This window comes from Microchirus variegatus (genome assembly GCF_963457635.1).
Source record: "Microchirus variegatus genome assembly, chromosome: 15".
Taxonomy (NCBI): Eukaryota; Metazoa; Chordata; class Actinopteri; order Pleuronectiformes; family Soleidae; genus Microchirus; species Microchirus variegatus.
The window spans coordinates 11,603,694-11,746,684 of record NC_139816.1 but is presented as its reverse complement, the minus strand read 5'-3'; the positions used below and the strand labels follow the sequence as shown (position 1 = coordinate 11,746,684).

Sequence of the window (142,991 nt, the reverse complement as noted above, 5' to 3'; positions counted from 1 at the left end):
TCGTCCTGCTCCGGGCGGTAGTCCGGGCACATCCGTTTACGTACATTGAACCGCAGAAGAAGAATAACGTCCGTTGTGGAGGTGTTTCACGAGCAACAGTGTCTTCTGACTCTGGGTCTGACTCCGGTTTAAAGTCATAAAAGGGACTACGGCGGGGAGTCGTGACGAAGCTATTTTTAAACACTGTTAAAACAATGTTTTGATAATGAGGAGCAGTGCATCCGCCGTCCCAGAGGGGGGCGCTGCGCTTCTGAGAACGGATGTGCTGGATAGTACTGGCCAATCACAAGACTTCTGTCTTCTGGGGGTGAAAGTTCACTCTGAAACATTGCGGCTGAAAAACACTGTCAGAAAAGAGGATTTCTATCGGCTAGTTTACAGCAACCAGGAGGTTTTTGACCATAAAAACAAGTTAATATATGTAAGTAGACCTCCATAACTAACATATATGTGCAACAGGACCACTCTATGTGACCTTTAAAGATATCTCTTTCTCCAGTGCTTAGTAGTTATTTGTTTGTCCTCTGCTTTTGTTAACTCCTGTGCTCTCCCTACGCTCAGAACTTCCTGCATTAGTCCATGTCATCCATAAAGTCGTTCATCAATAAACTGTTAAAAACGGCATTCTGTCTTTGCCTGTGCCATGCTCTTGGGTCCAGCACCATCTCATCTTAAAATAACTCTTAAAAAGGATCCAACAATCCTTTATTTGTCCAAAAAAAAATCTAGACTTATGATTTCAGCTTTCACATACTGCCTGTTTGGATTGCAAACCACAAACAGTGAAGATGAAAGTCCAGATATCCACACCGGAAGACCCGAAGTATTGCCTGTTGCTCCCAGTGGCTAATTCATCATCTAACGATAACTGACAGCCTCCAAAATTGATTGGTAACCGGCTTCAAGTTGGTCAAAACACCACTGAAATCCTAAAAGTCTTTATTATGCAACTAAATTGATTTTTTTTTTCGCAGATCCATAGCATCTATCCCGCAGAGGTTTAGTGGATATGCACACAAACACTTTGGTTTAGTGGCGAGAGCAAAAACAATTGACTTAAAGGGGTTGAATTCACTCAAGACTGTGATCCATATTTATTATGAGACTCTAAAAGCCAGTATTTCCGCCATTAATTCTTATGTAAGAGGAGGTAGATAGCATGAAGTGGGTGTATTACTTGGGAAAAGAACAGTGATACTGAGCGTGTTTGTGGGTAGATGAAGGTCAATCCATACTTCCACCACCGTATTAGGACCAGGAGTTTGTCCAGCACCATGGAAATGTTGCTCAATATCAAATGAACTCATACGGTCAAGAAAAACTTTGAGTTCCGAAAAGGCCTGGATCCATCGCTGGACTACGCCTTTACATGAGTTCATGGCATAAAAGAACTGAATTAATTCATAAATTTAAATGTGCTTTGAACACAGCTGGTTGGCTCATTAGACTTACTTTTAACCTAAAGTACAGTGCAGTAGTAATTTCAGGAAATATGACCTTCATTTTTAGCAAATTAGTCAAATTGAAAGAAAAAGTTCAACAGCTTATTTGAAACTTGACGCAACTACATAATGTGTTTTTACATTGGCATCATACTTATATCCATATTTAACTTTTTCATTTAATCAAAATGAACAATTACATTTCTTTGTTTTTTTCGTTCCTTTCTTTCTTTGTCGCTTTTTCTTTCTCAAAGGCACAGCTGATTTTTTTTTGTTTTTATATAGAAAGAACAAAAATACATCACACTTATCATTCATCTCACATCGACTTGATCTGATTTCATATTGTTCTTTCCTTTAGGTCTGTAGCACGAAGCTACTATTATGGAATACCAAAGGCCTCGGGTCCTAAGTGAAAAGTCCCATTAATAAAGAGGAGATTACTTTCACTTGCTGTCGAGGCCCTGTGCTGCTAAAGGATTGATGCTCTCACGTTGAATCAGCCCCTTGAAAGGTCCTTCCCAAACTGTACGAGTGCCAACTGTATAGGTAATATTTTCCCCCTCTGTTATGTTTCATTTTCCATGGTGGGGGCTGTAATGGTGTGTGAGTCTTGCTTTGTTTGTCTTTCTTTTTTTTTTCTCCATTCAAGGTAAATACATAAATAAATAAATAAAAAAACATCAATGAACTATCCTGTTTCCATGAAATGGTTCACTCTTTTTCTTGGATTTGCCGGTGTAAGAGTATCAACTTCCAGTTTTCGTGGCTTGTAAATGAAACTAGAGAAACAAAAGAGTGTTTTATATATATATATATATATATATATGTATTTCAGTAATAATGTCAAAGTTGTTTTCCCTTTTTTCAATCTCTTTAAATCGATCACGTATGATGATCTGAATGATGAAATAAATGATATCGAGTCTTTAAAAAAGTAAGGACTGCTACAAACATCAACGCTGATGTCTTTTACACTAATGGCAGGGTGATGAATGCGCATCGTAGCGCTGCGCTACAAATGGTGCATCTCTGGCAAAAAAACCAGAGCAAATGAAGAAGGAATTGGTTTGTTCCCCTGGGTTTTTATGTTAGCACTGATGCAGCTTGGAGCCAAAGCCGATAAAAAAAAAAAGTGCACTGAATGTCGATTCAACTCATTCCCACTGAATTGTTATCATCAGGGCTTCAACTATTATTTTCACAATCAATTGTTATTATTAATTAATCAAAATGGCAGAAAATGGTGTTTCTATGGGGTAAATAAGACAGGAAATCTTCATATTTTAGAAGCAAATATTCTGTCTAGGTGGGCATCAGAGGTTAGGTAGGTGTCATCTGTGAGTTTCTTGATAATGACATAGACTGTTTATAAATGTAAATAGAATGTATATTTTATCCTGTGAAATCCATTCTATTTCCAAGTTTTTTTCCCTATAATACCACATCTTTTTGTCTTGGTGAGTACACTTTTTTTTTTTATTGAAGACATGATTTATTTTAAAGGTAAACTCTATTCAGACGCACGGTTCCAGGTGTTACCAGTGTTTCGTCAAGTGTGTTGTAAAGACGCCTTCAAGTACACAGGTACTTCGACTCTTCTGCAGCTGGTATAACAAATATCCCGCACTGAAGAATCCCCATCGTGCGCAGTCTGAATTACGTGTTCTCACGGCAGGGGTGGTTTTCACGCAGGAGGTTCTTATTTTGGCAAAACAACAGCTCCGAAGGAAGTTATCAACACCACTTTGGAGATAATGGGGAATCAGTCCAACTTTAGAATAAAGCAGCAGGAGAAGAAGCCAGCAACCTGTAAATGTGTAGCCAAATAAAAGAAAAACGGAGAAAAACGGAGAAAAACGGAGTTTACAGTGGAACAATATTGATATAAATTACTTTATATGAAGTTTTACCATGATAGTCACAACTATGGTGGTCTTTCTTTCTTTCTTTCTTTCTTTGGGAGTCTTTGGTCAGGTTTTGTTGTTGTCTGAGCCATCATTCAAAAATGCGGGGCTTTCTTCTGACAGGCACTGAAGCAAAGAAATGAGAAATGACTCACACAGTTTAGCTCCTCTTCATTTCCACTTGCCTTATTATTATCAAACACACGCACGCACACACACACACACACACACACACACACCTTATGCATTTCATGAATGATTAGTGATGTCTCCTCAGAAAAAAGACACTCACATCTGTAAAGTGAGGAGAGAGGTTTTTTGTCAATGTCCGCACTCCGTGACATACAGTACATTTAGTCGACTCTGACACGAGCGGAGAGCAATGGCCCCTGCGCGCCACTAATTAGCTGTCATTCATAATTGATTAAAGTCTAAATGTAAATAATAAATGGAAATTGAATTTAATTTGTAGTGTCTCCTCAATTACATACAGCCAGGCGTGGAGGCCATCTGAGGCCGGGGGTGTAAACATGGCTGCATAATCGTGTTAAAGGGGCAGAGGAGATGCTGGAGGTGTAACTTCACCTTGGAGAAGTTTTTTTTTTTCTTTCTTTGCATATTTTTTCATGAGGTTTTTCCCCCAGTTTGAGTATTGAGAAAAAATAAAGATGGGTCAAGGTCTTGGTTTTGGCCTAAGGCATCACTTCAAATCTGAGGCTGAGTAACTTTCACTTATTTCTGAAGATGATGCAGAAATAAAGTCCAAATTCCTCCTTCCTTTTTTTGACACTTATGTCTTTGTCCTACATCAAATCAAACTGAAGCAAGCCAGTCACAGTGATCTTAGGGAATTTCCAACCATGACCAACTCTAAAATGTAAGGAGGGGCTGTTGTCAGCTTTGTCTGATTTTCTGAAAAAGAGAAATATTAAAAATGGTTGAATGGATTGAATAAATAATGCTCTAAAAAATCAAAGACAACACTTTTCAACGACGCTAAAGGAAAAATCAGTCTTCAAACTTTAACTGCTGTTGCTTCTGTCTCTCTTGACATAAAACAGAGAGATAGAGAGTCATGTAGGGCCGAGAGGTAGCATTGTTTCAACTCATCTCACAATTGTTTGAGTGTAATAAACATCTGTTTAATAAATAACTTAAAAAGAAGATTTGTTTTGGCTCTTGAAAGACTTTTATTGCACAGTGAGTGAATCTGTGTGTGTACTTTTGAGGGACTTTCTCTGGCGTATAAGCACTGACAAGTAGTCGTCATGGAGCGTAAAACCTGGTCCCAGTGAGGCAAAACTTCATTTCTAAGGAACTGTTTGAATTTTGGTCAAGATGAAAATGAGATAAGATTAGATTAGATTCTTATTAAAGTTGTATTTGAAATGTATGTGTAAAATCAGTACTATAAGAATACTAATACAATGCACAAAAAATAATTCAACCCCCATTGCTGCCTACTGCTCCTAATTTAAGGAAGGTTCCTATGAAAGGATGGGTCAAATGCAGAGAAACTAATTCCAGCAGCGTGGCTGTGTGGTAATTAAAAAAAGAATATATATATATATATATATAGTACTTTAAATTAGCAACTATTAAATGTAATGAAAATGAAGGTGTGCAGACTGGGAGTGGTGATGAGCTGATCATTGACAGGTGTGCAGGGTCAGGGGGAATGAAGCACAGCACAACCATGACATTAGGCATTAACTGGTTATGGTTAAGGTTAGGGATCATGGTTTGTTTAGGCTGTCCAAAAAAAATGGAGGTCAATGCAGAGTCCAGAATCTGTGTGTGTGTGTGTGTGTGTGTGTGTGTGTGTGTGTGTGTATATATGTGTGTGTGCATTTTAGTGAAGTCCTCTGTTCAAGCAGTTTTAGTAATCACTACCAGCCAGCCACTGGTCCCCCACTTGCATTTTGGATGTGTGCATGTCTCCATTGTGTATGCGCATATTGTGAGGAGTGTGCTCTTGGAGTCAGAAAAAAAAAAAAGCCATCGATGCAGTCTTCAGAAGTAGCACATCATTAATAACGGAGGGACCTTTGAAGATCCTGCATAAATGTCTAATTAGGTTTGGTAACCTTTAGGAAACTCAAGTGGGTGAATACTAAACAGTCCTGCAGACCCTGTACTGCATGGCAAACTAAGCACTCAACATGTGGGAGAGAGCGCTGACATTGAGGAGGTTTGTTCCCCCCCTGCCTGAAAGGGCAGGCAATTTAAACCACATTACAAGCGCGTCTGGACTCATTGGCCAATTTATTGCAGTTAACCATCCCGTGTGTACACGTCATCATAGAGGTGGAACAAAAATATGCCATGATTATTTTTTGTTTGTTTGTTTGTTTTTTTTTGTTTGTTTGTTTTTTTGCGTGATTGCCCTTCAGGCTGAGCGGATCATTGTTGTGCAGAACCGTGACGAGCCCCGGGTGGCATTTAGCAGACCTTTATATTCCAGTTTCTACCTCTGTGTTGTGTGTGACGCCGAGATGACGCTGCTGTGTAACTCGTAGTGAAACTCGACCTACAAAATGTCACTTGTTGCTCTCATATATGATATTACATTACTTGTCTTCATTTGCCGTGTCTTATATTTACTTCCTGTTTTACTTTGTAGCTTCTCTGTCTACTTAGCTTTACTTCCTGCCTGCGATGACTCATTATTCTTATTCTTTTCACCTTCTTTCTTTTTTTCCGTTCCTCTGGCTCTGTGTTTCCCATTGATCTTTGCCAGGTTGTCTTGTTGTTACCCTTCAAGGTTTTAGACCGAATCAATTTGTTAGCTGTTTGTAAGCAGATTTGTGGAAGAATTACTTTACAGTGTTTCACACAAAAAAATCATGGAGGGATGAAGGACTTTTTTTTCATTATTTTTTTGTTGAATCCAGGCTGAACTTTCTAAATAGACTACTTTGAATAAAAGGGGATTGATATGAATGACACTCCAATGACTGTCATTCTATTTCATCAGTGTACCTGGATTCCACGTTTTTTTTATGTTGTATTGCATGTTCTACCCAACACTATCTTAGCCAGGCAGACAAACACAAAACTCCCTCTCCTCGCACCACCATTGGCACAATGGTCTCCTTCACTGCTCCCTCTCTCTCTCCTTTCTATGGTAGTGTGATTTCAGTAGAAGATTGACAATTACTAACTCCAAGTCCAACACAAACACCTCAGGCTCAAAGGTAAGTGCTCAAAATGGCACGTGTCGGAACAAGCCGTCAGGCTTTTAGTACAAATGCGGTGTTCGAAGGATGTGTCCTGTAAACACTGCGGAGAAACATATTTACTCTACAGTGTCCTTGTCTGTGTAATAACACACATGTATGATGACCGTGAAAATATTTTGTATTCAGTCGCAGGAATTCTTTGTTTGAAATGGTGTCGTCTTGCTGACTTTGCTGACAGATTGTGTCCAAAATGACTGAAATGAAGCTCAAACAAGTGCAGTATCAAGAGGAATTGGAGTAGTTTGGGTGTATTATAATTATATAGACCATAGTGTCTTCTGCACAGACTCAGACTCATACTATAACTTATTTCTACAAGTTAACCTAGTTCCCTGGCGTCCTGATGAACATGTCTGTGACATGCTTTGGTAAAAACGTAAAAAAGTAAGTAAAACGAAAAGGAAAATGAAGCTTAAAGGGACACTGTGTAGTATTTATGGGTTTATATAACCCAAAATCCACTTTTTTATACATATTATGTGCTCCTGCATTGTCTAGTCGCTGTATAATAGTTTTTGTTTCATTTTCGTAGTGTTTCAAAAAGTCATGTAAAATAAAATGGTCGCGGGGCCACGGTTGCATAGCCACTGTTAGCAGCGAGACTCCATGTTTCTACCGGAGCCTGTAAGGACAAACCCGAGAGAACAAATCAAGCGTCGCTTTACTTGTAGCGGAAGTCCCGCCTCCACTCTCTCCGCTTCGTCTGCTACGGCCGCGGTAGCTCGCCCTCTCCCTCGCCTCACGAACCTCATCTGCTGACACGGAGAAAGACGACGAGGAACGACATTTGACCGGCTGAGGACACCGTATCGCTCAGGGAAGGGAGGGGGTGAGCAGAGGAGCAGTTCTTTGTTGTAAATTTCAGCCTCTCCTCTAGATGGCACTATAAACTACTTACTTTACCTTTAAGTGACAGGAAATGACATCAGCCATAGAGGCTACCGGGAGCTAACAGCAGTTAGCATTTGGAAAAGTGATCATTTGCAGGCCCGAGCATGCACATTGCCATCATAATATAACATGTATTCACTGGACAGATAAATCCTCTGAGTCTGGAAGTTCGTGTAGGACTCTGTGCTGCACTGTGCAGCCAATAATAGAATTTTCCACAGACTTACGGTTTTCGGATACTGTTGCCCTCGCCAGCACTCACCGTGTTTCATCCCCTGTACTTAGACTGAGGAGGACCACAAAAACATGAATGAGTAATCATTTCAGTCATCCCAAATATAAGAATTTAAACTGATTTTGCATAATATGGGACCTTTAAATCCAACAAACATCTTGAGGATATGAGCTCAAGAACATTACATGAAAATATGCCATCATATCATCACAGTAACAGTATTCAGGATTATGTTTCACGTCGTTCCAAAGTAAAAGTGTTTGCTTGGGTAAGGAATGACAGACACTGCACACAGTTAAAAACACATTTATGATGTAAAATTCAGTGTTGAATGTGTCACATTAAATGGTGTGATATTTAATATAGCCTCGTGTTTACAGTTCACAGTTCTTTCCTGATTATTTCCATGCCTCATGACTAAAACTCTCCTCTCATTTCAGATCCTTCCCTCCTCTGCAATCAGCTCATTGCCCTCACCTGTTGTGCCACGCCCCCTTCTCCTCTCCTCACCTGCAGCTCGTTAGCTCCCCTGTATTTATACCAGCTCACTTCCACTCGACTGCTGCCAAATTCTCTCGTGTTTTGTGCCGATCGCTGCAGCTTTCCTAGTTCCTGTAGCCCGACCTGTTTCCTGTTCTGACCTCTGGATTCTTGCCTGCCGCTTATTGAATTTGTTTGACTGAATCCCTGGAATTTGTTGACCCCTGTCTGTTTGTTGATCAAGAAAACTGAACACTTGTGTGTTGTGCTTTTGTGTGCTCTGCCATATGCACCCTTAGAATGACAAACTATTACAAATAAGGCCACTTTAAACTATAACTTTATAACAAGCGACACGCCTCTTTTGGATTTTGGTGTACAATTAAGTTTTAAAGGTGCATTATGTAATAAATCTAAAGCAAATGGCCATAAAATTATCCTAATATGTCACAGAGACTCAGGAATAATGTTCATATAACAAACTGAACTCACCAACAACAACAGTACAGACAAAATATTTGCATTAAAAAAAATATTTTGCAGACTGCAAATCATGTTTATGTTTTGAAATCCTGTTTTGGCATGTGGCGCCACCTACCGCCGTCTACCAATCATTGCAGTCAGTAGAGTCTCAGCTGCCGAGCAATCACGGGTTGCCAGTTACGCCAGAAAACGAAACCTAAAAACCTCACTATTTTGACTTTGAATGTAGTAACTGTTTTTGGCCAAATTCTTACATATGGCGCCTTTAAGTAATTTACCAAAACATCTCATGGAAAAGATTTGTTTGCTAATGCAAAACTGTATATAAGGTGTTGCAGACATGGCTGTAATTTACACATTTGATTTCATCTTGTCATGATTTATATTGACCATAGGTGTGAGTGTGAGAGTGGATGTTTGTCTCTTGTCAAGGTTATCAGCAGTGAAAATGTGCTTCGTCTTAGCTTTGTAAATTCATTTCATACATAATCCTTTTGGGTTCATATGAAGTGAATTTATATTTTCTCTGCTGGCAAATTTTAAAAGGTTGTATTTGAGACACTTATTGTCACATTTTTGTTTAATCTTGCACCTGGCAAAAACTCCATATTACAAAAGACTAACACTAGGGGTGAAATCCAATTCCTTGCTTAACCCTCAATCTCAAAAAATGCACGCTCCCTCTAGTGCAAGTGCTGTCCCGATTCTCTGAAAAATTAAGTTGAGGGGCAAGTTTAAGGGCTGTAGCTCTCAATATTGAGATTTTCCGAGACCACCCTTGGGAGCAAGGGCTACCCAGAATGCTTTGCATGTTTTCACATAACAAAGATGGAGTCGAAAGTAGCGAAACGAGTATGCTACAAATTAAGTATTTTCTTTGTTAATAGAGATATAAAAATTATGAAAACCATTGTATTATCTTGGTTTAGGCCCATATTATGGATTACTTGCGTCATTGTTGCGTAACATTTTTTTTCTATTTTACGATCCTTTGTCAATAGCTGGCCGGTGCGGACACGTGATCGTTTGCTATGGTTTACTTTTCAATAAGTCGTGGTGTGTGGTAACTGTCAGCTGAATATGTCCGTGGTTGTGGTATTTGTATGAGTATCATCTTATAACTAACTGACAACCTAATAACTTGACTGACAAACGGATCGTAATAAATAATCGTGACGTAAATGTGTTCTTCTTCTTTTTTTTTGGAGTTGACAGACTGGACGCAGCTTTCGTGTTATTCTGCCCCCTACAGTCTGAAGACGTATCTGCATTTATGTGGTGTCCCATTTCTAAGTGACAAAATAACCCTCAACACTTGGTTTTGAGGGCCAGTTAAGATTAAGGGTTAAGATTGAGGGTTAAGATAGGAATTGGAATTGGCCCCTAGAACTAATGAAAACTAAACTAAAACGAAGCATTTACAAAAAAAATAAAACTATTATAACCTTGATCTCTATTTGACTCTGTGATGGACAGCGGGGATTAGCACCAGTGACCCTTGCAGCCCTCGTATGGAGAATAAAGTAGACAAAGATGGACGGATGGACGTATGATTTATATTTTGATTTGGCTCACGATTGTTTACCATCTTCAAAAAGTGGCTTCCCGTATACAGAAAGTCTGCTATATGACATGAAATCCTGACAATACTGACACGTTCCATTTCCTGAAGGTCAAACAAGTCGTGACTATAATAAAGAAACTGTAAAAAAAAAAAAAAAAAAAAAAAAAGAGGGAGGGGGGGCTCTCTCATTTAAGAGGTAGGACAGGTTTTAAAACCGTGGTGTAAAAATTGCTCACGTTGAGGTTACTGTAGCGCCACATGAAGCTTTATGTGTGATATTTTGTGACTGCCATCACCATAAACTGATTTAAGGCTAAAAATAAACCCCAGACCGGTCGTAAAGCTTTACCTCAAACTCTAAAACAGCCCAAACATACCCATCCCCAGACATATACATCACAGACATATGTGTGCTCAAACATATTTATTATATGCACCCACAGACCCTTTCTCTCTCTCTCACACACACACACACACACACACACACACATACACACAGAGTTGTCAGAGTCTGGTGTAAAATCAGAGAGGCTGTTAATGGAGGCGGACAGCTCGGCTGCTGTTTCATCAAAGTGCAGAGGAAATGCAGATCTGTGTCCTGCAGGACGCAGGGAATTGCATCGGCTTCTTTCTGATGGCTGGATTTGAAACATACACACACACACACACCAGGCAGGATTTGACACTAACAGTACACCACTGTACAGTGACTTTATGAGCAGTTTTCCACGGGCAATATGTACATGTTGTCCCGTTTTTTGCATGTTTTCATTCTGTCCTGAGGTGTCCAAACGTGTCTCCTGGTGTGAAAGGCTTTATTATGCTGCCACACTACTTTCACTTTCATTTGCAGCTGAATACTGACTAATACCATTGATTGATGCAGCATTTATGTCAATTAGGGCTGGATTATGTACTAATATGATAATGGGGAAAAATCAAAACAACATAGATTTGACATACACGTGTAAACTACAAGGACACTGAATGTTTTCTTTATGATATTATGATATTTTGAAGTCCACCTTTTAACCGCTAAGAAAACTCACGTGTACATAACTCACAACACATATCTCATGCTTTTCCACACATGGAGTGACTTTATTATAATATATTCTTAAACATGTCAAAAAAAATGACACAGTTATCTTTAACCTGGTGAAATCATTTCTTGTTTTCTTAATTTTCATTATTATTTTTCTGAGTGACTTCAGCTGGAATGTTTTCCCATTGCTGTTATTAATTACTTAACATCCAGCTGATTTGATTATGTTTTCTGCATAAATAGAGAGAAAGGCAATGAATATATCAACTAAATATGTACATATATTTTTCCAGATTATGTTTTCCAGAGCATTCTCAAAGGGAAATGTTGCATGGTTAACAAAAAAGAAATTTACTTAATTGACTACCATGTGTTCATTTATTCTGCTTCGACCACTGCTTTCTCTCTGACTTGAAACCACGCAGGTCTTGAAATCACATTTCTTTTTTTGTTTCAGTAATAACATCCAGAGCCGCTGTGTTGCTACAAGACAGTTATTTGTGTTGATGCATGTTTTTATGCCTATCTGGATGTCAGCCTAACCTCTAATTACCCCGGTGAAGAAGAGTTTCTTCGTCATTATGGCCGCCACCTATTTAGTGGCTGCGACGACAACAACGAAAAAAGCTATTGTTTGACTTGTTGCCATTATAGGTGTCACAACAGGCGGTTTACTGAGACTAAATGCCGGAGCTACAGCAGTTCATTCACACGGTAAAAACAATCCACCAGATGTTTTGTAGTTCGCTATCCAGGTTGCAAAAATTGTCTCCCAACAACAACACCCAGCAAAAGCGTTTAATGACTAATGATATTTTTAAACAACCCCACGTTCGCCCCTCCGGGGAAACATGTATGCAATTTTATCACGTGCCATAATCTGTCGGCAGCATCTCGCCACTTCAAGGTGAAGGTCAGGGAGAGGGATGTCAGTAAACAGTTTCCTTTGCCATCAAGTGAAGACACACAAACACAAAGTTTGTCAAGGTATTATTATTATCAAGAACCACCTGGAACGTTGTTCTCACTCCCACGCCGATGCTTAAAAACCCAAACATCGTTGTCTCCTGAGAACCACAAAGAGAAGGCGTCAACCGGCGCTGACGGAGCGCCGGGTCTGTGGAGGCCTCTAATTTTCTGAGTGAATGGTCCCAGAAAGAGCTAATGATATGTTAATGCTCGACGGGAGACATTAGGGAGTCCAAGTGACGGCAATCCCAGTTACCTCGGAGGGATGCTAACCCCCTCCACCGTGCGATTTGTTCATGCAGACAAACTCTGTAAATACAAATAACGTGGAACAGTGGCTGGAACGACTCAGGGGGGGGATCATGTCACTGATCTGAGGGGCGAATCTAAACACGGTGTGAGCGTATACTTAAACAATCACGATCATGCCTCCACACTTTGTTTAGCTGTGGAGGATGAAAAAAAGTCATCTTTACCTCACTGTGAGACATTTACAGCTTTTGTTTCCTCTGAGAACAATTAAAGCGTCTTTTTCGAAGAAAAAAAAATGTCACAAAACTTGGATGAATGTTTCGAAAAAAATCTTTTTTCCTGATTGTTCCCTTTGTTTGCCGTTATTGTAACTTTTTGCGGCAGTGATGAGTTTGGCAGGGATATGAAGGATATCATTGTGTTTACTTTAGCTGCAGTGGCTGCGTAGGGAGGAAGCAGTGGGAGGAGGTTAGGTTTGAGTGGCACGAGATTGAAACATGCCACAAGAGATTTTTTCGTTTTTTTTTTTTTTTCTTTGAATTCCCAAGGTTTCCTGCTCGTACACAGAGTATCCCCTTGTGTGGTTTTACCTGTGAATGTATCTGTTAGTATATGCGTTCCTGTTTGGCGCAGGCTTAACTGCAGATTGCTTTGCCCCCCCCCCCCCCCCTCCTCCCTGCACCCACTCCCTCCCATTCCTTCCTCTAGTGTGTGCAGCATATGGCCATTGTGATGGAGGGTAAAAGGAAATGACAGGCCATTTGACGATGCTCTGGTCCCTGCATCATGAATAATGCAGAGGGTGCAGTGAGCAGGTTCTCAGCGCAAGCTTCAAAGTTTATCGGGCCTCCTCTGTCTCCCCTGGAGAGAGACTACAGCGCTGCTGGGAGATTAGACCGACACTGAGCAGAGACCTGGTCAAACTCAATTAAATACAACCAACGATAATTCCATCGTCTCCTTGTGCCATTCGGTTTTATTAGAAAAATAAACACGTGTGAGTTGCTCGCACCTTGAAATGACAACAGAAAAAGAAAGGGTGGAAGAAGAAGAAGAAGAAGAAAAAACAGCCAGTGAATTATTGAGCAGGGGGAGTCAATGGTTTGCTCAGTTGCCTCATGTAAAAATATGTAAATTGGCGGATGTCAGACGACGTGATGGATGAGTATTTTCATTAATTATGTCAGAAAAAAACACTGAGATCAGCAGAGAGCGGACAATCAGAGAAGAAATCTTCCTCCGACTTGAGAACTTTTCCATCTTTATTAAAAGCTGCAGTGTGGGGGTATTATCAGACCTGACTGAGGGAGCGTTTGTGTGTATACAGCAGCAGCAGCAGCGTGCGTGAGGAGGGAGGTGACAAGAAGTGTTTCTGCCATATCAAACTGGTGATCCACCGGGTTGTTTGAGCAGTAGAATTCACTTCTTTCAGTCATACTCAAACCGGTTTTCTGTTGCTTTACTCAAGCAATGTTGCTGCTGCCTCCGTTTGTCGAGGCAGGAATGTCACTGGGAAATTCAGACAGTCAAGAGGAGCTGATGCGCTTTATCGGCATTGTATGAAGTCATTCAAACATGTTTGCCGTTACAACCGCTCATTTCCTTTGAAGAGAAGAAAATGGGTCAAACACATGACAATTTTCGTATGTGTTTTACTGTTCAAATTCCAACTTTTCTCAATAAAACTGTTAATACACTATTTTATCATGCAGTACATTTCAGATAACTACCAAATATTGAACGTTATTCTGGAAAAATGGGCAAAAGCACTTTTTATGTGGCCCATTTTATGGTTAAAATAAGACAAAAAAAGGTGTCCAAACTGACATTTTGAGGCTGAGGTGGGTTAGACATTACTGGTTAGTTATAAGGCTTTGTTTAGGCTGTTCTAATGAACGGAAGTGAATGCACTGTCCTTGAGAAGAATCCTGTGTGTGTTGTGCTTTGAGAGGCTGCCGCTTGTTTAATGAATGAAGACATGTCAAGAGGAAGCCAAACCCTGCATGAAATAAATACGGAAGCAGAAAGCTGCTTTCTGTTCGAATGCAAGAAGATACCATAATGTATGATGCGAGTCGAAGCGAGGAGCGAGTTTTGTATTAAAAAAAAGTATATTCAAAGAATCAAAGTCTAGATGTTAAAGCTGTAATCAATAGCCCTGGAGGCATTCCAGTTTTAAATACAGTGGTGCCAGTAAAGGCACCAGAGGTGGTGCTCAGTCTTTACTGATGGGTTGTAATAGTCCCATTGATAGATGATTTATTAGTCATCCTGATTTAAATGTATAATTCAGTGTGAAAGAAAGGAATAAAAAAAAGAAAAACCACCTATAGAAAGACCTCTCTGTTTGTTTAAATATGCATGTTGCCTTTTCCACGCTTTCCGAAGTCTTCTGAGATCTAATTAGCCCCGAAGCTCCTCCTGAAGGCACGTGCTGGTCCACAGAAAACAACCCCCTCTCCGCTGAGGCCGTTGTAGCATGTAACTCACTTCCTTGTCTACATGATAAACAAACACTTAATGCCACCCACATATTTGGCGCTATATCAAGCCAGGCTTGGCTAATGATGATAAACCTACATAAAAGTACAAAGTGCCGCTAATTAGGCCCTGTGTCGATTATGGCTCATTAATGCCGACGTTGCCCTGACATGTTTTTGCCAATCATCGCTGGTGAGGGCTTCCGTGTATCATTTTCTAATTACTTTCATTCATCACTTTACTGATGCGCTAAGTGGTCACATATTTATAGGCATTTAAAGGGGGAGGGGGGAACACCCGACCTATCGTGGATGACAATCGAAGCTTAATGCTCTTTTTAATTCTATTTTATATTCAACTAGCAAAAAATAACATGTCGTAGAAGAAGAAGTTTTACAACAGAACAACAGCAAATTAATAAAATTGGACACTTAATAATCGTTTTTTTTTGCCGAGAAACTAGTAATCTAGAAATAGTACAATGCATCATTTAAAGATGCTACATGTAAGTTTCTCTGGTTTCTTGCTGGGAGAAGGTCAGCAGAAAGCAAATAAATGTTGCTTTCCCACAGCTGGAGGCAGCTTTTAATGAGAAATAATAAGAAAAAAAAAAAAACCTGATGCTGAACATGTAACGTTTGGTTTGTAAACAGCTGTTGTGAACAGCAAAAAAAAAAAAAAAAAAACTACATACAACCACTGGAAATTACTGTGTTTTCTGTGATTTGTCAAGCTGTTACATTTGCAGATGAATTTGTACGGTGTGGTTGTAAAAGCGGGGCCTCTCCCTGTACTGAGTAAATTATATCTGAGAATTGCATTGGTCTCCCAATTAGGCCACGGTGTTGTTTTTGACCTTTCTGAGATGAGTCTCTCTGAAAAGCTGCACAGGTTGATCCAATTTCACATCTATTTTTTTCTCCATTCACCCTTTTTTTTTTTACAACTCGGTCCAATCTTGTCTTTATGCATCAACATATACATTTAATTTCCATGTTCCCCCCCCCCTAAATCTCTTACCCTATTACCCTAATCTTGCAACTTTGACCTACTTTTGCACCGCAAACATTCCCCAGGCACTCAAAGAGCAAGCTGTTGCACTCACTCACTACTCACACACACACAGCTCTCAAGAGAATTATTTATACTGCCCAGGTCTGGGACCAGTCTAATTTTGGTGGAACTATAGAGTACACAAACCTCAGGTCTTGCATTTCTCTTGCTGAAGGCGGGCTGAACTATGAGCGCTACTGAGAGAGACAGAGAATAAAACATGGCGCTGCGATGGCCTTTGATCTTCCTTTCCCTCCTTTTCTCTCTTTCAAAGGAGCAGTGAGGAGCCGTCCAGCAGAGGCAGCAGCGGGGGCCCCCGTTTCTCTGCCACCAACAGGCTCCCCAGGATGGACCAGCAGATTATATATTTTTATTTTGTTCTCTGCGAGAGCGAGAGAAAGCGGAGACTGACTTTCTTTGGAGTTTTGTTTCATGCTGGGTAATCGCAGAAATAAATATTAAACCTACACACATCAACATGCGAGGACCCAGGTCGGCTCGGAGTCGAGCGCGTTTCTCCGCAACGGTTCTCGACAGGTGAACGTCTTACACTTGAGCTTGATGTCTGAACATGAGGCAGAAAAGAGAGACCTAAAGAACATTTATCACCTTAACAGTAAAATGGTATTTTCCCCCCGCGAAAGGAAATAAGGAGAAAAGTAGAACAGAAGAGGTTTGAAACATAGAAAAGAGTCAAATTAAGAAATGGACTTACCTTTTAACTGGAAATGTGTTGCTTTCACATGTTAAATCATTTCAATTTCAATTTTCTGTCTCACAACATTTTTGATTAATTATTTTAAAAAAAAGAAAAGAAAGAAAAACAGGTTTCAGTCATCTCCATGGTGGCTTTCGTTCGTCTTACAGCTTGTTTATTTCTATCTGGAATGCTTCTATGCTACGGTTTCAATTTTGATAATGGCTGGAATTGAGGAAGTGCAGGAAGAACAGATTTTACTCTCACTGTAAAGACAAGAGAACAGCTTAACCACTTCCTCCCTGACCCTCTTTTTGGAGTCCCTGCTCGAAAATGACAGGCCCAAACTAAATAGAGTGAGTCTTGGTCGTAGAGTGATACAAATGGTACCGCTGGAACCTGTGGATTTTCCCTGTTGTCCAGCCGACACGTGCTCAACGTTCGACACGCTCCGGTGCCGCTTTTCAATGTGTGCGCTTTAATGTTGTTTTTTTTCGCTGCTGCTGGTTTGATCCGTCGGTGTTTTAACTATGTTTCGTGAAGATAAGAATGGTTTATATGAGCTTTTAGCTGCTTTTCTGACCTTTCTGTGGGTATGCAGCATGTCTGTGTTTGTTAAAGTTAGACATGGTTTTATGGCGCTTTTGTCGCACGGTTGCCCGAGAAGAGGTTAAGAAACAGATGTGCAGGTTTAGTCTGACAGCTGAAGAGAAAAAAATTCTTGAAGGAAACAAATAAAATGACTCTGCACATGTGCGACTTGAGAAGAAAAATGTTAAATGACATGTTAATCAGTCGCTCAACACATTTCCAAAGCCTTGGGCTTCAACTCCATTTTTAGTCATATTGTGTGAAATAGATCCATAAATATTTTTTTACATGTAAAGATTGTTCTTTCATTGCTATTTATTGCAGCGTTTCAACAGTAAATAACGTGTTCATTTGCAATTTACAAGAGTTTGGAAGTCCATAATGCCAAGCACGTCGTCATCTGTGATTTTTGATTGGAAAGTTGTGTTACTTTGTGAACTTTTAGATTTAGACTTTTAGATTTAGAACCAGGCTGCAGCATTGTAAACACATGTAAACAGTCTATAATGATTCCGTGACACAGAGAAGCAGCAGGAATAATCCTCACCGTCTCTCGGCACCTGCAGCCTCCATTTTTTTTTATTTTATTTACTTCACCTCCTGTCGACGTGATTGATTCACAATATTTTTCCAGTAGTCATATTGTATTCTTGGTTGTTTTTATTGCATATGCAAAAAAAAAAAGGTCCATAGTGCATAAGAAATGAATCGCTACCGACGCTGACATCGCTAATAAAGTTGCCAACATAAAACTGTACTTCAGTTTGCTCCTTTAATTAACTCTGTGGATTATTTAATCTATGGCTTTTGTGTAAAACATACCATTTGAAAAAAAAAAAAAAGAAAGTTCCACCCACTCTAAGTTCACACCGTTACCGGGAAGATTAATCAAATTCTTGTTCCGAGCGCAGCCAAAATCCTGCTGCAGAGAATGATTACTTTAACAACGCAGCCAAGAGGTCAAACTCCATTAGCGCTGCTCCAGGAGACAATCTGAGGAAAAGTGTATACCTGATCTTCTCACCGAGACTCTCCAAAACTGGGCACCTCTTTGTGAGGGCAATTTGTTGATGATGCATGGTTATGATAAGAATTGAGTGAAGTGTCTCCGCCCGCCCGGGGGCCCCTCTCTTAGCCGAGGGGCCGCCGGAGCCAACACGAATAATCAACCATGAGTCCAGATTGAGCCCCCTGATAATGGAACATTCCTGATTGCTCATTAAGTGCCCGCGGGCAAACTGGCATTTAAGATGCTTACTGCTGATTTTGACTGATAGCTGGTCAATCAAAATCAGCATCTGGTCGCGGGGGCGCTATCAGCCCTGTTTACGTCAGATGTCTGTGTTCAAGCCGCTGTCTATCTCCTTAGATAACGCGGATCCCATGAACTCTGAATGCAATCTGGAAACTGTATCTCGCAGTGAAATAACACGGAAAGACACACTGGTGTCAAAATGTTTCAGGTCAATTAGGCCAAAGCTGTATGAAATCTACGAGAGCTGGAGTTCTAAATGAAGTGTAGATTTTAGGTGCACTTTCGTCATATTGCAATTATTTTTGCATCTTTTCCTGAGGGAATCTATCATTTTTCCATTGAATTCCTTTTATTGAACTGCAGAATTGATTTGGCTTGTCATGCCTCGTCTTATTGCTGTTAAGATGATATTGGAATTACATTTTACAGCCCCAGTGTAGATGATAAATGCTTAAGTGGCATTAAGTAGCATTCAGCATGTATTTAGCATTTTAGCTGCATATACAGTAGAACCGTGACAGCATATCCTTTTTTCCAAGAGAAGTGTGGCTGAAAATTGTGCCTCACGATTCATTGTGTACCACTTCTGAAAGGCAATAATAGCGCACAAGAACAAAAAATGGCATTAAAACTTTTGAGACTAAAGGGTTGCCAGTTTGAGTCCCCGCCAGGTCAAGGGCTGGGGTCCCCCTGAGCAAAGTCCACAATCCCTATTGCTCATTGTTAATTGGACATTATAAATGAACCCGGGGTCACATCCAGTATCCTGTAGTAGCTGTTCAGCATCTCATGAACGTGTTGTTACGCTTGTAGCAACAGTGTGTATTCTTCCTATTTATTTGTGTTTTCACAAACTAAAAACCTGAATTTGTTAAATTTTTACCTTCAAGATTGTCCCCTATAACTTTACTGATTATGAACTTAACTTTTTTGAATATTGTTGCATGTCTTAAGCTATTGATTTCCACCTGAACCCATTAACCTGTGATTTTTCTAATAAGGACTCTCTCTCTCTCTCTAATGAAAATCCTCACACGTATGAAGATCTTTTTTTTTTGTATTTGTTTTTGCTTAGTTCAAAGTGTTGGTTCAAAGCTTTGGAAATCAACACCTGTGAGTAGACGACATGTTTACCAGGCAAGGATGCATAATTGTTTCCTTGCAATCTCTTGCATCAGTGTGAATTTCCGAGTGCTTTTGAAACGCAGCGACTTCAAGTGACACTTCTTGTTAAATTTCTTGAAAAAAAACAGAACAAAAAAACAAAAGTCTACTTTTACTTCACACCATTGTTGGAGTCATGGTCCTGATAATATACTGAACTCACAGAGTACATGTTTGAGATGTGGTGAAATGGTTTGATCGATAAATCCACAGAGAAAAAGTTACTTGTTCAAACTGTTGTTGCTACATTTTTGCAATTACTACAAACAAGACGAGGTTCAGTGGTAGAGTGGGTCATCCTACAACGGAGAAGTCGAGGTTTGATCCCCGGCATTGCTGATGTGTCCCTGATTGATGAATGAATGACACAAAACTGTCAGTTAAATGTTGTATTTTCATACCTGATGATACTATGTTATGGTATTCTTTAATCAGATATTCTGCTTTGCTACACACCTTTTTATTTTACCATAGCATGTTTTCCCTTATAATACGGAGCCCCCGAAGTGACATGAGAAAAAAAAAAAAAAAGACAAAAAAATATTGTTTTTTCACAATGGGGGCGACGTACTATAATGATGTTACATTTGACTATAATTTTGCTGTACAATACTAATTCGTATATGCTTCATTTACACTATGCCATTTTATTCCTTACCACACTTTACACACTTACTCACTTACACTGTTTTATTCAATTACATTTATTTCATTATTTAATGATAAAATTGTATGCCTGACCATATATGACATTTTTTTGGACCAGTCATTTATGGCACTGCACTGCTGACCATGACATACCAAAATGTTCATTTCATTCCGCAATTCACTGATGAGGAGAAATCGTGAAACTTTGCTGCACAAACTTCACCAACTGAAGAAATCTATTATCGATCTTAGCCAGTCCAAAAAAAAAGAAAACAAATAAACTTGAAGCTTACTGTTCAGATCTCCTGAGTGTGAAAACCTGCTTATTACTCGTTGATGCTACATTTACTGCCAGTTGAGCTGGTTCACTCATTTGAGCAGAACAGGGTTAGAACCCCTAAGCTAATGTCGATGTGTGTTTTTTTTTTCCACACAGTACATGCACTCGATGCGTAACATGTCGCTTTTTCAGTCACGACAAGATGCAGTATTTGAAAAAAAAAAAAAAGCTTCCTTTTGAGTGTGCGGCGCAGGTCTGAGTAAATTGAAGAAAAAAAAGGATTCTCAGATGGCTGATAGTGAACCTCAAAGTCATCACACATGCCTCTGTGGAGCGACAGTGCTTTGTCTCTATCAGGCCTTTCAACTACAAAAGCCTCATCAAAAAGGCATTCATAAAAAAAGAAAAAATAATAATAATAAATGACTTTCTTTTTTCCTCCTCCCATTCCAACCCTCTCACTGGTTCCTTGAGTTCCCTAAACACGCAGAGAACAAAGCACCACTTCATCGATCATTACCGTCTGATGCTGGTTGTCGGTCAGAAACAGCCTCTTTTTCTTCACTCACTTCTCTCTCTGCGTTTTCAGACGGACTGAAAATAAATCTCTTCAGTCTTTTTTTTTTTTTTTTTTTTTTTAAGGAACCAAAATGTCAATTTTATTTTCAGGAAAAAGGATAAAAACATCATTTGCACATTTCTGCCTCTTGAAAATAAATAATAATAATAATACATCTCATTTGTACATGTCGACACAAAAAAATTGGCACAATATGGTTATCATACAGTGTGTCCTTTCGCCCGCCAGTGAACATTATTGTGAACATTATTGGTTTCCTTTTTTTAAATGACAATACATGTTGGACTCGGCAAGCTACAGAAGCGAAGAATTCATTTACTTACAAACTGCAACTTCACCCAGGTAAGGACTGCCACTGCTGTTCAGAAACTTTTTTTTTTTGTCTTTTTTGTCTTTTTTTCTCTAGTGTCTATGTGGCATGATTTTCGCAATCAAGCACGACGAGAATGAAACCTTCAGAGAAGCTTTGTGAAGTAGCAGATGTCGCCCTCCCTCCCCTCAGTCTCCTACAAAAGCAGAACTCGGCTCAGAAATCATACATTGGACTTTTTTTTTTTTTTTTTTTTTTTTTTGCAATTGAAGAAAAATAGGGGAAAGGAAAAACAGACTCAGACAAACACTACATTGCAACATCTGCAAAATGTACTGTTAGGAGAATAAGAAAAAAATCATATGCCTTTTCTGTTTCACCCACTGAAGACATCAATCTGACACCGGCGTGTCATTCTTTTTACACTTTTTCGCACAACGTATGCCTTCACATCACTTCCTTAGCACATCTACTACTTGTTTATACTTTTATATGTGCAGGTGCACTTTTCATATCACGTCGACAGGTATGTCCATGAATAATATGTGTGAAAAAGGTACCCATTCCCCTGCCCAGCTAACTAGAAACAAAGCAGAAAATCATTTTAGTCATAGTTGTTGTGAAACTTCATGTGAACAATAAAGTGAATACTGATTGGCCACCAGGGACACAGCATTCCATGAGGAACTTTATTTTTTTTTTTTTACATTTTTTGTTTGCTTTTTTTTAAGCACAAAGATCGCAAAGGAATGCATCAAAGCAAAAGTGCTGGGCCCCGTGCCCATCGCTGGAATGAAAGGACAGGTGCCTCCCCATATAAATACTCCAACATGTTTGCATTCTGCAGTCAGAGGCTGGACTCGAGCCCAAAATCTGGAACCTTTAATGTCTCTTGCACACAAGGTTTCCTTCTCACTCAAGCCACTTTTTGAAGTCCGTGTCAAAACTCACCACGGCACGCGCCTGGAAAAAAAAAAATCCATACAAGGAGGTAAACAAACCAAAAAAAAACCTTTTTGAAGTGAAAGTGTTTGTCTCTCACTCTCTCCTGTGTTTGTCTTTGAATCGTTTCCTCCGGGTGCACCGCGGCGGACAAACACCACTCTCTCTGACAATAAATTACTCGTATTCACAAATGTTAAGAGCGACGTTTAAGGGCTACGAGAAGACACTGGTGCCGTCGCTGTTGCCGTACAGGTCGGCCAGCTTTTTGAAGCGCGGTCCCCAGTTGCTGAGATAGTCATAGTTCTGGTCTGAGTCTGTACTTAGCGACTCGAGTGAGCTTAGCGACTCTGCCACCGAGCCGCTGCCTTCAAAGGCGTACGTCTGCAGCGAGTCATAAGGGGGAGCTGACGGGTCCACGTCGGCGTCCTTCAGTCGCTCCCAAATAAACTCTCGGAACACCACGTTGTCTGGCAGGGATTTATAGGGCGGGCGAGGGGCTGATGGGTAATGAAAGAAGGTGGGAGTATCCGGCGTGACGTCTCGCCGCACGTTGGGGTCCCTGATGACGTTCAGGTTGCGGAGGGTGACCATGTCGAAGGCCTCGGTGTCCTCCTCTCCCCCGCCCTCGTCGTCGTAGCGGACGATGTTCTCTCGGATGTCGCGCTCCTCCTCCAGGATCAGTGGCTCCTTCCTCCTCCGGCGCATGGTCACAATTAGCAGAACCATCACTGGAGAGAAAAAGGGAAGCGAGCGATTACGTCTCAGTCGGTGTCTGACAATGACCACACTGTTCAAAGAGCCGACTACATTTACAGTTGTCCCCAACCAGGCATTATTGGACTGAGGCGTGAGGTGTGTGCACAGTAAGTGTAGTAACAGCATAATAAGAGATAAAAGTAGACAAAAGTAATGGCTTAACAGGTGTAGAATTGAGAAGTAAAAGTGTGCAAAAACCAACGAATGGTGAACAGTAACTGATTATTGTTGTAATAATACAATTAAATAGCAAAAAGCAATGATTTACAACCAAAAAAAAGTTACAATTTAAAATAGAAAAAAAATATGCATTCACACATGAAATATTAAACAACTGAATTTCTAAAAGGGATGAACAACTGAGGATGTTGTAAAACAGTTATATTAGAGAAGAGTTTCAGAGAAACCTGAAACTGTTGATGAAAAGTAACACAGTTGATAAATATGAAGTTAATATTACTTAATGAACAGTGTTAACCAAATGGAAACACACACAGTTGAAATAACTTTGACTAAATGTAGTAAACAAACGATTGAAAAGCCCCGTGGTACAAACTAGTACCACAAGAAATAATTAATAATAATTAATAAAACAAATGAGCAAAATTCTGTCTCAATGCAGTGGTATTTGAGTTCATCTGAAAGAGCTGTGGAGTCACGTCTGATAAAAACAAAAAGTAAGGTGAGGGATCGCTTTCCCAGGAATCCAATGTCAGTACTGTCCACGTTTACCAAAAGTAAACTTGCAATGTAATACACCGTGGAATCTCTGCAGCTCACCCCCCCCCCCAACATTTTGTGTCGAGACATGCACAAAACTCCACAAACGTGGAATCTGTGGCCCTCCGAGATCTTAGCAGGAGCCTTCTCCTCCAGCCCCTGCTCCCTTTTCCCATATATTATTGCTGAAAATAACTCCACGCCCAAGCAAACTGGCAAATGTCTAATGATCCTCTATCCATCAATGTCAAGCCAGTGCCAGTGAAATATCGTTCCACGAGCCCATATTTCTTCTTCCGTCTTGGGGTTGAGCTGGTGCAGGCTGCAGAGAACGAGGCCCAGGAACCGAATTCAAACACCACTAACACAGTCTCTAATAAGAGCGCAAATGGGAGAGTTGGAAACGAGAGGAGATTGTCACATGGTAACGCTGCAGGAGATAAATGAGCGGCTCTGTTTTTCTGGCTGTTTGGTGACTGTTGGTATACCCTTCAACAGGAAAACTCCTACCACAACTTTAGATTAGACCAAACACAGGCACAAATAACACGTACAACCATACAGATTCTACTCCTATATAACTCCTCCAAAATAGGAAAAATAATGCATACATCGTCGCCCTTCCTAGTGCAATACAAGAGGGAAACCTACCTTCAACACAGACTTTATGCACCGAAATCCTGCTTTTCAAGTGGACAGATATCGTGATGTATCGCTATATGACTGTCTTGCAAAGTATTGATTATCACAGAATCTTTGTCTCATGTGATGATGTTATTGGTATCATGGACCATGAAGTACCCTGCGATTACCCCCATAAACCACAATCATGTCGCATAATAGCCACAGTCACGCACAAGCGAGGTCTGAGTGAAGCTGTTTTCATTTGCTCTTTTGACTTTTTTTTTTCCCCATGCCTCCATCTGATGAGTGAACCATTCAGTCAGATAGCTATTTGTTGTGAAAGAAACAGTCATTACCCCAAGCTTCTTCAAGCACTTCTCGAACTTTGAAAACACAGATATACGAATTCAAGCACCTTCAAGGATGCGGAGCGCCCCGTAAATACCCGTGGCACTTGTGCGCTCTGAGAGCGAAACTCCAAATATTTGTTTCCTACAATTTCAGGGAACCTTGTTCCTGCTCTAAATTCTCTACCATTCAGCGAGGCCTCCCAAAAGTGAATCACAAAGTGGCACGGTAAAGCTGGATATTTCGCAGTGCTTTCCAGCAAAGCTCTTTAGGGGTTTAATGCCTAGAAGGCAGCCGTGATGCGTGACAGACTGGAAACGGGCCAACATCTAATCACGTCCAACAAGAGATGAGCAGAGGTGCATGGCTGGGCATACAAATAGCCAAGGTAAGATATGAGTTTCTGCCCCAGACAGTTTAGAAAACACACAACCACAACACGACACGACAGGAGTCCCATTCTTCATTACACGTTCGCCGATGACAGAAGCTAAATGAAAAACACAAGAGTTTAGTGTTACACGGACTTTTTTAACTGTAATTGATTTGTTTCAAAGATTAAAATCCCCGTCTCCATTGATTGTGAATGAGTTTTCTTCTGCTGCCCTTTTCTTCCCAGCATGCATCGCTGAATGTGCTTTCTAATTAGAGCATTCCTCCATGCACTGTATGATTCTGGTGTCTGGGACTGATTATTCACCCAAGTTTCGTCCTCCTCTGTCTTTGTCCTCCAACGGCATTTCTTAGAGGTCTTAATCAGCTGCGGTGAAATGAAAGGAAGTTTTATGTGTGAATGCTAATTCCTGGCAGAAAGTTCATGGCTGAAAAGCCCCCGAAACATTTTTCATTTTGACAGTACACGCAATAGCTGGTTCAACATAAACACACATTTATGTCAAATTTGAATAAGCTAAGTTTATTGTATTTGATTATGAAATGTTTCTATGCCTGCTCACTTTTCTCATGTTTCAGGTTGGCAAAGTTGGTGTTCTTGTTCATTTTTGGGTGTTCAATATTTTTGCTCTCCTCTCTTCTACCCCAACCGGCCGAGGCAGATGACCGTTTATTTCTCTCCACTTAATTTCTCTCCACAAGTGCATTTTCATGTGTGTTCCTGTTGGGCTTCTCTCTAATAACTACACAATACAAGTAAAATCAATTGAATTAAATATCCTGTTAACAGCTGGTATAGGCAGAAAAGTGCCCAAACAATAAATAGCAGATTTAAAAAGGTGGAGTTCCTCAGGGCTCAGTATTAGGACCGCTGCTTTTCTTAAGCTACATTAAAATATCATCTGTTATCATTTCAAATACTGCAAATACCATCTGTATGTTGACGACTTATACACTTGTATCCTATTTTGGGGGGGGGGGGGCTGAGCTGCCTTTGCGGAGGTCTGCGCTCTCCGAGTGCTTTTCTAGTTTCTGTATGTTTAATGAATAGATTAATTTTGCATCACAAATAGTGAACTATTTATCTTTATCGTTTAATATCAAAACAAACACTTTTATTTTGAAATTATGTGAAATATTATCATTTCGCTGTCTTTTTCTCAAAAAGTTGGATTTTTCTCCCTGCTGACCAAACTAGACACTCAGTGACCCCCAGGTCAGGTTTTGCTGCTAACACAACTGTATTCTTAAACAAAGTTGTGAATATTCTTTAATGTTGCCTAATGTGCGCATTTTCCTGCTGTAAAACATAACAGGCTGTGTGTTTTATTCGAATAACGTGATTATATCATGTTCCTTGTGGCATCTGTTATATAATATGGGATATTGGCATAGTTGTTATTCATGTTTATAAATAAAAGAGCCCAGCGTCGCTTTTGTTTTTGTAATTGATTCCTCTAATTGGCAGATATTCGGCGGGGGACAGCCAGTAGCCTTTGAGTGCCCACTGTGCTGGACTCGTTGGATTTTCTTTTCAACTCGGTAGTTTTTGATCCCATGCACCTGTTAGCGAGACATTAAGCCGCGCGTCTGTAATTTACCACCTCAAAGTGCAACAACAAAATTTCCAGTCTGGGAAAAAAACGCAGAACAACACGCACATTGTCGAGAGAGAGAGAGAGAGAGAGAGAGAGAGAGAGAGAGAGAGAGAGAGAGAGAGAGAGAGAGAGAGAGAGAGAGAGAGAGAGAGAGAGAGAGAGAGAGAGAGAGAGAGAGAGACAGCAAGAAAGAGAAGAAAAGAAATGTGCCACGGACAAATGAAGACGCCGCGAGCCTCGTCTCTAACATGACAGATGTCGCTCTGCTGCAGGGATGACATGGTGCCTCCGCAGCTTAGTGAAGGGCACAGAAACAATCATAAACCTCAGCACTACTGTCGAGGTTTGACTCTTTATCAGTGCCGCCGCGTTCGCTTCATGATTCAAGTAGTCGCTGTCTATAGCGTCTTTGTTGCTGCCGATGTTATCTGTCACGACATTAACTGTGTATGTCTAGTTTAACGTCCTTGTTTATTAACATTTCTGTTTTTATTTTCTCTCTGAGAGCAGGGTTGTTTTTTTTTTTCCACAAATTGCTCGACTGTAATTGTGAAGACAAATTGTCTTGTTCGGTTAAAACAAAATGGTTGATTTTTACTTTTACTACTTTTAGTATATTTAGCACATCATCGGGGTTCAAGTAATAAAAAAAAAAAAATAATCCCACAGCTGGAACCTGATGCACAGTTGTGCATTAAAGACTAGATCAGGAAAAAAGAAGGGGGTGGGGGTGCTTTCTTGTCTGAATAGAGGCACATAAATAAAGACATAGACAGAAGGCTCACACAGGAGACAGACACTAAAATAAGAGACAGACGAATGGACGTGGTGATTTATCGAATGAGTCTGATGAGCAATTCTCAGACAAGCAATGGCTGCCTGGAGATTTGCGAGGCTACGTAATGTCCTAATTGGCCCTCCGGAGGATTTAGCCATACCTGACCTGTGCTGCGGATTCTAACAAGATGATGATCATCTCAGTCGTTTAGACGCATCATCCGAAAGTGACTGCATCATTAAAAAAAAGTGCGTATAAATGACATTTGGAGTGGGGGAGAAAAAAATAAAAAAACAACCCAAAACACTTGTTTCCAGACATTTTCAGGAATATTACTGCGAGGAGTAGAGGACAAGCTCGGTAATTAAATCTAAAAATATCAACCCATGATTAATGACCACTTAGCTTATGAGTATGTTGAGCCAAAGTGAACATGCACGTGGGCTCCGTGTGGTTTTAATCTCAAGGCAGGCTGGTGGAAACTACTGGAGTTAGAATTCCGTGAAAATACATCAAAAATGTGACTTAGTTCACTGAGATGAGCAGTGCTGCGGCACATCTGTGTCACCAACTGGTCATGATGTCACCCATAAGAATCCAAACTCTCATTTTGAAGCCTTCGGGATTGCGATTTTGGTCGGCGCCGTTTTTGAGGTTTTGCACCAGGAGGACGATACCAGCTGTTAATCACGCTGGTGTCCACCGGCATGTGTGCCGTGCTTCGCTTTACTCTAAATGGGGCCATAATTTACAAAACTGACATCATGCTCTATCGGAGAAGACCTGAAACTATGAGTGAGATCAGAAAATTTTATAAATCAAGTGAAAATGTGGCTAATTTTCCCCATATACTTCCACACAAATGTCCTTTTGGCTACCACTATTCAGTATATTCTTACTTCCTTTCTTCTGTCCATTTTCAATAAACAATCTATGGCCACTACAGAAAGATAACAGGATGCAACTTGATGACGTTAAGAAAGAGTGCCAATAGCTGTTGATGTATAATATTTATTTGTTGCTGCTTCATTTCATTATTGGATACATATTTGCTTCTTTCACTAGACATTTTGTGGTTTTCTGATTAGTTAAATCTGTCGTTTCTACTATTTTCGAGTACAGTAAAAATTCAGTCAACCTGGTGAATCACAACAACTCTTCCACCACATCAAGCGTAGAGACTTATTGCAATATTTCAAGACTTCTTCAAATGTTCTATGCTTCTATTCAGGTGTTGTTTTGACGCACATAATTGGAAATGCACATTAAAACAGCCTGATGGAAACACACCTGATGTCTCAGACAACAACAAATGAATGCTGAGACAAGTGGACGAGTGGCGCTCTGAGGAGGTTTCCATGAGTGACATGACAGATCACTGGAATCAGGAGCCGTGTTTTGCTCTCACCTGATGAGAGAGATTGATGGCGTGAGGGAGGGAGGGAGGTGGATAGATGGATGGATGGTGGCAGTGGTGGAGGTGTGGGAGCCTTTCTGAGACTGACAGCACCTGAGGACGCCAGCGCTGAGACGCGGCTTGTGTCTCGTCCAAAACAATGCAATCACTCGGTATCACGGCCTCAATTGCGACCCTCGGATTGAAAGGATTCTTGATGGAGGAGCATCAAGGCAGATCAGAATAAAAGACCGGTTGCGCATGGCCTGCTAATACAACAGGAAGAGGACGAGGGGTGGCCGATGAATATGCACAAAGAAGGAACAGAGAAAATTAAAAGAAAAAAAGAAAAGAGGCTGATCCAATTGAGCAAAACAGACAGACAGGGACAGCTGAGGATACACACACTCAAACACAAACACGCAGACGAGGCAACATGGAGGTATATATTAAACTGCAGGCCATTAGTTCTGAGCCTTTGGCCTGAGGCTACGCCGAGCAGAATAGAGCCAGCTTTCATTAGCGAAGGCAGGTTCAGAGTTTTCTGTGGCCATGTTTCTCCCCCCCCCCCCCCCTCCCCTGTTGCTCTTTTGAAGTTTTCATTTATCACCAAAAGTATCCGGTGTCACAATAAAAAGAAAGGCAAACTTCAAGGGGAAGGGAATAAAAAGGAAAGTTTGACCCCATCAAAGGACTCGTTCCACTTCTTGTACATGCTGCTGCTTAGATCCTCCTCTGCTCTCAATGAAGATTGCTTAAGCGTTAAACTATGACTCTGTCTTGATGGGGGAAATTCTTTGTGTGTGGGTTTTATGAGCAATAACGTCGCCCCGGAGGTGACAGCTCGACGCTGCATCATCTTTAAGCGTATGTTAATGAATTCTCATTTACAAGTGGCTTCCCTAACATCCCAACATATGGCGCAACACGAGGAATCCGTGTCTGTCCTTGAAAACGCAGCATCCCATACAATACGTCCGAACCATGACCTCCATGAAACGTTATAATTAAGTTAATAAAACATGCCGACACGTACTGTACCTCCCTTCTTCCTGAGAAAGAAAAAAAAAAAAAAAAACCTTAAAATCTAAAACCTCATCACGAGTCAGGCTGTCTTCAGGCCGCCTCTCAATAAAACTGCACATCATCGCTCTGTACTTCTATTTTTTACTATTGTGTGCTCACATGCAGGAGGAGCCGGCTGTCACATAAATGACACACAGTCATAATTGGCAAAGGATGGTTAGCGGAGACTGAAAGATAAACTATAAATACTTTGCAAAAGACAAACGAAAAGAAAGTGTCTGTTTATGTCCAGACTATTTTAAAGAGAGAACAACAACAGCAAATGAGGAATAAATATTGTAGCATCTCTCGAAACCCAGACAAACTGAATACAATGCAAATGCAGAAATCAAACTGTAAATGCATGGACCACATGTGTCAAATACTCATGGACGTATGTGAGAAAGTAATGGGGAAGAATCAGGGGTTTGTGCGTGTGTGGAACACCAGGCTTATTATTTTTGATATGTAGAAAAGTCAAGACAAGCCCTCTTCGTAAAGGTCCACTGTGTACGAAACAGTGACTCCTATTGGTGAAACTTAAGACTGAAACAAGTGGAGGACTCATTTAAGCGGACCTAGACAGGAAGTTCCACTTAACGCTGTTTTTTAGTGTGTATCTGCATCATTACCTTGTTTAAGAAGCCCTGAAGGTTCAAAACAAACAGTTCAGCCACTGCTGAGAACACTGTGTTTTATTGTAATCTCGGGCTCAGCGAGATCTCTGAAAAAACCCGGTCCGGTTACGTAAACAACGGTACTCCGGAACAACAGGTCGTCCTGCTCCGGGCACATCTGGTTGCGTACATTGAACTGCAGAAGAAGAATAATGTCCGTTGTGGAGGTGTTTCACAGTGTCTTCGGACTCTGGGTCTGACTCTGGGTCAAAGTCATAAAAGAGATTGCGGCGGGGAGTCGTGACGAAGCTGTTTTTAAACATTGTTAAAACAATGTTTTGATAATGAGTAGCAGTGCATCCACCGTTCCAGAGGGGGGAGCTGTGCTTCTGAGAGCGGGTGTGCTGAATATGTCACTTCCGGGTACTGGCCAATCACAAGACAGTTGGGAAGCCGGGGTGTAAATCGGCTCGTTTACAGCAACTAGGAGGTTTTTGACCATAAAACAAGTTAATGTATGTAAGTAGACCTCCATAACTAACATATATGTGCAACAGGACCACTCTATGTGAGCTTTAACTCACAAGATCAATACAAAATCCAAATATTTTTTATTCATACAAAGGCAAAAACATACTTATAGGTAGTATGTTCACTATTTTCCAATATATTCGATATTTAAACTGAATATTTAGGTACGTGGACAAAACAAGCTAAAAATGATTTCATTTTTAAATGTATTTCTTTGAGAACAACCTGCAGAATGTAGTTTACAACACAGTGGGTGCACTAAGCACATAAAATAAGAATACTACAAAATCCCTGCTAGCCATGGGTGTGAGGGCTGTTATTAATTGATCGTGTTGGCAGGATTTCAGTGGTATTTTACTTGTAAACATCCCTGCTGCTATTCAGAGCGGGCAGACCGAGGTCAAATGTATTTACCAAAGAGGAAATATGAGGGGAAGATACTGCATCTCTCGCCGGGGTTTGACCTGAGCGGGACCTAAAGATGCAGCTCTGTTTTAGCGTCTCTCAGACACTCCATCACCTGATAAATGCAGAGCAGCACAGATGTGTCTGACTGGGTTGTGAAATAGAGAGGTAAACAGTGCGTTTGACTTGGTTCCACTTAGATCTTGAACTTGAATCCGGTCTGCAAAAAAATGTTATGTGTTATAAGGGTTGTGAATAAAGCTTTATTGTATCAGTGGATTAGGAGAATCAATAAGGTGTACGCCGTATACTCGGCGACCTGTCGTGCCTCATTCACTAGAAGTTCTGCAGCAATTGAAAACCATGTGATACTAGACCACAGCAAGTAAGAGTTTTGAAATAAAATCCTACGGAAGTTATGAAAAGTGGAAGGGAGAGGTCCATGAGGTGCAGGTGAATGTGTGGCTGCTTGGTTTCCATTAAAATGTATTTAAACCACACACACAGATACATCTGGCAAAGAAACTGTGCAGATACACACTTCCTTCCACTGATGTTTGTTATGACCTCAGGGTCGTACTTTCCCTCTTTCTAAATGCGCGAGGATCTGACGGGGTGAGTGGTTGACTGAAACCGAATGATGTGTGAGAGTGTTGTGGGTGGATCCTGGAAAAAAAAGTTGAAGTATAGGCAGCTCGACGAGCCCACCTCTCGTGGAAGTCTCCTTTAAGCACTCGTAGCTAAATGGACAGCAGGAATCATGCTTGTCTTTTTTTGTTGCTGGTGGTTTCTTGGGAGTTGAGGAACACTGGAAGTTAGTTCAATGAGAAGCACCAGGTGGTGCAACATTTCACCTGCAAATTTCATTATTGCATCTATTTTATTATTGTAGTGATGGTTGCTTCTTACACTAAGTTGAGGCACTCATACTGTTCCTCCTCTCATCTACTGGTTTTCACTTATTGTTCAAGTGCAGTGAAGTGTGGACACTTGTGTTACGTTACCGTAGCATGACTTTTAAACATGATACTTTATTCATGTAATCTGCAGTTCCACTGCAATTATTAGCATTTAAATTTGTATTTCCTCCTTTCTCAAGTGTAAAAAGCTTCATTCAATATTTCATGGTTACCAAATCAAGCTTATACCTACAGTACCTACCTACTAGCCGCAGTTGCTGCTCTTTGAAACATGGGAAGCTCATTTCAGGGCCCAGTTATTTAGACATAAATTCTTACATAAATTCTTACATAAATGCTGCAAACGAACAACTCTACATCGCCGAGCAAATAACACACAACGACCAGCTATTTGTCTACAGACTTCCCTCGCAAAATCCACACAGGGCTGAGGCAGAAACAATCAAAAACTGGTACCCGCCTTTCAAATAGTTCCTCCAATCATCATAAAGAAGCCCAGCGTCCGCTCCCGCCCACTGCAGCATTGACTCCCAGAGAAGCTGAGCTTCCACGGAAGTGATGTTTTAATGCAGAGGCCGCTACGGGAATATGAATATCACGTAAGACGAGCATTCTAGCGCAAGTTAAGTATTGAGATGTAAACACAACACGGTACATATTTGACCACATTTTAGAGGAAGCTGAGCTTCCCTTGCTGTCTTCGAGCAATAACCACTGATACCTACCAACCTAAATATGGTAGTAATATGGTATGTCCACTACTCACATGTTCTACTCACTACTAATGACAACACACATTATTTCCAAAATATAATTTAATAATAACCTGCTCTATTTCTGATGGTTACATACTCAGCAGCTTGTATGCAAACAGGTCATTTTTCAGGAATTTTCCATGGAGGCATACACATGCATGCACGCACATGCACGCACACACTCACGTCGAGCTCTCTACTGCATTCACTGACTGGCTTGTCATTTATCATATTAGCAGCTACAGCTAATTGGCCCTGGCCACGGAACGCATATTTCAAATTGAAGGTTTTGAAGGTTTTCCTGCTTTGTCGTCAAGAGCCTGCGACTGTAGCGACTCTCCCCAAAGTTTTTACTCTTCACCGAGATCCAGCGGATCACCGCTTCACTTCTCTCTGAGCTAAATATTTGCTATTTGCACTAATATGTCCTCTGAGTCTGGTCGGACTGTGTTTGTGTGCCTGGCAACAGCAGTAGCTATTAGGCTGCTCCTGATCCTGCTGTCTGTTTTCAGCTTATTTGCTGCTGCTGTCATCTGCCTCTGTGTGCGATAACTGTAGTGTTGCAGTACTTCAGACCAGCCCTGCTCTCAAGAACACTCTTTGAAGTTCAGAATGTGTCCAAGATTCTGTATGAGGACTCGTCAAGATCCTCATCCTTGTCGCCTTTGAGTGGAAAAGTTCCGTCTTCAAATGCAACCAACAATAGTTTGAATGTTTTGTCACCTATGACAGCTATTACCCCTGCTGGCCATGATTTACAGAGTGTTCATGAAGACAACAAAACAATGAGATGCTGCCAAATAGATATAAAGTTTGCTTTCCCAAAGCACAAAGACATCTAGTGTCATGGTTCTCAAACTGTGGTGGTACTAGAGCTTCCTCTGGAGTTGGCGATACTTTCTAATATTTTCTCAGGTGGTACTTGCTAGTGCATAAACACTACACAATGTGGTACTTTTTCCTGTTTCTACCTCTATGTGCAAAACGGAGGGTTAGCGCAAAGTTGTGGAGGCAGGGAGAGTAATGGGATCTGTCTTGGGTAATGTGCTCTTGACTACAACACTAAACTGTGCTGACAATTATGAATTTCATTCATGTCGTGACCTGAGGCTGTTGTTATTCATCTACCGCTTTGTCTTGTGTGGGTCATGTGGGAGACTGGATCTAATCTCAACTGACATCGGGCATCATTGTGCAAGTACAGGATGGATCTCCGGGGCCTATCATGGAGCCAACATACACAGGCAAAACAAAAAATTCTCACTCAAACAATCAATTTACAGTTTGGTGAGAAAGCTGCAGCACCCAGAACATGAACTAAAGCTTTCGATTGAACCCGGATTTGAACTGGTGACCTTTTTAGTTTGAGGCCACCATGTGTTATTGTCTTTGAGGATATGAATACTTTTACACTTACTAGAGTTAGCAGATGTTATGAATGTCGAGGTTTAGCAGCATCGACGTGAAGTGATATAAATACTGCACAAACAACACCAGGATCACACCAGTTGTAAACAAACCCTCCGTTATACTGTTGAGTAATCGCAGTAAAAAGCGAAATAAAATGTCATATCTCATAGGAACAGTGAGCAACAAAAGCAGCAAAAAATAAACCTTGGGTTGTTAAAACTGTGGCATCAACGACCTCTACATAATGACACATCAGGCTGAACTTTGTACCAGCCTCTTCAGGAGGGAAAAAAATAAAAACATAAAAATCATCAGTGGTTGTTACATGGACACGTATATCTCTGACACCAAGGTGACGTGGATCTTACCCAGCAGTGTAATGATGCAGCCCAAAATAGCCAAGAGGGCGCCGGTGCTCAGGCCAGTCGCTGTGTAGGCCACGGCTCCACAAGACAAGGCCACGCCGTCCGAGTCACAGTCACACACGCGCACCGACAGTGTGTTTGTGCTGCTGAGGGCAGGACTCCCACTGTCCATGATCAACACGGGCAGCTGATACCCAGGCTGCTCCCGTCTCCTGAATCCACCTCGCTTTGTCAGTATGGACGCCGTGTTGTCTGCGAAACAGAGCGAAAGTGAATCAGACGTGTGTGTGAAAAAAGGGTTGAGTTTTGATTTGCACGTCAACGTTATTGGCTTTCGAAAGAAAAATGGACTTTGCATTTGACACGCGGGACGATCCACTTCTGTTCCGTAGCGACGGCCGTGCTTTTTCGCGTGCATTTAGAAACAATTTTTTACAGTAGTAAAAGCTGAAATGACAACAGATGGTGTCATTAACACAAAATGATTACATGACACACGGTGGCATCTCTCTCTGGTCTTGACCACCTGTTGGTTAATAACAGCTTTGGTTTGATGGTCAGATCTTATATGAAATGCTGGAGAGAGAAAGAGACAGTCAGAAGAGAATAATGTGGCGTTTAAAACGGCAACAAAAAGAAGCTTAGACTGATTTACCTATTCATTGAGTAATCATGACTGAAATGCATATTTTGCCCTGAAGGACGGCGTCTTTGTCTCCCTGACTGAACGTCAGATTGCTCTCTCAAGTCGGCGAAGAATGAAAAAGCTTCTTATGGGTGAAGTAAAACAGCAGTGATAGGGCTCCATGTGAAACCCTTAACACAAATGCCAAATGCATGCTAGATGACATTTAATTGTGTCTGGGGTTTTTTGCGTCACTGTGCAGCGAGGCAGTAGATACATGCAGAGCAATAAAAGTAGGACATTAAGGGATGATTCAATGACAAAGGTAGTTGTGCATTTACCAAACCATGACGGCTGTAATTTATTTACTCTATTTTAATAGTTCTGCACACATTAAAAGCCTAATATAGATTCATTCATATGTTGATGGTGTCAAAAGATGGATTTTAAAGTGGTTAAAGTGAACAGTTGATCACAATCACTAAATTGCAATTAGAAATTTTCCCCCACATCGATCACCCCTTAATTAAAGTAGTGCTTTCATTGCCATAAAATCTGATGATCACGTTTGACACAGCTTGACGATTATTTTTATTCATAAAATCTTACGTTTCCTATAGGAGAAGCTCATTTTCTTCATCCATCCAAAAATTGCCAAAAACGTTAATGCTCAGTCCAAAATGGCGGCCTTCCTGTTGACTTTGAATCGTGGTCATAATGTAATTTTTTCTTCATCCTGACTTTCTACACATGTATACCGATTTTTGTGAATGTACGATAAACCTGCTGCTCTAGCCGAATTTTTCTTGTGGATGGTGCAGTTATATGGCCCTCCCATGGTGAGTTTTGGGGCATGGGAAAGGCCTTGAAAACGCGATTCATTTGGCATTTAAATAAGAATAATAATTTGCACCTTGTGCTCGGACCCTAAAAATAAGTAAAAATAATTAGAGTCAGCTTATCTCTCGATCCATCTTAATCTAAGTTCACTACACCATTGTGTGAAAGAGGAGGATGATGAGAGAATAAATCTGCCTCCTGTGAAAAGTCCGTAGCTGACTTTGCCTCGCCTATTCACACCACTGTATTTTATTGTGTTACTTTGAGAGCCTCCATATTTTGTCAGGTGGTACAGGGCATAAACAGTTTGAGAACCTCAGCTCTAGGTTACACTCTGATCTACGGCGGAACAAGTCAGTGGCGTAGTGGGACGTTACACAAATTGAGTTACCTCAGACGTGCTCAAGTTGCGGAGGAAAGTTTGTTTTTTGCATTCAGCTGTGATGAAGAATTACAAAAAAAGAAAAAGGAAAAAAGGTGTAGAGTGGATGTTGTCATAGCAGAATTATGGTTTCATTTGGCACAATGGGGCACGCCAGGAGGCAGCGGTTACCGAGACTGCAGTGTGGATTGTGTTCAAATGCAGGGCGGATACAAAGAGCCGGAATGAGCAATGACCAAAGTGTCAGTTGCATTGCTGCCAGGCTCAACTGGGAGGAGGTTAGCAGCAAATATCCTGTACCTGAACCGACCGACATGTTTTTATGGACTCGTTTTTACAAACGGCCACTGGCAAATTTTCTCAAGGGACATTCTGATGCAGCGGCTGAATGCAGAAGAGCTGAGGTGACACCTGGAGCTTTGACACAAATGAAATGTTTGAATTGATGACTCTTTCCTGCAGCATTTACAAGGACAAATTGAAGTCTTAAGACTGTGATGTTATCTTGCACGCATTAGGAATGTAAAGATTTCCTTTCTGAGACTTTAAAGAGTGGAATACTTTCTACTTCACATTCATACTTGGACCCAAATACAGGGCAAGAGTAAGTCATAAAAAATATACATGTAAAGCTGAGGAAGTCAAACTATTTTTTTGTTAATATTGATCACTAATTCCATGACAACATTTCAGCATGATGCATCTTCATCTCCTCGAGACTTTGTGTCCAGCTTTGAGGAAATACAGGCCTATGGTGGTAGACTTTGGCCAATCACAGGACACTTAAGAGAGAGAGAGAGAGGGCGACACCTTTTGGCTGCTCAAGTCAGCAGCCTCTTGTGGAAATTTCTCTGCTGCTGGTGAATAATGAAATGAGAACTTCTGCCGGCCGCATTTTCGTTGCAAGGAAAAGGTCAGTCTTCACAGAAGTGATCCTTGCTGGAGAAAGACCCTGAGCAAAGTGAGCCCTCCACATTTATACCTAAGCAACTCCCCTTTTGCATTCCTCCAATAGACAAAGAGTCTCGCGGAGCCGACTCCCTGCGGATGTTGTAGGAAGGTGTCAGTTCAGGCTAGACACAATACACAATATACAATACACTATACACAAAGGACCTGGCATTCTGTGTTCGGCAGGTATGGGTGATGGGCAAATGTAGCTCTGAGACAGAGAAATTGAATTTACCATTACAAGCCACACAAACACTATTCCAGCAACACCTGCTTACATTGCAGAGTGACTGTAAATTGAAAATATTGGAAAATTTGTCAGTGGGAGAAGCCTATCATCTCGTTAGCAAAGCATCTTTTACTTAATGAGCCTAAGAGGAAAATTAAATCTGATAATCTGAGTAAACAATCTATTATTTCAAGCGTTAAACTGATTTCATCGCTTTATTTTTGGTGAAATGCTCTCATACAATGTGGCGTTTCATACGCTCTTCTTCATTAGCAAATGAACATCGATACGGTTTATTTATTCATTAATACGACTTGACGACACTAATTATCAACATTTTTCTTTAATAATCAAAGTCATTGCAGCTCGATTTGCTCCTGGTCCGATGGTAAAACTGTTTGAAGAACTGAAGTCGAAACAATCCAAACTTCTTATTTATAGGTGCATAACCTTTCAGAGCAGTCCACAGTCAGGTGCAAATAACAGTTTACAATTGACTTTATTGCCTATGGTAGTCAATAGAAAACACTGAAGACTTTGGTAAATTAAATTTAAAACTTTTTATTACCTCCTAAGGCCCCATTTTGAAGAAAGTGAACTCAACATGTTGTGTTGGAGACCTGTAAATTCCCCCAACTTTCAAATCTCTGTGTGAATTTAACTGAGTCACACTTTCATATCACCACAGATTGTCACAACAAAAAAATAAGGCAACATCGAGGCAAGTCTCACCTTTGTTGTCTCGCAGAGTAAAGTTGAGGTTGCCGGCGACAGATGCAGCGAGGGCGAAGTAAAACCGGTGTCCGCTGAGCGGTTCGTCCTTATCCACAGCGCTGATGGTCTGGATCACCTGATGACAACAACAACAAAAGATGTGTTTTACAAGATTTGTTTCCTTCCTGGTCTTTGTCCGATCTCACTGGCTGATTAGGCGTTAACTCAAGCTGTAAATGTAGTAACAACAGGCTGCTGGTGTCTCTCACGGTATCAGGAGGGACAAAAAAAAGGCTTTTTATAGACGCTTCACTTTTCAGACTGTCAGAGATTTATCTCCACAGAGAAATGCATCTTTCTCGAGAGGCTGAGCGACCGTGTGAGTAAACTGGAGAAAATTAGCTTGATGCAGACTGATGGAAAAATATTGTCTTTAAAATGTTTGGCTGTGATCTCCCATCGTTTATCTCTTCAAGTACACTAAGTGCTCATTTGGCAACAGCTTGGCAACCTCTTAGCGATGAAGTGCCTTTAGAAAGAGATATTTCCTCAGCAAATAATTGTCTAGCGGTTTTTTCTCTCAGTCGCAGTATCTCAACCGTAATATGTTTAGTGATAGTGTTTATGTACATTACCACTTTTATCATCCAAACCACACAACACTACAAGGGGAATATACATTGTGCCATTATAACAACTCAATTACTTTTTATTAAAAAAAAACAAAAAAAAAAACAGAAAACCTTAACATTAAAATACATTAAGATGTGGTAAAAAATACAAAATTGAGTGTATTTATGGCTGGCGTCTCGGGTTGAATATAGTACAAAGCATTCTTTGTAAAGCAACGCTAAAAACAAAGCAATTAAAGAATCTAATCTAATAGCAGTACTGTATTATAAAATAATGGCTTTCATCAGTGACATCATGAAGCGTTGTCCGTGGTGCTGAAGCATAATGTGAGACATACAGATAACGAGTAACCATATCATGAAGCGCTGTCCGTGGTGCTGAAGCCTAATGTGAGACATAATATAGATAAGGAGTAACAATATCATGAAGCGCTGTCCATGGTGCTGAACCACTGTCCGTGGTGCTGAAGCCTAATGTGAGACATACAGATCCGGAGTAACGATGTCATGAAGCGCTGTCTGTGGTGCTGAAGCCTAATGTGAGGCATAATAAGGATAAGGAGTAACAGTAACAGTTAGTAACTTATAGATAACTTCAAGGGCTTTAGTACAAAAAAATACTAGTATCTGACAAAGATCACCATCTTATTTTCAAAGCATGAACCCAGAGATAGGCAGCCACTTCCTATTTTGTCTACAGTGAGACAAAGAACAGTGAAATAGAAGAGTGGGTACATTTAAATAATCAAACAATCTATATTAATGTTTCCTCATATGAGAGCGATAAAAGACAATTTAAGTTTCTTTCTTGTTCTTTATTTCATCACTTTGGACTGTAGAAATAAAGTATTTCTGTGTCGGAATAAAGGGATTCACACACAAACATAGAAAAGAAACTTTTTAAAAGATATTGTTTTATGGTAAGTGTGGCTTATACTCTGACACAGAAAAGTGTTCAGAAAGAAATCTGAATCCTATTACAATATTATCAATGTCATCGTGAGACAAGATATCATAGCTGAAAATATGCCCTGCTAAACTGCTGGGAGAAAAAAAAGGGTTAATGCGTATCCTATACACGTTCCTCTTATTCTAATATCTAAAATACAATCAGGCTTTTGCACAGAAAAAAAAGTAAAGTCAATGTCAGGCCAGTCCAGTGAATGTTCAAGTGCAGATGCTGTTGAGAATAAATGCATACAGCGTGTTATGCAGTCAGGCATTCCTGCATTATTATTATTATAAGTATGAAAATGACTCATGATAAGGACTATGTTTTGCCCGAGGCAGTGCAAGACCCGCATTCATATCTGTGAGTTTAACAAGTGAATTCTATTTGCTTCTGCCCGTTTTATTTTGCCTCTGAACCAAAGACTAAACTGAATCTTTCCCCGGTTATTATATACACAAGTGTTGACAAATATAAATAATGCAGGGAAATCAAATGACCAAATAAACCAATTTATTTGCGCCCACCAGCATGTGCTGTAATGATTTTTTTGTATTCATACAAGCATGATATCTGAAAATCAAGTTATCTCTTTTCAGCCAAAGAAGGGAAAAAAAAAGAATCCCCACTGAGCTTTAATTTCAGCTCCTGTGCAGCAGAACTTAGACAGAAAAAAAAGAGAGGAATCTCACTCCGTACATGTTGTACGAGAGAGGCATATCACACGCAAACACGCCATATGGACGACAAATGATAGCCACCGCAAACGGCCATCAAAGTGGGCGCTACTGCAGGAGTGTCCTGATTAATTTGGATCAAACCCTCCGGATTCCTTTGTAGTGAAATCTCAAAAATCAACCCTGTGACAACTCACACCCGCGGATGCGATTTTTAAAAAGCAATTCACACTAAATTATCACATTTCCCAACCCCAAACTGCTCTGTGTCTAACATCAAGAGGGAACCAACAACAAACAAACCAAACTATCAGCGCTGAGACACGGATTATCAGTTGTCAGCAGTGATTAAATACTGCGGGTTACAAGCTGTCAGGAATTAGAAGGTTGGTGTAGGTGGTAAACGACATCCTGCCAATTATTAAAGCTGGCAGGTGGGGTGAAAGTCTGTATGCTCCTGTGTCTGAATCAAATTAAAAGGGCTTTATCTAAAAAAAGGGGAAGATAATAAGTCAAAAAACGGCCATGTAATGTTTATAGAGATGTTAAAAACTGAAATATAGAAAATGATAATAATGATGCTGTAAGTTATTTCACTAATTTCATCTCCAGCTATGGATCAGATAATAATATAGAAACAAAAATGCAGTACAGATTGCTAGACATGGGTCAAGCATTAAAATACCTTGTGAAACATAAAGTAAAAGATTTTAATGGTGGTGTAAAAAACGGTGTAAACATTTCATTTCAAGAGGTATGTGTAAAAAAATACGATAATAAGTAAAAAAAAAAAAGGTAAATTGTTGCCCTTGTGTTGCTGTTCAGAACCAGGGTCTAATTGATGTCAGAACGCATCACACACAAGGCTATTGAAGCCTTAGATGGAGAAAGTAATCCTTTTCAGCCTCTGATGACTCAAAATACAACACAATGGTTGGATTAAACACTTATCTACACGACAGAGCATTAGGGCCACACATGGAGAAAATCATATTTTTGCCATGGCGAGATTAATCTAGGACGGTCGACTTTAAACTGGAAATTCTGGGAATAAAGTTGAAATATCATGTCGAGATTAAACTGGAATTTCTCGACATGTCCACTTCAGCACCACGGACAGCGTTTCATGTCCAATCGCAACATGATATTCCAACTTTATTCTCAGACTTTCCAGTTTTATCTTCTTGACATTAAACGTCCGAGATTAAACCCGGAATTCTGATTTACGTCGACATGTCAAAATTCAAGTCGACATGCTGAGATCAAACCCGAAATTTCAAGAATAAAAAGTTGGAATACCATGTTGAGATTTAGGTCGACATAACGACTTAAAACCTCAACATCATATTGCAATTTTACTCTCTGAGTTTCAAATTTAATCTCAATACTCTGTCGTAATTCAGAGGTTATAAATGGTGAATCTGAGCTTTTATCACCAGCACTTATAGAGTATGATCACTCACAAGGTATTTGATGTGTTCTCTCTGGCTCAAAAAGAATTTGGCCCAAGCTACGCTTTGTTGTGCATATTTTACATGTATCCTGTTTAAAAAAAGTTCCTCTCTCTCATCAGAAGAAAAAATAAATACAAAAAATGAGGGGGAATTTATCGCGGGGAGCAGTAACGCGAGAAAGGTTATCTGCTCCAGCTCAAGAACGTACAGGATATCTCTCGCATGCGTACGCGGAATGAAGCGATGTTTGTGTCAGCGTCAGATCAATGACAGGTATAGACGCCGAAACATGCTCGGCTGCATATCATGAAAGCCGCCCATTGATTCGCGGATCATAATAACTCACATGCCTCTCACTCTGTTATGGAAATTTCACATCAGATAGAAACCTTTCTTTGTGGCTCTTACGCCGATGATGAATCCTATACACAATTTGAACCCTTTGATGTCCTCTGAATATTGCAGATGGCTTTCTGAGCTTATCTCCAGAAAGGTTTCCATCCCTCACTGCTGAGGGAAAGAACTGTAAATCATCCTTAAATCAAACACTTTGTAATGTATAATGCTTTTCATTAGTGCGGCTCTGATGCAAGGCGTTCCAGAGAACCTTTGGTGGGGAATTCTCTAATGGGCTGAGCAGGAAGACGGGAGGAGAGAGGCATGGGTGTAGACATAAATTCTTGCTGAAAGACATTAACAGCGGCAGCAGACTGGTGCCGGTCGGAAGGAGAGACTGAGGAGGCCCATGAATCACAGAATTAAAGGGTTTTTTTTTAGTTTACACATGGCTGCTCATCGGATCAGAGAGGATATAAAAGGACAAAAGGTGTCTCTATTTGAGACGTTGGTGAGGGGGGAGGAGAATGTGCAAACAACAAAGACACACAAGATGCACACAAATCTGCCTATACTGTACGTTATGAGTGGTGCCACAAAGATTTGGATATTTACAGAAAAAGTGCATTGTTGAGTCAAGTTTCAAATTTGAAGGAAACTGTGAAATAGTTAAGTCATCGATATTAAATTCTTTAAGGTCATAGAGCATAAAATGGGTCTCCTGGTCCATCATGAGTTGTCTTTTTCGTCTATATCAATCATCAAAGCCAATTGTGTGGGTGAGTTTGTACAATTTCATTCAGCTAAAGTAGTTACACGTCATTTAAAAGTACAATTTTATTCAAAACAAGACATAATTTCCCAGGTTGGGTAAACACTGATCTGAACACTGAACATTTTCTCAGAATTTAAGGACCAAACAAATCGAGAAAATAATTGACAGATTCATCGATGATGAAAGTAATCGTCATGTCATGTTAAATCGACAGTTTCGGACGTGATGAATCCATCTGATTCCAGCATCATTTAACACCCAGGTTCTTTCTGTGGCTCTTGTCCTTGCACTACCTGCTTGTGTCACCGTGCCGTTATGCAGTGATGAAAAATCCCCACCGCAAAAGCAGAACACTTTAACCTATACACGATCTCAAATCAAGAGACTATTTCAATAACTCAGAAGGCTGCTCCTCAGAACTTAAAAAGACCTCCTCAACACCTCACTGAGAAACCCAGCCTTCACAGCAAACATGTGCTTGTCATATGAAAAAAATAAATAAATATATAAAAAGAGGGAATAATCATAATGAAAGCAAGCCAAGCAAAAGCAGCTGGATGGAAAAAGGGAAGCATTTCACGGAGTGATGCATCCTCGTGTTTAAAAATAATCCTGTCACAGGTCTTTAACACAGAGTCAACAGAAAAATGGTTATTAAAATTTATACCTTTTATGTTGTTGAAATGTATGCATGAGTCATTACGACAGACAGCGCAGACCAGGAGGTGCTATTGTTCCAATGTGGAACGGGGACGGCGCTTTTCAGGGATGTCATCTACTCGAGTCTAATCTTTAAGTACCTGCTCTCATGCTTGGCCCCTAATTTTCTTTAAAAGAAAAGCTCATTCAGACCTTTCTGTGCCTCTTCAATGACAAATTTTCTTATGCGGAGGAGAATCCAAAAGAGCTACTCCGTCAATGTATGTGGCCAGGATTTTTGCAAAGACAAACACACACGTACACAAAACTGTGTTGTTGTTTGCTCTGCTCTCAGTGTGGCCACTTGCAGGAAGAAAAAAAAATCAAATCCAAACTCTCAACTTGAAACACTCATAAAGCTCAACAACAGCATGAAGCATAAACTATGCAGCGACAGATGCACTGATGGAATTGCAGCGCCTCTGCCAGCAGCGTTTCGAAGGCAGGAATACTAATCGCTCTGCAGAAGAGGCAGAAATGGCTATAAAATTCAGTACAGACTTCCCCATTGCGAGAAAAAAAGCACAATTTAACCTGATGAATTTTCTCTTAAACCACAGCTTAGGCTCATGGCAATTTCCTTTTTTTTTTTTTTTGAATGAAAAATCACTTTGTCACTGTACTTTGTCTTCAATGACATTTTGCTTGTAACGCTATATGTGTGTGTTGTCTGCATGCCAATTTAAGTGGCGCTCTCACATTTTCAGTGGGTGAGCATCGGTGCTTCAAGTTGAAAAATGTTGTTCTGGAGCCTCGTGTCTGTAAATCAACTAAACGGAGACCTCAAAATCCCCCGAAAGATCTCAGAAATCATCAACAATATGAAACACTATTGATATTTTGTCATGAACCTAAAAACAAAGCAACCTTATGCAGCAAAGTATGTATACGAGTATGTCTAAATATCTATGTAGATACTGTACATGTGAGTGTAGCGTTTAATTTGTTGTACCAAATGTTCATTTAAAATAAAAACATCTTAATATTAAGTCTTACAGTCTTACAGCAATATCATTTTCTATTTATGTATTTATCTTATTAATTTTGACTGACATGTAATCAGAGACATTCATTTACATGTGCTACAAGTGTATGATCCTGTTTTTTACAGTTAATTAACACATTTAAAAATAAGAAAATAAGAAAGTAACACATTAGAACAGTTTCTTTTTTTTAAAGTTGCCAGTGCGGATGATCTCATAGCCAGAAATGTATTTTGCAAGCACAGTCGAGAACATGCAGCACAACACACCGGTGACATGTCTGTTAAAACATGAGAAAAACAACACACGTGGTTCACTGAGCTAAGACATGAAACAATGACACCGTGAGCCCATAAATATACATGAATGAGAGAAAAAAAAAAAAAAAAAAAACTGACAAGAGTGTTAGAACTTAAAAAAAAAAGTCAAACCACAACAGAAGTGTCATGTGTGAAATTGTTTTCACCTCAAAGTCCTCGGGTAACAGATTACACAACACAAAGATGACAGGTGACTTTACTTGCAGCAAACAGACACTGTCAACTGGTTCAAAACAGTAATCAACATGTCTTCTTCTATTTGTGTGAAGTTTTGGTTTTTATCAGACACAAATTAATCATGCACATGCTTCAAAGGGCAAAATAACTCCCAAAAAGTACTTTTTATTTTTTAACTGAATTGAGAAAAATGTGTGGTTAAAGAATACAAAGTATTTTAAAGCACAGAGTGAAATAAGTACATGACATAAAATTGCCAGTACAGTACAGTACAGTTCTAAAAGCTCAAAAACAATGCAGTGCTGTTGCATGGATATAGTCCATGTTGTGGTTGTTGAGGTGAGCTGTGGGCCACACCCCTTCCAGCCTGAGTGCATCCAGCTGAGTGCACCAGGTGAGGGTGATCTGCTCATCACATGGGGGCCTCACTGCAGGGCAACAGTGGGAGCAGACAACATGTGAAGTGACTGGGAGCTGATGTGGTGCATTTATAATCATGTGAGTTAAACACAGTTAAAAATCTGATGTGTTTATTTGAAAGTGGGCGGGGCATACATACTTTATACTTTCAAATATATACTACATGGAAAAAAAAAATATATATATATATATGAAATATGTATGAAAAAAAAAAATATATATATGTATGAAATATGATGGAATCTGCAAACGTTAATTTTATTTAATTGATTTACGTTTATTTGACAGGGACAATGCACAATATATGATTGGGCCAGATTTTAGCCACAAGGCATAATTTACATGTGCTGTCCCTGGACAGGAGTTGATGTTATAAACAATTTAAAAGACAACATGTAATGATTTGGGACAATAAAATTGAGTGATGAGAAAAGAAAAAACATACAAATGAGATGAATATAGACACAGAGGAAAGAATCAATGACTAGAAATGTTCACAACATTGGTTTGCTTTCAACCATTTCTTAAAGGTGAAGTAAGTAGTTTATAGTGCCATCTAGAGGAGGGGCTGAAATTTACAACAAAGAACTGCTCCTCTGCTCACCCCCTCCCTTCCCTGAGCGCTACAGTATCCTCAGCCAGTCAAATGTCGTCCTCGTCGTCTTTCTCCGTGTCAGCAGACGAGGTTCGTGAGGCGAGGGAGAGGGCGAGCTACCGCGGCCGTAGCAGACGAAGTGGAGAGAGTGGAGGCGGGACTTCCGCTACAAGTAAAGCGACGCTTGATTTGTTCTCTCGGGTTTGTCCTTACAGGCCCCGGTAGAAACATGGCGTCTCGCTGCTAACAGTCAATGCAACCGCGGCCAGCGACCATGTTATTTTACATGACTTTTTGAAACACTACGAAAATGAAACAAAAACTATTATACAGCGAGTAGACAATGCAGGAGCACATAATATGTATAAAAAAGTGGATTTTGGGTTATATAAACCCATAAATACTACACAGTGTCCCTTTAAGGCCTAACTTAAAGGTGGTGAGTGTGGCGCTTTGTCTAACACACAGGGATGCTATTCCACAGCCCTGATGTTTTTACTGAGAAAGCGGTTTGGCCAAAGGTAGAACGCCTAAACACACTTGTGCAATCCCCCCCCCTAGATGATGCTTTTGTGGTCCTCATGTCACTTGTGGGTCAAAAATTGTCTGTAAAATGTAACCGTGAAATGGTTACCAAAAATACTATTACTATGGGAGCATAGTCTCGCAGTTGTATTTTTTCCTCACAGGTAGAATTACATTTGAGATTTGTGAAACGTGTGATTGAGCCTTTTTATTTAAAGCCACTTCAATTTCGCCTGGGAAAAGTGAGTCATACAGTAAGATCAAGCTAAACGCTGGAAAGTTGGACTAAGAGTATAAAGAGTATAAATAAGCAGTGCATCAGAGGTGGCACTTGTTGCCATGGTGATATGACAGCTGTCACCGGGGATTGTGATGCGGGGCCTGCAGTTTTCACACCTCTTCACTCTCCTTTGCTTCAAATGACATCAATGGCCTGCATGCGACACCCCGTAACTTTGTACACCAATGGCAGCTGCTGACACGCCCCCCTCCTTCCTGCCATCACATGTTAATATGTGTTTATGCACACTGTATGTATAGATTTTAATGGCAATAAGTGCGTGCCTTTTCGAGGTTGTTGCTCTCATTTCGAATCAATCACTTGCATCATTTGCTGAGATTCACGATCGCTGGCTGAAGTGAGCTCACGGAGAGATTGAATCTGCCCGGTGTTCCATCGTTTTTCGAGCAGACAGGGCGCTGCCACATACTGATGTCTTCCGCGTCTCTTGCCCTTTGACGTATCTGTTTACATCTCGCACTGTGATAAACACGTCTAATAAAATCTGGCGTTGAGGTGATGGTGTTCTTTTGTTGTTTGTGTAATTGATGTGACACAAAGCAGATATTTCTGTTCGGGCGGATATATATAAAAAATGTGCCAAACTGGCTATCACCTTGTGGCGGTGTGGGTGTAGATGTACTGGCAAGTATCGCTGGGTAAACTTTGATACCGATGGGAAAACACGGTGGTACTCGGGGCAAACTTCTGCAGTTATAGAAGTGCTTGTTTGATTCTGATTTCCAAGCAGGTTTAGAGATGTTTATTCATGCTGCAAGTGTGAGGACTTCTCTTTCTATTTCTTTGTTAGGTGTGACACTTGGGGCAGTTGACACGGAGAAGAAAAATAATAGTTTTGATTGGGGGAAGCACACTATAGCACACAAGTGGGGAATTTCAAACAGCCCCAACGCCACTGCTGCAATTTAAATTTGTTTGAGGTTTTGCATCTGTGGGGGGTTTTTTTTATATGTACACAGAAATGGACGGAGTGATTTGTACATCAATGATCCAGGTACACAAGTAACCTCATATGGATCATAAAGTTGTAGAACATAGATGTCTTAGTGTTTATGCTCAAACTAAAGTTGTGGAACAACAGTCCCCTTAATATTGTTTTGTGTGCAATGCAAGAACAGTGATTCTGTCACCTTTTTTTTTTTGTTTTGCCAAATTGGCAATATAAAGTCATGTCAAAACTAGCTCAGTTTGCAGTGCACCCATGGATGTGCAGACAACCATCACAGGATTACTTCCACAATGAAGGAAAGTGTATTTCTGTTACTGTATATATGAAAATATCTTTTCTCTGTGTTTTAAGGCCAATTTACAGTAATGTATTCACAGTAGACATGGGGAGATGAGATAAATGCGACATTGGATTGTCTGTGTTCAGGCTGGTCCAGGGTTGCAGTGTCATGTTGGAGGAATACGGTGTTGGGAGCAAATTGCGTATATAAAACCGCTTGGCTTTCTCACCTTAATTTCCTTTGTTAGCTATGACTCAGGTTAGTATATTTGTTGGATTGACGAGAAGACTGATTTCTGTCAGCTCAAAGAATGGAACAATTTAAAATAAATAGCATGTTGGTGACCATTCTTCCTGCATCCAACTGCCTATTACGGACAAGCTCCATGGGGCGTAATATTTTTTACGTAGTATATCCTATACTATGTGGTGTATGTGACATACTAGACATCTTGGTATAATAAAGGCATAAGATTATGTCAAAATGTCAAAAAAAATGTCTTTGCTTTTTTTGTGAGCTTAGAAAGTGGGTTTAAAAAGCTTAAAACCATTCAGCATAACATGTACTCACATTTTTAAATGAATTATTATTGTTATTATTATTAAAACGCACGTAAAACAGATTTGTGGATAAGATAGTCAAGGACTGAACTATTGGTCGTGATTTTCTTACTCCATTTATTGGTATTCGTAATTCCATCAGAAGATGATTTCTATCTCTGAGGCTCAAATCTTACAAGTAAGTTAATTTCACACAATTTTAACCAAACACAGACATTAAAAACACCAATAAAGAGTCGTCATGCAGCACAGTAAGAATAGCACATGTATGTCTGAGGTTGTGAGGTCAAATCTTAGGATGAAGTTTTTGAGTTCAAGATTCAGTGTAAAAAGTCAAAAGCTCTAAGAAAACCTGAACAAACGTAGGAGCAGGTGGCATAGTAGTTAAGAATCAAGTTGGCAGTTTCTCTGCCACAACATCCGATTGCTTTGAACCTTGCATGCAAGAGGTTTTGACTCTTTGCATTGAAAATAGGATGATAAAATTTGCTTCACCACACATGATTTGATCCCAAGTTGTAGATGAATTAACGTATTAAAGGTACATTATGTAAAAAATCTAAAGCAACTGGCCATAAAATCCTCCTAATATGTCACAGAGACTCAGGAATAATATTCATATAACAAACTGAACTCACCAATAACAATAGTACAGCCAAAATATTTGCATAAAAAAAAAAAAAAAAGAATTGCAGACTGCAAATTATGTTTATGTTTTGAAATCATGTTTTGGCATGGGGCGCCACCTACTTGCATCTACCAATCATTGCAGTCAGTAGAGCAACCGCGGGTTGCCAGTTACGTCAGAAAACGAAGACCTCGGTATTTTTAATTTGAATGTAGTAACCGTTTTTGGCCACATTCTTACATATGGCACCTTTAAAAATGCCAAGAAATGTAAACTAAAAGTGTGGATTTTTTTTTAACCCGGTCCAAATGTCTGAATAATCGTTTCACCTGTCTGAAAAGGTGTCATTTTACAAGATATTGCTAATTACATTTAACACACCCCTCCCCCCCCCCCGTTACAGGTCCTTGGACCCCACTTTGAGAACCACTGGTCTATCGTCTATGCTGCAGGATTGCAGGGAGGAGCAGAGGAGCAGAGGAGCAGATGGGGGGGGGCAGCAGAATGCCAAGTCCACTCATGTATGTAATGGTTACACGGAAGTGATTGTACAGCATGACCCCCACCCACCCACTCTCTCTCTCTCTCTCTCTCTCTCACACACACACACTATTCCCAGTGCCCCTGCCGCACAAACACCCATCATAATATGTGTTAACATTATGGCAGAAGACAGACGCACCGATGATCCGTAACAAGTGGCATCTCCGGAGAGTGCCAGTACCGCGAGACGGCCTCAATTAGGCCTGAAAAATGGCAGGTTATTTCATCGCTTCGCTCCCTGTTAATCTGTGCTACAGAGCCACTGAGTCAACTCTGGTCCCAACTGGCCAATATTATTTCATCTCTGTCGCAGCTGTGAGTAAGCCAATGGGCGTGACAGCCAGTGGGCGGCCTACGATTAAAAAGAAAAAAAAAAAAAAAAAAAAAACCTTAGCCGACTGTCCAGTGCCTCTGACATATAGTAAACAGAGTATTTTAATTAATTAAGAGTCAGTGAGGTGGTGGAGCCAATATCTGACAGATCTGCTAACAGACAGCCAACACCTAGTTGTAATTCATACAGAGCTTTCGCATTCAAATGTCAGCCTCTCACTTTTTCATTGCTCGGTGTATGTGTGTGTGTGTGTGTGTGTTTTTGTCTATGAATTTCATCCTGAATTTCTTATTTTTTTACCTGCTCACTGTCTTTACACTGTTTCACTTCGTTGTTTGCCCCCCGAACAGGAGAATGTATTTGAACAGAAGCTGTTATTAGAATTATTGAGAAATGCTGCACGAATGAAAAATAATAACCTTCTTCTCTGTGTAGAGTCGTATAATCACGTCAATGTGAATTCACACTGTGGCTTCACGGTGTTATCACATAGTCAGAGGAGTGTTTGCCATCACATATGGAAAAAAGCAATATTATATACTCCTGTGTACATAAAACAATACATTGTCAGGGACTATATCAAATATATGTATAAAAATACAGATTATTAGTCATTTTGACGATAAAATAAAATGTGTTTTCTCCCAATCAAAATGTAGAAAATCACGTTAAATTTAATATGTTCATTAATAAAAAAAAATAAAAAAAACGACTTTGCTCATGATGCATTTGCATGCAGCTTGTGATGTTTCAGTCCCATGTGAGAAAGGGATGAAACCTTTATTACCAATATAAAAAAAATGAAACATAAAGACAAGACATCAGTCAGTGCACATGACAGCACGAAGAACGACCCATTAGAAAAGCACCGTTAAAGCATGGTGATTTCATAAAAGAGTGTCAGTGACAAGAGCAGTTACAGTGCACAGTGCTCAGTTCACACGCTTAGACCAGAGCTTGTGTAGCAGCGAAATGCTCCATGGCCACGGTTCTCAAACTGTGGTACATGTACCACTGCTGGTGGTACCTGAGCTTCCTCAGAAATCAGAATTAGTTAAAAGTTCAAAAGTTACCAAATATCACGTCAATAATAAAATGCACATAATACTGCTTGAGGACATCTCAGAAATAAGAATGTGCTGAGTATGGTAAGAATTCACAAGGCGGCGACAATGCTGGTTGGCTGTGTGAATTAAAATCTATGACAAAAAGCCAACATCTCACTTGTTTTATAACAGTTAATATCTTATAAAATGTTGGATTTGTACATATAAAAAAAAATATAAAATGTTAATCCATCCATTATCTACCGCTTTATCCTCCACCAAAAGGGTTGCCATCGCAAGGCATAAAATGTTAAAATCAATCAATTAGCAAAAACAAAATGCTTTTAAATGCCTCTTTTTGCATCTTACTCGTGTAGCTATACAACCATTTCATTTTCTCTCTCTTGGTCAGATATTTATTCCTATTCCTAAAACTTTTTCTTGGGCATTTCACTTCAGTGTGTACTAGGTACACATTCCCACACAGCTTGCGTAGGTATACACTGGAAGCGTCTTGACATGTTTGCATTGGTAGTAAACCTAGCTCAGAGCTAAAGCAGGCCGTTTATGACTGTACCACTTGAATACTATCTGGACTGGATTTAAATGCTGCACGTTAACTCGCCGGCTGGACGAGGACGTGGGCCTCCGTCACCAGCCTGCTCCATGCTTTACAGCGGAGTGGCTCGTAGTTACACCTGGGGTGGCGCATTGAGTAGGCAATCTGTCCGCTCCTGCTGAGTAATTACGCATTTGCTCTAGCCTTTTTCCTGCTGATGATGCCGTCATGGACCATGGCTGTTGCCATGTCCTGAGGGCTGCTTGTTGGGGAATTACTTAGTTCCACTATTGTCATCGTCTCAGTGCCATAAGCGGCGAGATGTAACTAATCTAAAACTACGTGCTGAATCTTGAAAGTTTGTTTTGTGTATCGACAGGTATCTATCGATAGATAGTTTGTGTAGTTTGTGTCGCTCTAAATTTGGAGTCGGTGAGCAACAAACCATATGAAGATTTGTGGCAGGATCATTAACTGAAACAGGCATTCATTCAGCTGTGGAAAACTGAATTCTTCAATAACTGCTAATATAGAGGCGGTGTTTACTCCACATCCTCTGCCCTGAGGCTTAAACATACTGAATTAAATCTAAATTTAGCAATATCTTCGAAAGTTGTATAAACTGAAGCTCGCTTTGCATTTTGTGTGTGTGTGTGATTTAAAGTGCAAAAATGTGAGATAAACATACACAGCGAGCAAACCATGCTCGGCTTTCAAGAATACCCACAAGCCGCAGTAACCTCATTTAAAAAAAAAACACACACACACACACGCACAATGTGGTCAAGCAGAGTCCAAGCACGAATCAAAAACCCACACGAAAACAACAAATGCAAACATGAAATATTGTCTCTCGTTTTTTTTTCCACAAACGAAATCATTTGCTATTTTTGTTCACACTACCGTGAGCACCGTGACAGATTGCGAAATATGAATGCAAATAACATATTTAAAAGGGCCCTAATAGCCATTCCCCAAACAATGCATCATTCTGATCAATTGTACTTATTCAGGTCTGCACGCCTCCTTTACCCCCGCCTCTGATTGTATTTTCCAAATGCCAAGAGTAGACAAATCACCCCCACAGACACACCAGTCATTTAGCAACAATGAGGCCAAATGCTAAACACAGGGAATATGAGATGCATGGCTACGGCTTCTTTTCCTGGACCGAAACCTCAAAACCCTCAAACCTCCCGGGTTTTCTATTGTGTATTGTGAGGCATTTTCCACCCCTCTGCCCTCACTGGTGATCGACTAATTACAAGGAGCTTCCGCAGAGAGAGTCAAAGCGAAGGCAGAACACAGCTCCACCGCAGCATGAGATATATCACATTACACCGTGATATTACCGCAGATTCGGTCCACAGGCAGAGTCAAGCACTGTCATTAATTTAGTCGGCTCTGACAGTATGGGATGAGAGTAACATCTCTAATGAACAATAACACCTACGATACCTGCTACTAAATCTTGAGGATGTGTCTCATACAAATGATGCCGATTCCACCTGGAATGACCTCGAGCCGCTGAGAGGATGTGTGTGCGCGCAGTAGACTTGTTTTGAGGAACAAGAAAGACTTTTAATGGCTTTGAGAGTCAGCGGGCTGTCACTGCAAGTCAAACTTCAAGAGAGTGTGTGTGTGTGTGTGTGTGTGTGTGTGGGGGGGGGGGAGGGAGGGAGGGGCTAGAGGAAAAATGAAAGTGAAGTATAATCAACTGTCGAGACATCCTAGGTCTTACCTGGCCTGGCCTGGCATTCTCGCAGAGGACAGTTTCATAGTCTATGGCAAAAACCGGGGCGTTGTCGTTTATGTCCGTAACTGTGATGAGAGTGACGCCTTTTCCAATTTGGGTTGGATCCTCTGGAAAAAAGAAGAGAAAGTGAGTGTTAGTGCCACACAGCTGTTGCTTAACTTGGATATGAAGCAAAATGCTCCACATGAATGAGCAGTATTTACATCTCGTGTTAGCTTGGAGACGTTACAGAACATGGAATTATTCATTTGTATGTCAAAAAAGGACAGAGGCAACAGCGAAATTCGCAAAATGCGCAAAAAATCTAATAGTTTGAGGGGATAAATGCTTCTTGGCCTACTTTCGGATGACTGACACCAGAAGTTACCACATACAATATATAACATAAATAAATATAAATGCTATGTGAGGAGTATACTGAGAGTCCACAAGGGGGCAACATTGCTGTCTATCTATGATAAAACGCCAACTTCTCACTTAATTTATAACATCAATAAACATTTTTTTAATAGTCTCTATCACTAGTTTCAGGTCTTCTTCAATAAAACATGGCGATTTGGTAAATTATGGTCCATCTACTGGAAAAACCACCTATATGATTGACAGGCAACCGGTGCCCTCAACATGGCACCAATCTCAAGGCTTCAAAAACCAGAATTCTGATTGTCTTGAGTGACGTCACTACCGCTTTCATTTGCAAGTTGATGCCAAATTATTGAATATTAATATTTATTGTGTGTTTTTTTAATCACTCACAAAGAAGGAACGAGGGGGGAAGGGGGTTGCTGTTGTAATGAAATGTGCCTCTAAACAGCTGGTGTTCTCTTTGCTGTGGCAACACCAGAGTGATTACACTAGATGTGGGCTTGTTGTCGGGGGGCGGGGGAAGGCTGCTCGTGTGTGCGATCAGTGGGCTTCACGCCTCTGTCTCTCCCTGACACGCACTGATGCCCAAATGGCTGAGTCTGAGTGCAAGACGATGATTTAGCCTGGCGTGGCCGCCAATGCCGGGCTAGAGATGACGCGGCTCGCATTCGGCCCACACTGATTTGACGGTGATAAAAAGGACGTGTGGAGCCCGGGGCGAAAATACTCGCTGTCACTGGCATAGTCTGGGCAGAGAGGATAGAGAAATGTGAGTGACTGCAGCTCAAATGCACAACATCCCTCAACCAAAGAGTCCCTACACCCTCTTCAGTTACAAAGAAACCCATTTACTATAAATACTGTCATAAGGCGCGCAGGGCAGTGGATGCTGCTGTCCATGAACTCAAAGATGTTCCCAGCTGAAAACAGTGCCTGAGTGTCACTCTTTGTCACAAGCCAGTACTTCATGCATGAGGGACTGTTGTGACATTTCATGTGGCTATTATTATATCCTCCTTTTTTTTTTTCGCTTTGTTGCTATATCAGGCAAGAGCGCACACTCGGGAATCAACCGACTAGTGTGTCTTTGTGCCTTAGATGTAAATAAAAACAGGGTCTTTGAAGCTCAGAGTGATAAAAAAGGTATTGAGAGGGGATAAAAAAAAAAAGAAAGAAGAATACTCCCTTTCACGCAGACGTGAAAGCAGAGACACTGCCAGAATGACAGGCTGGGTTGTCTTTTTAACTTGCGCTGACGTGACGCAGCTGCCTAGATTGTGTGTGGATGACTGTTGTTGATTGTGTTTGCGTGACGGTGGTGGATTGATAGGGACAAATATATATATATTTTTTTTTAAAAAGGCACTTGTGTCCTTGGAGACATTGAGAGATGAAAGGGGCGAAAAAAAAAAAAAGGGGCATGCGGCACTTCTTCACATCACATTAACATAGTTCACCCGTGGCTGAGATCACCCACCCTTAGTCAGCAACTCATCCCTGTGGCTCAGGGAGACATGGAGGTCAAAATGACCGTCCTGTGTGTGTGAATTAACATTCCCCGACAGCACCCAACTATTGTGTTATCCATAGCAAAGAGGACGACCGGGGTATAAACAAAAAGATGGATAAGAGGATTAAAGCAGAGAAATGATCCAAGGTTTCTTATATTTAACTCAAGTGATGAGATAAAAAAGCTACTTGACCAGGTGTTAAATTGACACAATGTCTTAGTCATTTTTAAAAAGCATGGTCTTTGATTTCCAGAAAGAGGAAAGACAAAAGTAGTCCGCTCCTTTTCAGTCAGAGACCATCAGTGTTTTCAGTAGAAGGAAAAATGTCCCTTGAAGATGTCATCAGCTTCTCGTCAAATAATTTTGACCCTCTTAAATTTCAAGCTAAATTGTTTTGAAAGGATATATTAAAGGCTTTATGGAAGCAACCTTGAACATCTTTAAACCTGAATAACTGATGTGACAAAGACCTTAAAAAAAATACTTTTTTCCACGTATTGGCATGTAGCTCTGGTTCATTATATCATATATGTCTGTGTAGCCATATATTGAGGTATTAACTTAGGCTGAGCATTTAAGCAAACAGTTGTTTCTTGATGGGTGTTGTAGAGTTCAGGGTTTTAATTGAAAAAAAAAAAAACAAAACAAAGAAACTCACGGCTCTCAATAGCAAAGATGGTGAGGTTATGGACCGAGTTGGCCTCTCGGTCTAGAGGCTTGGCTGTGCTGATGATCCCGCTCAGAGCGTCCACGTTAAAGAAGCGCTCCAGGTCTGTGTTCCTGTCGATGGAGTACCTGGAGACAAACACACAATCGCTCAAAAGTTTGAAGATTTAAGAAAGTATGCTGCTTGTAAGATTATATAAATAGAAGCCCTAAAGAGGAACATGGAACTTTACACCACGGAGCGACACAGAACCCCATTACATTTTGACGGCCGTCAACTTGTCCCTCAGCACAAAACACCAATGAAACCCTCTCAATACACAGCAATTCATATTTCCACAGAAAATTACAACTTCAATTAGCCTACATCCAAAGGGTATTATTGCAATGTAATTCGACTCTTGTGGCTGCATTAGTTCCACAATAATTTTAATTTCTACAGATGTAGCGCAATATATTGCAGAGGCTGATAACAGTCACACGAGCAAAAACAGGCAATTTACAGCTACAATGGTGCAGTAATTTGATTTTCTGATTAGAATGACTAACAATCCTAACAGACCATGCATGAATACCATACAATATGCATTCAATTAATGCAAAAGAGGCAGGGATCTTGAGAGTGACACTGCACAGATTGGCAACGCGGGTGCTTGTTTTTGAGTAATAAATGCCACGGCACAAGTGTTGAGCCCTGACCCTCCTGCAGGAATGCCCTTCTCTTGTTTTAGATGGCATTTGACATTTGCAAATGCTGCACTCCTTGGCCCACTCGCCATCTGGCACTGTCTTTGTGACAGCCACATGGGGACTTTGGAGGGTCTGCAGCTTCTTTGTGAGTGTAGATTATGTGGAGTAGTTGAATGGATTAACTAATTAGTCGTCTTTACTGCCGTTTCATTGGGATCCTTTGGGATTCTCGCAGTATATTTATTCCGCGGCAAACATCTGTAGAAAAAACGGTCTCATCAAAGTGGCTGAGAGAGAGAGAGCTGATAAGAGTTTGAGTTTGTGGCACTGTGAAAATCGCTTGTACCTGATGCCACTGTTGGACGTGTCTGGATCATGGGCAGATACTCTCCCAATTGAGGTGCCCACTTTGGCGTCCTCCGAAACAACCATCCTGCTAAGTGGCGAGGAAAAGATAGGCGGCTCGTTCACGTCCTCCACGGTCACTTTGACGGATGTCGTGTCGCTAAATGGGCCCAAGCTCAAGAAGTTGGAGTCAATATTCCTGTTTGTGGCCTCGATTCTCAATGAAAAGCTGCTCTTTGTTTCAAAGTCCAGAGGCTGTAAGGAGAAACAGATGGGAAGATAGCGCAACATGTGTCATGAGGTCTTTGCCTTTGTTTTTACCTGTCAAAATAAAAGAGCTGTGAGCTGTGAAGTGGGTTTTTAGTTTACTTTAGAAAATCAAAGGTGAAAAACCGCGCAACATATGTATGTTTGGGAATAGGTAAGTCTTCCATAACGAAAGTATTGGCCTGATTCCATTTCTCATGTTATAGCCTAACCCCTAACCACCATTTCCCCTTGGAAATGAATCACAAAGGATAGTGAGTTGTTAAAATCTAGCCTTAACAAATGGTAGAAGATGGTGAATCATCACAAAAGCAGAGGCTACATGTTTTGGTCTGAGATTCAACATCCTGTTGTCAAGACTATGGGGCTGAACGATTTTGAATAATTCCCGATAATGGGAATGGTACTCTTTATATAATCATTGTCCTTTTCATTTGGATAACATATTTAAAATGATTACCGTGTGATATTTGTGCATATGTCTACTGTCTACTTACGTACTTTTAAAGTTAAAATGAAAGAACTGTCTGTAACTTAAAGTTAAAAAGAAAAAAAACTGTCAAAACCTATGACCTCTGCAAAGATTTGCATTTAAATGATGTATTTTCCTTGTAAAATACTTATTCCCCCTAGCATACTTTATTTTTTGTTAGTAAAAAGTATATATTGTTTTTGTGAATGCTTTTCTTGTTGTTGTTATTCTGTATTCACATACTTCAAGAAAGCATTTTTGGAAAAATAAAATAATATAAACAAAGGTCCCTGTATAAGAGCTAAAGTTAAATATTTTGTCAGCACTTTAGTTTGTAAAAGTTTGTCTTCAATTAAAAACAATTAATGTGAGATTTGTGTCCCCTTTCCTTTTTCGTGTGACACGAGAAAGAAACTTGTTAAAACCTTGTTACTCTGAACTAAGCTACTTTTTACTTTAACTAGAGTACTTTTACTTATACTTAAGTAAAACTTTATCAAAAATAGTGGTACTATATGGGAATATTTCAGTACTCTTTCCACCTCTGACAATGGTGTTTATTGGGATTGAGTCATTGATCTCAAATATTTAGCCTCTAAAAAAAAAAAAACATTTATCATACAAAATGTAGTCAGACTAAATGGTTGTATCTAGTTTGCGCTATGAAAGCAATTATATTGATTTTGAAAGAAAAAGGCTTTTGAAATGGATGTAAAACATTTTGTCATTTCGCCTGGCTTATTGAACTCTCTGTTGCAAAACATAATATACATCAGGAGAGCATTGATTTGACACTTTCATTGTCAGCGACTATCTCTCTCACTCCAGCGTTTTGTAATTGTGTTGAGTTTGGTACAAGACAAACAAAGGATCAAAAACGGTCCCTCAGACAACAACGCCTCCGTTTCCACCTCTCTCGTGCTTATACATAAAATACATAAAAGAGCTGCAGCGATGAACTGTCACGTCCACGTGACCCAGAGGAGACCATTTCAAGTCCTTTGACAACCTTGAAAAGTGAAGTATGAGCCTCGAACTCCGAAGCGTCGGAAAATGAGGCAAGAATGTGGCAACAAATTTCCCCGTGTAAATGAATAAGTGGCTTTGTTACACATTTAACTTGACAAGTTTTATTTATTTATGTAGGCGGATGTCAGTGACATTATTTATAGCATCTCAGTTCCCTTGGTGAGAGGAGTGTTTCTTTAAGCATTACAGTCTCTCTGTTCCCTTTCATCAATCACTACAGTGATCTCCGCGCTGCCTCTCTCCGTTTCTGTAGCCAACCACAAATCTCGGGCTGACTGTTGAGGCAGTAAACCCTCCGAGTGACCATGGTGATGTTTACTGCGATCAAAGGTGTCGGAGGTAGTCACTGTTGATTTGTCATTAGTGATTATCACTTAATCCAAAAGTCCAGGGGACGTTTTGAAACGGGGCGAGACAGACGAAGAGGAGCAAGGGAAACTGGGGGAGACAGCTACGCTAATATCTTCAAGTAAACAAGCGTTATGCAGCCTGGGTGGGAAACGGTATCAACAACAACCGTTTCCTATGTCAGCGCATTATCCAGTGCAAAAAAATAATAATTATTGACCTCAATTAAATGTTTCTTTGTGTGGAATTCAACTAACCCCAACACCTGGGGCTGTTAACATGTTGACCATCTTGTCTCTGGCTTTTAGCTCCAAACTCAGTACTTCCCATTGAAGATGCAAAACTTAAAGGTGCCATATGTAAGAATGTGGCCAAAAACGGTTACTACATTCAAATTCAAAATACCGAGGTCTTTTAGGTTTTGTTTTCTGACGTAACTGGCAACCCGTTGTTGCTCGGCAGCAGAGACTCTACTGACTGCAATGATTGGTAGACAGCGGTAGGTGGCGCCACATGCCTAAACATGATTTCAAAACATAAACATGATTTGCAGTCTGCAAAATGTTTTTTTTAATGCTGTACTGTTGTTGTTGGTGAGTTCATTATGTTATTTGAACATTATTCCTGAGTCTCTGTGACATATTAGGAGGATTTTACGGCCAGTTGCTTTAGATTTATTACATAATGCACCCTAAACACCTCGTCGTACTTTTAAAAGTGGTTCAGGAACATCCTCAAACATCTGCAGAATGTTGGGGACCATTTCCAGCTGTGAACTGATCAATTCCGGTGCTCCTGTGTGTACAGCACTTACAGCAGCTGCAGGATGATGTGTGGGTGTGACCGGTTCAGAAACTCCAGAGCTCACGGTCGACGTAATAAAGCTAAATGTCATCTAGTGCAAGTGTGTGGCGGCTCGCTGATGTCTTTTTAATAGTTTTTGGACAACAAAGGAGGTTCACGGCACAGAAGAATAAGCTACAGTATATTAGGTTTTAGGTGCATGGGGAATAGCTCACTTGCTATTGGGATCAACTCATTGATGGTCTTTGTTGATGATGAAATACACAGATTTAATATCTAAACATCAATTATACTATATTATATTCCTCTTTGAGGGTGTTAAGTAAACACAAATAAAGACAGATTCCATAGGCATTAAAGTCAACGATTTCTCCTACGAATGTGTTAGAATAGAACATGAAATTTTGAATATAAATACAGAATTTGGTAAAAATGATTTAGTGTAGCTCCGGTGTACAGCTGGTGCAGCAGTGCTTCATAGGGCTGCACATAATCATTGATTCTTCATGCTGATTTGAGCCCAATTAAAATTCAAAGTCTTGATTTGTTTCAATTCCTGCTTTGACGCAAATATCGATTCAAAATCTCAGACATAACAAAAATAGTTTAAATCTGAAATGAAGGCAGACATCTGCCAATTAGATTTAGTGTTTGCCCTCAGTGGAGAATTCATCCTGCCATGTATAGACTGTACATGTGCAGACTGTCACACCAGCAAAATCTGTATTCCAACAGTTGCTACCATCCTCGCTGCTTTATACCCCGCCTGAAACATTTCGCACTGACTTTCAGAAGAAAGGCTTCAGTGGCATTTATGGCCATTACAGTCTTGATGCAAAGGTCTCAACTTGTGCTATTAAATATTCACAATATAGTCTACTTTCACAGTCTAAGAATTTTCATTTTCTTCCTCATTGTATTATGTGTTGTTGTTTTTGAATTCCTCGCCCCTCCCTACCTTCAGCAGAAGAATCACCCCGTCTTGTGTGTCGTCGTCGGTTGTTATGTTGAACATGCCGGGCCCGTCTCCGTCCATGAGCCGGTAGTCCATCTCGGCGTTGGAGCCTATATCTGCATCGGCTGCTTTGATTCTGGCCACCACAGATTGCACCGGCAACGACTCCAGCACCGTGTATTGATAGCTCTCTGGAAAAGAACGGACAGGAGCGGACGCTTGTAATGGATGTGCTTATTTCACGACCAACTCACCTTTAAGCAGCTCGGCTCTCCTTTTCTTTCATACCCCTTCAGCTTTGATTTGGCTGTGTGCTTTCTCGAATTCATGTCGCATAACACAGACAGACAGGTACTATAGCGACATACTCAGAATAAAGCCTCCACGATAGACTGAAGCACAGGCAGTAGAAAATTTAAGAGAGAAATGTCCAGTAAGAAAAAGCAAAGATCTTTATATGATTTCACATCTCGGCTACTTTTTTACAGCAAGAAGAGTGAATTTAGGAAACTATAAAACTTCTTGAATGCTATCCAATTGTAATAGGTCATCATTCCAATCCAAAAAAAAAGAGAAAGTGAAGGAATTACAGGAGATCCTTGTGGTACTTTTCACAGGATGAAATGTCCACTCGAAGATTCTATTACTCTGAGCCTCTCCTTTGTGTTCCATGTGCTTTTGTCTGACCCTTTTGGATTTAAAGTACTCTTCTAAGAATAAAGAAGGGAATCATATTCATAATCATAATCTCCCAATCACCATGGTGGAGCTCATTACCAGACCTCTCTGTGTTCCTCGCACTGTCTCCCTCAGCCACTGTCTAAATGCTAATCTGCCTGACATTGTTTGCCGCCATGTAATCTTTATAATGGCTTTTTAATTTGCCGTGGAATAGCAGCTCTTTAAAAGACCAAAAAAATTGCTTTCCTCCCTCCGATGTTCCCCTGCACACACACACACTAACACACACACCCTGCCTGTCCTTTCAAGCAGCTAACCTTGGCCCCTTTTCCCTTCATTTTTGTCCAAGGACTAGGCTATTGCACTTGGACTGCATCAGCTGATGCTCCAAAAACGGTCAATCGATTCTGACCCATGACCTCGTGAACATAACAGCAGGAGTGAAACTCAAAACTCCTCCAAAGTCTCTTTTTTTTTTTTTCTTCTTCTTCCCAGAGTGGCAACACTGGGTTAAAATGACAGTGATGACTTGTTGAGCAAACTTGAACCTTTCTTTCCCCCTGGGGACCAGCAAATTGACTTGGCTTCACACAGCAGTCCAGCGGTAAGTGCACCACCCAGAAAGTGGTCGGGATATCAGCAGAAAACCCATTGCGAGCGCTTTGGATTATCATGAGAAGAGCTACATGCCTTTGAATCCTAAAGCCCGGCCTGGAACCCATTAGCAGCCCGTGAAATAGGCTGACAACAAAAAAAGTGCAACCTGATTGATCCTGGTGACCAAGACTGTTGCATCCCCCCCATCCACCCACCCAGCTCTGATGAAGAGTAAAGCATCTTGCAGGACAGCCTTTTTTTTTTTTTTTTTTTTTCCTTGGTCATTAAAAAAAAAAAAAAAAAAATTGCTGAAAATACAAATCCTGGAAAGTTACATAGATGAAGAGGGATTTGGGTTAGGAACATACTCAATATAGTTGCTTTAATTTTGAGGATTCTAAGATGAGTTTTTTTTTTTTTTGGGCGGTTCAACTTTGTTCAACCTAACATTACAGAAAAAAAACAGTATTGCGACAATTTGAAAAGAAGTCTTTGCGATAATATACAGCAAATTGAATATTCTCCAAAGACTTCTTTTCAAGTGTGATATAACCGCCAGGCTTTTTTTTTTTTTCCGTACCACTGCACAAAGCATATCCTCGTTTTGTTCTCTGGTTCAAGTGTGTTTTAAATTTTTAGTAGATCTGTAGTAGAACCAATGTGTTATTATTAGTACGTGTACTTTACATGACAAACTCATCTGGCCCTAAAGGTAAATTTAGAAGTGTATCCTTACTGTGAGTGAAGCGAGGTGGGTTGTCATTGACGTCGGTGAGCGTGACGGTGACAGACGTGGTGCCGGAGAGGCCACCCATCTGCCCGACCATGTCTTTGGCCTGGATGACGAGCACGTACTGATCCCTCGTCTCCCGGTCCATGTTGGGAAGAGCTGTTCTGATGATACCTGAGGAGAGAGGAAGAGGAAGAGGAAGTGAAATATGCTTCAGTTGGTTAACAACCTTCTTTTTTTTTTTTCCAGAAATACCTCCTTCAGATTCAGAAATGAATCAACACTACCTGTCAGGCTCCACTTAAAGCTGATATGAAATATAGCGTTTTTGGGTATTAAACATGTCATTATGACTTTGAAACTGACTGCACAGTCTGTGTTTGTACGGGCTGTCACTTTCTCCCGAAATCAAGTTCAAACGAATGTTACGAGACATGTTATTCCTGAGAATATATTCGAAGAAACCAGAAATGCTTCCACGGGCCGTTTTTCAGAGGCGTTGATGTTGTGATCGTCTGCTCAGGTGGACGGTTAATGTCGACTCATGTCGTTTCCTAAAGGCCATAAAAAGTCCAGAAACAAATCTTATTTCCCAGAGTGACGTCACAGGTGTGTACACGAGCACAGCACAGCGCGCTCATGTGGCGTCTCGGGAAACGGCGCTCCTTTCAGGGAACCGTAGGATATGAAAACTTTATGAGAAATTGAATAAATGAATTTAATGAGGGGTTTTTCGTTTACATTTTTAAACGACAAAGCAGGTTTTAGTTTTTATTTATTTATTTGTCTTTTTTATGAATATATTAACCATAATAGTAATGATAAGTTAGCTTTATTTGTCAACCACCTATCCACAAACAGTTATACATTTGAACTTTTAAATAAATGACGTTATTTTTTAACCGTATGACAAATTCTTAATTTATTATCTTATTTTGAAAACCGGATGTCGTATTCCTACCAGTCCGCTCGTTCGGGATCGTTTCAATGAATTACCATAGCTTGACCGCAGTTGTTTATTGTAGAGCGATCCCGTTGAAGTGCAAATCACCACCACAAATAGGAAGAAAACACCAACAAATAACAAACAAAACACAAACGCATATCAAACACAACTGCAAATCACAAAACACAAAACAGAACAAGGAAAAGTGGACTCCTCCTGGTTTAGTTCGGTCCGTGCCCTCCCCTCTCGATAAATCTAATTGGAATCATCCACTTCCGGTTTGCCAGTGGAGTTCTTCGTACACGGAGCCAGCAGGAGCAGGAGGAGACGCCGAGGAGGACGAGGAGCAGCGGGCTCAAACATGTGGTAACTGCTGCTTAAAAATGATCCGCACATTTTCTTAGATGTTCTGTTGACGCTCTGTTCACAACTGTTGTAAACATCCGACCTGAGTGATCACGTGTTCACTGCTGCTAATGCTAACGTGACGTCACTGCTCCATATGTAAACACACACCTTTCATTTCTCTTCACAAACAACACAAATGATGACATGTTTTCTGTTTGTTACAGAAAGACAAATAATCCAGGAAATGTTAATGTTATTGTTTTCTCGATTAATCGAGTATTTGTTTGGTCCAGAAAATGTTTGAAAAATGTTGATCAGGGATTCTCAAACCTGGAAATGAAGATGCTCAAATGCCTTTTTTTCAAATCCACAAACCAAAAATGATTCAGTTTTAATTATGTCTTTTTTATAATAAGGAACAAAGAAACAAGAACGTGTTTTGTAATAAAAACCATTAACAGAAAACAAACAAACAATGAATCGATTATGAAAGTATTTGACAATTAATTTAGTATTGGTTTAATAATGCAATAATCGTTGCATCCTTACTTGTTATAAATATGTATATACATGTATATGTATATATACATATATATGTATATATAAAAATAATAATAATGCATTATATTTAAGGCGCCTTTCAAGACACTCAAGGTCGCCGTTATATATATATATGTGTATATATATATGTATATATGTTTATATATATGTGTATATATGTATATATAAATATATATATATAAAATAATCAGAGTCACCATGATACAATTTATCACGATATTTGCGATATCAAGTGTTGCGTAAGTGAACGTGCGCACTTGGCACCATCTAGTGGACTAAAATGTTAATGTATTTAACGTTAATCCACAATAAAGTTTGACATTTTTTTTGTAACATCAGTTAAAATAAGTTTTCTCAAAACCGATATAATATGGTCACACAAACTGTTGTGATATTTCACTCTATTTGTTCCTTAAATATCAAATTAAAATGCTCCAAATCACACAGTTGATAAGTGAAAGAGGTTAATAAATAAATTCATTATAAATGCTAGTATCTACAGGGGCTGAAATTAAGTATGTCAAAGCAGCTTCCTATAATTCACCGATTACTGCCGTAAAGTACGCATTAGCGAACTCGCGTTCACTAAGCAAGATTCTTCCATGATTTTCCGACTGAAAGACTTCTGACACAAACGTATTATGTACTTGCATCATAGGCTGATGGTTGATTAATAAATGAGTATGTGATTTAAAAATATCCATGAGGTATCAACTTTATTTATGAACTCACTTCTATATGGTACGTGATGATACAGTGGCTCCATGCAATAGTATGACTTTTTGGTCAAATTTTGGACGACATGCTATAGTATGTATTTTTGTCAAATTTTGGACGACACGCTATGGTGTGACTTTTTTGTCAAATTATGGACGACATATTATAGGATGACTTTTTGGTCAAATTATGGACGACATGCTATTGTATGACTTTTTGGTCAAATTTTGGACGACATGCTATTGTATGACTTTTTGGTCAAATTTTGGATGACATGCTATAGTTTGACCTTTTGGTAAAATTTTGGACATGCTATAGAATAATGTTTTTGTCAAATTTTGGATGACATGCTATCAAATTGAAATTTTGGTCAAATTTTGGATGGCATGTCTTATGACGTTTTTGTCAAATTTTGGACAACATGCTATAGTATGATGTTTTGGTCAAATTTTGGACAACATTCTTCTATAGTATGTATTTTTGTCAAATTTTGGATGACATGCTATAGTATGTATTTTTGTCAAATTTTGGACGACATGCTATAGTATGTATTTTTGTCAAAGTTTGGACAGCATGCTATAGTATGACTTTTTTGTCAAATTTTGGACAACATGCTATAGTATGACTTTTTGGTCAACTTTTGGACGACAGTATAGCATGACTTTTTAGTCAAATTTTGGACGACAGTATAGTGTGACTTTTTGGTCAAATTTTGGACGACATGCTATTGTGTGATGTTTTTGTCGAATTTTGGATGACATCCTATAGTATGACTTTTCTGTCAAATTTTGGACCAAAAGTATTTTTGCATAAAAAATGTCAAATTTTGGACAACATAATATGAAATGACTTTTTTGTTAAATTTTGGACAAAAAATATTTTTGCATAAAAAATGTGAAATTCTGGACAAAGTAAAGTATGACTTTTTGGTCAAATTTTGGACAACATGCTATATTATGACTTTTCTGCCAAATGTTGAACGACATGCTAAAGTATGACGTTTTTGTTAAATTTTGGACCAAAACTATTTTTGCATTAAAAATTTCAAATTCTGGATGACAAAGTATAGTATGACCTTTTGGTCAAATTTTGGACGACATGCTATAATATGACTTTTTGGTCAAGTTTTGGACGACATGCTTTATTATGACGTTTTTGTCAAATTTTGGACGACATGCTATAGTATGACTTTTTGGTCAAATTTTGGACGACATGCTATTTATGACGTTTTGTCAATTTTTGAACAACATGCTATAGTATGACTTTTTGGTCAAATTTTGGGCAATATGCTATCATATGAGTTTTTGACCATTTTTGGACGACATACTATACTATGACGTTTTTGATGAATTTTGACAATTTTTGGACAACATACTATACTTTGACATTTTTGACCATTTTTGGACGACATACTATACTATGATGTTTTGACCATTTTTGGACGACATACTATACTATGATGTTTTTGACCAATTCTGACCATTTTTGGGGCGACATACTATACTATGACTTTTTGATAATTTTAACTAATTTTGGACGACATACTATACTATGAAGTTTTTGACCATTTTTGGACGACATACTATACTATGAAGTTTTTGACCAATTTTGACCATTTTTGGGCGACATACTAAACTGATGTTTTTTTGACAATTTGGTCAAATTTTGGACAACATGATTTTACAGCTTCTTAAATGTCAACATGTTCTGCTTTCCTTGCTCCATAAAAACAAAGAAATCATCCGAACTCAATTATTTTTGGTTTGTGGACAAAATAAGACATTTGACCACATCATCATTTCCAGTTTTAAAAAAAACCCCTGATCTACATTTTCTCACATTTTATGGACCAAACCATGAATCCAGAAATTATGGACAGTTTAATCCATTATGAAAACAATGGCTAGTTGCAGACCGAGAACAAACACAAATGATGTACATGTGTATTTGTTTATGGAGCAGTAAAGTGGTATTCACCTGTGATTTTGTTACCTCAGACGGACGTTTAAAGCACTTGTCAACAGAGCCTTTGTTTGATGTGTCTGCATTGATTTTCATTGTTAACATGTGACTTTAGTGAAAACCACATTCACTTGTTGCTGGTTTTTTCATGATTCGGCCAGTCCAACTCAACTGCAGCTGTCTGGAGCTCTTCAGTGTTGGGATGTTAACACAGAAACTTCACAAACACTCATTTTGGACAATAGGCCTTCTTAAAACATAAAATACTTATAGTGTTTGAATAAATGTTTATTGTCCAAAATGAGTGTTTGTGAAGTCTCTGTGTTAACATCCCAACACTGAAGAGCTCCAAACAGCTGCAGTTGAGTTGGACTGGCTTCAGCATGATAAAGCAGCAAACAAGTGAATGTGGTTTTGACTAAAGTCACCTGTTAACCATGGAAAAAAGATGTGCGCACGTTAATCACACAGAAGTCTAATTAATGTGCAGATGATTTTAAAGCAGCAGTTACTGGACACCTGGACCCCAACTGTCTGGTGGACTTTCCAGAGTGTGAACCCCTGTCATTTCAGGTTTTTTTAATGAATTTTTGTGCAAAAATTGTGAAATAAAATGTCATAACCCCCTCCTGTTATGTCTCTGGGGGTCCGGGGGGACACAAGCCCAGCCCCGTTCTCCTACCTACACACCACATGCACATGCACCACCACCTGTGAGTAATCTCTTGGGACCACGTGGTGGAATCGAACCAGCCATCACCAGACTGACACAACCTTGCGGTTGGGAACAATTCCACTACGCCACACATCCCTGTGAGATTGGGGAGCTTTTGGTGCTTTTCAGTGTTCACTTTGAATGTGGACCCTTAAAATGTTGGAGTATAAGGGAATTGAACTCTCAATCTCAGGACTTGAGTTTTCTGATGCCTGCTCTTTAACCAGCTGAGCTAACTCCACACTCTTTTTTCAGTTTTCGAACACCTATTTACTCTTTTTGGTTGAATATTATACTTAAAACATTAGTCTGTGTAAGATTCGAAACCTAACCCACAGGAGCCTCAGGGAACTCGAGTCATTCACTCTGTCACATGAGCTATTTGTCTTTCGGTGCTTTTTCCTAAAATTTAGAAGCCTTTCAATGATAGAACCCACGACATCACAGTTTTTGAAATACTTAATGATGTCAGTCCGATGCTGACTGCCAAACGGTTAGTGTAATGGTTTGGACTCTTGCCTTTGGAGCAGGAGACCTGGGTTCAAGTCCTGCTTGGATCAAGTACCTTTATTTGAGCAGTTTTGCAGGTCCTCTAAGTGTTTGTCGGAGGAAGGCTACCCGCTCCTACACCCCACACACACTGCATGCCCCAACCCCCCAACCACAGTTCATCAGTGTGTGTCTGAAATCTGGTTGTATAACCATCAACACTGTGTCAGTACACAGTGTGTGTGTGTGTGTGTGTGTGTTAATCACATGGGAATTAAAACTGCATGCATAAAGGTACTTGGTCCGACCGGGACTCGAACTTGGGGTCTCCTGCTCCAAAGGCAAGAGTCCAAACCATTACACTAACTGTTTGGCCTCATTTTGCTAAAATTTGGAAGACTTTCAATGATAGAACCCATGACATCACAGTTTTAAAATACTTAATGATGTCAGTCCAAAACTGACGCCAAACAGTTGGTGTAATGGTTTGGACTCTTGCCTTTGGAGCAGGAGACCTGGGTTCAAGTCCTGCTTGGATCAAGTACCTTTATTTGAGCAGTTTTGCATGTCCTCCAAGTGTTTGTCGGAGGAAGGCTACCCGCTCCTACACCCCACACACTGCATGCCCCAACCCCCCAACCACAGTGTGTTAATCACATGGGAATTAAAACTGCATGCATAAAGGTGCTTGGTCCAACCGGGACTCGAACTTGGGGTCTCCTGCTCCAAAGGCAAGAGTCCAAACCATTACACTAACTGTTGGGCGTCAGTTTTGACCTGACATCATTAAGTATTTCAAAACTGTGATGTCATGGGTTCTGTCATTGAAAGTCTTCCAAATTTTAGCAAAATGAGGCCAAACAGTTGGTGTAATGGTTTGGACTCTTGCCTTTGGTGCAGGAGTCCCTAAGTTCGAGTCCCGGTTGGACCAATTACCTTTATGCATGCAGTTTTAATTCCCATGTGATTAACACACACACACACACACACTGTGTACTGACACAGTGTTGATGGTTATACAACCAGACTTCAGACACACACTGATGAACTGTGGTTGGGGGGTTGGGGCATGCAGTGTGTGTGGGGTGTAGGAGCGGGTAGCCTTCCTCCGACAAACACTTAGAGGACCTGCAAAACTGCTCAAATAAAGGTACTTGATCCAAGCAGGACTTGAACCCAGGTCTCCTGCTCCAAAGGCAAGAGTCCAAACCATTACACTAACCGTTTGGCGGTCAGCATCGGACTGACATCATTAAGTATTTCAAAAACTGTGATGTCGTGGGTTCTATCATTGAAAGGCTTCTAAATTTTAGGAAAAAGCACCAAAAGACAAATAGCTCATGTGACAGAGCGAATGACTCGAGTTCCCTGAGGCTCCTGTGGGTTAGGTTTCGAATCTTACAGACTAATGTTTTAAGTATAATATTCAACCAAAAAGAGTAAATAGGTGTTCGAAAACTGAAAAAAGAGTGTGGAGTTAGCTCAGCTGGTTAAAGAGCAGGCATCAGAAAACTCAAGTCCTGAGATTGAGAGTTCAATTCCCTTATACTTCAACATTTTAAGGGTCCACATCCAGAGTGAACACTGAAAAGCACCAAAAGCTCCCCAATCTCACAGGGATGTGTGGCGTAGTGGAATTGTTCCCAACCGCAAGGTTGTGTCAGTCTGGTGATGGCTGGTTCGATTCCACCACGTGGTCCCAAGAGATTACTCACAGGTGGTGGTGCATGTGCATGTGGTGTGTAGGTAGGAGAACGGGGCTGGGCTTGTGTCCCCCCGGACCCCCAGAGACATAACAGGAGGGGGTTATGACATTTTATTTCACAATTTTTGCACAAAAATTCATTAAAAAAACCTGAAAAAAATGACAGGGGTTCACACTCTGGAAAGTCCACCAGACAGTTGGGGTCCAGGTGTCCAGTAACTGCTGCTTTAAAATCATCTGCACATTAATTAGACTTCTGTGTGATTAACGTGCGCACATCCTTTTTCCATGGTTAACAGGTGACTTTAGTCAAAACCACATTCACTTGTTTGCTGCTTTATCATGCTGAAGCCAGTCCAACTCAACTGCAGCTGTTTGGAGCTCTTCAGTGTTGGGATGTTAACACAGAGACTTCACAAACACTCATTTTGGACAATAAACATTTATTCAAACACTATAAGTATTTTATGTTTTAAGAAGGCCTATTGTCCAAAATGAGTGTTTGTGAAGTTTCTGTGTTAACATCCCAACACTGAAGAGCTCCAGACAGCTGCAGTTGAGTTGGAAAGGCCGAATCATGAAAAAACCAGCAACAAGTGAATGTGGTTTTCACTAAAGTCACATGTTAACAATGAAAATCAATGCAGACACATCAAACAAAGGCTCTGTTGACAAGTGCTTTAAACGTCCGTCTGAGGTAACAAAATCACAGGTGAATACCACTTTACTGCTCCATAAACAAATACACATGTACATCATTTGTGTTTGTTCTCGTTCTGCAACTAGCCATTGTTTTCATAATGGATTAAACTGTCCATAATTTCTGGATTCATGGTTTGGTCCATAAAATGTGAGAAAATGTAGATCAGGGGTTTTTTTTAAAACTGGAAATGATGATGTGGTCAAATGTCTTGTTTTGTCCACAAACCAACAATAATTGAGTTTGGATGATTTCTTTGTTTTTATGGAGCAAGGAAAGCAGAACATGTTGACATTTAAGAAGCTGTAAAATCATGTTGTCCAAAATTTGACCAAATCGTCATACTATACTACGTCGTCCAAAACATGACAAAAACATCATACTATACTTTGTCGTCCAGAATTTGAAATTTTTTTTTGCAAAAATATTATTGTTCCAGAATTTGACAAAAAACGTCATACTTTTAAGCATGTTGTCCAAAATTTGACCAAAAAGTCATAATATAGCATGTCTTCCAAAATTTGACCAAAAAGTCATAGTATAGCATGTCTTCCAAAATTTTACCAAAAAGTCATAGTATAGCATGTCGTCCAAAAATGGTCAAAATTGGTCAAAAACATCATAGTACATTATGTCGTCCAAAAATGGTCAAAAACCTCATAGTATAGTTTGTCATCCAAAAATGGTCAAAAACGCTATACTATAGTATGTCGCCCAAAAATGGTCAAAAACATCATAGTATATTATGTCGTCCAAAAATAGTCAAAAACATCATAGTATAGTATGTCGTCCAAGAATGGTCAAAAACTTCATAGTATAGTATGTTGTCCAAAATTAGTCAAAATTCATCAAAAACGTCATAGTATCGTATGTCGCCCAAAAATGGTCAGAATTGTTCATAAACATCATAGTATAGTATGTCGTCCAAAAATGGTCAAAAACGTCATAGTATAGCATGTCGTCCAAAAATGATCAAAATTGGTCAAAAACATCATAGTATAGCATGTCGTCCAAAAATGGTCAAAATTGGTCAAAAACGCTATACTGTAGTATGTCGCCCAAAAATGGTCAAAAACATCATAGTTTATTATGTCGTCCAAAAATGGTCAAAAACGTCATATAGTATGTTGTCCAAAATTAGTCAAAATTCATCAAAAATGTCATAGTATAGTATGTCGCCCAAAAATGGTCAGAATTGGACAAAAACATCACAGTTTAGTATGTCCTCCAAAATTGGTCAAAAACTTCATAGTATAGTATGTCGTCCAAAAATGGTCAAAAACTTCATAGTATAGTATGTCGCCCAAAAATGGTCAAAAACGTCATAGTTTATTATGTCGTCCAAAAATGGTCAAAAACGTCATATAGTATGTTGTCCAAAATTAGTCAAAATTCATCAAAAACGTCATAGTATAGTATGTCGTCCAAAAATGGTAAAATTCATCAAAAATGTCATAGTATAGTATGTCGCCAAAAAATGGTCAGAATTGGTCAAAAACACAGTATAGTATGTCATCCAAAAATGGTCAAAAACTTCATAGTATAGTATGTCGTCCAAAAATAGTCAAAATTCATCAAAAACATCATAGTATAGTATGTCGTCCAAAAATGGTCAAATTCATCAAAAATGTCATAGTATAGTATGTCGTCCAAAAATGGTAAAAATTCATCAAAAATGTCATAGTATAGTTTGTCGTCCAAAAATGGTCAAACACATCATAGTATAGTATGTCGTCCGTCAATGGTCAGAAACATCATAGTAAAGTATGTCGTCCAAAAATGGTCAAAATTCATCAAAAATATCATAGTATAGTATGTCGTCCAAAAATGGTCAAAACATCATAGTATAGTATGTCATCCAAAAAAGGTCAAAATTCATCAAAAAGGTCATAGTATAGTATGCCGTCCAAAAATGGTCAAAAAAGTCATATAGTATGTCATTCAAAATTGGTCAAAACGTCATAGTATAGTATGTCATCCAAAAATTGTCAAAAACGGTCAAAACGTCATAGTATAGTATGTCATCCAAAAATTGTCAAAAAACGTCATACTATAGTTTGTCGCCAAAAAATGGTAAAAAAAACCGTCATACTATACTATGTCGTCCAATATTTGACTTAATAAAAAAAAAATGTTTGGTCCAAAGTCATACTATAGCCTGTCGTCCAAAATTTGAGAAAAAAGTCATACTATAGCATCTCTTCCAAAATTTGACTGTTCTCTTGAAAAAAAAAATGGCTGGTCCAAAATTTGAGCAAAAAGTCACACTATACTATGTAGTCCAAAATTTGACCAAAAAGTCATACTATAGCCTGTTGTCCAAAATTTGAGCAAAAAGTCATACAATACTATGTCGTCCAAAATTTAAAAATTTTTCTGAAAATATATATTTATGGTCCAAAATGTGACCAAAGTGTCATACCATAGCCTGTCGTCCAAAATTTGAGCAAAAAGTCATACAATAGCACATCGTCCAAAATTTGACCAAAAAGTCATGCGATAGCACATCGTCCAAAATTTGACTTTTCTTTTGAAAAAAGGTCCAGAATTTGACAAAAATGTCATACTATACTATGTCGTCCAAAATTTGAATGGAAAAAAAAAATGTTTGCTCCTAAATTTGACAAAAACGTCATACTATACTTTGTAGTCCAAAATTTTACCAAAACGTCATACTATTGCATGTCGTCCAAAATTTGACAAAAATGTCATACTATAGTAATGTCGTCCAAAAGTTGACCAAAACGTCATACTATAGCATGCAGTCCAACATTTGACCAAAAAGTCATAATATAGTAATGTCGTCCAAAAGTTGACCAAAAAGTCATACTATTGCATGCTTTCCAAAATTTGACAAAAAGTGATCCTATACTATGTCGTCCAAAATATGACATTTTCTCAGAAAAAATATTTATGGTCCAAAATGTGACCAAAAAGGCAGTGACCATATTATATTGCTTTTGAGACACCAAGTATTAATTTTGTTTAGTGTATATTGTTTTAACTGACGTTACAAATAAATGTCAAACTTTTTTGTGGCTTAACTTTAAAAAATAACTGAATACATTAACATTTCAGTCCACTAGATGGTGCCAAGTGCTCACGTTCACTTACGCAACAAGTGATTTCGCAAATATTGTGATAAATCGTATCATGGTGACTATCATGATTTCAAATATATATAACAAGTAAGGGATGCAACGATTACTGCATTATTAAACCATTACTTAATTAATTGTCAAATACTTTAATCATCTATTCATTGTTAGCTTGTTTTTTCTGTTAATTGTTTTCATTATAAAAATGTTCTGGTTTCTTTGTTACTTATAACAAACACATCATTAAAACTGAATCATTTTTGGTTTATTGATTGAAAAAAAAAAAGAAGACGTTTGAGCATCATCATTTCCAGGTTTGAGAAACACTGAGAAACATTTTCTGGCCCAAAGAGATACTCAATTAATCGAGAATATAATAACATTAACATTTCCTGGATTATTTGTCTTTCTGTTACAAACAGAAAACAACATGTCATCATGTGCTGTGTATTTTGTGAAGAGAATTGAAATGAAATGTGTGTATTCACATATGGAGCAGTGACGTCACATTAGCATTAGCAGCAGCAAACACCTGTGATCAGATCACTCAGGTCGGATGTTAACAACAGATGTGAACAGAGCGTCAACAGAACATCTAAGAAATGTGTGGATCATTTTTAAGCCGCAGTTACCACATGTTAGTCCTCGATGCTCCTCCTCGGTGTCTTCTCCTGCTCATGCTAGCTCCATGTTGAAGATCCTACTGGCAAACAGGAAGTGGAGCATTCCAATTAGATTTATGGAGAGGGGAGGGCACGGACCGAACCAAACCAGGAGGAGTCCACTTTTCCTTGTTCTGTTTTGTGTTTTGTGATTTGCAGTTGTGTTTAATATGCGTTTGTCTTTTGTTTATTTGTTGGTGTTTTCTTCCTATTTGTGGTGATGATTTGCACATCGGGGGATCTCTCCACAATAAACAACTACGGTCAAGCCATGGGTAAATCATTGAAATGATCCCGAATGAGCGGACAGGCAGGATCAGGACATCCGGTTTTCAAAATAAGATAATAAATGAAGAATTTGGGATACGGATAAAAAATTTACGTCATTTAAACGTCAAAGTTCAAATGTGTAACTGTTTGTGGATCGTTGCTTTACAAATTAAGCGAACTTATCGTTATCATTACAATTATGGTTAATATATTCATAACATATTAAAATAAAGTCAGGCCAGAAAACCCGCAGACTCTAACATGATCATTTTCTCAGGAACACTAACAACTTGTTAAACGTAGTTTTAAAAGCAGTCTCCAGATTATTTCACTCAACATGTTTATCTTCAACTATAATTCACGTCTTCATCACATTTATCAGTAACTTTGTGAAATGACAGTGATAAGACAAGCAAGTTTATCGGTCATTGTCGGTCAGTACAACCAAATGGTTGAATAACTGCCAGATATCAAGTGATAGTTATCTTGGTAAAACGGGGCAGAAGCACTCACCCATTGAACCTTTTTAAACAATCCTACACCCAAAATAATAATGGTCATAAGAGGGTGAAATAGCATAACATGGATGTTTACCTTTCACTGTCCACTGCTTTTCACGGGCCTTTGTACAGCCCGCAGCGTCGTTTTATGATGTATTATTTGTTCCGGGACTGGAACAGAATAAACTTACATGTAATTCCCATTAGCTGGTAAAAAAATTGTGTTTTGAAAACCAGAGTCCTGGGTTCACAACTCACCTGTGGCAAACAGATTATTTTCTGTTATCTGACTCCAGGTGTGAAAGAAAGGCAGAATTTTGTTCCATTTGTTCACTCCTACGTGGCCTCGATTTGGTTACGTCGCCATTTGAAAAATGATAATTTTCCCTTAAGGGAATAAATATGGTTATATCCGTTATCCTATTGCCTGTTAACTTTCACTCCCAACAGAGTTTTAAATGTCTCTAGGCTCATTGTTGGTTTCTATGACACAGAGGTCACAAACAAAATACAATGACTCAAACTTTACGCAATGGAATTATTTGGCAAGTCAAGTCAAAACAGTAGCACTCAACAAGTGTAAAGTGACCCCTTACAAAAAAGGGTGGTCTAAAATTAAACATGTCTGAGGTTAATGGACGATTTACACGGCAGCGATGAATCGTGACTTGTGCCCTCCAAATGATCGGTCACTCGGAAGAGTTTAACATTAACATCTGACATTAACTAAGGTTAACGTTAAGAATATGTCTGAGAAAGAGAGAGGGAGAAAAAAGAAGCACATGTAAGAGGATATTGCAGCCACTGAGGGTGGGTGTCATCTGTCTGTGCCCCTGTCACGGCTGATCTGTATCAGAAAAGGATCAGAGATGTGACAACGCGAAACACCGCACGACTGGCATTTATCTGTACTTCAGCTGCCACGTGTGACAGACAGTTCTGAGCAACATTCTGGTTCACAGGCATTTTCATCTCAATTTTATCTATTGATTACAAACATGTTCATTCCAGTAAAAAAAACACACACACACTGCACCGTTAAATGCAAAGAAAATAATCACTTAATTATTTCAAAAGCAAATCACTCTTGTGTTCACAGATAATGACTTACCACACAATGTGTTTCATTCATTAATCGGCACTTATTAAAGATTCCTACACAACACAAGAGATTATTCATTAAAAACCTCACAAAGCCGCAGCGCGCAGTTCTAAAAACTAATGAATTTCCTTTTCTTTTCTCTTTTTTTGCTCGATCACATTCAAGGCTCGATGAAACAGATCAAAGTCTTTGTGTGTGTGCTCCTGGTTTCAGTTTGTACCTGAAGAATTTCTCATAATCCCTTAAATTACACTGAAATGTGACATGTAATTGAGGTCCAATCCCAAGAGAAAGGAGAAAATACACTGTATGCCATTTCTCATTACATTTACCGCAGAGTTCTCAATTAGCTGTGTCCTTGACGAGGACTGTGTCATTTACATGGCAACACCATGAAGGTTTTCAGGGGGTTTAGTGATTGATTTGAGTTCAATTTTGCCCCTAAGATCGTACTAAAAGATGCATTTATTATTGTGAGGGGGTTTAACTTTATATGTCGTTGAAGGTGTGGGTTGATATCGCAAAGTTCACTCTAGTGTGCGATATAGTTTTGTGTCTCTCTCTGAGAATTTCCGCACTGCAAGATAACATACAAAGTGAATGCAAAGATGAAAATGCGATGTTAATGACATTGTGCGAAAAAAACGGAGACAAACAAAACTCCAAAAGATTGGAGTATAACTGGTGGAAAGAAATCACGAAAGCATGTGAACGTGCATTCGTAAATACGTAAATGTTTTTTTTTTTTTGTGGCTGTGAGTATATACCGAATATAAGCCAATTCCTTAAAGGGATAGTTCGGAATTTTGAACATAAGACCTATTTTCCAACTCAGCCGGTGTGATGGAGACGTCTGGAGACGTTTTCAAGAAATTTCATTCAGTTCTTCTAGTTGCCGAGTTCGCTGATGCTATGGCTAGCGCAAATCAATGATACAAGTTAGCATGGCATTAAAAACACTCATACTGACTCCACAGTGCACCCGAGGCAAATCGATTGTAACGGCAGACTATCGATGCACATATCTGTGTTGATAGAATAATATTTGAAACAAAACTAACGTCGTATCCCATGAATTTTTGAGAGACTACTTTCTCAGCACTATACTTCCGGCAGCGAAATCAGTCCGCCGCTGCCGGAAGTATGACGCGCTGCTGCTGCTGCTGCTGAGACATAAATCCTTCAAATTGCAAGGTTGGTTTTATTTCAAACATTCTATCAACACAGATATGTACATCGATAGTCTGTTGCCCTTAAGGAAAAACATTGAGTAAAACCCCTCAAAATAATAAATGAATTTGATGTCATTAGTAAACCCTGAACACCTTCACGATGTTGCCATGTAAAAGACACAGTCCTTTTGATTGAAAATGTTTACACTGCCTTTTAGTAGTTATTTTAGTAGTTATAGCCTTGGAGCATTCAACATGGACTAAAATGAAAAATGACATTTTTTTTTTAACAAATTAAGCGTCATTCTATCATTTGTTGTTAAATACTCTGCAGACTCTGACTGAAGAACATCTCTGCATCGTTGGCTGCCAGCTTACCAGCTGGCTTATTGAAGACCACGAAGAGGCCGTGCATGTCGTCAATTATAATCCCAATAATTCTGACTCTAACCATAAGTAGACCTAAAGTAAATGCCTAATTCCTAATTCCAACCGTAACACTGAAAGCGAAGTCTCCGAAAATGTCCTCACTATGTTGGATTTCACGACTTCAGAAAGACACACACACACACACACACACTGTACACATGCAAGTGGAATTTACAAATAGCCTCAATCCACCAACAAAGGAGGAAGAACAAACCAAGTCGGTCGAAGGTCTTCGCGAGAAATAACGAAGCTGCCTTTGTTTTGACGCACGGTCTCACTGTACTCTGAAAACAAACAATTCCATTATGGCATTAAATTTTTCGCTCTCTGCCACCCTTGATTAATGTCATTACTGGGCCTCTGGCTGAAAAAACTGTTAATGACTGCTCTAACTAAATGGCTCAGTTAGCTGAATTACAGTGAGCTGTCCACTGCTTTTATCTGACGTCCCTGCCGGTGGGACAGCGGCGGTCAATAAAGCAATAATCTTTCGCCGCTGCCCTACAAGACGCGCTATTTCTGTCCGACGTCAAATAATGAGTGGGATGTTCTCACTCAGCGGAGGAGGAGAGACTCGGCAACAAAATACCAAAATGTTACAGCGTTTCAAAAGTTTTGATTCAGAGATGTGTGGTACATATACTCTCTCTCTCTATATATATATATATATGCTCTGTTTATCCCTTCCATGCTTCATACATCCATACATTCATCACTTTTCTGTTGTTCCTTTCAGGATGTAAGCTTAGAGCCAATTAAAGAGCACCACCACTGCTCTGGTGCCTGCCGCCGTGACACCTGTGAACCCTGTTTTACTGCGTTGCATCGGAAAAAAAACCTCACTTTAGGGCCTCGAATCCCTTAATCTGATGTCTACACAAACACAAGAAAACATGTGTTTGTTTTTTTTGTTTGTTTTGTTTCCTCTTTTCTGTTCTCTGCATGCCACACAACACCACCACAGGGGGAGAACATGGATGTCTCGACTTGAAAGATGTGTCTTTAAACATTCCGCGGAAGAAAAGTCGAGGAGGAAGCCGGATAATGGTTGGACTATAATGACAGCTGCAAAGGATTGTCTCCTGAAAGGTAAAGGGGGGGGAAAAAAAAAAATGTTAAGTTTGTGCCGCCAGCAGTGAGACAAATGATTGCTCCCACTAAACTATAGATAGGCTTCACACAATTGATGTACTTATTTAATATCAGCTTGGTGTGTTGCAGCCTGAGAGACATTGGTTGTGGTTAATGATGCTATGAATCCTGATTCCAACATAGACAAAAAAAAAAAACAGCAACATGTTTTTTTCCTCCCGTCTGGCCAGGAGCAGACACTTCTCTCAGAGCGACACTGCTAATCCACACGGCGATGTTGCAAGGCTGTTGTTTGTCTGCTGGGTGCCAGCCCCCTCGCTCTCTTGTCTCTGTTACCCCGTGCGGCGCTGGTGTCATTCCCGGGGAGAGGCGATGATTAAAATCCTTCTGTCGGGAGTAACGGCGTGGCCTCGTATTGCGCTGTGACTCCTTTGCCTCCGGTGCAAGCCAGACGCATCGTAGCCACGCATTTATCTAGCTGTCTCCACAACACTGGCGGCAGACGGGAGGGCCGTGCTCCCTGCTAAAGCCCAGATAGTTGACATTTGTCTTTGGAAGACGGAATAAAAAAGTGCAGACGTTTGGAGGAAACCCCTCTGGCTCCGCGGCGCAGCTATGAGAGGTACTGATGAAGGTGATGAACACTCAAACATGAAGGGTGCGGTTTGTGATTTGCCGGAAAAACCCCTCAGGCGGTCCACTTATAAGGAATAGATCCCATAACACAAAAAACAGGCCATACAAACAGGGAATAAAACCTCCAGCCCAGGTAGTTTATTACCGAGTGACATTCAAAGGATCATGGTGTAATCACAGGTCACGCGGGTCACCGCACTGATCTGCCACATTATATAAAAGGTTGCTGGCTTCAGTGTTGTGCATGATCAGTCTTATATACATTTTTCTTTTCAGTCCCTTTTTATGTTTATATATTAGATATATAAGAGATATGGACAGATAGATAGATAAGCTGGAAGGAAGTGTGTTTGTGTGTGTTTGTAGAATTTTTTAAATTGCCCCCTCCTCTCTATATTACCTGACTGAACAGCAGGAGGCAGCTAGATTTATATCCAGCCTTCAGCTGTAATGTTCTCGATTTAGTGCCGGCGCCACAGCAGCAGCGTCTCGCACAGAGCCACACAGCGACTCGCGGTTGTAAAGAACGATGGGGTAAAGAAAAGCACACGTGACTTTTAAAAATAGGCCGCGATAATAATCTTAAGCGCGCGCTGATCGCAGCAATCAGGTCCCCTTTTGACCCCGGCGTGTGAAAATGTTCACGTGAGCCTGAGTCTGAGCAGCGTTTTGAGTACAAAGGGATTGGAAGTGGCCTTTTTCTTTTGTTTGAGCATATTCCGTTTAATTAGATTCTCGGGCCCAGACAAAGCTCGGTCGGTCCAGCTTTCCATCGACCCGAGCACTTGTCATATTCACACGTGTGATTTCGGGAGCCGAACCGGTGTGTCACATCTTAAATACCCTCTTCAGAGCCGAATTAATCCTCTCACCCAGGTACGCAGCTCTTCCTACCAACGACTTTCTTCCTTTGTTATTCCAGCCATTGAGGTTTGTTAGCGTGCACGCTCAGCTGCGTTAATGAGCGTGGATAATTGTCTCTAAAGGACTTGCCACATCACCAAGGTGTACGGAGCTGGAAGCAGCTGTTGAAAACCTCCTTGAGCCCCGCCATCAATTAGAACACAGCCCTTAACGGCGTTCTCATTTCAGGCTCACCTTCAAACCAAACAGCAGGCTATCAATCAATTTATATCGCAAACATGTATAGTCTTGTGAACACCTTTAGATGGTGAAACGTATGTATTTTTCCTGACATTATACATTATTTGAGCTGTTCAGGATTAAGTACTTTTCCCCAAGGGCACCTTGCAGATTCAATTTGGGATTAAGAAGCAGGGTAAAGAGACTTGTTAGTGGAAAGAGAGCCAGGGTGCTAGCCAACTAACACTGGGTCAGACGCGTTCTCCTCCCCCTTCTGACCATTAGGCCTCCACTACTTAATCGCTCGTGCAGTATTGCAGTGTGGAGCTTAGAGTGTATATCAGCCCGGGCACTTTGTCAAAGTCACCCTTTCGCTATGGCTGAGGCGTGTATTGCAAATGGGACTAATTAGTAACTCGCAAAGACGCTCATCCCACAACACTCAATCCCGGGCTACGGGGCCGGAAAGCTTGTGTCTCAGCGCCACGTTAAGATACACGGTATTGACAATGTGTTCGAACGCTAACATCTAACACAAACAATGGGGTCCCTTTCGCAGTCAGTAATCTAAAAGGCGGACACGGCATTTAACACCTGTAGAATCTACTTCCATTTGAAGTAAAGACTACAAGAAAATACCCCTGGATCAATATGAAGCTCTACACCGCCCTGCAAAAGGTGTCGCCATACCTACATCAGCTAATGTTTGCCAATTTTAGCGCATTATAATGTCATTTTTCTCACTTAATGGCAGACAATTAATAATCGTTTAAATGGTATTATCATAAAAGTCATCCTGAGTGACAGGCTACATCGTTATCTCGTAATTATTTACTGAAAATGCCAAGTGACAACAACAAGAAGAACAACAACACAGTCTCGTCTGATTGGCTGACAGCACTTTCTTGCTAGAAACTCGGCGGGGGGGTGAATCACAAGAGACACGAAACATTAAAATGACTTTTGGAACTAAAACACACCGACATATCATGCGTGTACACTTTAGATACCAACGCATTCGTCTCTCATCTCTCAGAAGGCAAACTGTGTGTTATTGTAACTGACATATTTCAGTGCACGCATCCCTCGCTAAATTCCTTTGTGATAAAAATTTTAAAACTGGAAAAATGGTGTCACGATGCAAACAAACGTCAACACGCGCGCGTAAAGCTACTGTCACTCTTTGGCTCGGAGGATGCCACGCTCACACTGACAGCTCCACATGAATGAATTAAAGTTAGAGAAATTTAGGCAGTCTGGCGTTATATCATGACATCTGCGTCACGTCTTCTGACTTACAGTGGAAAGTAGGGCAGGTAGCAGAGATTCACTCGGGGTTAACATCGCAATCGCCTGCAAATGAACGTGGTACACTTACAGGGATCAATTATTACCTGTTAAAGCTTTTCAAATAATATAAAACCTTGGAATCCACTTAGCCTAATGTAATGAAAAACATGAGAGTATGCACTCTGCTCATTGAGCTGAATAGGTCTGACAAAAGTGTGACGGGGTCTGTATGAAGCAGGCACGCAGGCTGTTTGAACATCACTTGGGTAAATGTCGGCTCTCGCTCTGATTAGCAGTGGCGTTGCGTCGTTGAGTTCGAGTGCCAGTGCAAACTTTGTTAAAGATCATTGAACGCCCAGAGGCAGGTGATCAGATTTCCATCTAATCTGCACCACTTCCAGAAATTTCCCATAGACACTAGATGATTTACTTCATCTGTACTACCTTGTTAATGGTTTTATTACACTAACTCTGCTTATTGTGCTACTCTTGTTTATTTATTGTTGCTTTGTTGTATCCCTGTGGGAATTGGTGACATCCAATGGTTAATGGATTATATCGTCAAGTGTGTTGAGTTGTCAAGTCCAGCTGATGAGGTTCCCATAAATACACAATTCAACTCAAACACATTATATAAAAAGCTTATTTAGTGACTAAACCTGTACAGAAACATATGGCTAGTGTATTCAATGTCTGCCAATAAACCCTCTTTTTTAAAGCACCAAATACATTACACTCATTTTGGACATTGGGTTTAAAGGTGCCATATGTAAGAATGTGGCCAAAAACGTTTACTACATTCAAATTCAAAATACCGAGGTCTTTTGGGTTTCGTTTTCTGACTTCGTAACTGGCAACCCGTGGTTGCTCGGCAGCTGAGACCCTTCTGACTGCAATGATTGGTAGAGCGTGGTAGGTGGCGCCACATGCCAAAACATGATTTCAAAACATAAACATGATTTGCAGTCTGCTAAATATTGTTTTTAATGCAAATATTTTAGCTGTACTGTTGTTGTTGGTGAGTTCAGTTTGTTATATGAACATTATTCCTGAGTCTGTGACATATTAGGAGGATTTTACGGCCAGTTGCTTTGCTTTATATTTATTACATAATGCACCTTTAAATAAGAACATTATAAGTCATCAGGTACTGAATTGGTCCCTGTTGTGGCATATAAAAAATCACTAGGACTGTATGTTGATGTGATAGCAAGTTAATTTTCATAATAAAAAAAACATGTAAGTCCTTTGTAATGATAAACCTGTATATCATGCCATTGCTTTAATTAATTCCTTATTTTTCCAGGTTTTCATGAATGTGTTATCTAACCGAGGATCACCAAACTTTAAATAAATATTTCTAAATGAAATACATCAGTGCCAAGTTTATAGAAGGTGCAGCAGCAGTATTAAAAGTTAATGATACAACAGGATCTCGGTTTTTACAGGAAACCAGCAGAGCATTTTCAGAAGCATAAATTTTTATTTCCCCGAGGTAGTTCTCCTGAAAGGCAACTAAATGAAGAGGAAGACGAAGGTAACTGAGCAAACGCTTTCTAATATTTCTCTCAATTACAGTTGTGTCTCACGCTTTTTTTTTTTTAAGGCACAATATAAGTTGAAAAAAAAAATCAACATCAACAAAACTTCTGTAAAGTTAAAGAGACAGTCATGATGCTGCTGTAAAAGCCTACAGGATTTCCGCACCGACACCGGAGTTAATGTTCTATAAGCACCCTTCGTATCAACTTCAGTTCCGTCAAACAAGAGCGCACGTCTTCGCGCTCCGCTGCGCCGAGTCCCACATGGAGACGATCATCCGTGCTGTTCAATTCACACACTGATACTGTGTCTCCTAGCCATAAGAGTCAGTCGCCCTTCTAACCGAATGGAGAAAGAGCAAAAGGTATAATCAGTTCAGTCGTGGTCAGGTGGAGATGGGCAGCACACAGACGATGCTCTGGCAGAGGCCCAAGGGCTGCATCTGGGTGCACATTCAGGTGTGTGTGTGTGTGTGTGTGCTTTTTTGTGACAGGTTAATAAACCAACCCCTGTCGCATGGGGGGAAAAAAAGCACCACTGTGGGATTTCTCTTTGTGCTTACAGGTTTATGATTAAAGCTATACTAAGCAACTTTGGACCCTTAAACCTGAAAAAAAAAACCCTGGGCAGATGCCTTTTTGAAGCTTGGCTTTTCCCTTCATATACACATTGGGAGCAATTAAGGGACCGGCATCTTGGTCAAGGAAATGTGGGCAGGAGGAATCAAACCAACAATTAAAACAACACTGGTGAGAATCCAGACTCAACATTGGCAGTTTTTTTTGTTTTAGACTCATTTCCAATGCAGGAACAGGAGCTTTTTAAAGGGAAATCTGAACAAATAAGGGAAAATATTTTATTTATTTGGCACAAGACCCAGGTTTTTGTTCAGAACAAGGTCCTTTCTGCATGGAGTTTGCATGTTCTCCCTGTGTGTTTGTGTGCATTTTCTCTGGGTTCTCCATGCAGATTTGGGTATTAGGCAAATTGGACGCTCTAAATTGACCGTAGGAGTGAGAGTGAATGGTTGTTTGTCTCTATGTGGCCCTATGATTTGCCCTCTGTCACCCAGGATTATGGAGGAAAAAGTGGTAGAAGATGGAAGTTTTTAAACGCAGGTTTTAGTCCAATATTCATTGTGTTGTGGAATTTAAAATGAGATGGAGCTTTACCACATGAGATACTAAATCAAAATATTACCTACAGTGGTTTAATGCATGGAAGAGATCTCACATTTGTTAATTTCAAACCTTAATGTATTGTATTTTATATTGGAAAAGAACGTGGAATATTAACACCCCCCCCCCCCCCAAAAAAAAGAAAAATTAACAATGAAATTGCAGCCTTCACGATTTGCGATTGTTCACCCCCTCTCCACTGCGTGTGTTCTATTAAAAGTTTCATGTGAAACAGCACAATGTTAACTGCATCGGCTTAATATGTGATTTTAAAATACCGGCTTGTTTCTACTGTTTTAATTAGTGCAGGTTTAAAGGTGAGAGGCAGAATATAAAATATTTATTCGACTTTAATTTACAGTTGCTATTCCCTTTGCATGGTTGTCAGGAGGTTTCTAACCCAGCATTAAAAACAGAAGTGCAATACTTATTTAAGTCCAACAGGCTATTCCATTATATACATTTCAATTAGAATAAAATGGGTTTGTTTTGAGTGAGTTGATTGGCTTAACAATGTGAGTATGCTAATAGGGAATCATACCCATCTCTATGTGAAAGTCTCACCCCCACATGCTCTCAATGAATAATGTGTGAGAGGTCTTTCCGAGTAGAAAGCGGATATTTATCTTCATTGTTTGACACACATTAGTTAATTTACAAATGCCAAAAGACATTTTGAATTGCACTAATTGCAGGCAGGAGACGTCCTCAAAAAAACACCAGTGGCGGTGACTCATTGATTTTGCAGTAAACAATAAAAAAAAAAGTTCACAGAGAGAGTGCTTGATTTCCTGTTATCACCACAAAGATGTTCACAGGTATAATGAATAAACACATTAATAGATAATCTTTATTTACACAGTTTGCGACTGAGTCATGTCTGAGAGGCATCGCAATCATATCAAACTATAATGTGCTCTTTAAAATAGCTTCGCTTATATTGTCATTGCATAAATGTACATACATTACAAAATGTTCAATCAGGAGTTGCTATGGTTCGACATATTAATGGTTATACTCATACTTTTTGTGTTAACTTTTCTCTACCGCAGTCTCAATGAATTACTACCCCTGCTCTGCCGACGACACTCTGATCTAATTTCATACCAAACTAAATAAACTCCAGGTTGTGGCTCACAGACCGCACTTCCGGATTAGCCAGTGATTCTTTTTTTTCCACCTGACTGGCTAATCCACGTCCTTGCAGAAACTGCTACTTGAAATTAATTTGTGCAAACACAATGAATATGTAAAGTCGGGGCAAATGGGGATGCTTTAGCGATGCTCTTACATACATTACCAACCATGTATCACCGGAGATAAACACAAGGGATTAGCTATAATTTAAAAAAGCCTAATATTATATTAAATGCACTTAAGCTCATTAAACCTACTGTATAATATCAAACTAGACACCGTACTAACACCAAGCAGTGGACATCAGGTGCTTGATCACTATTTGAATTAATCACAGAAAAGTAACAGAGGGAAAAAACCATTGAAGTACATCTTTTACCTCACATTTATCTGAGGGAAGGCGAACGGAGCATTCAAACGCATTAATTGGCCATGTGAAGTCTTAGCTTCTGAGGAATCCTTTCGCGAGGAAAAAAATCAAAGATGCGCGGGCTCGGAGAAGTCCCAGCGGACCTGTCTTTTACGGCGTATAAACCATGTTAATGGTCGCCCCCAAAAACATGGAAACACGGAAATGTTCCCAAATGAAAGCTGCAGCAGGAGTGTTTCATTAGTCGACGGTCTCTTGAAAGGGAAAAATAGAAACACTGCGATAGTGTGAAGGCTTCACTGCTAAGTGTGCTCCGATTCTGGCGCTCACAACATCTACTCCTCCTCCTCAGACGCGCAACCACATCCACAACGCTGAAACAGCGCGAAGCGATTTCCTTTTTCTTGTGATTTGCATTAAGGTTTCTCGTTTACAGTCAACCTCACAGGTCAACGTGCAGTTTTTGTCTTTCCTATCTGCGTAAGTGTGACAACAAACGACACACACAGCGAAGCCCTGCATTGCAGTGGCTTTCACTGGTTCACGAACCAGAACGACATTCATATAACTCCCAGCGTGTGTGTGTGCGTGCGTTCCTCTCCAAGCAGAGGATGAAGCCTAATTTTCTGGGATGGCCCCATAGTTTTCAATTTTTTTCTGGACGAGAGTGCTTTGCATGAAGTGGTCTAGCCTCAGTGGGGCATTGGCTAATGAGCCAGTAACACGGATGTAGTGAGGACTGCCGCTGTACTTATCAAAATACAACAACCCACAGGTCAACAGACAAACTGGAATCCTATCCAGCAGCTTTATTCCCACTTTTTTTTATTTTTTTGTGGCAATTTGGCATTCAGCTGTAAGTTAAAGTGCCTTTGCTCTTCTGACAAAATTGAAAGGTGGCTCCTACATGAACGCGTCACCCTTTTATGCAATTTTTTTTTCCATGCTGTTTTCTATGATTTCATTTTAAATAAGACCTAATTCTAAAAAAAAAATTTCTCCAAGGGAAAAGAATCGCAGAGCAGGTGGAGGTCACGCTCACCTCATCGGCTCGGTTTTGAAAAACCTTCTCCAAAGTTTTAATAGTCCGGTCTAATGTTTCTTTTGCAAATGCATCATGAATAAAAGAAAGCAACAGAATGAAAACATGTTTTTTTTTTTCATCTTGACTATTTCACATCAGCCTGGTCGAAAAAAAATGGTAATTCAATGCACAGCTCAAAGGCTCGTGACACCCACAACACACTCCGCTTGAACGATGTCTTACATGTTACTTAATGCATCGTCTAATACATCTATGCATCCACAGTAGCCACTTTGACCAATGAACTTGTTTTATTTTATTGACTCTCTTACGTTTGCTTTGCTGTGGTGATTTGACAAATGTGTCTCGAGTAGATTATACAACGGTTACCCAAACGGTTTCTTCACTGGGGGACAGAAAAAGAAAAAAAGTGGAATATCGCTTAACGGGCCTTAAGCCGATGATTTTCACACAGCATTTGCTTACATGCCTTAAGGAATTGCATTTTTTGAAAAATATGCATTCAGGCTGGAGGAACTCACTGCTTGAGGCCAGCAATCCTGAGGGTGAAATAACCATTACTATCATAACACACCTGGATTAAACTACCAGCAGTCACACCGTGGGTAATTTAGGAGCATAGGCTTTCATAGTTCTGCTACCTTGACAGGTGCAACCAATACAGAAATGAAATATATGACATAATCAATCACCAGCCACTTTATTAGGGAAGGAGGACACGTAATAAAATGGCAAAGGGTGGTCTTTTCCTGCTGCAGCCCATCTGATTCAAGGTTTGACACGTCGTGTGTTCAGACATGATATTTTTCTGTGTTCCTTGGTTGTAACAACTGGTTATTTCAAGTCACTATTGCCATTCACGGGTTGTGAACGATTGCGTAACATTCTTCTCTGATGTCAATGAAGTGTTTTGACTGCTCACTGGATATTTTCTCTTTTGCAAATCCAACAGTTGTGCATGAAAATCCCAGACGATCAGCACTTTCTGAAATACTCAGACACCAACACCTTCCTTCCCCATTGCGATGCTCTATTTGAAATTAAGCAAGTCACATTGACCTGGCCTTAATGCATGGAGTTGCTGCCTTGCAATTGGTTGATTCGATATTTGCAGCTCAACATGTGTAATCAAAGTTGTCAAAGTTAACACACTAATCGTTGCGAAGTGTGCTGACCTCTGACATGAAAGCTGGAAATGACAGAGATAGTAGCTTAAGATGGAGAGAGGTGAGGGATTGTTGGGCGGAAGGTTTCATTTGAAGAAGCTGAGCGACGGAACCATCGATAAACCAAAAGTGTCACCTGGGTGTCAAAGGCACAATTTATTGACAATGACAGGAAGTGGCGATCCTTTGCTTTGACTGTAAAAAAAAAAAAACCCAGATTTTTTAAATTTGTTGACAGCCCTTCTAAATAGTTAACTAATAAAAGGTCAGTGGTTGTACACAGTTTCAGTCTGCTCCTTTTTTTATAGCCTCAAACAGCAATGGACTTGAATGAAAAGGGGTTATTGTTCAAGAAGCCGAAAAACATGTTTTTAGCTGCCACTTTGGTCGAATTTGAAAGGATTTACAAGAAAAAAAAAAAAAAAAAAGGGTTGTGAGGTCACAGCAACCTCGACCTTGGAAGACCAACGTCTAATCAGTTTATTCTCGAGTCCACATCAAAGCGATTCTGTCTAATTCCAAAACAGTGCTACTGAAAACAGAAAACTCACAAAATCACAAAGTCCCCTGCTGCGACTGTTACCAGTGAAGATTCATACAAAACTGACATCGGTCTGGCAGCACAAACGAACAATTCGACAACTGTCATCTCACTGATTCAAGTGTTGAATTCTGATTCGGAGTATGAGGCGTCCCCATTTCCCTGTCAGCATTGCCCACTTCAAACCCTGTGTGAAAAAACTATTTGCATCACCATCACCAAAAACCTGTTTATGTCAGTGTGCTTAGGACATTTTAAATGCTATATCTGTACATTAAATCAACACTTAAAACCACCACCACTTTCCTTTTTTTCCCCCCCTAATGAAGTGTCAAACCCACCTGTTTTGGGCTCCACTGAGAAGTACGGCTGCCCGTGGACGATGCTGTAGATCACCCTGGCACTGTTCCCATATGTCGGGTCATCCGCATCTGTGGCTGCCACTTGCACTACCATGGTTCCTGTGAGCAGAAAGCCCGTGATTAGTTTCCAAGACAACATCGAGGAGCCACGTCAAAGAACGGCTAAATGTGGAAATAGTCATCATATCAAATGAGCTTGTGACAAATTGCACTTGAAAGTAGGCAATTCATTCCAACACAACACTCGTTGCTGCAGTCATTTGCTGTGATTCTACTTATACAGAGACTACGAGAATGTGCAATATGGAGCGTGTATACCCTTTTTTTCAGCACAACTTGTATGTGATCTGATGGAAAAAAAAAAATATATTTTTTTTTAATTTTCACCAACTATATAAGCACTATATCAAAATGAATCATAACTTTGACTCAACAACAAATACGGATGAAAAAAAAGCATTTTGTAAAGCCTGAAGATGTGACCTATAAACACACACACACACACACACACACCAGGATGTCCACATAAATAGTTGTGTATTATTCCCATAGCAATTTACCAAGGGTGCACCTGTGACCGCATATCAGTTAGCAGAATCCTTTTCTGATATCTTCATTCCTGTCGATAACTAATCCAGTAGCCAAATGTGTCCCACTGACCTACCAATGCATGTTAAAAAGGCACATCATCGGCAACAAGCGCTTAATTATTATGACTCTCGTAGAATTATTACTGCGAGTATATCCGATTTAAGAGTCTAGGACATTTTTTGTCCTCCAGCAATATCTGAAGAGGACACGGTACCTTTGTGTTGTAATACTCGAGCTCAATAAAACTTGTATGATTTCGAAGCTCTGCGAGGAGATGAAGAGATTTCCCTTCCCTTTATTAACCCCTGTCTTTTGTTCTCAGAATCTTTGATAACACAAACAGACGGTAGAGTCCATTTTTGTCGACTAATGGCTCAAAACAGACATTGATTTGCAGGGGGGGGAAACGGTAACCGTGAAAAACTAAATGCTGGTGTTTCGTCTTAAAGATGAGGAGGGCAAGTCTGCAGTGGCATCTTGAGTACTGTTTGTTTGGGACGCTCTGTTAAAATCCTGGTGAGAAGCGAACCAGCTGCTTTGATGCAATAAATAAATGTTGCTACTTTTTAAAGCGTGAAATTGAATTTACATGGATGAAATTCAGGCAAAACTGTAAATGAAGAAGAATTTCTTTAAACCGCTGATTCATTATCGAGAAATAAATCCTTAAAGTAACTTTAATTGCGCCCAGACATCTCTAAATTTCAACATGAATAATAAAGAAAACAACCTAATTTATAAAAAATAAAAAAGAAAGAAAGAAAAAAAAAGCTTAATTAAAAGGTAAGTGATTTATAGGTCGCATAGATTTACCTATAATTGAAAAAGCATTTTGCTGCTAATCAGTGTAAATAGCAATTTAAAGAGAGATTGAGCTTAACTGTGGCTGAAAATGACAGCATTTGTACAAACACACATGATTGAATTATAAACGTTCCATTTGTTACTTATGTATCGCACTCGTGTTCCGAGTTTCTTCCTTTCGCTTGTCTTTCGTTATTAGTCTCACCGGGTGGAGAAGCTACGTACATTACATTTTCTGTGCTGTCCATGTGAATGAAAGGCTAATAAAATCTTATGCTGATATAAAACCTTCCTTTTTATAGAATACACATGCACATACATACATAGAATTAAATATATGTATATATGTTTACTTAGCAGGAGCAACGTACATTCTTAATATCTGTATTGATCTTGGGTTGTAAATGATTGAATGCATCGCTGAGGACACACTTTATACAATATCTATATCTACATGGATTCAATTTTAATGTATCATTGCTTTTGTAAAAAAAAAGTGCTTCACTCACGATTCGGAGTTTAATGGTGTTTGCAATACGATGTTAAAGTTCACGTCAAAGTACCGTAAGTTCGAAGCGTATTCATTTTAAACCACAGTTTGTTTTTATTTGACCTTTTACAAGGTTGTCGGTTCATTATGGGTTCGAACCAAGTGGAGGTGTTTCCTTTTTGAAAGGGAAGGTTTCATTTTATTCAAATAATGTGTGAGGCTCATTTGCTTTTATGGAACACATTTAGATACTCTATGTGATGCCGCTTTTTTTAGAATCGTACAGAAGCTTTGAGGTCATTGCGGAGGCCAAACTGAATATTGTTTTTGTTTGAGTATAAAAGACATTTGAGAATTCTGTCGTATTGTGTTACCTGTAAACACCCATTGAAACCAATTTCTCAAAATGTTTTGATATTTTATGAACCAAAAAAACAGAAGTAAATAATAATTAGGTTCAGCCCCGCAAGCGTAGTTCATGGTCAACATGAGTCCCCCGACACCTCCAAACATCCCTGCAGCTACAAAAGGAAAAATTGCTTTTAAACTGCGGTAAGAACTCTACTGACAACTGACTTCTTTTTGTGTCTGTGTGTAGTCAAGGACTGTCCGCTACCACTCTTCCTCCGGGATTTATATATAAAATATATATATATGGGTTCTGCTTGTGGAGTACCTCAGGGGTCAGTGTTGGGTCGGAAAACAATTTTTTATTGTATTTTGCAAATATATTTGAAATCTAAAAAACTATAAACAAGCACTAACATATGCTTTGTTTGCAGATGGCAAAGTCTTCTTTTCTTATTTATTTTGTTCCCTGAGAGGATTTTGTAGCAGATTTTGGAGGCAATTACAACAGAATTAAATAAATTAGAAAGTGTGGTTTGACATAAACAAATCATCATTTCATTTCAGTGAAACAATCTTTGTGTCATTTGGAATTCACGGTCAGAATTCTCAAGTGTAAGTCTAAGTGTACTGAAACTAATAATAATAATACTAATAATAATAATAATAATAATAAAAACGTATGTAAACTTATTCCTGTTCCTTTTAAACGTGAACTATGAAACACATAATATGTGTTACTTGTACACGTTTTTGTATCGTTTTTTGTCTCCTGCATTTCCACTTATTCACTGGTGGTTTTGAAGCTGATGCCTCGTGCAGACATTGTTGAAATAACCTTGAAAATTAAGAAACGCCATTTAGCTCGAGTGGGTCTTTTCCTGAGGATTCGATGAATAAGTGGCCTGTGTGTGAATATTTCACTTTAATGGGCAACTGGATCAAGTGTGAGCTTGTATTGTTGCATCTGACAGAGTGCGCCCTCTTACAAGTTGGTAGTATTTTACTTTGAGGCAAACGTCGTAATAAAAAAAAAAAAAAAAAAAACATTTCAACATGAGATGTATTTTACAGGCTTTTACAAAATGAAGTGATCAAGGAAATTGAAGATTAGAGTCCTCCATTTTGGCCATAAACCAGAATTAACAGGCTCTGGCCCTGGCTGTGGGCAATATAATGGAGGGGGAGGGGGAGAGAAAAAAAAAAATCTTGGTGGAGCTGGAGAAGTTATCACCAGGCTGGTTGTAGAAGGACACCGAGATTATATCATCACCTCTTAGTCATGACAGCTCGTATTACGGGTGGTTTAAAACAGCAAGGTCGGAGTGTGACCCGACGAGAGTGAGCTCGAGCTATATAGCTCAATCTCCATTACATCTTGATACTTATAGAATCGCCTCACATATAAGGAGCAGGGCTGTAAGTTAGCATTCAATGTGGACTCGTGTGGAGAAGACCTTTGAAAAGCTTCATTTTCTAGCCCCCCCCTCCCCCCCCCTCCCCCCTCCCCCCCTCCGCCTCCTCCTCACAGGTTGTTTGCCATATGAGTCCAGTGAACATCCTGTCCTGACAATAATGTCAGACTGAAAGGTGATACCAGCTGGATGAGCTGGATGTCAGGAAAAGCTGATGAACAATCTGAAATTTGAATAGATTCTTTCTGCTCCACGAGGCTGTCATCTGCTTCTCAATTTCTCCCCTGTCTGTGTCCCTTCAATATTTGTCCGTCCTCATTGACTTGATGGATCAGATCTTTACCGTTTTATTTATTTTTTCTTTTTCTTTTTCTTTTTTTTTTCATGTATTCCCCACAGCTGTGTACAAAACAGGTTTCCTAATCAGTTCTGTATCTTGGGTGAGCAACTGTCATCTGCCAGTAATGAAAATAAATGTGGCGTGCTTAATCTGAAAGGGGGGGAGAGGTATTCGGCAGGCACTTGCATATCAAGGCTGCGTCTGACTGTCAAGCACAAAAAGCATTCTTGAAAGCACCCTCACAATGCAAATATGTTTCTTTTAGTGATGTGGCGCACATTTTACTACAACACTGCGCGCGTTTTTCAAGCGGAGGGCCTTCGTCTCAAAGTAGACGTGAAAATAAACGTTCGCATGAATAACGGTGAACAAACGTGACATTAAATCTGGAAAGAAAAAATATATCTTAAGGCAAGTTATTGAAATTCCTTCATGAGTATGCAAAGACAGGAACGTTGATTATCGAGAAAGTTGATTATATTCATGCAGAGTCACACCTGCTCCCTCCTGTTTCAAATGGGTTCAGTTCACATTCATTTGCAAATGCAGAGCAAAACTTAATCAGAATTTTTTTTTTTTTTTCAAGACGCCAACATTCTAATAATATGTAATATAACATTCATTATTGTAAGTGTTTTTATTTTTCTCCATAACATCCCGATATAGCAACTTCATTATAGCCAAGACAGTGCAACCTCTCTATCTTGTTGGATGCTTATACTGTTAAGAAATTTACACTGTCAACAAACGTGGCGGTTCTGTTAAGACTCTTCATGAAATACGTTGGTATTTCTGTAGTATTGCAACTGTACCTAAAAAATTGGCAGGTATATATACATCATAACGCAGAGGCTACAAGTGTAATGGTACACATTTAGGAATTGTATATTGTATGCTGGGTTCTTGTTTAGATGGAAAACTTTAGTGGTAGTATTAGTAGTAGTATTTGTATAGTGCATAAATTATACCAATAAACTTGAATATTGAACTATTGTTACATTTCTGTAGTATTGCAACTGTACCTAATAAATTGGCAGGTATATATACATCATAACGCAGAGGCTACAAGTGTAATGGTACACATTTAGGAATTGTATATTGTATGCTGGGTTCTTGTTTAGATGGAAAACTTTAGTGGTAGTATTAGTAGTAGTATTTGTATAGTTTATAAATTATACCAATAAACTTGAATATTGAACTATTTTTACCTGCTTCCAAAGACATTTATTTCACAGTAGTTTATAAATTATAGTCCAGCCCTGAAACCAACGGAACCAAATGCACCACCTTGAAGAGCTGCAAAATGCATACAATTCTACGAGCGACACACACACTACACTGAATCAACTTTCCTGAAACGGAGCGCCTTTCTTTTTAAAACAGCTATCCCATATTTTATAACCCGATAACTACTTTCATGAATTAGACAGGAACTGTGACAGCTGGCTATGGAACTGGCGAGCAGTAAATTCAAGATCCATGGCCTTGGGTTGACATTACATTCTCTATGCTTGTAATGAGCCCTCCGATTACTCCTTTGGCCCTTCGCTGTGCAGTGGGACTGAGCCAAGGCTCACGATTGTCACACCTCCAACTGTCCTCGAGCTCTTTTGTCTTTTATTTGACATCCCCGTCGTGATTAAGACAAAAGCCTTCAGAGATCCTCAGGCCATAAGGTCTGCATGTGTATGGACGAGCTCTGCCTCTAATTACTTTAATTAATTAAATTCATGATTTCCTCTAAATTGAACCCATTCATCAGCAGAGCAGGGCTGTGACCATTAATGATTTAAAGACATCTATAAAGGAATTATTGAGGACAAGAAGTGCTTGGCCCTTCCCTGTTCTTTACTGCACTGATAATTGCCTTGAGCAGATATTTACAAAGAGGGGCAATACATTATTCCTCTGTTGTTCCCACAACTCGCGATGAAGACCTTCATAGAACTCACGGAGTAAATGAAGCGGTGAGGGTGACCCTGCATCTTGGCGCTCGTGGTGTGAATGTATCCTCCTCTGTACCCTGTTGCTGTCTTATCTCGGTTTGGACACGAGACTCCGAGCTCTTGTTCGCTAATCCTCTAGTTCCTTAAGCCTGAGCTCTGTACCCCCCGCTGACAGTCGGCTGTGTAATCCCTCAGAGATCTCCATGCCCCCGTGTTGTAAGCAAAGCACTGCTTCCCTTGGAACGACTCCCACTCCCACTCCCACTGTATTCCTGCAGAAATTTTCATTTTGACTTTGGAGCGTCTTAAAAAGGCCACGAAGACCACTGTTTTCCACTCATTTCGGTCTATACGGTGAAGGTGGTGGATAAAACCTAAAATTATTATGTATCTGGTATTTCAATGACATTTTAATCAGTTTTATCAATGATTGCAGGCATATTAGCAAAAATACTGCACAATCTGAAATGGCTGTATTACCACAAGGTGGCAGCAGCAGTATTGTTTGGTAAAAGACTTACGTATTTTAACTTTCAAGTGTTAATTTAAAGGGACACTGTGTAGTGTTTATGGGTTTATATAACCCAAAATCCACTTTTTTATACATATTATGTGCTCCTGCATTGTCTAGTCGCTGTATAATAGTTTTTGTTTCATTTTCGTAGCGTTTCAAAAAGTCATGTAAAATAACATGGTCACTGGCCGCGGTTGCATAGCCACTGTTAGCAGCGAGACGTCATGTTTCTACGGGAGCCTGTATAGACAAACGAGAGAGAACAAATCAAGCGTCGCTTTACTTGTAGCAGGAGTCCCGCCTCCACTCTCTCCGCTTCGTCTGCTACGGCCGTGGTAGCTCGCCCTCTCCCTCGCCTCACGAACCTCATCTGCTGACACGGAGAAAGACGGCGAGGACGACATTTGACCGGCTGAGGATACCGTAGCGCTCAGGGAAGGGAGGGGGTGAGCAGAGGAGCAGTTCGTTGTTGTACATTTCAGCCTCTCCTCTAGATGTCACTGTAAACTACTTAATTCACCTTTAAAAAAAAAAGAGAAAATAAAAAGAAGGCCCTTCTTTGTTACGACGCCACCTACTGTTACATGTGCACTGCATTGCTTGATGTACGTGGACTAGATCTACACGGAACAAACGTGGAGTCATAAACACTAGCGGTGTTGTGGACACTGTCCAACGTCTCTCTGCCATTGATGTGAGATTCCATGCGGAACAACGAGCAAATGACGTGCAAATGACGTGATTCCTGGGAAATGCACATTCCAAGATCTCTGGCTCACCAAATACAAAGACAAAGACTGGCTTGACCAAGATTCCAAGAAGGACAATCACTTGTCCATATGCAGAGCGTGCTGCAAATCAATAAAAAGTGGACACCATGGGTGAAACGGCTCTTACAAGTTGCACTGGCATCTTAAACTGTGTCAATCTCAGTTTGCATAAAGATAAGAAACAGTATGTTAAATGTGTTTGTTGCCCTGCATTATCATAAAACTGATAATAATGTTATGTTCTTTGGCCTCTACCATGCATTACAACATTTGCTGATTTACTTAAACAACCTGTTTGTTTCATTTGTTTCGTATAATCTATAGTTCATTTAGCGATTTTTATTTTGCAGTTACCAAAGTGCTGGTTTTGGCTTTCAGCCAGATTAATGTCATGGTGTGAACAACATGCTGTGAACACTTTGTGCAGCCTCAAGGCATCAATATGTCATGCCACAGCTATTTAATGTATGTCATGATAGTATTATCGTGAACAATATGCTATGGCACAGCACCATGCATGGTTTTTTTTTTACATTTGTAAATCGTGTTGATACTGAGACACGGGTTTAGCGTTCTGTTTGTGGATATACTGAGGTGCAATGTGCTTGCATACTCAGTGGTACATCCCTAAAACCTCAAGCAGCTATCATAAAAAATTAAATATTAATAATCGATCACACACTTTATAAGTGAAAGGGGTCGTGCAAAGTAATTAACCTACAACAGACTGCACAGCTCCCTTTAGCTTAATAAGCACTTTTATACGCATATATTTTCAGGTCCCTGGCCAAAAAACTTTACATTTTTGCTTCTTGCAGGCAGCTTTTCACTTAATAGACTGACTTATAGACAACTGGTTGGTGAACATAGCATTTAACGGCTAGAGAACACCTCTTTCCCTCAGGAGGTAGCAAGTTGAGAGAGTTGACGTCCACATGGCAAGTGGCTAAATGAGGACTAGGGTTGCTCCATATCTGCTGGATGTGGAAGTATAAAGTCTGTCATATCAGCTTAAAAAAGTGATAAATCATCCATGCCATGTTCACAGCTCTGTTCCAACGCTTCATAATGTCGAAACGCATCCAGCTATCGCAGGTTCCACAAACCAAGTTGGCTTAAAACTGTCCCTGTTGAACAACATGAAAATCCCACACTCCACACACCATACAATTATATCTACATAATGTAAAGGTCTTTTTTTTATACAGTTTTTGTAATGCTGAAGACCAAAATGCAGCATCATATGCTTTTCATTTAGTTCTGAATGTTCTCAAGGCCAAGCACTGTCATTGCAGATTAACCTATCAAAGACAAACAAGAGTATGCGGATCGTATGTTGCACAGTAGCTGAATGTATGCTTAATTTCATCCATAATGCTTTTCCTTCAAGGGTCGCAGGGGAAGCTGGAACCAATCCCAGCATTTATTTAATTAACTAACAAAAAAAAAAGACGTAATACATGTGCTGTACCTTTTTTTGGCATCCTTTTTAAATTCCTGTTCAGTACCTCAATATAGGACTCACTTTCCTGGCCACACTTCTGAAAATAAACCATTACATATCGCCTGAGAGTTTCACATTCCCCTTATGTTGAAGATTTATATTGAATATTTCCTATTCTCTCAGTGGAGAACGCGTTTTGACTATGAAAGTTCACGACCTGAAGAAGTCTGAAGAAATAATCGATAAGCTGTGCACCTTAAGAGGAAATAAATGTGATTCATCTTTCACACAACCTCTCGATTTTGAAGTTATCTGAAGTTTGTATTTTTTTATTTTTATTTTTTGAATCCAATGAAAGGGCCATATTACCTTTTTTACTGTGTCTTGAAGCTGTACTTATTTATTTTTCTCCATCCCATTAGACACAGCTCACTTGTGATTAAGGCCACAGCTCCCAGCGTGGCTTGAAGTGACTTTCAGAACCCCGAAGAGAGCTGGAGGAGGCTAAGTACATGTCTGTGGTGCTCTGCTTACAGCACTGCCAGTGTGAAATGGTAATAGATGGTCAGAAATGTATTTGTCTGAGTGGAAGACATAATTTCAAATAGGCACCTGTGAGCACTGACTTGCATGAACCCGGAGACCAATTAGTGGGAAGAATGCCTTTGGCTTTTGAGGCTGACTCAGACCTTAAGTTTTCTTGACTCACTTTTAAAAAACATGCATCATTCATCAACATTTCTAAGCCTAGAGGACCATGCTGGCATATGTAAGGTGATAAATATGCAAATCGAAATGCATCAGGCTTCAAATTACAATACACATAGTCTGGCTCACTAATGCCACCATGAAACAGCATATTGAAAGAGTTTCATGCTTTTTTTTTGTAGACCAACATGTAGAGTTTTAGGTCGGTGATTTCAAAGTCAGGCCGATGAAATAGTTTGTGTGCCTTGCTGGAATCTGTGTAAAGCAAACAGACTGTGGCTTATCAATATGGAGGTCACTCATTTTCACAGCGGCCGCGTTACTAATACACCTGCTGAGTCGAAAGGCCTCGGGATGTTGTTGTCGGTCATTTGCATTTACTCACATTTTGAGCCTCACCATGACATGTTCAAAAAAAACCTTGGAGGGAATCTTGACCATGCAGGCATTTAAAACGCGGTCTGATATGATGGCTTCCTCCAGGAGTACATTTTAAAACAGACAGATAAAAGAAATGTCTGAAGCAAGAAATGCCAATGTTAGTTGCTTTTTTGCTTCACCAATTTAAACTCTAATACTTGAGATAATAGTACAAATCAACAGTGTGTTTACTGCTAGTGCATATGTTACACTCTTAACTAAGATGGTGAACATTTATCTAAATACCAGGATGTTAACAGCGTTAGTATAAGCATGCTAGAGCGACTTTGACTTTAAGCCAAAAAAAAAGCAGGAATCTACAGGCTCAAACAGCTGAAAGCAAGGCTTTAGTCTGTAATATATACTTACAAATACTTAATATGTACAGATAATTTCAGGTTATAAATATTTAATACCATCACGACAGATGGGATGATACACTCGGCTATAGGATGCTGTCTCGCTTGCCAACCTGCAGTCTTGGTGTTATTTTGAAGAGTCACGAGGAGCTCAGACTTTTTCAGACAAGTCATTCCAGAACCCTAATGACATTAAGATGATCATATTTATTCCCAAAATGTTCATTTGAAAGCACTGTATAGCGTATTTGTAATTAATAATGTGAGGTACTGTGATAATACTGAGGTCTAATGGGTTGAAACTACTTTTTTGATATAACAATTTTCACAATATTATCATGAATTGTAGTTATTTAGTGATAAGACATTTCCATCCCGAGCCTTGTCATTACACCATATAAAGCAAGATAAAAACAATAAGAAAAAAAAAAGGTGAAGGCGGATAATGAATCTGATTGTTTTTTTTTCTGTATCAGTTGTACAGATACCAGCTTCATGGTACAGCTGTAATTACCATCCTGTTTACAACGTCTTTAATATGGGAGCTAAATATGTTTATTTCCACCCACCATATGAACCTCTCATTTTATCTGCCACTCGCTTGATTACTCATTGATTTAAAAGGAGGTGCGATGAAGCTGCATTTAGCCACCGTGCCGTCCGAACTTCCAGAAGAATTTACAAGTCGAGTCTGACTTTTCTCTAACACTCAGAATGTCATATCTGGAGTGCTTTCAGGTTTTTTAAATGTACTACATTTGCCTTGTCTTGTCAAAAGCTTCAAGGGCATCATGTGGGTAGATCTTTGAATATCATCATGCGTTCAAATACTAAATCAAAGCTACTCAAAAGGTCAAAGGGAAGACACCTCCACGATCTTATATTTATCAGCCTGTGAGACGCACAAAAAAGTAAATGTGTCTGAATACAATGGCGACGAGATGCCAAGTCAATGTCCATTTACTTGAGAGACCTCAGTGTTGGTGTAGAACTCATGTACTACACAAGAGGAATGCCATGTATTTTAAATTGCGCCCAATCTGATTATAATGTATTGAGACTTACAAAAGGAACATACTACGTTCAAACGAATGTTGTAAAGTTCCTGAGTCCCCTATGACCTTAAGATGAGAATTCATTGAGATGGAAAATGATCAAATGCATTGAATGACTATGAGAGAATATTGGAAAGAATTGTAAAGTGCAAGAACGGAGATCATGGTGGAAAAAAAAAGCGGAGGGAGCTGTTATTAGATTACATTTAAGACAAATGGGAAGGCTTACCTAAGGGTGACATCTCGGGTACTCCTGCCAAGTACGGTCCATCGAGAAACTTAGGCTCATTGTCATTGATGTCCTGGACCTTGACCACAAATTCAGACCTTGGCTCTACGGGTATATTACTGAGTCGGTCTACAGCCTGAGCTGCGAGGGTGTAGTAGGCCTGGGCCTCCCGATCGAGGCGCTTCGTGGCGTGGATGTCTCCTGTGTTTTCATCAATGGTGAAGATGGAGGTGGCGCCCTCACCAGTTAACACATACTTCACTTTGCCATCGCCTTTGTCCAGGTCTGAGTGTAGCTGTAAGGAAGAAGAGACAATGTCAGTGTGAAGACACTTATACTACGTTATTTGGACAAAAGTAATCGGATGCTTGATCATTACACCAACGGGGACTGTATTGATACAGCTTCCACACTTCTTGGAAGACTTTCCTCAACAGTTTGATGAGAAAGCCTGTCTTGCTATTTCTGTTCAGTCCATCCCAAAGGTGCTCATAGTGATGGGCCTGTCAAGTTCTTCCACACCAAACTCATCAAACCATGTCTTTATAGTCCTGGCTTTGTGCACTGGGACATAGTCATGTTGGAATAGAAACTGTTGCCATAATTTTGGAAGCATACTATTGTCAAACATTGTCTTGGTTCTTGCTTAAGTGTTCAGATTATCCTTCATTGGAGATAAGCGGCTGAGTACAAAACCTAATTAAAACACCTGAATCTCCAAAGTGTTCATGTCAACAATCTATTGGAGACACTGAACTAATATTAGTGGCGACACGAATGGCTTGAATGCGTACACAAATATAGTTCAGATGACTATATGTTCTACAACAACAAAACATTGAACTCGATGACCTTGGTTGTATTCTGTTATTCGATCAGTTATCATATTCAATACTAGAGAAAGCACTACTACTCTCGTGCAAACCTTCAGCTCAGTTTCTCGTGCTTCAGATAGGGATCTCAGATATCGACCAAATCCCACAGTGATATGGAACCTTATGAAGTCCTAAATGTTGACATTTTTAGCAGAGTTAATGAAAAAGGTCTAAAATTCCCTTTCATTGCAAGGGTAATGGTTGTTTAAAAAAAAAAAAAAAAAGTTCTGGATATGTGTCAATATTACCACAAAATATGTTTGAAAAATATGATTCAAATTGAAATACAACTCAAGGAAGTCCAGTTTCATATATCTACACTACACTGAAAAAAGTATCTTCTTTAAAATGCCGGGTGAGACGGTGGTTCAATGCCTCACAGCAAAAAGGTTATCGGATTGAATCGCGGTGAGACTGGCTCTGTTCTGTGTAGAGTTTGCATATTATCCCTTTGTCTGTATGGGTTGTTATTTGGAGACTCTAAACTGACGGCAGGTGTGAATGACAGTTTATCTCTGTATGTTGGCCAACCTGGGATTAACTCCACCAGCTCCCTCTGTGACCCTTAAAGGATAAACAGAGTAGATTAATATAAATGGATATTCAATGCTACTTAAAAATTCAAATTCTCAATCAAATATTTAACATTTACACTGTGCGCATCAAACCAACACAAGCAAATACAAACCATGTGTGTTAGACAGCCACATCAAACGAATGGAGCGTGCATTCATTTGTGAACTCACAGATGATGAATCGTTCACCAAACTGAGCTGTTGATTTCACATTTTCTGGCCAGGGATTGGTCATTGGTCATTTTGGTCAAAGTAAATTGAGGGAACTTTTATCAAGTGCATTTTTCGCAAACCCTTCAAACTTTGCTTCAACTTTTTAACAATGTATAATATACCTGGCCTTTGGAAGACCCTCTATTCTATTTACCTCCTTACTTAAATTATACTAATGTCAGGTTACGTCTTAGGTAGTTACGCATCCAGCGTTCAAACCGCCGCTTTAATAGCACTGACTGAATTCTCTTCGTTCCACGCTGCACATCTTTTCATCCACTTCTTTGCCCTGTGGAAATAAAGGAGCTCAGGTGGTTTGACAGACGTGAATATTTTCTGTACCATTTCCCAGGGACAGACTGTATTACATGTATATTGAAGCGCGAGCATTTTCCTCTCATTGCTACAAAGAGCAGAGCGTGGCTTGGAGTTGATCTACTACTTATAGCGAGATGCATGCTGTGGGTTTCTGCAGGATCAACAGCAAAGAGCTGAGATCATGTCCCAAGAGAAAAGCTGTCAGATCAGTCATTGTTAAACTGTATAAACCATCATCATGAAAAGCTGTTATCACATGAGTTCATATTATAAAATCAACTTAAAGACATTTAGGGACTACTATGAAATCCAAGCTTTGTTTTAATGGGTAGATTGAAGAGGCAAACTATAAATAGAAGTTGTTGTATATCCACAGAGTGACAAATGGGTCATTACAACAACCCTATGTTTTACGACAGGGGTTAAAACGAGTGACGAGTTTCAACATATCTTGAAAATCCCCAAACAATCCCCGAACGAGTCAAAAATGTATCTCTGTGCTACACAATTACCATGATGAGTAACCAACCTTGAATGATCCTCTTTGAAGCCAAAGCTGTCTGATGGCCATCAATCTCAATAACGTGTTCGACATAAGATGGAATACAGAAACTGTCATATATCTAAGAGGAAGGTCGGTGTTGGCTATTTAAAGACGTGCAGATGGACCATTTCTATCCGTCAGCATTTAGCAGAGTGCATACATCTATCTTTACCCCGTCACCTCGAACATGACAATGCCTCAGTTAAAGGCAGAGCATGCAGAGCAAGCTTTTAATGGATATTTTCATTTGGATGAATTCAATATAAAAAGCTTCAAGTGAAGCCCTATCAACACTTCCATTGTGCACCGGTGATATCTGAAAAGATTGGGCTAAGAGTTTCCAGCTACATTTCTATCAAATTTGCTCTTTGAAATGGCTGCTTCCCCGACTCACTTGCAAGCCTGAGCTCTATTGAGCCTGTTGCACTGTGACAAATCATTTCTCTCTCAGCACACACCGCCAGTGATTGCAGAGCTCCGTTTAAGGTGTACTCCAAATGACTAAAGGTACGAAGCTTAGTTAGGTATGTCCTTTGGCAGAAATCAAAAAATAATTCATAACTCTGTTTTCATTCATTTATAATCACCTTTTCATTACTTGAGAATTGCCTCAATATCCAATTTGGAGCCTGTCCTCTTCCAGACCTATGGTCCTAAATACTGGCCTGACACCACTAAAGGCAAATGTTGGTTCTTCTGGGAACCTTCTTAGCATAATATCATGAGTGGGATTTTGATTTTTAAAAATGAAAAACATAGGTATTACAAATAAACTGATAACTTGTAATCAACATAAACTGCTGCTGAAACACAGCCGGAGAGCCATCCACAGTTGTTGCACTACTTTATTCAACTTTGGTACCTAATATTCCTCCAGCAAACCCTGAACAAAAAAAAATGCATGCATCAACTTTTCCTGGAGCTGGACTTAAAAAAATCCCATTGGCCTGAAATGGTCTGTGCTTCGTGCCCGAGGCACTGTTCCTGAACACCAAGCGACACTGAAGCCTTCTAACGTCTGCCATGGGGAGATTGCTAAGACTTTGAATAGGTCTACAGAGGGGTTCTACTCATGGACAGCATGGAATGTGGTGTTAGGAGTTGTTTCCTTCCTCTGCATGATCCTCGGCTGAAGTCAGCAGCTATCGCTGATGAAAACAGTCAGGGTAGAAATCTGCACTGTAACCTTTCTGAGTGAAGTTGGTATGATGGTTTGTCAGCGCTTTTATAATTGCATTATTTTGTTTTACTTAAAATGATTCTCTTTTATAAGAACTTGCATGAGAATTATTTGATAGAGTTTTCATGTGGTAAAGCTCCTTCATATATATATATATATATATATATATATATAATATTGAAAAGAAACTTGAATTGTCCCCAAATGAACAGCACTGTTTACCAAGGTTGACCCAGTGTTAGTACAGCTTCTCTGTTACACTGAGCAGAAGTATGGAGCACCACCTCCTTGTTGTTTTTTTTGTCGACCAATGAACAGCCTTTCTATTTTTACTACAATAGTCAGGTAGGATTGTTGGGTAAATCTATCCTTTCAATTTATCTGTAAATGTCAACATCTCATTATTGGATAAATAACAACGTTATTTCAGGTTCCAAGCCTGTGCTGCAGGGACAGAAAATGATTAGGTCAATATTATATTGGTAACGCTGAAGGAAAACATACTGAATACGGGGGATAAAACAGCAACGGTCCTTTATTTAATCCATCAGTCGGCTGATGGATGCCATGTTAGGGCACTTTGATTGCACTGGTTGTGTCCTCAAGCCTCAGTGTGCATATGTTACCCTCTCTAGATGGAGCGCTCCATGTTTATTCAGCATCTTCTGCTGTCAGGAGTTGAGGTAAACTGTCAGCTGTGGAGAAAGTCAACATTTAATCACGAGGAAGCCATCCGTGGCCCTTTGTTTTCCGGTAAATGCCACGGACGAGGAAGACAAAGCTAACAGGCCACAAAGCATGCAATTCGGGTCAAAGGCCAAGCGCACTATGTGGTCCTTTCAGAGAACTGTTTGGTTTGCTCCATTTCCCAGTCTTTGCGCGGCTGTAAAAGGACACACAGCAGCCCAAAAACCTGACTTCAGATATTCATCAGCACTGAGAACGACATCAGATGTGCAAAGTAGAGTGCCAGTGCACTAAAATGTTTTTTTTTTTTCCATTTTAAATATTTAAATATTTATTAAATATAGGTGCACTGCAAAATGCAGATTGGAGACAGGCCATTTTGGAATTGCTGTTCAATTCTTTTTTCCAAGTTAGTGATCATTTTGTGTACCATTTGATATTAATAAACTGATATATCAGATAGAGAAAAAAAAAAGAAGAAAACTGGCGTATCCATCTATCTTCTACCGCTTTCTCCTCCACATGAGCGTCACACACAGATGCTGTGCCAATCTCAGCTGACATAGGGTGATAGACGGGGTACAACCTGGACAGGTCGACAGTCCATCACAGGGCCACATAGAGACAAACAACCATCCACACTCACACTTGCACCTGTGTCCAATTTTAAAAAAAAAAACTGTCACTGCTTTTTTTTTTTATTATTACTTTTCATACATACTAATAAATGGTTTAAAGAATGTAAATACTGTCTAATTATTTGCTTTTCTTCCCTTGAGGTGAGTGTAGCACAACAAGCGGCACCTCATTCAAGATCAAAGGCTCTTGCAGGGAGTGTAAAGCTGAGGTGGGACCTGAACATGAAACCTTTTGAAATCAGCACTGACACTCATCATCATTCTGTATGCAGACGACTCTCCAGGGATCGGCCTGTTAGCTTTGTGCTGGCTTGTTTATAACTCGTAGCAAGAGAGAAGGGTGGAAAAAAAAGAAGAAGCATAAAATAGCCCGTAACAACCAACTGATGAATTTGTGTCCTGTCACTGGAACTGCTGCACAACGTGCTCGGACTGTTCTTGCTTTTTACATTTTTATTTTTGCCATTCTGTGCTACATGAAAAAGCTGTGCTGGACGGCGTGTAATTCTATTTTGTTTCGCCCGTTTGGGTTTAGCCATGTACTGCACAGGAAAATAAAATGTACAACAGGGCTCAAATTCCCACAACACACATTTTTAGTTTTGTATACATGTCTCTCTAGAGACAATTTCTTCTACTCAATGGGCTTTGCACAATCCAAACTGGATACAGATGTAAATACCTACAGGGAACCTGTGAACAAGCCTGAATCGTGGAATACACAAACACGGCCTCCAAAAAAAACCTTAATCAACAATCGCTCTCAACGCGAAGCTTGAACAAAAGGGCTTAACTGGGTTTCTCCAAACGCAACGGATCAAAAAAACAGACCAAAATATAAAACATGGACGCTGTTTCATGTTGATGAACTGATGCTGAAATCTGTGCATGACAATTCTCATACAGCTCATAAAACTGAAGAAAAAAAAGAGCAGAAGGAGCAGAGAAGGGTCATTCTGTGACAAAAAGAAAAAAACAAGCTCAAAAATGCAGATGGCGGCTTCGGTGCAGCTGTCACTGACATCAGCTGCCGGTGTGTTTAGCTTTTCATCTATTCACTCGGCCATGTTCTGGTGGGTAGCCATGGTGCTGTGCTTTGAGAGAGGCTCAGTGGCTCAGCCTCTCTTCTTTCATTTCAAACTGGGAGGTGGGGAATTAGCAATCACCATGGAGAAATGGGTAGCTATTACACAGCGGTGTGTGCAGATGCCTGGGATCTGTACACATAGACTTATCCCTGTTCACCTTGAACTTGAAGGTACATTACGCAAGAAATGCATTGGCCCCGAGTCATTAAATGATATATGTCGTCAGTGTTTAATACGAGCTTCACAGACAACAGCTGTTTATTCACAATTTAAAGTTTCCGTGTACTGCCTGCAAACTCTTTGATGGTTTGAGCTATGCGGACTGTTCGCACTTCCAAAAAGAGAGTTGCCAGAAGAGTAAGTCAAACATACCAAGCTGTAGCCATGGGTTGAAAATGCCTAATGCTGCTGAACCTAAAAAGCCTCAATCCAACCCTCGACAAGTGTCTCAACCACAGTAGAAGAAAAAAACTAGGATCTTATTGTATATTCAATTTTTATTTTTTTTCAAGGACTTTCCAGAACCAATTCTCTCATATTCAAGCTAACAAGGGCAACTTGTAACTTTGCCATGGCTTGATTTGCAGCACACTCTGCATCCGGACAAGTGATTGTCCTTGGGATCTTTGTCCTTTTAATTTGCTCTCTCTTGCTCAACTTTACTCACTTGTTGTTCTGCGTGGAATCTTGCATCAACAGCTAAGAGAGAGAGAGAGAGACGGTGTCTTACGCTAGTAATTATGACTCCACGTGTGTTCTAAGTAGGCCTAGTCTAAGTATACATCAGGCAAAGCAGGGCGCATGAAACAGTAGGTGGCGTCGTAACAAACAAGGGACATTGACCTAAATATCAACTTAACTTCTTGCACAAAATGAAAGCACTTTTATTACTTCCAATGAGCCAATGTATAGTCATATATAGACATGGTGAAGGGCTTTGAATTTTGTATTTTTAATTATTTTCAAATTCAAACTTACAATGATTTCAAGGAACCGTGAGTCATTCAGCCAGGGCCTAGTTCTGAAACCTAGGAATTTAACCTCTGTGAAATGTGGGCAGTGCGCAAAGTAACTCCTTGATGTGCTAATGACAGTCGCTGGGCTGCTTCAACGAGTGACAGAAAATGCCACTGAGAGTCGACTGCATTCGTCGGGGAGCTCCAGGATGATAACGATGCTCATTAGATGTGTTAAAGTCACCTCAGGTCACAGGAGGCTAAAATTACAGGAGTTGTTTCGTCTCCTGGGAAAGAGATGAAAGAACAGCAATGCCGCTCTGTTTCTCAACTGCTTTTACTCCTCTTTTTTTAAATCATCTCGGTCCAAAATGTGCACATATGCATCCAAGAGTTCCTGCAGATATACAGCTGATCACCTACCCTCGTATACAGTTGAAATCGTATTTCGGATTTTTCGGACCAGAGGAACCTCACGTAACCACTGGTGATACACGTACCACAGTTTGAGAACCATGGGTTTAAAGGGTTGTTGAAAATTGCTGAATAGCTTTCAATGAATTTCTTTCATTGTCTGATCTGATGGTCTGAAATTATTATTACGTACATCCCTATCACACATGCTGGATACTGTGACGCACGCCAGATTATTGGGACCACCTGTCAATAGTTTAAAATGGCACATGAGCTATGGCTCCAGTGTAAGACCCTGTGAGGACTTCCTGCTGTGTCTGGCACTGAGACATTAGCAGCAGAGCCTTTAAATCCTGCAAGTTGCGAGACAGAGCCGCAGCGAATCCCACCGATGTCCAGTCGGAATCATTGTCTGCAACAGGATTGATGTCCACATAAAACCAGGAACTCAACCAGGTTTTCAAACAGAGGCATTTCAGAGAACACAACAATCCTCCCACCAGCTCCTATTCTTCCCTATAGTGCATCCTGCTGTGATTGTTTGTTTGTTTGGGCCATTAATGTCAGAAAATGCTGTTTCCCCCGAACCGCAAAATGAAATCTTATTTTGTCCACAAACCAAAATTATTTATTTTTAATCATTTCTTGTTCCTCTTATGGAGCGAATAAACCAGAAAACATTCACATTTAAGAATCTGAAAACTAATTGTTGTGGTCTTAATCCCGAGGGTGTCTTGTGATGTCATAGGAATCATCCCGCTTTGTGGCTATACTTTAAAATACTGGCTAATTTTCATGATATAGTTTATAAACGTATACATCCAGTTAGTTAATGGTAATCTTGTCTAATTGTATATGCTGTTCTTAAAGCCAAAGACCTTTGCTTTGCAGCAGTGTTGCCTGCAGCTCCCAGATCAACACATTTCAGTCTCACTTTTATTCACCCACATAAGGATAAAAATACAGGCATTTTCAAATGAGATGCCTTATTATTCACTATGGAGCCTGACAGCAGGGGCCCCAACTATACAAGTATGAGTATAGAATTCTTATCAAACTACAAGAGAGAACGCTCTGCTCTGAATGATCTGAATGTGAAAGTGTGAATCTCTATAAACAACGGGTCAGTTTCCCACTGAAATCACAAAATGCTTTTTTTTTTTTCTCCCCTTGTTTTGCAACAGTCGCAAGACTTGTTGCACTTGTGGCAATGACCACTGTGACACCATCGACTCTAGTGAAGTGCAAACACAATTGAATGCGAGTGTGTGTGTGTGTGTTTGCTGAACAATGCAGCGCCGTTAGAGAGAGAGAGAGAGCTGTCGCCAATCCCATGAACACAGGCTGCAATGTGAATCCTAAAAAAAAAAACAACACACATCACAGATGGATTTGTTCATCAGAAACTGAGCAAAATAGACAACGCGTTGCAGATAGAGTATAAAAATAGGAAATGTTTTGGGATGTGCTGCCCTAAAACACCATAATTCAAAGCTACATTATTGTTAATTAATTATTCACAATAATGACAGAGTTCAGTGATCAGATTTTATTCTCTGGTGTGTGCCCAAAAAAAATGAAATGGACTGTAAATGTTACGCAAGATTTAAAATATGTGTTATTTCATGTATAAGCTGGGAAATGATTTGAGCCTTCAGGTGAAAGCAACCAATTCGGGACGTAAATAACTGAGCAAATGTGTAATGTTCAGCCTCGTGCAGAGCTGAACTGTCAGTGTGAGTATAAAAAAAAAAAGCGAAAAGCAGTTGAAGGTTAAGTGTTGGAAAAAAGTGTGTCCACATTCAACAGTTTCCTTGGCACCGACAGCAGCAGAGAAGTGTCACTTTGAGATATATTTATATATATATATACAAAATCAATTCTTATTAATTTAATAAAACTGGATAAGGATGAATTGTCTGTTGCAGCCAAGATAAGGTGATAAAAGAATATGAAAAAAAAAAATGGGACAGGAAAATGAATGAAGTAGATAGTGTAAACAGATATTACAAAGATGTTTATTTCTGCACTTTGTCTCCATCAAACAGTAGGGAGCTCATATCTGCACCTGCTGGGTGAATCACAACAACAAACAGATAATGGCTCCTCCTGCATGTGGAGAAAATGAATTGTACATATACACAAAAACAATCAGGGGAATCACTCAGTCATGTTTTTGTCATATTTATAAATAATAAATACAAAAATTGTATCTAATCTGACTGTGGGTATGCAGTAAAGTGTGTTTATGTTCGAGAAACGGCTGCGTGAGTGTGTGCGTGTGTTCCACTCTGTGAAAGACGGCAAACAATGGAACAGCATGAGTCCAAATCAAGAGAGTGCTCATGAATGAGTAAGAGTTATTGATAAGGTAAAGGAAACTGCAAGATGTATAAAGTAAAGTATCACTCGAGTCTGCAAAATTCAGTTTCTGATGTAGACCAGACATGGACTGAACAGAAAAAGTGGACGCAGTCTATAGGTTGCAAAAAAAACAAGTAAGTTTGAATGGAAATCTATGGGAAAATGAGCCAAGTGTTAGAGGAAAAAAAGTGATTAAGCGTAATTGGACACCAGCGTGATTGACTAGGAACGTCTGTTTGCAAAAACGTCATCATGGCACCATCCAAGGAAGTTTATGGCACAACCACGACAAATGACAAAACGACATGACAAATCTTACTGATTCTACTGATTCAGTTACACCGAAAAAAGATCTGCTTTGAATGTCACTAGTTTATGCGTTTGTGTCTTATAAATGACGACGTCATGGCGTTGAGGAGTTACTATGAAGTAATGAGAATTTAAATTACAATTCAGTATCCAACCCCTCCCTTCTCTCTCTCTCTCTATCTCTTTATAAAAAGAATTAGTTAAATTAAAAGTTAGTTTGTGTGATCCTTATATAGAGTATACACTTATTACCGGACACTGAAGTGTTTCTTACATAATTCTAGCTCATTTTTCTTCTCCATAGATATTGACTTTCTTTTAATTTATTTTTTTTCCATACTTTTTCTTTGGGTGTCGAACCTCGTAGGAGAATTTGTAGGAGTCGGATCAAATTCCTCCCTCCAGGTCAGGTTTGTGGGAGCGGTTTTATAATTTAATGAGTGAAAATAAAGTAGCAAGACCGTAATTTTTCATTAGAAATATGAATAGATGCAAAATGTCCCTTCCATTTTGTTCCGTCTCCTTTTTTTTCCCCATCAATCGGCAAAAAACGAGTGAAATTGCGACTCGGGAAAATGTGTTCAGAAGTCAGAGAATCTTCAGAGTCCATCCCAACAGTAACAAATCCAACAACTCCAAAAACTTCTCCCCACTTTTTTCCTTTCTTACTTCCACATCCTTGATCTTAGCGTTATGTGACAAGTCAAGACAAACAACGTGAAAACCATAGTGCTTCTTTCTCTGCTCACAAAAAAAAAAAAAAGCAGCAGTTTCACAGTCCACTTTGTGTGGCCTCCCATAAAAAGCAAAAAATATTCGGCAACTTCAGAAATCACTCCACACTGCCAACAAAGATGAAAGCCCCTTCCAAAGTGGCTCCTTTCCATCTCTCCCCCATTGGCTGTCAAATAAAAAAGGCACTGGCAGTTTGTTAAAACACCTTAAAAGTGCTTTTTCGAGGCTGAAGCTCTAGATCTTTCTTTTATATAATGATAAAATACGAAACGGTGTGGACGTTGTTATATACTGTATATATATATATATATATATATATATATATATATATATATATATATATATGTTGTCTTCTGCATGTGCCTGTGCTGATATAGTCTTTGCCTGGCATCTAAAGAGAGCCATCACTTCCCTTGGCTGATAATCGTGGGACATTTCCGTGGCATTTAAATGGCTGCAGGTGGTTTCAGGGGTTGTGGAGATCACATGCGAGGTCGCACGGCACTCTCGAGAGTCATCAGAGCCATGTTAATTAAATGGTGAAGTGGTGCGCAACTGTGTAGGAAGGGATTTTGGGACGGCGCTGCGAGTGGTTGATGATCACTCACGGATCTCATTTGTGCAGGCATGGGCGGTTCATTTTTAGTCAGTCCAGGAGACGACTCTGTGAACGGCAATGCTCGTCAATCCACAAAACCCTAGGTCCAGAATTAAATATTTCATTAATTGTTCAGTGAGTTGCATGAAATTGAATCATCCTCATTTTACTTTTTTTCCAACTAAGGCCCAAGAACTCATTGGAATTACTGGAAATTTTGTGGTACTAAACGTTGGTGGAAATGGATGAAAATGAGTATGCAAATCAGAACTGACAAAAGGAAACTTGGTGACAACATGTCACAGCCCAAGACGAACAAAAAAGTCAATTGGAACCAAGCCCTCAACTCAACAGGAAGTCCGCCATTTTGAATGTGGCATCCGTCTCGCCAATTGGCACGTTTCTTCAACGAACAACATTGTCTTGGCACGATAATCGTACCGATATAAAAACATTTGTACAAAGATGAAAAGTTATCAGAGTGTCTCTCAGATTAAAAATGGCTTGGCCGCACCAAAATCGTCATTTTGACCATTTACCACAAACAGGAAGTGCCCTGTAACTTTGCCGTACATTGATACCGATCAGCTTGAAACTTAATAGAGTCTCACATAATTTGAAATACATAAAACAAGTTTTTTTGGTTTGTCATCTTCTTAAATGAAAATATGTTCTAGTTCCATTGCTAAATTTGACAAAGAAATAATTAAAACTATCACATTTGAGAACATCATCATTTCGAGGTTTGGAAAACACAATCCAAATTTTTTGGACATTTTCTGGCCATTGAAATTTGGTTTGAACTCGCTCTTATTTGATTATTAATGATAAATAAATGTCCTCAAATCCATCCAGCACGTGTAGAAAGATGACAACTGAAACTAACACCCAGACTTGCCTAAGAAAAGTCATATTTTAAGTTTTCCTCTGTAGCAAGATAAACCAGAAGTAAGAATAACCTCATAATAAATCCCGCATACTTTTAATGTCACCAGTTAAAACAAAAAAAATCGAACATTTATCCGTCTCTTTCACACAATGATGTAGTGTCATTAATGTAATGTTCAGCAGATGACAGACAAAAGTTTATTCATAGGGGAAGAAAATTCTCCATCCAGTGATTTCGACAAGCACCATTTTCACGTTATAAATGATATATTTTGAACACTTATCATACATGTATATTTGTTTACTCTTGTTTTTTTTTACATGCACTCCGGCTCTCCACAGGTTTTGATGGTGTCTGGGACACATTATTCTGATTAAAAACCTGTTTGGTGAAGAGTATTCGTCGCAGGGTGCAGTCTGAGGTCACCGCCCCGATGACAGTGACATCAATAATCTCTTCTCAGGCGCTACTCTACCGACAATACACGGATGAAGATGACCGACAAGGGCAATGAACAATACAAATATTGGAGATGTGGATCAGGAGAATGATTACCACCCTTATAAATCCTACCCATAAATCACACCATTCCTAGAACAGATGACTGATATTATCTCACTATTTATCAGCCTTTAACAGACAGAACGGTTTATTCCGGGGCGTCCTGGACCACATGACCTGCGGTTCTGGGACACTGCCCATGCACTCACTATTTCCGGCCCGGTACCTTCGTTGCATCTTTCTCATCATTCCCTGTCAGATCTCAACTGTCCGATCTCTAAAGAGGGCAAAAAAAAAAAAGGAAAAAAGCTGAAACACTAAAACGATCAATTGGACGTTTGCCCAAACTGGGCTTAAATGTCCATTTAGTAGCCAGGTTTAAAACATCCTGAATACATCCATACACTCGACTGAGGCAGTTAATTCATTAAATAATTGCTGATCCAGCAGCAAAGTAATCTGAAAGCAACGGTTTAAGAATTTGTGTAAAGACGCAACTTGTTTTCTTGTTCCAGCTTTGAAAATGTAATGAAATGTCTTTTCTTTTTCTTAATATATAACATTAAACGTTTGAACGTGAGTTTGATGTGTTCAATAAAACAATATGAATATGTCATATTGGAAGTCGAGAAGTAATATAAGGTTTTTTTTTAATGTCAGTGCCATAAAAGAAATGGAAAAATCCTTTTTCTGATATTTCATATTATTGTGAGAATCCTTTATATGGCATTTCAATCATATTTTAATCAACTTAATCATTTGATTTTCACATACTTTATGGCAATACAATAAACGTTTTATTCTCTACCAATCACAACATATTGTATAAGTAATAATACTCATTCTACCGGCTTTAATTAATTATAAAAGACATCAAATTACACAAATTATATACAATTATCTTCCGGGTGATTTTCAAGGAACCATTTGTATAATCACTTTTCTATTCTGAGTGTTGTGTAAATCATATGGAATTACATGAAGAATTGCGCCAATTATGAATTTTCTTTCACAACTCGGCGACGTGTCTGCATCAAGACAGGGAGGCAGGTTCAACGTGTGGATGAGCTGGATGTGAAGTGAAAGGGCAGCCGTCCTCACTGGTGGGAATAACTACCACCGTCACCAGTGGGAAAATGTTCCATTTGTTTAATGTGCCATTTACAAAGTGGAAGCCTTGTAATCCTACAGATACGGAAACCTCGGCGTGTGTACCGCACCCCCCTGAAATTTGATCAGAGCTAAAAACTGTTTACCGATGTTTGCAGCCTTGACATTTATTGAAAGTGGCCTTTAGTAAAAGTCATAGCTAAAGCGTGAAGAGGGTTTCTGATGAGGCTTTTGAAGGTTTTTTTTTTTCATCTTCTGGGCCAATAAGCCAGACACTGGTGTGCTAATGGCACAATATATCACTCACATCACCTGAGCAACAGGATCCATTAAATATGTGAAAATCAGCAGTGCAGTAAATTTAGAAAGAAAGAAAAAAGGGGGCGACGGGTGAGATTTAAGGCCTCGCAGTGAAAAAAAATATTTTCGAAAGTTATCAATTAACAGCTGAGGAAGTAAAACATCTGCGAATGAAAACAGCCAGAAAAAGGGTAGAAACAATACTGTTAGTCAGTCAATATCATGCTATTATTAAGACATCCATTTATCCATCTATCTGACAAGGACCAGACAGAATGACTTTATCTGCTGGCAATAAATCCATATGCACCGATTATTTTACAACTAACACATTTACATCGACATTACGTATCATTTTTATCAAGACGAAAACGTTGCATTTCTATTTCAGTGGACACAAATAAGTGTTGATTTTCTTAATTAAAGTTCCTGTCTACCAATCTGCCTGTCATGGCAACCTTCCTACCTACCTTCCTATCAAACTACCTTCCTATCTATCAACTGTCCTACCTACATTCTTAGAAATAAGGGTTTGCAAAGGGTTCTTCTACAAGGGCTGAGGTTCTACCTGGAAATATTTGCTTCTGAATAACCCATTCCTGAAGAAAGGCTTTTCAAATGTTCTTGGTAACACTAATGGTTCCAGTAATAACCATTTTAATCCAGAGAACCCTTCAAAACCCCTTTCCTGAATAAAGGATTTTAAAAGGGTTATTAATGGAACCCTCCAAAAGGGTTCCAGGTGGAACGTTTATAAAAAGGTTCTACCTGGAGCCAAAAAGAGTTCTCCTATGAGGACAAGCCGAAGAACCTTATATGGTTCTACTTAGCACTTTTATTTCTAAGAGTGTACCTACCTTCATATATATCCATCTAGCAACTTACCTTCCTTCCTTCCTATCTATCTATCTATCTATCTATCTATCTATCTATCTATCTATCTATCTATCTATCTATCTATCTATCTATCTATCTATCTATCTATCTATCTATCTATCTATCTATCTATCTATCTATCTATCTATCTATCTATCTATCTATCAGCAGTGCAGACCTGCACGCTCATGCTGTACACGTCTTTCCTTTGTGTGTAAATAGGATATTATGGGCTGCTATGCTCCATCTATTGCTCACATGACACTTGGGAATCTCGCTGTCAAGCACGAGTCAACTTTGATTTCGTCTGCTGCTCGCGGAAAAAACCAATGTGTTGTTCCTGTCGCTGTGCCTTGGCTTTAAGTGCAGCAGACAGCAGCCGGGTGAGCATGACATCTCTGCTGTATGTGCTACTGTCTGCTGAAAAAGAGCCCGCGGCCAGGAGGTGGAGAGTCAGCAAAAGTTTGGGCAAAGTGGGGGATGTCATGACTCTGTGGTCCGTGGCACGAGAATCACACCGGAACCACATGACTTGGCAACCGTGTATTCATCCGGCTTATCAGAAACAGGGTGATTCAAGCCGTACCTCACTATTCATAGCTATTCTACATCATAATGGCCCTACATGAAGGCGATAATGTAGTTCTGTATGTCTTACTTCCATCAAGATTTTAGTTATTAATTCTATTCTAAGAAGCCAGGTTGAGTAACACTTAATTTTCAACATCGTAAGTGACTCGGAAAGGAATTAATCAATTAATTGTTCTTTAAACATGGAATGATAATGATGTTTTTAAATGACATTATCAGTATCATGCGAAAAGTTAAATTACATTTGCGCTTAGATCCCATTGCACAGCTGCTCAATGACAACAAAAGCATTCTCCTCCTCATTCTTGTGTAATTTCTTTCGTCAAGAGAACGTAAATCGGATTGTTTTATGGGGCTTAACACACTTTAATGACAGTTCGAGGCTCGGCTCACTTATGTTAGCGTAAGCACAACCCAATTTTTCAACACATAATTAACTCGGGGAGAGGAAAACCACGGAGAAGACCATTATCAGGACACGGTGAGTGAGCACTGACTACTGTGTGCATGCTGCAAATGCAGCTGATTCTCTTCTGGTAAATCATATTTAATGTGTCTATAATAACTTTAATAATCCTCGTGGTGTGTTTGACAAAATGCTAATGAATAAGAGCAAAAGTGGAGCATTAGCGTCCCCCTCATTTGCAAACAGGGACATGTTGTATGCATGTCATTTGGCCAATGTAGAGGTCAAACACTCATCATCACTTATTAATGTACTGTTAACGGCTTCTTCCGTTTAATCTCGGCCGTCTTCCTTCTTCCCTAAAATGGTTTTCATACATTTTTCCAAAAAAGGACAAACAACACATACCTGCAATGTGCAGACGCTGCAAACTCAACGCAGCTCTATATTAAGAGCACGTCTTATGGGGGCATCTTTTTTCTTTTTTTTTCTTTCCCAGTCTATTGATTGATTTTATTTTTGTCTACGCGAGAATCCTCTCGACATTCAAGTTCTTCAAATCAAATCTACTGCACATACTTGTTGCAGTGTCTATATAACACTGCACTAAATCCTGTCAGTAAGTAATATCCTGTCAGATTGTGGACAGACGTTCTTCAAGCTCATGCCAGTGATTTCATTGTGATTAACAAAATTCAAACCAGTGTGCTCATTTCAAAAGGTGCATTATCATTTGCTTGTACATGTCCTAAAGTCAGCACGTCGAGTTACCAAAAGCTTTTATTTTATTTTTACAACAAGCGCACACTACATATACACATGTATATATGTATATGTATACATATGTATATTGTAATATTGTAGCGCTCTGTACTAATGATTAGACTCCAACAATGTTTTTCTGTTAATTTGCGAATATTTGCACATATATAGACCATAGCGTTACCAACAGCATATGTCGTTAGAAACAATATGTTGTTCATATCAGAAAAGGTTAATGTAAACATTAAATGGGAAAAAAATCAAGTGTACACAATTGTTTTGACACACAGTGTGCCTTTTTTTTTTTTTTTTCAAATGAAAACAGTTGCTTCGCTATTAGATGGAAACTGTTTTGGGTCATGATGCCACCCCGTAAAAAACCTGAACCCATTTTACAGCCAAGGGATTCGTGGTTTAACAAGCAACCATGTTGAGGTTTTGCAACCTCACATTCACTGACATAACCGGTAAAGCAGGATTCTAATGGAAAATAACCAGCTGTCAATCGTGCCATTGTTCACTCATACGTGTTGTGCGTTATCGTCTATTTTTCGGCAAGGAGACCTAAAAACTGGTGATTGACGCCATAAACTCCTCAGTTAAATGTTTAGTGGTATTATTTCTGTCTGGCGCGCTGTTATAATTTCACCATTCACTGCGACGAATGGAAAAATCCAGTTCGACTTTGTGTCCATGGATCTGCATCTCTGCAGATGTTCCCAGGATTGGCCAAGCCAAAACAGGGAGCAAAATTGTTGAACTTTTGAACCTGTTAGACTGATCAAGAGAGGGGGGAGGCCTCACTCATTTATTTCCTCATTTCAGGAAGGAACTACTACATCCAGAGGAGAACAAAAACACCTCAACGGCTGCACTTATACGTTGTGAGTTCCTGTTCTTGGTAAAGATATCACCTTTACCTTGTCTCAGTTTTCCATTGTCTGTGTAGCATGGACATACTGTAAGGAAAACAGTCCTTTATACACCAACACCAACACTAAATAAAATGCAGGGATAACTTCTTTATATGTGAAGAACTCAACTACACTGCTCCGATCCAAAGGTATTATTTTTTTCGAAAAAAAGGAGCAGTACTACTTCAAACATTAAAATACCTTATTAAATCCCAACATGAGAGGGCCTTTGGGAAGGAAGACTTTTAATGTGCACACAATCCCTGCAGTGGTGAATATATTTACTTCCCCACCAAGAAAAAAGGAGCAAATCACTCTCCTGACTCCATTCTTCATTCTGGGGGATATCAGAAGCCAAATTCAATAACAACCTTAGATCATAGCCCAATCCATTGCTGAATCACTCCATAGTCTTTGCGTAGCCTATAGCCCCTCAGCATAATTTACTTCCTCCATAGAAAATGAACGGGCCAGATTCCAAGAAAGGATTCTCGTCACAGAAATCCCTTGAACTCCTCTGGAGCCATTGGAATGAATGAAAGCCGTCTCAAGGCAAGATCCACAACAGGGATGAAATAGAGTGTGATTTACTGAAAAGGCTAATTATTTCTCTTATACCTTCATTTGACAGTCTTCATACTTTAGCCTACAACCAATCTGTGGACATTTTCAAGGACGTTAAACTTAAAAGGTCCATTTGGTTCATTGGCAGATATCTAATGTAGTACTTTTCATTATTTACATTAACAATGTTGCTTATAAGGCCAACTTCACCTCAGGACCCACTCCAGATCTCTCGACATTGCAAATTGCTTCGAACGCTTTGCAATATTTGTTTTTGGGATGGATGTTCTCAAACTCAAAGACAAAGCCAAAGGACTTCAACCCCATTCTGCTATTTTCTAGTAATGCTCCATCACAGAGTGTGTCCATGCTTGACTCTGTCTATCACGGTGCACAAAGGTTCATTTGTCTTTTACAGAGCCGTGTTGGTCGGTCATATCTACAGGTTTTCATTATTCAAAAAGCAAGTTCTTATGGTTCGAAAGTCACAGAACTGAACGTTTGCTGTGAATGGAATGCTTTGCAAAACATAGTACATTGTGCTGCTGCCTGTCGTGGAGAGTACACTCAAGCGATCCATAATCTCTGATTTTATCCTTGTTATGCTATATAAAGGTTTAATACTAATAACTATATTGGTTTGTTGTCAGTAGCCTCGGACTTTCTTTTGTATGTAGCGCTTTACAGAGGGCCACCGTGTCCCAGTGAACAGCTCTGCCCAGTATAATGCATGAGCACACAAAGACGACAGAGCAAACAGCAGAATGAGCGAGTGAGAGAATAAGAGTAGCCAGAAATGTGATTGTTGAGTATTTTCATAATTTCTGGTATGTGAAGGCCATAATTGTTTCTCAGCGCACATGGAAAGGGCACTTTCTTCTCAAAAGTTTGTTGTAAAAAAAGGCCATCAGAGTTTTTTTTTATCATCATTATTAGTATTAATATATGACCTTGGTTTCTAATTAACATTAAAATAAATCATAGTCCAAACACCAAACCCAAACTTTTACTAGCAACTATGGATCTCTGTTGTCCATGAAACTGACTATGCAGTAAAATAGAAAGAGAGTGAGCTACTTGCTCTTTTCAATACAGTTATCGTGGCTATGTTTTTCCATTAATCAGCCTTGGGCTGACTAAGTCTCATCCTAACAAGATAAAACATTGTCAAAAGTGGTCATGAGAAGTCTAAGTTCTGTTCACAGGAGCATCAACGTTATGGAAGTTTTCTGAAAGTCTACAAAAATCACATCACACTGATCACATCTTGCATTCTGATGTTATTTCTATTTTCCGCAATTAAACTCAGTTTGAAGACAATACCTTTGAACAAAGTCCTGCAACCTAGCATTCCTAGCAGGATTTGTTCGAGATCCATAGTCATTCAGTTTATTGACAGATACCCTAAGCCAGGCTGGCACCGCGGCTCTAGGGATGGTGTTGTCGATCGGTCGTTTGATCCACCACTTTTATCCAGCGTGGTGATAATTCAACAACTATTAAATGGATTGTCATGAATTTAGTTTTTTTTTTTTTTTTCAGTAAGGTGATTCAAGCACTGCCATGCAGAGATATAGAGGCACCCGTGGTGCCGGGAGGTTGAATCATAACAACTCTGACAATCCGATGATGGCTCGTCTAGCACCACGAGCACACCATCTTTGTAATGAATCAAACTACATTCGCAGATTTTCATAATCTCAAAGAATACGTCCTAATAACTGCAGGTATCGCCTGAGTTTGCCTCCGTCACCACAATCACGTTAACCGTTACGTTTTTTTTTTTCTTCTGTTAAATAATTCATGCACTACTGAAAAAGGAAAAAAAAATGGCCATGAAATGCTGCAGAGATATTCACAGTGCCTGAAGGCTGAATCCTTACAATGTTGGCAATCCAATAACGACTTGTCCCGCACCACCAGCACATGATGTTTTTCACTGCATATCTAATAATCCGATTTGCACAAACTACACGGATATTTATATTTCCCAAAGGGATACATCCTAATGACATTTTCTTTCGGATGCGTCATGAGGTCAAAACTCATAATTTTTGGATGAAATGACTCAGGAAGTATTGGATGGTTTCGGCTGACACGTTCATGTCCCTTTCAAGCATGGGAGTCATTGTCAGCATCTAAATTTATACTTCTAATATTAAAGATCCCATTTTATACCTTATTTCTCCAAGTTAAAATAGTTCCCTGGTGTCCTAATGAACATGTCTGTGACATGCATTGGTCAAAATATAATAAGGATGACGCACCAGAGCAGTTCAATCACCCTGCCAAAACAGCCCTGTTCAGAACTCGGTTAAGTAGTATCTCTTCAAAAAACCTGGTACAAAAAAGTATAAAGAAACTTAAGGCAGGAAATGACATCAGCCAAAGAGGCTACTGGGAGCTAACAGCAGTTAGCATTTGGAAAAGTGATCATATGCAGACTCTTGCAGACACATTTCTGTCATAAATAACATGTATCCACTGGACAGATGAATCCTCTGAGGCTGGAAGTTTGTGTAGGACTCTGTGCTGCACAGCGGACTTCCAGTTTTCGGATGCCGTTGTGCTCGCCAGCACTCTCGCGTGACGTCCTAATGAGTGCGGAAGTCAACACCGCAAGTTTTATCTCCTGTACTTAGACTGAGGAGGACCACAAAAACATGAGTGAGTCGTCTTTTTTCACACTTTGGGGACTGGTAGGGCCTCCAGATTCCCAAATATAAGTATTAAAATTATAAAAAGATTTTGCATAATATGGGACCTTTAATATATCCAGCTGTCTTTCTTTCTTTCTTTGTTTTTCTTTGTGCTCTGAGTGTTAGTGCGCAAAATGTTAGCCTGTCAACAAGTTCTGACAAGGTGAACATGAGGTCACTGGAAGTGATAAAGACATGCGTATAAAACCAGAATGTCCAGACACACACATTACAGCATGAGATTTTACAACTCACATTCAGAGGCATCGCACTGACAGCACTTAAGTTGCAGAGACTGCAAGGTGAACCGTTGGGGGAAAAAAACAACCACACTTTTCACATTACAATACAAGTAATTTTTGCTGATATATCACACTGCAGGAACCCAAGCACAGCCGCTGTGCCAAAGAACTGGCTCTTTTTTTTTGTTCTCACCACAATACTTTTAACCTGAATATTGATTTAAACTTCATTTACCTGAGGCCCTGTTTGCCTAAGCCTGCGAGGAAGCAACAAGAAGTAAGGGTATAGCTCTCAAGTCGACTCTAGTAAAAACCTGGGATTTACTGCTTCCTCTTGGGACAAAGAGCTGTTTGTTGGCAGCTCACCAGTTCCAACTAACAACCTTGCATTAAGATTCCTATGATGATGGTGCAGAATGGATAGCAAAAAAAAATAATGCTTATTCACACGATCTCAACGAGCCACTGATTATCTGTCATGTTTGTATTCGGGGGTACACAAACATACTGTATGTGAGGATGCCAGGCTTAAATTGAGTCTTAGGGCCAATTCCAATTCCTATCTTAACCCTCAATCTTAACCCTCAAACTCAACCCTTAATCTTAACTGGTCCTCAAAACCAAGTGTTGAGGGTTATTTTGTCACTTAGAAATGGGACACCCCTTAAATGCAGATACGTCTTCAGACTGTGGGGGGCAGAATAACGCGAAAGCTGCATCCAGTCTGTCAACGCCAAAAGAGAAGAAGAAGAAGAACACATTTAAGTCACGATTATTTATTACGATCCGTTTGTCAGTCAAGTTATTAGGTTGTCAGTTAGTTATAAGATGATACTCATACAAATACCACAACCACTGACATATTCAGCTGACAGTTACCACACACCACAGCTTATTGAAAAGTAAACAAACGTAAGTGATCCATAATATGGGCCTAAACTAAGATAATACATTGTCTTCATAATTTTTATTTCTCTATTAACAAAGAAAATACTTAATTTGTAGCGTACTTGTTTCGCTGCTTTCGGTGCCATCTTTGTTGGCAAAACAAATGGCAAAACACGCAATGCATTCTGGGTAGCCCTTGCTCCCAAGGGTGGTCTCGGAAAAAATCTCAATATTGAGGGCGATACAGCCCTTAAACTTGCCCCTCAACTTAATTTTTCTGTGAATCGGGACAGCACTTGCACTAGCGAGAACGTGCATTTTTGAGATTGAGGGTTATGCAAGGAATTGGAATTCACCCATAGTCTTGTGTTCAATAGAAAGACATGCAGTTGCCAAGAGAGTGTAATATTATAATTACTATTATTTATTTATTTATTTTTTGTAAGTAAAAGAAAGGAAACACAATTTAACCTGATTGATAGATGATTAAGGATCATTATTAGGCAGGAATAAAAGCTCGAATTTACATCCGCTAATGCAGGGGTCACCAACCTTTTTGAGACAGAGAGCTACCTTAAGGGTAAAAAATAATATGGAGGGCTACCATATAATATTTTTTTGTTTGTTTACCATTTAAATGATTAATATTATGCATTCAACTGCATACACATTCATTCCAGTGCTTACTCCTAACGATTACCAGTTTTTATAAACAATATCAAAGATATTTTACTGAGCGATCATATGGATACATGCAAGTGAGGTGAAGTGAAGTGAGCCCGCGGGCACCGTATTGGCTGCCCGCGGGCTACCAGGTGCCCGCGGGCACCACGTTGGTGACCCCTGCGCTAATGCAATTAGTGACTATGTTCAATTAAGTAGGGGGATAGAATAAAAATAGTCTGTAATGAATTCAACACAATAATTCAAACACGTGAAACAAAGATAGAAATCGTAATTAACAGCCTCGCCTGCATTTGCAACCCAGTGCACTATTTCTTCTATGTCTGTGGCCAATCAAAACAGGAAAAAAAAGTACACATTATCTCTGTGTTCCCCTGCTGCCAAGTGTTTTTTTTTGTTTTTTACACAATGCAACGGTGACAGTATCTTGGGCTGCGACCAACGCGGCCCGGCAGATGATGAAATACACCTCCAGGAGCCAAAGCCACAGAGGCACCACTGTGAATCACCAACATTAGCGCAATGACTGGCTCATACAATACCCTAATTGTGTCGTGTTACTATGCATGGATTCATATTGTTATTCGAGTCACACACACACACACACACACACACACACACACAAAATTAGCCATTAGCAAATAAAAAATGAAAAAAAAAATCACAAATAAACAACACGTGATTAAGACACGCATCGTGCGAGCTGGTCTGAAGGTTTTTGAACGTGCTACCTAACTTTCATCACTACAGACCATGTGATATATGAACAGCACTGATATAGAAATAAGGAAAATCATTTACATGAGCTCAGAATGAGATTTGTGTATGTTTGTCATAGCCCCCACCCGAGAAGGTGCCATGACAGAAAGCTGTAGTGGAGAGACTATAGTGTGAGCTTCACCAGTATATGTAGGTCATTTCTCGTCCCTGTGGAAATATGGCTGGTTTTAGGATTAAGGGGCCATGATTCATTATGACTGAATTTAATTACAGTGAGAGGTGGCCAATGCATCCCTGCTTTTTAGCATATTAGGGTCCCTTCATCCACTGGATGGGAAATGTCTAAAGGAGAGAGTGGGGGTTGGGTTGGATTAGAATGTATAGTGTGTATGTGTATATGTGTATTTATTACCTCTTTAGGATTTTTTCTGGTACAAACACTGACCTCATAGAGACCAAAACCTTGTCCTAATTAAGCAGAACAGGTTCGGTCTAAGATTGAAATTGTGTTTAGGTTAGGGGTAGAGATAATGCTTTGTCAATGTAGTGTCCTAAGAACAAAAACTGCGCAAAACTGTGTGTATGTGGAGCAAAAAGGGGAAGGATACAAGCCCTCAGGTTACTTTAGCATTAGTGCAAATTGGACATGTTTACATGGACACACATGAAAGGAGATTACCGAGCGAGCATAATCAGGTTAGGGTGCAAAAGTCAGATAAGTGGGGTTTTTGTTTCCTCTTTGCTAAAAATGTACCAAAGTCAGAACGGTCCCACAAAGACCTGTGTGTGCATGTTACTGCTGCTGCAGCGGCGGGTTTTGTTTTCATAGAAGCTGACATTTTTGATTGTTGAGTCGTATTTGGATCACAAGTCTCTGTTCTAAGACCTAAGGACCCAAATGATGATGCCAAATTATTAACAAAATATAGACCGAAATAATACGAACTGATTAATTGAAGTGGGAGGAGTGGAAGCATTGGTAATTGTGTTTTTGTTCATAAAAACAAAAATGTGTTTATGTAGTCAGCTTGCCTATAGGTTGTGCTACAAAAAAGTAAAAGTACGTTTTAACATAAAAATAGCAGCCTAAATGTTCTGTGTTCTAAGGGTTAAACAAGACATTTGACAGTAAAGTGACAAGGCATAGAGTCTTGGTCTGATGGAGAAGTCTTGATTTTACATTATGAAACAAAGTAATAATGGACTTATTGCTTAATTTTAACGCCAAATACATACCCCCATGGTTTTTAATGCAAAACTTTTCTTTTTACATTTTATTCATGTGTAAATTTGAATTCCTGCTGTCGTCTGGCATGTTTGCATCTTGCGGTTCGACGTTCATTACCCTGTCAAATATTGAATGAATCCAATGAATCCATTAATTCTTTAACTTGACGTGCAGTAGATGACAATGTGAACTCCTAAAATAGTTACGACCTGTAATCACTGCATATGTGAGTCATCGTCATCATGTTCCACGTGAACGACAGGTTATTTAACTCTATTTCTTGAACAGTTGTGTATACTCTATGTTATTATATTCCATTAGCACTGGTTATTTTTGATCATATCCGTGATTAAAGCCTCTTGATACAATGCTGTGTTCGTCATGTCTCAACAACAGTTTCATTTTAACCGCAGACATTCACGGGAGGATTTTAGAGATACTTTGACTTTACTAGCATCACCATGCAGTTGACATTTTCAGTTTTCAGTGAAATAACAACAGCTGTCGGATTGATAGCCATGACATTTGGACAAGAAAACTCTGGCGCGCTGAGAATTAACGCCATAACATACTGTAGTACCAACACTTTATGAGTGAAAGAACTGCAGAGAAACATGGCACAGTGTTAATTAACCTAGCAGCTATAGTTTATTGCATCAAAATAGATACAGTGAAATGTCAGTATATTAAATATATTGCATATTATAGTTATGCACTTGAACAGAAAAAACTGTTTTAGTGATTGAATGTTATGTTTGATTCATGTTTGACTTCTCAGAGAAAAAGCCCTACTCAAATATGGGTATAAAAATAACTTTTTAAAAGGCCACTTCACCCAAAAAGAAATCCAGTATTGTCGTCACTTCAAAAGCTCAATAATATTCTCAGGTGGTATAAAAAGTTTGTTTTGTGATTGCACTAATTTGGTTTTCCACTAAAGTGCAAATAGTTTTCTTTATCCAGAGAACCTGGCCATAACCTCCACCCCCCCATTTAATTAAATCAAAATCTGTCCTTAACTTTTTGAGCGATGGTGCACAAACACAGACAGATGAAAGCAAAAACATAATCTCTTTGCAGAGGTAATAATAGATTAAACCCCATTTTCATCAAATTAGCTGAGCAACTCCAGTCATTGCAGGTATCACTTGATTATAACGGATGCATCCTTTGAGCCATTGGCATAATGTGTTCTTTCATTGGTACTTTCTGAAATTATATTACTCGTAACAATGCCAAGAAACTGGGAGAGGGTTTTTACTATACATGGTTAAGTAATCAGGTTTCACCTTCACAATCGCAGCTGTTAACCAGATTATTCCTTCCTCCTGTACCTTTGAAAAAGGAAACCTGCTTTCTCGCTCCAATGGGTGTTTTCCGAAATTAGACTACTGCTGAAAGTGGGGGATAATCAGATTACAGAGCAGCTTCACTGTTTGTTAGAGTCAAATTCAATGGCATTTTGACAGACTTTGAACCCCCCACGGTCCCACAAGAGGTGGAGGCTAATACATAATGAATCAATCTCAAAACACACTCGACATGATGAGCAACTCTCCGAAGGCACCCGCAGTAAAGGAGAAACGACCTAAATGGGGAAACTCAATATCTCGGTAATCTTAAGGAAACATTTGTAAAGCCTCAAAGCTCTTGTCTCCTGCAATATCACCCGGTATTAACGCCAATTTTTGGGATACAATGAGATCAAGCGTCTTTCAGTTTATTCAGATAGCCATGAGAAATGTAATTAGCGTGTGAAAAATGAGCACCGCTCTGTAACGGCTCATTACATTTTGACGATAGGTAGCGTCTGCATACAGACGCCTGACCAGCAACTCACTCCTTTTGCCTCTCATATCATGTCAGTCTTCCACTTTCCGACCGAGTAGACATTTTTACATTTCAAAAGGAACCTGGACAGCTTTTCCCCCCCAACTCTATTCTAAACCACAACAGCATCCAGGAGGAACAAGCGGCAGACGTTTAAGCAACTCCTTTGTTATACATGAACTGCCCGTGTGCAGTTGAGCCCCGTCATGCTTCACTGAAGTGGAGGAGAACGCTTCATACCACAACACAATAGCCTCCAGTCCACCCCGTTATCCACTTTGTAGAGAGGAAAATAGACAGGTTTAAAAACTTAACTTTTGTAGCTACATTCAAAGTGGGGTCTATACTCAGCGGCACAGGCCGAGGACCTCTGTTGAATTATTCATGCATCAGACCTGTTGGGATGCCCGAAAAACTTTGGCACATCAGCACTTCAAGAAACTTCAGCAAAACCAGAATGTACGGACAAAAACAAACAAACAGGGCGGATAAAAGAGGAAACAGAAAATACGCAACTTCAAACTTCCTCGCAGCTCTCTCTGCTCCACCACTTAATATTTAATATTTAACTAAGTAAGAGTATTACTCGATATCACGAAAGGGTTTATCTTTTACTGTAACTCAAATGCCAAAAATGATAAACCTCTGGTTTTTTTTTGGTTTTTTTTACCCAGCCATCATCACACTGACGTAAATCTGAAGAACCTCGCCGAAGAGTGAGAAATGGCTCTAAATAATCACTTCAGTTTGGCAAAGAGACAAACAGCTTCTGTAATAAGTGCAAACATATGAGAGGTAAAAACGCTGCGCGGGAGCAGGACCCGTTTTTCAAGATGTCAAAATATGACACGCAGTTCATTCAATTTGCTTGTATTTGGAGAACAGTATTTTAGTTTAATCAAAATTTAGAGTACGTTTCGCAGAGAACTGGGCTCCGGGCCCACTCTCGCAGGACTCTGTGGGCGTCTGCAAACTGTGATTGATTGACAGCTCCCTCCACTCCCCTGCGGGACAAATTACACCTTCATGTTTCTGTAGTTTGGCATCGGCGCACAATTCCCCGCACAGCGCCACCCAGCTTCCACCTGACTGGAGGTCTAATCAGCCGTTGTAATTGGAAATAACTATGAGGATAACTATGAGGGTGTAGCGTGCTCGGCTAATTTTAGACACGTGTTTTTTCATGTGCACAGTTGAGCACCTTTGTGACATGTAAGCCGACGACTGAAGACTAGTTTTATTATTGATTTATGCTATAATCAATGATTAAATTCAGTGTTTAATAAAACAGCAATGCCATAAAAACAGACAGGTCATGTCTTCATGTTCACACCGTTATTGAAATTACAACAATATTAGTTTTGAATTTGGACGAGCAAATATTTTGACTTGTCTTATACAAGTGCCAATCAGATGTCTTAAAGGTGCCATATGTAAGAATGTGGCCAAAAAAGGTTACTACATTCAAATTCAAAATACAGAGGTCTTTTAGGTTTCGTTTTCTGACGTAACTGGCAACCCGTGGCTGCTCTGCAGCTGAGACTCTATTGACTGCAATGATTGGTAGGCGGCGGTAGGTGGCGCCACACGCCAAAAGATGACTTCAAAACATAAACATGATTTGCAGTCTGCAAAATATATTTTTTTAATGCAAATATTTTGACTGTACTGTTGTTGTTGGTGAGTTCAGTTTGTTATATGAACATTATTCCTGAATCTCTGTGACATATTAGGAGGATTTTATGGCCAGTTGCTTTAGATTTATTACATAATGCACCTTTAACTTAACCCCTAAGCTTCAAAATGTCCATCTTGATGTTTTCATTTTGCTTATTTTAATCATAAAAGGATCATAAATTGTCCTGTGAGTAAGTGCTTTTGCCCATTTTGAATGGTTATTTGTTTTAACGATTTAAAATGAAGAACGGAGATTGTGCATGTCAAATTTGAGATTTGAACAGTATAAAACATTATTTAAAATCACATTTTTTGGAGTTTTTGTCCCAATGTCCAAAAACATGCCAGAAAATGGAAACTATGTACAGGTGTTTTTTTCCCACTTATTCCCTTTCTGGCAACAAAGACGCTGATTCGCTGGCTCCCTGCAACAGCGGGGGGTGAAATTACCGTAATAACCACACGTTGGATTTGGCGTGTGCGACTTATCAGCTTTCAGAAGCCGTTGGAATTTTTCCAGCAGCAGAAAAACCGTCACATAATTACAGTCATGCAAATACGCTCGGTGTTAAAAGGTTAATTCAAATCTGATTCAATACATGGGCACGTGTGCGATACATATCTGAACAAATATCGCATAGTGAAGTGGCACAAATCTGAATTTGTGTCCAACACAGCCCACCCCCATCCCCACCCTCCAAAAAATAATAATAATTAGATCTCATGAAAAACCGGATATGAGTCATATCAATCAGGTTATCTGAAAGGAGCTTCAGTCCTATTGACAAAGGAGGAAAAACAGCAATTTTCTCACCACCAGCTCTGACTCAGGTTGCCTTGTCACAAAAATCCATTTGCAAACAAAACAAACGATTTTCAGTTGCACCTGCAAATTTGGCACAACAGCCGTATCCAACACCAAACCGCTGATGTGTTCTCCATTATGTTATTTTTTTTGCAATAGCAGGATGTGAAAAGTAGCCGACAGACACTACAGTTTCTATTTACCGTTTCTTTGGAGGAAACAAATCCAGGTATCTATTTGTATTTGGTCTTGAATCAGTGACCAAACTTCCTGGATTAAACATTCCACTGCACTTTACTTCATTGAAGAATTTTTCCACCAACACTGACAAATACAAATATGTGTTGCTGTGCTGGTGCTCACTCCCTCTACTTCCCATCCTCTTTGATTCCCTGGCTCAAATAAAGACTTTCCCACCGCCCCACAACAGACCCCCAGGATTCCACATGATACCCCCAGGCTCCTGTGCGTATGATGCCCCCCGCGTCAGCTCAAATCACCCGGCTCAACATGCTGCTCTCGCCACTCCCCGGCCGTGCTGACGTGTTTGCGGCACCGGCGGGCGAGTGCAAGCAGATGCTATTGAGGCTGACCTTTGCAGCAACGCCCCCTGCTCTATGATTCTAACCCACTTGACAGCAAACATCTAATAGAATTTTAATGGAATAGCTTGCACACGAGCAGGTTATGTTCACTCCAATTGTAATTATGCATCCCTGTTGACCATGCTGCCTTTTGTTTGGTTATTAAACTAAATTACCGTCAAACTCAACACCGGGTCAGACATTACCAATGGTCCAATGGTTGGTGCAACAAATATGATTGAACACGACACTTGTTGGATGAAGGAAAAAAAAAAAAAGATGTGATCTGTGGCTCAGTTTCACTTTTCACTCAAGAGATGTTTTCCATTTCCTTGCTCCTCATTGAGAAGGTTGTGTTTTTTTTTTACTGGAATAAATTAGTGCAGCAGAAGAGCCCGGGCTAATCACGCCTGAATGCAGCCTGAATTATAAGGTGAACACAGTCCATCCGTTACTCGGGTGGTTAGCCAGATTGCCAATTTTGACGGCACCGCCATAAACAAAGTGAGATTCAGCATAAGGGTCATGTCAGCGTGCTCGCACCTCCCGCGATGTGAAACAGCACTTGTGCCTCAGAGGCTGTGAATTTCTCCAGTCACTTGAAAATAAACAGATCTGTTTAAAAAAAGAAGAAGAAGGGCCTAATGGCAGAAAGACACTGAAAGGAGGAAAAAATATCCCTCAGTGCAGAACGAGGAGAGACGGCGCCTTAACAAAAGCACAAATCTAAACATTTATCTGCCACCTTTAATGGTGTAAAATGGCACGCATGCTAATATCCTGCTGCAGATTGATACGGCGACTCACAGTGTTGTCTCCCACTGTTTTTTTAACTGCTGTTTGGAAGACGAGAGCGTTGTTATTTTGGCCAGCACCATGCTGGGTTTTCAGTAACACGAAGAAACCATGTTTGGAAAGCGGGGGGGAACACTGACTTGTCCACTGCACGTCCGCCTACACACGGCCACCAGGCGCCTATGGGACAGAATGAGCTGCCAATCCGATTTTAACTCTAAACGGGTCCGTCGTTTTGAATACGGACGTCATGCGGTGACTCGTGATGCCTTCCAAGAGGCTGCTTCCTTTACTGAACTCCCATAACCTATATTTGTACTCTGGAAGATCAGCTGTGAATATTTATCCAACTGAGCCGAGTGAAACCTGAGGAAGCCGCGAGCGAAATGTGTTGTTCACACATGAATAAAAACAGAGTAAAATCATTTTAGTGGTGTTTTTTTTTTTTTTTCACTTTTATGCCTGCAACCGACCAGCACCTGTATGTTTTTTTTTGGCTGTGCAGTAGCTTTTTTCATTATCGATTAAATAAATGTACTACATTGGGACCTCAATGGACTGGATTCAGCCCCTAAAAGTCATTCAAAACAACACAGACTACAGGCACACATTGACTTCACTTTCCACACCGTGTTCTGAACGTTTCCAGCTAACAAGTCACGTGAAAACCCTTCACAAATCGTTCAATCACGTCATGTTTACCACTAAGTGTGCTCCGGCGGCACGTATTTAAAGATGCACGTCGGCAAATCGCAGCCAACCATGTGCAGCGCTTGGTTCTTCAGTGTATGTTTCCATTGGCTTGATGTGACTGCAGCTGATACCAGGCCAGTACACTTACCCGAGGCACAGTGCCAAGGCATAATGAGACATTTGGTTGTGAAATTCTGAATCTGACAGAATGCATTAAAGCCAAGCAGACTGCAGAGTCGAAAGGGAGCAGCCAGGCCAAAGTGATGACTTCCCTTTTTTCCCCACTGACTTGATCATATTTCCCTTTGCTTCCAGCCAAACAAGTGACCAAATTCTGCAGTGACTGTGCTTTTGTTTGAATGGAGAACCAAAAATCGAATTTATTTTATTTTATATCAATTAGCAATAGTGAACGTGACCTCTGCGTTTAACCCATCCTTATTACACATCCACACAAACTGGGCACAGGCACAGTGGGCAGCATTTATCTGCGCCTCGGGAGCAATGGGGGGTTGGGTACCTTGCTCAGGGGCATCCTAGCCCTTGACCTATACCGAGATTTAAACTGGCGACCCTCCAACCCTCTGGTTACAAGCCCTCCCACTTTGCCATGGGCTTCCCAGTTAGATACAGACTCCTATTGTTTCTCAAATGACTCGTCCCGTTGCTGTGTTTTCCCCTTATAACCTGCTCAAAAACAAGATTTTTCTTATCATTTTACACATTTTTTTTTTTTTTAGTATATAAAGAATTAATTTTCGAGTAAGGTCATTTTGTTGACACGGCAGGACCTTCCATGTCGCTCACACTGAGTGGTCGGGGTCAGCGTGTGCCAGCCAGACTTTAAACAGCAGCGCCGTGTCCCGTCACACCAAAGCAAACACACACTATCTGACAACTCTGATCTAAGGGAACAAATAACGTGACAGCTCCTCAGGCTCACAGACGGCCTCCTCTGTCCGTGGGGAGTAAATGAATCAGATTGTTCGTACTTCTCAAAGGGTAGACTGAGCTTGGACGTTGGGGTCAGATGTTCAGACGTTGCCAATCCACGCTGACAGAAGAGTTTATCGTTTTTCGAGTCAAAAAATCATAATTTGCAATACATGAATGTTAGAAAGTTGAGTTCTCATGCTTACATGACAGTGTAGTAGTTACTGAAAAGTGCAAAGTCCTAAGAAACAGTCTTCATGTAATTTACTGACTTAAGTTTGACTGAACTGAATGAATTTGAGTATTAGATGTATATTCCCAAATTGCTCTTCTTCTTCTTTGCTCTTGTTCTGTCTCCCTGAGACCACTAGTGGTCATATTTCCTGTTTTCCTGGTTGAAGACAACATGAAAGTAAGGATGTATGGAATCGCAACTAGGGGTCGACTCCACGGGTTAAAAAAATGGGTCTGTATGAATGAAAATTGGCCTAATTTTCACTGGATTTAACGTCATTAGACTTTGTTTCAGGTCTTCTTCAATAAAACATGATGCCAACTTTAAGGCAAATGAATAGAGAATATAAAGCACATATAAGCGTGATTGACAGCAGGTACAATAGGAGCCTGGTTACAGATAACAGGCCAAATCTCAAGGCTTCAAGAGTTTAGATTCTCTACTGGTTGCCACTTGATCCGACCACATGATGCCTACGATCAACAAAGTGCATGCCCATTGTGTACACTTTCAAGTGAAAGGTAGAGTGGTTGCAGCACTGTGGACCCAATAATGCTAAACTGAAAAGGGGCCAGCAAATGAGTTTGTGTATATTCCACACGGATAAGTAGATCTCTACACCTCTATGAATAAGTAATCAGTCTGTGCGCATCCTGTGGGATTCACTAACAGAAAAAACAATCAGACACGAGCACGTGAAAAAGAAAGGAAAGCACTCTGAATTCTCCCGCTCTGTCCTCTTTTCTTCAACTTTCAACAGGCAACAGAGGACAAATCATTTCAATCAGCGCAGATGTTAACAAGCAACGCCTCGCGCTCCCATTGCTACTCGGATAAAAGGGGGATGTCCGACAGACGCTCGGACGAGAAGTGACCTTTTGCTGAACTCCAGCGCTGTCACAAACACGCTCATTCTGATTTAGATGCTTTCCTGCAGCATCCCTCTGGCAAAAAGAAAAAAGAGAGAGGAGAACAATGGGACAGTCAAATGTATCCTAATTCCAGCTGGAGACGGTAATCCAGTTCAGAGACGGTGAGGAAATGGGCTTGTGGAGAGCAGACCCGGCAAATACATGCAGATGAGAATGATTATCCCGCAGATGAGCGGAAAGATGAAAACTAATTTAATAATGAGAGCAGAAAATTCTCCAAGATAACAGGGATCTAGAGACCAATCCACGACCCATCTGGCCCCGCACTGCACTCGCTGGAGACTGTTTTCAAGCAGGAGCTGTCCATTCAGAATGTGGTGCTGAAAAGCAGTTTTCGAGCACATCAAAACCCTCTGATGTTCTTTTTCAATGAGCAACTTTAACCTTTGTATTTATGCAAATTTAAGAGTTGCTATTTTCTACATTATATCCACAGTATTTCAGTTTTGTGCTACCGTTTATGTCAACTACACCACGTTTCAGAGAGGAGTAAAGCGCCGTTATTCAAACGGCATCGGTAGATACTAGTTATTTTCAGTAATAAAAATTACTTTTTTTTATATTTAGACTACATACAGTTGAATTTAGTCACTTTTTACATCTAGCAGTGGGATGTGACTAACCACATTTGAGCTATTTATACTGCATTTCAAAGGGAAATGATTCCCTTTTCACCGTACCAGTTATTATCAGTTGTCAATTGTACATACATACACTTTAAGTGCATTATTCTACTTCTTTTCAAATACATTTCACGGGCAAGCGTTGTACTTTTTGCTTATAAACTACATAGCTATAATTTTCTAAAATAAAATTTCAGCTACAAAATTTTTACTTTGTTAGAATTGCACTACTTTGACTGACAATTACAGAAACCACTCAGATGTAGATAAAGTAGTTCACAATAGCTTGATTCTACAACACTATAATCTAGGCAACGCACTGAAATACAGGTATTTATAATCCAGTAATACAATTTAAAACATCATTTGAATGGAGTCTGACTAGTTTTAATGTTACAAAAAACAATGATTAGCTTATAGAAATAATGTAGCATTACTGCACATTAAAATAGCTCACCATATATAAAGTAATTAAGTATCAGGAGCTTTAATGCAGTTCTGTAAAGTTCTGAATTGTGTGTAGGATGCGCTGTATTGATTATCTTTCCTTTAATAGTCAAATCATACTCCCAAGTGTGCTTTTTTGCATAAACTGCCTTTTTTTATCGACACATTTGTTTTCAACATGAAAACACACTTTAATTTACTGTAACTGCAAGCAAATATAATGTAAATGTGTTTCAGTTCACATGTTTGTGTTTCCACAGCAGTCTTCTGTTATTAAAAAAAAATTATAATAATAAAATTGTGTTGTTTCTGGCTTCACTGCAATCCTTAAATCTACATAGTTTGCTTCTTCACCTGAGGGAATGTGATCCATACCCAGAACAGCAGTGTTACCATATCTCATTAATGCATAATTAGTCACTCTGTCAGCGTCCGTGCGCACTAACTCTGCCATTTGTGCCTTACTTTAAATGTCACTGGGCAGGTTGTGCACTTACATACCTGCCAACACATGCATTACTCTGCTCTTTCTGCTTGCAACTTGGCAGAACACCCACTGTACAAAGACAAGTATACCTTTTTTTTTTTTGGTGTGTATACTGATTAGAATGCAAATTACCTTGTCATGACCTAAGAATGCCTTCTAAACTAAAACTGCAGCCATCTGCACGAGGCCATGCTTCAGTCTGGCAGGAATTAAACACAGAGCTCTTTCCCAACATTGTCTGATTTCTGTCTTTGTATTTGTTTAACATTATATAGGGCACTGGGAGGGATGTATACTCTGTAAACTTGGTTGTCCCAGATTTCGCGGGTCATTACGTCGGGAGGTTATTGATATGTGTATTGTACAGGGATGTTGGGATCAGTTTATCACGAGGGTTAAAGATAGGTTCTGCCAAAAAAAAAGTGTTGTTTCTGCAAACATACTCCCCTGTGCACATTTTAAAAACCATGCTAGTGCTGACCCATTAAAAGCAGACCCATCTCTTACCTTGCCAACATAGAGCGGTTCATTCCCTGTGAACTCCTCCAATACGAAGAACTGGTTCCACACCCAGCTGCGTTTGTGCCTGTGCAGGACCTCCCAGGAGTCTGGATCTGAGTGTGGGGACTTCTCCAGATCCCCGGAGCTGGGATTCAACCCCCAGCAGCCTCTTTCCCGCAAGGTGAACAGGAGCGCCAGGAGAGCCAGGGCTCTGCATGTGCCTGAGCGACACGGTCCCATCATCTGGGTTGCCTCCAAAAAAACACCGATGCCAGAAGAGGAGCAGAAAAAAAAAAAAAACAAGAACAACAAGGGCAGAAAAGCTGAAATGTCAAAACCCTCAGGGTTTTATCCACACAGTTCTGACCCTGTATTTCACCAAAAAGAAAGAGTAGTCAAGGAGACTTGAAAGAGCACACAAGTCAAGCTCTGCATTTTGCTGTGTTGCTCGTCTTTTTTTCCTCGTTGGACACTAAGAGTGGGGTAATTCCTTCCACTTTGGAGCCAGAGAGTTGACATTAAACCTGGATAACAGGGTCAATGGCGGGCAGGGAGGCTTCAACACAGAGGCTGTATAATTGGCACCTATCAGAACAGAGACAGGGAGAGAGACAAAGACATGGAGAAGAGAGGAGGGAAGTGTCAGCAAAATGTTCCAGTGTGACCGCTTTCACTTTAGACATGGAGTGATTGCACCATGACGCAACAATAATGATGTTTCTGTCCAATTATAAAGAAATTGGTCAAAACTGAATAGACAGTAAATGGAATCTACATAAAGTCCTTGACACGCTTTCACCTGAGCACGTGCCCGGTGAGGTCAACATGTTAATAAGGGTAAGATGGAGGAGGAAAATGACCTGGCGTTTCAACATGCATAAGCAAAGAGATTTCACGGCGCACGAAACAACAGTGGAATAACAATCGAATGCTGTCATTCAGCTTGTTTCCAATTATCTGGGCTTTACCTCACCAAGGTCATTAGTTTGTCACTTTTTTTTGGGGATAAGATCACGGTGTAATGGCGGCCAGGGGGCTCGCCACACAACACTAACAAGCCACATGATCTGTGTGGTGACTTCTCATCATCGAGATTAAAAATAAATCTGAGCTGTCAGCAGCACGATGGCCCGAGCGCTCCTGACCTCTACTCCGAGCAGTTTGTTTGCCAGCCCGAAAACACTTGCCGGGGGTGGAGGTGGGTGGGGGACGGATCTCTCTCTCTCTCTCTCTCCCAACTGTCGTCATGCTGTCACAGACCAACCCCCCCCCCCCCCCCCCCACACACAATCACACCCTCCCCACCGCTCCCTCCTCAAGCTGCCAGAACATGAATCCACGCAGGGAAAAGGCATCAGTTCGTGACATGTCATGTCACAACACTTCCTGCCAGTCTTGAGCAGATAAACGACGCTCAAAACTTCCACTTTAGAAATGATCCAATCCGATCCGGTTTATTTATAAACCACATTAACACCACAGTCATAAAGCACACATGTAAAGACAAACATAAGACACATAAAGAGCTCAACACACGAAGAGGCAAAAACATAGGAGACACATGGCCCAATGAATGCCAAAGATACTTAAAAACAGGACGTGAAGAGGTCTGCCTAATATGTGGATTGCTAAGATTGTCAAAATTGCAAAAGTATTAATACAAATTATTATTATTAACATATGTAATGTTTGAGTTCAAAATTAACTGTCGAGAAGTTCGTGAGGCTGTCTTTATGTTTTTGCAATGTTAAAATGAAGGACACAAATCTAACCAGTGGACGATCATGAGACCAAAGCATCTGAAAAGCTTTCCTACAATAGTGTCAGTTTTTTTAAAATCTAAATTCTGTTATTTAAATTTCAAACCCAAACCGTAAAAACTGCCTAGACGTGCATTAGACAGTCTTAAGTCATTACTTTGTGTTTCAGCAGAGGGCACTGTAAGCACGGCTTAACCTTAGACGAGTTGTGAATGCCGTCAGTGATGTTATGCTGTTCTGAGAACCAGGGTTAATTTCGTAGCCAAAGTTTTTGCAGTGAAAACTGAGGACAAAAGCGAGGCAGCCAACCTTGTGTGACTAATAGCAAGAGTAGAACTAAAGAATGTCAGCACTTTGTTTGTGTGTGTATCCAACTATCTTTCATAGGAATATTGTTTTAAACATATATCTGGAAAAAGTGACAGCCCTGCAACAGATGGGTTTACTTAAAAGGATAACACAATCCCAAAGTGCGAGACAAACTCTTGAATAACCGGAACGAAGCTGAGAAAAGATGACAAACAGTGGCAGCCTCTACTGCGGCACAAACTCATCAGAAGCTCTGAAAATAAAGTTGCACTTCATTAAAACGGGTTATTTGGTTCTGATTTTTATTTGGTTCCCCATGGTTTTGAAACAGTTTTGAAAATGGAGTGTTTTTTTTTTTGGCGTAAACTTACGAACTTGATTGTACAAATGTTAATTCCCTCACTGACTTTTACTCGACTCTTTCCCTCTTCCACGCAGTGTATTAGCAGGATCCTAAATGTAGAAGGTAATTGCTTTGGCACACAGTGACCCGCATCTTCCCACACACATGTTCACCCTGCTCTCCTGCAAGAAAATAAATAAATAACATTTTCTAAAAAAGCTGCACACCATCCTGTGATTTGCTGTGGCTGAACCATTTCCCCCATGTGTAAATAATCAACACATAAATAAATAACAGCAAGGTGATGACAGTCACCTCTGAAGACATTTTGATCATGTGTGAGAATTCTTTTTTTTCTTTTTTTTAAATGCAGCTGCAATATTCACATCCTTCTTGAGATGTGCTGTCAAGGAGTAATAAGTACACAGAGTCTTCCAAAGTAAAAACTTTATGAAGCTTTAAAAACACTCTGTGATCTGCCTCTATGTCTTTAACAAAATTGCTTTCAATTAGTGAAGTAGCCCATTCAATCAAAAGCGGATTGTAATCATCTAATTAAATGAGGTGATTTCTTGCTTTTCTTCCTCAAAATATAATTTCAAACTAAGACATTTTTTGGGGGGAATTAGCATCAGCAGAACCCGTTTCTAATAATTCACAAACAGCCATGATTGCTACTGGATAGTAGCATGTACAGGATAACAGGCAAATGGCTATATCTATGGGCCACATTTGCCATATGTAAAAACTAAAGTTGAATGGCAAAATAACTTTTTTAAGACTCTGATCCATTCCGCTGTCTTGTGCTCAGGCTCTTCCTTGCTGCCTTCTGCTTATCCCGCAACCTGGATAAGCGGAAGACAGCAAGGAAGCCCAGACCGCCCTTTCTCCAGCCACTTCTGCAAGCTCCTCCGGGGGGGGGGGGCTCACAAGGCGTTCCCAGGCCACCCGAGAGATATAATCCCTCCAGCGTGTCCATGATTGCCCCTGAGGTCTCCTCCCTGAAGGACATGCCCAAAACATGTCCAGGAGGCGTATGAAACAGATGCCCAAGTAACCTTTTTTTCCCATGACATGAAATGCTGCACAAGGAAGATTCAGCATGTTGAGCTCAGAGATGCATTCAGTGACCCTCGGAAAATTTGCAGTTGCTGCTACCACCTTGTGGTAATGGATGCTCAAATAATTACAAACGGAGAAGTATGAAAACACACTTTTTCTAAAATCAATGCCTTTTATGGGTGGGATAATTCATATGTTCCATTTTGGTTTCTCTTTTAGCTAATGAATATTCATATGTGTTCTTAGAAAATGATGACATTGATGGGCGTAGGGAGCTAATTTGTTATCGGCTGAAAAATCAACAATCGGTTAGACAACCTCTATTTTTGGTTCTGAACTTTTCAAAAACGACAAACTGAAAAACAACTGGCGGATTAATCCCAGTGTGAACACACATGCACAATCACTTTAAAGTCACCACCCCTAGATGGTAATTTAGAGGTGGAAAGTGGAGCAGATGTGGCCGCAGGGCAACACAAAGCTGTGAAGGCAGGTTGCGGCGATTGGCATCGTGGAAACAGAGAAGATCCCATCAGAGGACGCCGGCAGGGTCAGTCAGAAACAAGCGGCCGGGCTAATGCTCTTCATTTCACTGAAGCCTCGAACATGAGGAGAGATGGGAGTCACACGGAGGAGACAGCGGAGATAACGCTAATGTGGTTGTGGGTGCAGCCGTGTGCTCACTGGCTTTTTATTAAATGAGTTTATGCTGATTTACTGTCGAGTTGATGCGCTCAAATTGTTTCGCCGGTGCCCGACGCCACAGACGCGTCCATTTTCTCAATGCATTTTAAAGCTTTATTGTTTTGGGAAAAAAATTTTTTAAAACGCACATCAGTGTCAAATCCAGCTTGAAATTAGCTGCTCTGCCAGCAAACAAAGGCACGGATGTGACAAGAGTGTTTCACAAGGCTACATTTCTTCCTCCTGGAGGTGTCAGGTGATTGACAGTGATCAGAGCGTGAGCATAATACCGTGCTGATATGAAGACTCTCAACTCCTCAAGTGACAACAAAAGACTTTGGGGGTAGAAAAAAAAAAAACTTTGAAAACACCACGTTGAAGGCTCATGTTTACTTTGATGAGTTATCTCACTTGGTGGGAGTCATGTTTTTCGTACTGTACACAGGTTCAAAGCAAACGTGATGTCTCCAAGTGTGCAAAGGAAGTGTTACGTCAAAGAAAAACATAAAGGAAGTCAACCTTGTGTACTGACAAAACTCTGAGGAAACACAAGGCTGGTGTCATTTCTCTCTCCAAGATATCAAAATTCTTTTTGTCTTCATTTTTATTTTATTTTTTTAAATCACTGTTTCTATACTTTTCAATAGCTGGGTCGAAATGCTTTAAAGCACTGACCATGTTTTGGTGCTCCAGTGGATTTTCCACCTAGCAGAGGTAAAAAAAAAAAAAATAACAACACTTAAGCATTTTCCCTATCATGCAAAAATATTATTTTATCAGCACAAAAATCAGCATTTGGCTGATTCAGTCGAACAATATCAGCCTTTCAAAATGGTTGAAGTCCATAATGGAGGATTCCTGTGGGGGAAAGCAGGCTCACAGTTGGCTATGTGTCAAAGCGATGACGCCAATTTAAGGGAAAATTCGAGATAAAGCCGTGGATGTAAAGCCTCCCGGTCGTCCTCGCGGCTCTGTTTCTCTTACACTGTCCTAATCCCATTTGCCAGTCTCACAACAGGATTACCAGTGCTCCAGCTCTCGGTAACCAATCACATGCTTCCTCTGATCCATATTCTCCTCGATCATTGTGAACGCTTAGCGAGCAGGCACTCAAGGGCCAGAATACACAACTCAATCCACTGTGAGCCAAAGTCAATTATGCCTTCAAACACTTTATCGTAGCAGTTTAATAAAGTCACTGAACCATTCATCACATTATCTCCATTTGGAATCATTTGCAGGAGAAAAACAGCATGTGCATCAACTTTTTTTTTTTT

General features: G+C 39.9%; 1 protein-coding gene across 1 annotated transcript; it reads right to left on the bottom strand.

The window, feature by feature from the left end:
- Positions 1-22,727: 22,727 nt before the first annotated feature.
- LOC310937551 (cadherin-7-like) lies at positions 22,728-137,799 on the bottom strand (the record flags this gene model as incomplete). Its single annotated transcript, XM_083901834.1, has 11 exons — positions 22,728-23,242; positions 35,199-35,447; positions 38,955-39,072; positions 54,420-54,541; positions 56,970-57,106; positions 58,014-58,267; positions 61,891-62,078; positions 63,902-64,069; positions 90,693-90,812; positions 102,147-102,441; positions 137,563-137,799. The coding sequence occupies 11 exons, from the start codon at positions 137,797-137,799 to the stop codon at positions 22,728-22,730; spliced, it is 2,403 nt and encodes an 800-aa protein (XP_083757960.1).
- Positions 137,800-142,991: the final 5,192 nt, after the last annotated feature.